Consider the following 144,179-nt stretch of genomic DNA (forward strand, 5'->3'; position numbering starts at 1 on the left):
AGGGATCTCCATTCTAGCCTCAGGGAACAATTCTGACCTAAGACGTGTTCACATAAAGGCTACTAGATATAGGGTGCAATGGTCAGTCCAGCCAGCCTTGCTACTAGCTAATTCAAATTCAATTCAGTGACATCTTCACCCCTACCTGGAGTCATGCTGCTCTTCACTCCATCCCACATTCCTTCCAAATTCTCACCTTCAAATAGTGTGGCCAACTTGTTCGACCTTGCCTGCAACTATCCAAGTTTTAGTACTAAAAGTACTATGTGCCCGGAAACCCCTCACTCCTGGACAAATCAGAATGGTCTTTCACCCTGCCCCCAATACATCCCCAAGTCTAATCTTATCTTTGAGCTTCACCTTGTTCAGGGGCCCATGCAAGCGAAATATTGCAGTTTTGATGGTTCACAGGGGCACTCAGTCTCTAAGTCATCAATGGAAAACCTAGGGAAGGACTGGATATCTATAAAGTTCAAGCCACTGGGCACAGGGTCACCTAGCACTATCTTCTTATCTAAACTATGGCATAGTTTCATCCTAGGCTCAAAACCAGTTTTTTTGGGGCCTAGATTATTACCTGCAGCATGTACTGATAAGCTAAGATAAATGAGAATAACTCAGCTTAGACCAACACTGTGCATCTAGTCACTCCAATGGTCCATGCTTCAATGGCCAGGCCTAAATCCACGCAAAATTGGCTGAAGGAAAACACCTCTTGGCTTTTGTGGTTAAGGAGGGGTGCTACACTCTTTCTTCCAGTGCAGCATTCTTCTGCAAAGGAAGCATGAGTTGGGAGTTATACAAGGAGTCTATCCTTGTCAAAAGGAATGGAAGGCCATTGATGTTTTTTTGTGTCTCATAAATCACTTGCTTCCATACTTGAAAACCTGAAATCAAAATACTCAGCCAGAATTGAGAGATGGTCACTTTGCCTTTGGCGGCATGATACCAGAGTCATTTACAGAGCAGGTACCAACAGCCCTGCCGACTGTGTGTCATGTCATCCATCATGCGAAACTAAACCAACAAGGCGTGAAGAGATGGTTGTGGGAACTCTTGTCGAAGGGGTCAGACCACTTCATCAAGGAGGCAGGGCGCTGTTTAGGACAGCAGGCCAATGGGAAGGCTTGCTCAGGGCAGATTTTTAAGGGGTGCTTCCCCATACTCTAAAAGGAAGATCTCAGAAGGCAGAAGCTCCCCTTTACTTTGGGGCAGCAAACTATGTTTGAGAAAGTATTCTCACCACTGAAAAGACACTACTACCTCATTCTTCTTCCTTCCTGCTGGTCTTTTTCCATTTTTTTCCCTTGTCAACAACTGAAGTGACTACCTTGTCGAGTTGAAAAGTAGTGCTACTTTCGAATATTATTCAGATTTTATGAAAGATGTACGTTGTGCAGTAGACTTACCCACTGAGCCAGTCCACGATACTATGGGCTCACTGACTGCAACATTTCACGTCATGTTCTCCAGGCAGGCACAAAGAGACAGATATGGACATTGATTAGGTAATATTGGAATTTTAGAGTCAGAGAGAACTTCAAAATTATCCAGCCCAAGTCCCACCTCCTCACACTTTATAGAGGAGAAATATGAGAGTCAGAGAGGAGAAGCGATAGGCTAAAATGACGTGGTCAATTCATGGTGGGGACAAAACTAGAACTACAGGTGTATGTTCTTTGAGCAACAACACCTTTTGGTTCCAGTGAGGATGACATGAATATATTAAACTTCAAAATACAGACTCTTACAGAAAAATCAAATTTTTTTTTAGTCAACATGCAGTAGGCTTTATGTAGAATCCATTCTTGGCACATCCGTGGGAGCTCAAATATTATTTGTTGAATAAGACGATGAAATGGATGCAGTAAGAATATAAAACTGCTGCAATCAATTACCCTATCTATTCAGAAAAACTGGTCCATAAATACGGATAGCTAACATTGATTGGGAACTCACCGTGTGATGGCACTGTTTTAAATGCTCTACGTTCATTAACTTATTTAGTTATCTCTTTAAGTTGGTAAGTTTTAATCTCCATTTTATAGGTGAGAAAACAGAATGATAAAGAAGGGAAGTCACATTCCAAAGCTGCTCAATTAGTAAGTATTTTGTCACAGGTGGCCTGGTTCAAGAGCTCAAGAAGTCAAACACGAAGCTAAACCACATCCACTATACTGTACTCTTACTTGTGATGTTAATATGTCACCCAAACCTCCTTTAAAATATACCTAAGATTTCCACAAATCCAATCAAGAAAACAAAAAAGAGAAACGTAAGTATGTAAAGCAAGCTGCGACCTAATTCAGTTGTGTTTGTAACCTGTCTTAGGTAATTTTATCCTACTTCCGGATTGGTTAGCAGGAAGTGTAGAAAAACAGGAGATTATTAATAGACATTTCATCAGAGTGTCTCCAGTGCTGTGGGAGATAGAGTGAGTTCTCATTCAGATGATTTAGTATCAGTAAAGAGAAATAGTTAAAATGAGGAAGAATACACCTAGTTACTCTCATTTGATAAAAATATCCCTTAAGAATAGCATATTGCAAATATTCTCAAACTTTGAGCACTAAAAGCTGATTGACCTCTACTGTGTATAGATTTACTTTGGTGGATTCTGGTTTCCTGGATGGATTCTTTCCACGAGTTGAGGATTCCCAAAGAAAACAACCAATCCAACTATCCCAATAGATCTAGCCCACTGTAAATCAATGGTCATAGAGGGACACTGATTAAATACACAAGTGTAAATATAATTGGAGCTGAGTTTCTAACTGTGTGAGAAGAAAGTTACAAATATGCAACGGGAAAGAATTAGAATTAATCTCTATAGTGTTGGATTGCAATTCGAGTTTTCCACGTAATTCATGGTATCTATCTCTATAGTATATTACATATACAATACCATGTATATATACATATATAATACCATATATATTAAATACTACATATACATTAAATGCCACAGATATATACACAAAAAAATAAATATAGATGTAAATAGGTATATAAATGTACACAAACACACGCATACATATTGTAATGGATTCCTAGGGCACCAATACAAATTGCCATAAACTTGGTAGCTTAAAACAACAGACATGTATTCTCTCAGAGTTCCGGAAGCAGAAGTCCAAAATTGAGGTGTCAGCAGTGTTAGTTCCTTCTGAAGGCTCTGAGAGAGAATCTGTTCCACACCTCTCCCCTAGCTTCTGGTGGTTGCCATCAATCCTTGACATTTCTTGGCTTGCAGCTGCATCACTACAATCTCTACTTCCATCATCAGATGGCCTCCTTCTCTATGTGTGTCTATGATTCTGTGGCTCTGTGGTTCCCTCTCCCTTCTCTTATAAAGACACCAGTCATTGGATTTAGGGCCCATCTAATACAGTATGACATCATCTTAACTAGTTACATCTAGAAAGACTTTATTTACAAATGAAGTCACATTCTGAGGTTCTGTATCAACTTAAGTTTTAGGGGGGACACTATTCAACCCATTACCACATATTCCCCAGCACTGTCCCCTGAGAGGGCTTGGTAGTAGTGACACACCAAAGCAATGAGCACACTTAGCTTCAAGATCTTGGTTTCTAAATGCCATTCTTTGTTAAAAAGAATGAGGGATTTTTTTGGGGGGAATGGCTGATTCCAGGATTGGGTCAGGGAAAGAATTAGGTGAAGATTGATTATCTTGTAAGAGAAAGCAAGATAGTGCTCAAAGAATAATTGAGGATATGTGAAAAATACACAGAAGCCAGTTTGACAGAGACTCTACTAGCCAAATTTGGAACAATTTGAGCATGAAAATAAATAATAGTAACAGATTATAACCTCTCAAGTAATAAGAAAACCATAAGCCCATATTTATGTATATATATACACATTTATATATATACATACATATATACGTAAATTGAAAGCAAATAGACATATTTGTCATTTCTTTTCCAGCTGAATATTATTCTATCATATGAATATACAGTGGTTCTTACAACTACTCCCTTACTGATTTGAATTGTTTCCATTCCTTAGCTATTATAACGGTATTGCAATGGATAGCCTAGTAGGCTCCTGTTTTTAAAAGAGCACTAACAAACTGGAACACATAAATTGGAAGTTGATGAGAATGGCAACCGTATAGAAACCACCTCTTAGATTAAAGGATCTAGGATATTTAAGTCGAAGAAAAGATGATTGGGAGGTAACTAAATGGAAATTTACCAATGTTTAAAGGGAGTCTACAGTAATAACAGAGCTTACCAAATCTCAGACACTGTTCTCATATTTTATATGTTAGTGCACTTAATCCTCGCCATAACTTCATGAGGCAGTTACTTTTATTATCCTAATTAGATGAAGAAACTGAGGCACGAAAGGGGTAGATAATTACCCAATGTTACATAGAATAAAAATATTTCAAAGTGACTACTCTTAGCCACTAATGTTTTTCGCAAAAAGCAATATTGTTTAATGGATATAGTCACAATTAGTCAAAAGCGAGAATTCAGGGGCTGGCCCCATGGCTGAGTGGTTAAGTCTGTGTGCTCCGCTGCAGGCGGCCCAGTGTTTCGTTGGTTCGAATCCTGGGCACGGACATGGCACTTCTCATCAAACCACGCTGAGGCAGCATCCCACATGCTACAACTAGAAGGACCCACAACGAAGAATATACAACTATGTACTGGGGGGCTTTGGGGAGAAAAAGGAAAAGATAAAATCTTAAAAAAAAAAAAAAAGTGAGAATTCAAATATAGACTCACCAACTTACTAACTGTTTGACTTTGCTTGAGTTATGTAATTTTCTATGCCTCAGACATTTCAAAAGTGATTAAAAGTGATAAGTTTATTTATTTACGTGAGAAACAGGTATTTATTGAGTACGCATTATTGAGAACAGTATATAGATACTTTTCCAAATGCTGGTGCTTCAACAGAGAACAAGGCTCTTGTTATCCTGCAAGTTACACTGTAGAAGGAGAAGATATAGAGTAGACAAGTTAATAGACAAATACATACAGTAGTTTCCTCTTATTGGCAATTTCACTTCCACAGTTTCAGTTACCCTCAGTCAACCAGAGTCTGAAAATGCTAGATGAAAAATTCCAGAAATAAGCAATTCTTAAGTTTTAAATTGCATGGCTTTCTGAGTAGCATGATGAAATCTCATATCATTCCTCTCCATCCACCCAGGACGTGAATCACCCCTTGTCCAGCGTATCCAAGCTGTGTGCAACACCCACCTGTCAATCACTTAGTAGCCACCTGGGTTGTCAGATCGACTGTTGCAGTATCACAGTGCTTGTGTTCAGGCAACCCTTGTTTTATTTAATAATGACCCCAAAGTGCAAGAGTAGTCATGCTGGCAATTCAGATATGCCAAAGAGAAGCTGTAAAGTTCTTCCTTTCAGTGAAAAGGTGAAAATTTTTTACTTAAAAAGGAAAAAAATACCTATGCTGAGATTGCTAAGATCTACAGTAACTTTTGTTACAGTATATTGTTATAATTGTCATATCATATTATTAATTATTGTTGTTAATCTCTTACTCTTTTAATTTATAAATTAAACTATATCATAAGCATGAATGTATAGGAAAAAGCATGGTACATATAGATTTCATATTGTGGTGAATGCTATGAAGAAAATAAAATATTAGCATGAGGACTGGCATTTCTAAATAGGACAGGCAGAGAAAGATTTTGGAGACTATTTCATTTGTACTGAGACCTGAATAGAAAGAAGCCAGCCAGAAGATCTAGTTATAGAGAATTCCAAACGGAACAAACTTCAATGCATAACACCAAGGCAGGACCAACTGGGAGAGGTTCATGAGGAGCCAGAAACCCAGTTTCGTTGGCGTTTAGGGGATGAACATGGAGTAGAGAATGAAGTTGGAGAAATAGGAGGAGTTCTCTCCGATTTTACATAGAACAGTGTGAAAAGCTACACAAACGAAAGATATTTCCAACCATCATAAACCATGTTATACTTCTCATCTTGGTGTTGGTGCCTTGTTGCTGCCAAGGCAGGGCACTGCACCTGGCTACTGGGCTATTTTCAGGTGGCACTGCCAAGTGCAGTATGGGTAGCAGTTGTCTCCTCTCATTTCCCCTGTCCTCAGCACCAGGAAAAATGCCTTGGATAGGCCAGAAGGGATACCTCTGAATGTTCTTCTTTAACAAATGTGTCTTCAACCAACACAGTTTGTAGCTATGCTTGCTGTTAGTATGGTCACAAAAACAATCACCTTCACTCAAGAAATTAAGTGACCACCGTGTCACTTCCTGACGTGCACAAATCAGAGCCATTGTATTGAAGGCAATAGGCCAGCTTAGAGACAGGCAGTTAAAATTATCATACGAGCTTATTAACGGGGCAGGCAGGGGGCAATCAGCTTGGGACAATGGAGATGTGTTTACAAAATAGAAATGGAACTCCGATATGGGTCAAGTATGACCCAACAAAAAAGATATGTATTATTTTCATATCATTCTTAACGATGACTTTTCCAAAGAGCTGATACTGTCTTGCCTAATTTAACAACAGAGGGCTCTTGAGAAATCAAATACATCTCTGACACATGTGTGGGATCCAAACCAAAATTTTGCATCTGAATCTACCTGTGTGCAAAGTGCAATGAAGAAGAGACCTTTCTCCGGCCCTCTTCGATGGGACATGTCTTGCTTTCGGCAAAAGCTTTACATGCTTGATTTACAGAGCTCTGTCTCTAAATCGGAAGTCAGAGAAACTGGAAGCTAAAATCAGAATCCGCTGACCAATGGAGAGTCAGACAAGAAGGGGCCAGGAGTGGAAGTAGAGAGCGGAGTTTTCTACCGGAAGTGCTAGACTTGAGGCTTTGTCACACTCTCTGTGGCTAATTATTTGTATGAATGTGCACAAAATATAAGCTCCATGGCTTTAATCTCTGCAGTGAGGTTAGAATAAATTGCTTGCCTGGCAGAAGAGCATAATCCTTTGAGCTCTGTTTCAGCTTTAGGAGCCATGTATTTATGAAGCACTCTGAAATGGCGGTGACACCCCTCGAGAAGGCTACCATGGAAAGAACTCTCCGTGAAACAGAATACTTCCGCTGATGACTGTTTGGGTGGTCTTTGACAAAGTCACTTCACATTTCTGTGCTTCTGTTTCTTATTTTTCACAGAAGGATGTTCTAAATCAATAGTTTTCTAGCCAAAAACTTACTCTATTCTATCAAAATATTATACAAGTCCCAATACTTAAAATTTTAAAAGTAAAGCTGCTCTGGTGAAAGTGGGGGTTAAAAACGGGAAGTTTCATGACTCAACCCTTCCAGATGGAGCTGTTAATCCCAAGTGATGGCTCAGATTAAACAGTCTCTAATTCCACCATCATCACGCTGATTTGCAGGCCATTTTGGAGAGCCGTATTTTATTATGTAAAATGAGACACACCTGAATTCAGCTCTGGTGTCCCGAAATTTTTTTTTTTCACAAGTCAAAACCCAGTGCCCTTTCCCAGCCCAACTCTGAGAGATTATCAAAAAATCACATGCTAAATTCCAGGACACTTTTATCCTTTGCCTAGGGAGGGCTGTCAGCACACTGTGAGACCTCTCCATGACCCAACTCTGTTCTATCTCAGGGAAGAGAGGCTTCTCCTCAACCAGATAAACTTTTCCTCACAGGATTTATGACCACCCACTTTTGGGCCGCAGGTCAAGGCGCAAATGAAAAAGAATTCCCCTAGGGGAATTGCTAACAATTTAATGAGACAATCAGGATTTCGGCCCAGAGATTAAATGCCTTTGAAGATTTCAGGTTATTTCTTAGGGAGAATGTTTCTAGCTGTGGCTATGACTATCACTCTTCCAGTCACCTAAATTCTAATGTCATTCTTCCTAATGAATGACATAACAAATCTTGGCAAGTCTTTTTCCCCTTTCTGGAGCTTCAGCTTTCCCACATTTGAAGGAGACTGGCTCTCTACAGGCTGCCCTGAGCGGCTCCAGAGATTAAGAAGATAAACGTAAGTACAAGTTCCTTAATAAAGGGATATTACAGAAATATCAAGTCCCTATCATGATTCACAGAGGAATTTGCCCCAAACAAAGGTTCTTGGGTAATTGTTAAGGCTCAGCCATGGGTACTGAATGAGCGGTAAGGACTGAGCCTTCTTGTTGATACATATGGTTTCACTGTTAGCAAGTCAACATTGCACAGAATGAAGGGGCAGGGCACCCTTCACTGAATTGATGACTGAGATGTTCATCCAATACTTACATGTTGAGAGTGGAATGTTAAGTGCTTTTTAACAGTTGCTAAGCACATTAGAGCATTTACATCATGGTCCTTTTGTCTATTACCACGTCCCTAGTAACTGAGCATGGCGTTGAAGTTAGATGGGGAAAATATTGAACTCAAACTTCTCTTCACCACCTAGGAGTTCTAGGACTAAAGTGCAAGAGACTTGACCCTTTGGAGGAGAAAGCTAAGTTGAAAATGAATAGAGCCCTCATGCTCATCTGCCTGGCTTTTTCAGAGCTGCTTTGCTGGGACCAGATTCCCTAAAGTGCTCAGATTTCTGCAGCCCCTCTGACTCAATGCTATCTGTACCAATTGATCATGGAGATGGCCCCCAGTGAGGCCGACTAATCACTTAGTGTTGAAGTGGCTTTAGCTAGTGGGGGAAATTTGGCAAGAGAGAGCGAGAGATCCATGCATATACTCACTAGGAACTATGTATTTATGATAGATGAGTCAATATCATGTAAATAAGCATGCAGATGGGTCCACCATGAGCCAGACTTGTGGAGCCTTTACTGGCCTTTCACATTTCCCCCGATCTTCTCACGTCTTGTAGTGTGACAGAATCCATATATCTGATGGAAACACACTTCAGTTCCCTAAACAATATAATTGAGTAAACATTTTATTAGCCTGCACTTTGTTGGCTTAAACGCCCTTAAACCACACTTTCATGCATTGACAGCACAGTAATAACAGATGTTTATAGTCCTGTATCTGAGGTAGAGCAATATCTCAAAGGGTCTTTTGAATTTCTAAAAACAAATTATCTTGTGTTGAATTCACTTTTGGTTTTCCATGAGTTTTGCGGTGTATACAGAGTAAGCAAATTATGGCTCATTGGCCAAAGCCAGCCTACCATCTGTTTTTGTGCATGCTATTCTCTTGGAGCACATCTATACCCATTCACTGATGCATTGTCTATGGATGCTTTTGCACTACAGTGGCAGTTGAGTGGTTGTGACAGAGCCCATGTGCGGTACAAAGCCCAAAATATTGACTATTTGGACCTTTTCTGAAAAACTTTGCAATCCCTGGTCTATATTAATTTGAAAATTAGCATTCTTGGCATAATCTGTGTAGTAAACTATGGCTCACCAAAGCCTGCTTAGCCCATGAGAGCTGATGGTGCCCATCTCGCCTATGCATTTAGTGATGTCATGTTGGCAGCTGGAAATTAGCCATGGCGAGTTTGTATACTATCAAAATCATCAAACACTACAAATCAGACTTTTTTTTTCCTGCAAAGAGCTGGTTATTAAATATTTACCAGCACACCACTGGTAGTAACCCTTTATTAGTCAGAACCCTTACTCATGAAAGTTAATGGATGAGCCGGCATTGGACAGAAACCTCATTAGCAACTTGGACCCAATTTATGTTAAAGAATCTCACTAAATTTTGAAGAATTTAATTTTGCTAATTATAAAACTAATTCAGCTTCATAGAGAAATCTTAGAAAACACGAAGAAAAATATACTTATAAGCTCCCCACCATACATACTATGATAGAAATTTTGACGGCATTCATATTATATAATTTTATTTAAAAATATGAGGACACGCTATTTATAATATTTGCAATTTTGTTTTGACAGAGAATTTTTTCATGTGGATAACTATTCTTCTGCAGCATCATTTTGCTTGACTATCTGGTCTTCCATATCATAATTCAACTAACTCACTCTCTTATTTAGTATGTTTAAAAGGCTGTGACAGAAACCACAGTAAATACATATATATTCACAATTCTGCAGACATCCTTAGGCTAAATTCTGGAGGCTCATTTCATTAAAGCCCAAGAGTTCCAGTTAAAATCTTTCTTTTTCATTTTTCTAAGCTTATTGTAAGTATTCATTCATTAACAAATTCAGGATAAAATTATTGAGTATGATACTTTTATAGGAGCTAGGGAAAGAGCAATGAAAACAATTAAATGAAAAAAAAGTCTTGCCATCTTACAGCTTTCCTTCTAAGAAAAGGGATTATAAAAAGGAATTCAATTAATTCACAGTTTAATTTTATTCAATACAACACAAATTCATTGAAAACCTACTATATGCCAGACTCTCTTAAGAAAATAGCATGTTTAATTGCACTAGCACTGACGTTTAGTGAGACAAAAAACAGCAAAAATCATCATGTATTAGTTCAGAATCCTGGTTGCCATCAAATCCAGAGTAAACCAGCTTAAGCCAAAAGGGGAATACATTATGAAGATAAAAGTGCATCTCAAGGAAAACTCAGTTATAAAAATGTAACTAGACATTAAAGAAGATAATACAACTAGGGACTCCAACTCTGTCAGAATCCTCTCTCTTTCTCTTGTTTCTTTTCCCTTTTTTGTGTCTACTTCAATCTCCCTGCTCTTCATAAGCAAACTTCTGCTTTCTCCTCCCACCAGTGGTAAATGCAACTTCTGACAGATATATCTACATCTTATATCACAATCACTGTGAATGTCAAACCCATAAACCCCAATTCAAATAATGGTGGGCAGAGTGGAGTGTCCATATGTAGCCTTGTGGAAGGAAGGAAGCAGATGGGAAATTCCTAGATGTGCCCAGTGGAACATGTGTAACTTGCCTATTCCTCTCCATACCATCTGGATAACTTAGTTTAACATCATTAGTACCTAGGCTATTCCTTTACCCCTACTCGACTAAGGAGAAAGCTCTCTCTGTGTAATCCTAGCATCCACTCTTGCATTGCCACTCACCTATAGCAGGAGGCAGAGCAATGTACAGATTGATACAATGGAAAACTCATAAGTTTTGAGGTCAGAAGCTTTGAGCTCAAATCCTCATTCTACACTGAGTAATCCAGCAACTCTAGCAAGTTACTTAACCTCTATGGGTATACATTTCTTAATCTATCAAAAAGGAAGAGGTGGGTTTTCAACACGACTGTGTACACTTCTACTAGACCCTAATTTCACATAAACAACAACTATAAGCTGTGGGGAAAATAAATAAAACAATAATATGGAGAGAGTGGAGAGTGAACAAAAGCAATCAGATTCTGAAGAAAAGACACATTTTTGATGAAGAGACCTGTGTGGGGTGATTTTCTTATTTTTGCAGGCTGTCACCTGATGGCTGGCCAGAGTCAGTGCTGTGCTGGGCAGCTAGAACTCCAACAGAAATCCAGCAGTCTTTCTGAGCTAAAGAACCAGAGACCAGTGTTTGGGGTAAGTACTACGAAGTGAGAGGGCAAGTCAGAAAAGAGAGAACCAGAGAGGGAAACCCCCAAATTCTGTGTACAAATTCTTCCTAAATCTCTGGCTATTCTCTGAGTTGTGCCTGCAGGAAACTGACTCAAAGCAGCTTGCCCAAAGGCAAAGTATCTAAAGTCAAATTAGAATGGTTTTCCAAGACAAAAAATTTGACTTTGAGCCCAACCAATTTAACTGCCTCCTAAAACAAAAACATCAATACTTTTTGGAGGAATATAACAGAAACCAGAGTCTACACAACATAACATTTGCAATGGCTGGGGTACAATTCAAATTACTTGTCATACACAGAATGAGGAAAATGTGACCTAGTCTCAAGTGAAAACAGAAATAACTGAGACTAACTATGAGATCATGAATGTATTTGAATTAGGAAACAAGAATTTTTAAAGAAGCTGTTGCAACTATGCTCAATAATGTAAATTAAAAAAATATGTTAACAGTAAATTATGTGGTAGAAAACCTCAGGAAAAAAATAGAAACTGTAAAAAGAGCAGAATGAAAATTTCCGAATTAAAAAGTAGAATATCTAAAATAAAAAAACTACTGGATGTACTTATAAGCATAATAAAGATGAAAGAAGAACAGGTTGGTTAAAACAAAGAGAGAACAATAGAAACGATTTAATCTGAAGAAGAAAGGGAAGAATTATTGGGGGTGAGGGGGAGAGGAAAATAGAGCTTTAGAGACATGTGGGAACATATCAAAACGTCTAATATGTTTTTACGTATCATTCACAGAAGGAAAAGAGGCAGAGAATGGAGCAGAAAATATTTTAGGCACTATATGTAGAAAACTTCTCTTTTTGATAAAAGACATATATTCCCAGGTTTAAAATGCAACAAATTCCAAGCAAAATACATATGAAAAAAACCTTCCCTAGTAACACCATAGTCAGACTTATCAAGGCCATAGATATAGAGAAAAGTTTGAAAGCAACCAGAAGAAAAAAATACATTTCACTTGGGAAGAACCCTGATTCATATAACTTCTGATTTTTCATTAGAAACTATGGAGGCCAGAAGATAATGGAAGAGAGTAGAAGAACATCTTTAACATGGTAAAATTAAAAACAAACAAACAAAACCCACAAAAACAGTTCACTCAAAGTTCTATATCTAGCAAAAATACTATTAAAAAATAAAGGGGAAATAGACATTTTCAGATGATAGAAGGAGAAATCGTTGTAGACCTGCTTTGTAAGGAAAGCGAAAGGACATTCATCAGGGGGTCGGCCAGGTGGCGTAACAGTTAAGTTCGCATGCTCTGCTTCAGCGGCCCAGGCTTGGCTGGTTCAGATCCTGGGTGTGGCCCTATGCACCGCTTATCAAGCCATGCTGTGGCAGATGTCCCACATATAAAATAGAAAAAGACTTGCACAGATGTTACCTGAGGGTCAATCTTCCTCAGCAAAAAGAGGAGGATTGGTGGCAGATGTTAGCTCAGGGCTACTCTTCCTGAAAAAAAGGACATTCATCAGACTGAAGGGAAATAATAGGGTAAAATGAAAAATCAAAAATCTTTATAAATATAAAAGAATACTTTTTTCTTGTAATTTTATTAAATAATTAGATATATTTTTCATTGAAAAACGTTATCTCCTGGGGATTATGTAGATTTAATATCTGTGACAAATACAGAATTAGGGATCAAGGGAATGATAAATAGATCTCTCTAATTACAGATTTCTATATTTTATAGGAAATTGTACAGTACGAACTCTAATTAGACTATGAAAAGTAAAATATGTATGTTGTAATGCCAATAGAAACCACTAAAAGCAAATAATAATGTAAAGAGGATTAGTAAGAATTGGTAAGATCACATGGACAAATTTGTTCCCATATAACAACCATAAGTTTTGAATATAGTAAAAAAAAAAAAAAGGAAGCTATCTGAAAGTACTAGAAAGAGAAGAGAAACAGGAAGTTTGTTCTGGGGTGCCTGTGCTCAGAGGAGGGTAGTTGTTTAGCATTACCCATTTTCACCACTTTTAGCATGAGGGCAGACACAGTTAAAATGGTGCAGGTACTGGAGGTGCCAACGGAAAATAATTGCAGGCATTCTTGCTTGGGTTACCAGAGTACCAAGTCTGGGCAACTGTAGCAACTGAAGTGGGGCTGTGAGTTTCGTCAAAAGAAAAAGCAAAGAAAGCTTTCTGGATTCTGTCTGCACAATCTTTGTCCCCTGAACAATATATGCCTGAAGCATATGCAAACAAACTCAGCTATAGACAGAAGATTTCAATCAAGATTGAAAATATTATCTGAGAAACAGAATTAATAGTTTATGTCTGACCAAGTTGTATGTCTATTAAAACAAAAGAATCAAAACACATTGGAGAAAAATAATAGAATTCAGAGTTTCAATAACTTAATATTCATCATGCCCAGGATATGATTCAAAAGCACCTTACATATGAAACTGGAACCTAGTCTCAAGAGAAAAGGCAAATAACTGAGACCAACTCTGAGTGATCCAGATGCTGGAATTAGTGAACAAGGATTTTCAAGTAATTAATAAAATTATCTTCAATGAAGTAAAGGAAAATAGGTTTGCAATAAATAAAAAAAATAGGAAATGTCAGCAGATAAATAGAAACAATAAAGTAGAATCAAATGGAAATTCTAGAACTGAGAAATATGATATTGTGATTTTTTTAAAAAAATCACTGAATGAAGATGACGGGGGTAAGTTTCTGTTAATATTAAGCTAGATCAATAGAAATCATTCATGAAGAGCATTGAGAGTAAATACACATTAAAAAAATAGAACTTCAAAGAACTGTTAGATAATATCAAATGGTGTAACATATGTATAATTACAGTTCCAGAAGAAGAGGAGAGATAGGTTATGGTAAAAAAAAAATTCAGAAATAATGGTTAAATAGTTCCCAAATTGATTCAGGACTGAAATTTACTAATTCAAGATATACAATGAACACCAAGAAAAATACACATGAAAAAGGTCATAACTAGTCACATCATAGTCAATCATTGGAAAAAAAGAGATGAAGAGTAAATCTCAAAAGTATGAGAAGAAGAATTAAACATTACATGAAGGGAAACAACAAATCAATTAATAGCTCACTTCTGATCTGAATCTACAGAGGCCAGAAGATAATGGAATGTTTCCAAAATACTGAAAGAAAAACCAAAATTATATATGCAGCCAAAATACTCCTTCCAAAGAAAGGAAAAATAAAGACATTTTAGGTAAAGGGAAGCTAAAATTCTCAATATAAGAAATACTAAATAACTTTTTTAGACTGAAGAGAAATGATGATCCAAATAAACAATATCAATCACCTTGTTGGTGTTAACAGAAACTTACACTCCTACAACTACAGAATGCACATTCTTTTCAAGTGTACATGGTGCAATCAACGAGATAGACTGCATACTGGACCATAAGACGAATCCCTTTAATTGAAACAGTTTGAAATAATATAGAGAATATTTTCTGATCATAATAGAATTAAGCTGGAAATCAATAAAGAAAGATATCTGTAAAGTCCTGGAGCATTTGGATATTAAACAACACACTTCTAAATAACTTATGGACAAAAGAAGTAAAATGAAATATTATAAAAATTTTCAAGTTAATGATAATACAAACGCAATACATCGAAATACAAAAGCAAATAGACTGCTAACAAGAACACTTTTGAAAAAGATGAAAAAATTGGAGGATGAACATTGCCTGATTTCAAGATTTTTACAAAGCCAAAATAATCACGATAGTGTGATACTGGTATGACATTTGAAAGATAAATTAATGGAATAAAATAGCTATCCCAGAAACAGACTTACAATCATACGGCATTTGATTTTTGATAGTGCACCAGACAATAGGAAAAGAAAAGACTTTTCAACAAATGGTGTTGGAATAACTGGATACCTATATGGGAAAAAATGAATCTCATAACATACAAGAAGATTAATTTGAAATACCTTATAGACTTGAATATAAATGTTAAAACCTTTGAGCTTTCACAGGTAAAACTTGGGTTTAGACAAAGGTTTGTTAGACAGGTCACAGAAATCTAATTGATTAATTGGACTTCAAAATTAAAATTTCCTGTCATCCAAAGATGCTCTTAAGGACAAAGAACAGGCAACAACAGACTGGGGGAAAATATTGACGATACATATATCCAACAAAGAATTGTATCCAGAATATATAAAAGCTCATACCCACCTGAACGTCCGGAACCAAAAGGAATAATAGGATCAGATGTTGGCTAAGATGGAGAGCAAGTGGAACTTCATACGTTGGTGGTGGAGGTATAAAATGGTTCAACTACTTTGAAAAAATTTCGGACAGTTTCTCATAAATCTAAAAATACGCCTACCTTATAACTCAGCAATTCAACTCCTACGTATTTTCTCAACAAAAATGAAAGCCTATGATGACAAAATCCTTGTAAGTGAATGTTCACCACAGCTTTATTCATAATAACTAAACAACTAGAAACAGCTTACATGCTCCAAAATGGAACTGATAAATTAACTGAAATATTAATACAATAGAATACTACCAAGCAATAAAAATATATTCTAATACACAGAATTGTATTAGTTTTCTATTGATACCATAGAAAATTACCACAAATTCAGCAGCTTAAAACAATATAAATTTATTGTCATATAGTTCTTCAGATTTGACGTCTAGAAAGGGTTTTACTAAGATAAAATCCAGATGGCAGAAGGACTGAGTTCTTTTCTGGATGCTCTAAGAAAGAATAATTTTCTTAATCACTCAATTTGTTGGCAGAATTCATTTCCTTGTGGGTGTAGGACTGAAGTCCCCGTTTGTTTGCTGGCTATCAGCTGAGAGCCTCTGACAACTTCTGGGGACCACCCACATAACTTGGCTCGTGGCCCCTGTATTAGTTTGCTAGGGTGCTGTAAACAACAGACAAACTTACGGCTTAGAAAAACAGAAATTTATTGTCTCACTGTTCTGGAGACCAGAGGTCTAAAGTCTAGGTGTTGGCAGGGCCATGCTCCCTCTGAAGGCACAGGGAAGGATCTGTTTCATGCCTCTGTCCTATCTTTTGGAAGTTTCTTGGCTTGTGGTAGCATAACTCCAGTCTTTATATGGCATTCTTCCTGTGGGTGTGTCTGCCTTCTCACACAGCATTAGTCATGACACCAGTCATAATGAACCTACTCCAGTATGACCTCATCTTAACCAATTACATCTGCAATGGTTCTATTTCTTTTTTTTTTTTTTTTGGGGCGGGGGAAGATTAGCCCTGAGCTAACTGCTGCCAATCCTCCTCTTTTCACTGAGGAAGACTGGCCCTGAGCTAACATCCGTGCCCATCTTCCTCTACTTTATATGTGGGATACCTACCACAGCATGGCATGCCAAGCAGTGCCATGTCTGCACCCAGGATCTGAACCGGTGAACCCCGGACCACCAAAGTTGAACGTGCTAACTTAACCGTTGTGCCACTGGGCTGGCCCTGGTTCTGTTTCCAAATAAGATCACATTCTGAGGTGATGGGGGTTAGGATTTCAACATATGAAAATTTGAGGGACATAATTCAACCTGTAACAACCCTCTTCCTCTACCTTCAAAGATGGCAGTGGTGGGTCAAGTCCATCTTGTTTCAAGCCTCTTTCTCCGTCTTCTTCCATCTTATGTCTGTAACTAATTCTTCTACCTTCCCTCCTCATCTACCTTGAAGGGCCCATGTGATTACATAGGTCTCACTTGTATAATCCAGAATACTCTCCCTATAAGAATGATCTCCCCATGTTAAAGTCCTTGATTCTGATTGTAAAGTCTTTTGTGCCATACAACATAGCAGATTCACAGGTTCCAGGGGTTAGAGAATGGACATCTTTGGGGGCCACTACTCTGCCTACCACATCAGTGCTCACTGTAATATTCTTTTCAACCCTGTTTGTAGTATGTTGGGAAAAACAGGAAGTACAATAATACTACCTTGTTTAACAATAGGCTTGTGGTGACGTTCAAGTGAAATAAGCAAACAATTATATAAAGAGGGTTTTAAATAAAATCTATCATCTTATTCTTCTGCATAATAGCCTTTTTTTCACATGAGGCATTTGTTGAATAAAAAAATTGTTGAATGGATTAAAAGTAAATCTATGATTTGAATTTTGACTTCTCTAATCTTATCCTTTCCAGTTGTCTGATACAATCTATCTCAACCATGGTAATCTTCTTTTAATCTTGAAAACTCCAACTCTTTCAACTATTGGGCTTTACTGTTCACTGCATCTGGAACACGTTTTCTTCACTTCCTTGGGTTTCCAGATCCTGCTGTTTTCTCTCTACCATCCTTTCTTGGAATTCAAAAATTTGTATTTATCCTTCAGATTATGAACTTTACTTTTGGGTACACTTTCTCCAAACCCTTATATTAAATTAGTCTTATTGCTGTGAACTTCATATTTATTGAATATATAAATGAATTATTGATTTTCTTTATTTCCACACTTTATTCTAAATATACTGTTTAATCATCTCTTTTCCATGCCTGATTCTAGAGTCTATAAAGGGAAAAATGTTGTTTGGCTTGTTCTCCACTGTATCCACAGTACTTATCACAGGACTTAGCATATAGTGGCTGCACAATAAATATTTATAAAATGAATCACTGAATGAATGAACAAATGAATGAATGCATAAGGAAAGTCAGCATTACCTTAGGATCAGAATTCAACTTTGTGGCCTCCTACTGCTCGTGTGGTTCTTGAACATTTTCTGGTATCCTGGATCGATCTTTCCTATGAGGTACTTAGTTCACATTTCTTGCCTTAGCCAACTCTCCAAAATATTCCCTCTGGACAAGAAATCCTGCATTTCCTGTCTGATCCATTCAGTCCTGTCTCATCTTTACTTCTTGCTTGACAAATAGAAGATATCTGCCAGAACAATCTTGCAAGCCAGATTTCTGATTCTGGACGTTTCTAATCAGCCATGCTGAATTGCCTCACACCTCATTCTCAATCCTTCCAGGATAACCTTAAAAATAACAACAACCAAAGGCAAGGCTTACACATTGCCATCCAGTGATAAGATATCTTTATTAGAATCCTCATTTATTTTTAACCTTTTCCCTTAGGCATTTCAACTCCTTCACATTACTTCCTATTATATCCTATTATTGCAATTGTCCACTGAATAAATAAAGAAAATCACAAGATTGTTCCTAATATAAACACAACGAATATGTGTTGGAGACAGATGTACATTCTAGCCATGCAGCTGCAACTCACTCAGAACAACATGGGGTGGGAAGGTGCCAGGAAGATCTAGTTTTAGGATATGACTGACAAAACCACAAATAATCATTGCAGGGTAATCATGGCTCAGGGGCTGCTCCACACAATTGTTGGCGTGGCTGCCTATGAAGATGTGATTATAGGACAGCAAAGTCCATGCAGCTGGACTCACAATAGAGTGGAATTCTTTGCAGAAAATTAGTGAACCACTGCCAGCTCCTAGGTCCAAGGTAAATGAGAACAGAAAGAATAGATTTATTTTCTGTTTAGACTCTCATGTAAGCAGACTAACATTTCTATTGCTGAGGCTGACAGAGGGAGTCAGTTTGGATGAAAGTGCAGATCTCTGGTTCCCATGTGCCCTCCAACTCAAATATATCTGGTGGGGAAATGGGGTGGCCTCCATCTGGAAGTCATGAGTAAAGAATCTCCTGGTATCAGTGCACCTGATCCTCTCATCAAACCTTACTAGCCCCAGCTTGAGCTAGAATTACCTTGGAATCTGCCTGTAGTCTGCAAACATACTGGGGTTATATACAAAAGGAAGTGGGGACTTGACTTGGGAAGAGTAGCTTCTTTATACGTATTCTCCTACAGCACTTTAGCATTTAGACAATGGTTCCTTATTCGGGGGTCCACAAATTTTGAGAATATTTTTCCTCAAACTGTGGCACATGGCTCAGTTGCATCAGAATTATTAAATATTTCTGAAATGTTTAGATTCAGATTGATTAGCACTGAGAAATCCATCGGCCCAGCCTGCATGGTAATACTGAGTTCAGTACTTGTGCTTCTCCCATGTCTTGTTTGGGGACTGAATACTTTTTTGAAGCTGGAAACCCTGGTATCTTAAATCCATCTTCTCCATGTGAATCATGTGAAGCCTAGAGGTACTCTCACCTCCTTATGGTACCTCACAGAGTGCAGGCAAATGTTCTCATGATTTTTATAACTCTAGATTTCTATTTGTCCCCTCTCTAGGTCTGAGAAATTTCTTTTTTCCCTATCTCTTTCCATTACTTCTTGCCTTGGTCTGAATGTTTTGTGTCTCCTCTAAATTGATATTATGAAATCTTAACCCTCAAGGTGATGGTATTAGGAGGTGGGCACTTTGAGAAGTGATTAGGTATAATGAAGGCAGAGTCCTCATGAATGGGATTAGTGCTCCTATAAAAATGGTTAAGAGAACTCCCTTGTGCCTTGTGCCATATGAGGTTACAGCAGAAAAATGGCCATCTATGAAGCAGGAGTGGACACTTACCAGGTACTCAGTCTGTTGGCACCTTGATCTTGGATGTCCCAATCTCCAGAACTGTGAGAAATAAATTATTGTTGCTTATATGCAACCTAGTCTATGGTATTGTGTTACAGCAGCCCAAATGGACCAAGACACTCCTCATACTCACCTCCATGCTCCCCATTCCCTCTGCACATTCTTGTCTGTCTCCTCTCCTGACTAGCACAATCCCTCCAAGGTATCAAATTAAAAAGACAAAACAAGAAGTGTAACTGTTACATGCAACTCTTGCTCTTGGCTTGCCATATAAATGCTCCTAAATCAAAGGAAACAATCTAAAAACTTTCTAGAGCTAAGAGGAAGAAAAAAAAGAAGAAATAAAATATAAACCAAAAAATTATTCCCCTCATCCTATCTCATTCTCTCTGACCCTATTTTACTAGAGTCCCACTCTCTTCTCCAATGTATTAGTGAGGGCCTATTCTTCTGTCCTTTTTTTCAACTTGGTTTACTCTGGAGCCTAAAAACAACTTGAATTCTGTAATCATAGATCGCCATGCATGAAATAATCACCAGGAGCATGACCTGGCCCACCAAAGTTTTAGTATTACGAGAAACCTAGATTTTATACACTCTTTGTTGAGGAATAATTCTCTATGCATCTCTTATGTTTCTGCACATCTTTCAAGCAGAGACACTGATTACATTTGCTCCGGAGTATCATTTCAAGGATGTTTGTATAGAGAACAGTCTTGGAAGCTCAAGATTGTGCCTCTCTTCAGGCTAAATAGCAGATTTACTTACAATGAAGTATTATAAAAATAATGTCTCCTTCTTGAACAAAGGGCAACCTTTCTTTGCAAACCTTTCTTTACAACCTTGGAAGATAGAGATAGTGTCTTCCTCTCGAGTAACAGGTAGGCATGCTTAGGTTCCTAAGCTTGAAATTTCTCTCTTGTTACACAGCCCTCTGCATGTGCAGGTGGCACCTGGCCCTCTTGGCAGTACCCTGTGGGAACTGGACATCAGAGAACTCAGCACAAATGCTGACACTCTGGCTACTATTATTGCTGTGAATAACAAAGTTTTTTATCTCTGACCCAGGAGTCTTGTGTCTTCTACAAGCATCCCTGAAACTGTAGTAGGCTAATTGTTAGCAAGTAGATTATAATCTCAGGGCCTGCACAATTCTTAGCCCTTCTGTGCTCTGTTAGCACAGGATGGGAAAATGGGGCCCAACCCCTCAACACAATAGCAATATTTACCCCCAAACAAGTCTGACTTTGTCAAATTCCTGACACACTCAGTATGGGATCTGTCAACCAGTATTTTTAAGAGTCAGAGTCAGGCTCCTACAGCTCCCTATCCCAAACCTCAGTGCTGACTGTTCCCAATTTCTTCTTGTCCTCTCAAGATCTTGACACCACACTTCCAGAATACAATACCTCAGCCAGCCTGCATTTTGGAAAAAAGTCTCAATCAACACTAAATGTATAAATAGTAATTAATTATATTTTTTCAGTGTACCTACATTTCAGTGTACATATCATAGAGGTACAGGTTTTACTATAAATTAAAAATATACTTTATTTGTCTTTAGGGGGCAGGTAATTGTGCATTATGATGGAGGAGTTAGAAGGGCAACTTTTTTTGCAAATTGTTTTCTAAACTCAAGTTCTACTTTCCCTTTTCTATTTTGTCCTGTTTACCTCAGCTTCTCCTCCTCCTTTCTTCACGTTTTATGATCTGAATGGGTCATTGATCATAACAGCTCCCTTTCTGCTCATGCACAAAATCCTAACTACCCCATGAAAGGAGCCATAACTATATTCTATGGCTCAGGGCATTTCCCAGCCTGCAGCTTCTTTCTCCTTCCCAGTTGAAACACTTTAAGTGTGGCTCACAGGCTTTCACCCCCTCAGTCTCTTGGATGCACACACACTCATACGTGTGTGTATATACAAACATGCACACATACATATTTCAAAAGAGTACATTAATATGCATATATAAGATAAATAATATTAATAAAATCCATGTACCCAAAACCCAGCTTAAAAAATAGAAACCATCCAGGTATTAAAAGTTACTTATATGACTCTCTCCAATCCCACTTCCACCTTACAGTTAACTGCTATTTGGAATCATTGCCTGGTAGTTGCTGTTGTTTTTATTTATAATTTTAGTCCATCTTTGCATATATTACTAAACAATATATGATTTCAGCTTTCATGGTTTGGGACTTATATGAATGGAAGCATATGCATTATTTTGTAACTTTTTTCCTGAAATGTTTATGGTAATAATTATTGTTGTTGTTGCATATGTGGATATGTTTCATTCATTTTTTACTTGATAGTTATATTCTTGTTCTATCTCCAACACCTTTGGGCCATTGCCTCTGTTGCTTCTTCTGCCTAGCTTTGGTCCCAGACAGTGACTCACACATCACCCTCAGCATTATGCTCTGTAGATCTGGAGCTAGTCCCTCTTCCTCCTCCTACTGAGCCCATATCCCCAGGATATCCTACTCAAGTTTGGGTCCTGCACCCAAAACTCGTATCTTCCAGTGAGGGCCATAAAGGATCTTAGACGTCTACTGCTCAGCAAATCATCGCTGCCTTCTATAGCGTCTATACACGGTGATAGAGGGCACAGAAGTTCCTTGTGATTCCTCCAACTCTTTTCTTATCTCCCCCATAGTAGAAGGTATAAGTCATAGATAGACTAGTCCCAAAATACAGCAAAGCTGCTCATCAAGGTTTAGCTCCGCTCAGCCCATCACCCCAGTCCAAGTGAAGCAGAATACCAGGCAATGGGGTCATCATGCAAAATGGGAAACAGACTCAATAAGAGTAAAAGAAAAACAACTAGCCTATAAAACTTATTTCAAGGATCTAAAATACATCCTAACGTTGAATTTGGATTAAGGGGGGCGGATTGAATGAGATACGGAGAGAAACTCAGACTCCAATATGAAGAAATCCTTTTCCTCTCCAATCCCTAATCCTCCTCTCACTCCCTTCTCCTGTTCTTCACACCACATACCATGAGCACAGAGCACACAGGTTACTGCATGTAGATTCCGTAGACCTAAACCAAATTAATAAAATCTTTCTTTGCTTTTTCTGTTGAGTTTTGTAGGATTTGGTCTAAGACAGATTGCATTGGTTTTTCTTGCAGGCAAATGTGAGTCCATTTAGGCTAGGCAACTGGTGGGATAGAGAGGGTCAGGAATGTTGAGAGGGAGGGATTGGCATTGGTGAATTGGGTAAGGACAATGAGAACAGAATTTGGCAGTTTTTCTCATTTTGGAAAACATATGCAAGATTAGATTAAAATACTCTTCAAACTAGCAAAAGCTGGGGCCAGCTTGTCTCTGCTACAATGTTCAGGCTGGCTGGCACTTCTGACTCTGAGTTCCTATTTAAGTGTCAAGTTTGACCTTTACTCAGCTTAACTCAATTCAATTTAATTCTATAAAATTCACTGAAGCCAAGTTTTGCCAGGCTACAGCACTAAAGGACTTTAAAGAACATATCATTTAGTATTAAGATTATTTTTGAACATTAAGAAAAATTTGCAAAGGAAAGAATTGTTCTCAGGATTTCTTCCTGGGATATGGTTTCTCCATCTGACTTTTGTAAGCATGAGCACCAATAATGACAGAGGCAGAGAGAAGGAATGAAGGAAGAAAGCCAGAAAGAGGAAGAATAAGAAAAGAGAAAAAAATGGAAGGAGAGAGAGAAGTGTAGGAGTTCCAATGCTGTTCAGGAATCACATTGATGAATCTTAGGAGCGCCATCTTTCTCATTTTCTTATGAGAGGCAGCATGATGCAATGAGTAGGAGTTGAAAGATCTTTCTTGACCCGGGTGAGCATTCACCTTTCTCAACTTTAGTTTTCTTAATAATAAAATGACCTAATATAATCTTAGATTTCAAAATTGTTCTGAGGGTCAAATTAAGGAGAGTTTTTAAAAGTCCTTCATCTACCAAAAACTTAGAAACTATTTTATAGTCATGTCTATTTGCGCTTTTATTTTAGTGATCCTCTTCCCAGGGAGGTCTTCCTCAAGAAGCATCCTGAGACCCAAGAGATAAAAGAGCAACTTCTTGGGCTGGCCCAGTGGCACAGCGGTTAAATTCACACGTTCCGCTTCGGCAGCCCGGGGTTCGCCGGTTCGGATCCCGGGTGCGGACATGGCATCACTTGGCACGCCATGCTGTGGTAGGCATCTCACATATAAAGTAGAGAAAGATGGGCACGGATGTTAGCTCAGGGCCAGTCTTCCTCAGCAAAAAGAGGAGGATTAGCAGCAGTTAGCTCAGGGCTAATCTTCCTCAAAAAAAAAAAAAAAAAAAAGGAGCACCTTCTTACAACAGACCAAGAGGAGTTAGAATTACATGTCATAACTTCAGAGTCCGTGTGGGTTGAACTTACAATGGTATTGACTTGATTTGACGAACTGTGGCAAGACGAAAAAGGACAAGATCAGGAAAAAGACAAGGGAATGATCATGATTATGTAAAATATCTTTGCAAGATTGCTTTCCTGTGAACCTGATGTACCTCCATATCTATTAACACCTATTAACATATTAAACCAGTATCAGTTTAGCACCTGTAGGTAGGGGAGTTATCTCTATCCTAACCAAATTATTCACCTATCATCTGCCCAGTAGAACTGCCATATATGTGTCCCCCCTTTCCTGTACTGTACAAAGGTGCCAGACACGCTAGGATTGGCCTGTCCCTAATCAACGAGAAATCCTGACTCTTCAAGCTGTTTTGGAGATGGAAGATTACACATCTTTGCATCATTAAACCCTGTACTTCAGATAGAGGGAGTCCTAGGCAGAAGTAAAGGAGTTTGGCTGGTAGCCACTCACCATCTCAGAGGGTCCCTATAGCCTGTATATCCTGTATCTTTCCATTCCTAGCAGGCCTTCCTCTTAGCCAGCTGTCATAATCTGGCCCCAAATGGTGCTTGATAAAGGTTTAAGGAATTCGATCTCAAAGGGATGCTGCTCTTCTAACAGCGTATTGCGAAAAAAACGACCAGCTTTCAAACTCCCCGAAGAAGACTCAGCATGCAATTTTAACCATTCTGACAAGTTTATTTCTCTTCATCTTTTTGCTTCTTCAGGAGTGAGAGGAGAGCCAGCTAGCGAAGGTATTTTTCTGGAGTCCTTACATTAAAAAGTGGCTTATATCATCTTTTCTTTAAACTTACCCAAATTAGAGCTATGTTCTTGTTCCAATTAGTTCTGGGGTGATAAGTGTCTTACTTGAGATAGAACAATACTAAATTTCAACTTCCAGAGCCTTCTTATAACATAAACATATGCGTATGCCTTTGGAGTCAGATCTGTGTTCAAGCCCCACCTCTGACATTTACTACCTGTATCACTTCGGATGAGCTCTCTAAATATTCACATCTTTGAGAGGCAGTATTGCACAGGGATCAAGAGCATGGGCTCTAAAATTATAAATTTTGAACTTAATCACACTTGTATTCAAGTCCCAGCTCCAGCTCTTTGTAGCCCCCTGAAAGAAATTTAACCTCTCAATGACTCAGTTTCCTCATATGGAACATGAGGAAAGTAATGTCATAAGAAAGTATGATACGGGGACATTGTCTGGATTGAACATGAAGTGTTTTGTCCACATAATATGCTCTCAATAAATGTTAGCTGTTATTACATTCTTCCTCATCTGAAAAAAATGGGAGACTAAAACTCTTACTTTTAGGGTATTGTGAGAACATATAAATAACTTTATAAATACTAAGGTTTTTTGTTTTGTTTTGTTTTGTTTTTGGTATATCCAGCACATAATAATTTCTCAGTAGATAGTTGTTTAGTTAGTAAATGCTTGAGAATGTCATATTTTAAACTTTATGAGACACTGCTTCTCTCTTTGCTTCTGTCTTCTCTTTAATATTCTTTTTATCCTCTTCTCTTTCACCCCTGTGTTGGTCCAACAAGAATCTTATTTTCTTGTGAGTCCACGGTCTTACCTGTTCTCACTATTTTACTTTTCACATACATTTGTAGCTGTTTTTAATCTGCAGTCAAATCATATCCTCTCTTCCTCTAGATTCTCTTTTTAGGTGGGTTTTATCAGTCCCAGGGTTTCTCCAGGGGGCCTGCTAATTACATTTACTGCTAGATTCAGTCACATTTGCTTATTTGCTAAACTGATTTGGGACTGAGACAGATTCAGAGGCTGCAGTGGTGGTCAGTTGCTCCAAGACTTTAGACAATCATGGTTTTGATGGGGTGTGTAATTTCTACACACAGGGAGATGAATCAATAGTTGGGATAGGAATTGTTTCCATTACAATCAATTCAATAGAGAAGCATCAGCTATCCATTAAAAGTAAACTATTGGGGCTGGCTCTGTGGCCAAGAGGTTGAGTTTGCACACTCCCCTTTGGCAGCCCAAGGTTTTGCCGGTTCAAGTCCTGGGCATGGACATGGCACCGCTCATTAAGCCATGCTGAGGTGGCGTCCTACATGCCACAACTAGAAGGACCCACAACTAAAAATACACAACTATGTACCAGGGGGCTTTGGGAGAAAAAGGAAAAATAAAATCTTAAAAAAAAAGTCGAGTGTTAAAAGAAAAAGTAAACTATTGTTTGAGGAAATTTAGGTTGGGTCATTTCATGATAATAAAATCTTGAACCACTGATTTGCGTACACAAAAGGATGTTTTAAGTTGAAATAATTTTTGTTAAAGAACTATTTTTTATGGAAAGAGATGTAAAGATTACTTCAAAGTCTTGTGTCTACCATTCCCCAATATCAAAGCTATTAGCCTTTGTACAAAATTCTTACTCAGACAATGTCTCAACTTGCTAGCTAAGCACTTTATGAATTCTCTCGGAGCCTCTGTATACCACATTTTGTTAAGAGGTGAAGTTGAGATTTGACTTAATCAATTGCTTCAGTAATCTTGTTCCCCTTCACCTGCCAACTGAACATACAGATTGTTGTAAAATGTCACTGGTGAATTCTAACACATAAAAATGGAATTTCTGGGCCAATTGTTCAATAGCTAAAAATGCCCAAATCATGATGAGGTGGAAACACAGGTGAGATCCAGAATCCTCCTGAAAATATAAAGAAAATGAAAAAATATGCTTCAATTATTACCTAACCTGGAAAAGGTCAAGTTCCCATGTGAAATTTTGAAGGTCAAGTGAAAACTCTTAGATGCAAAAGTACCAGCCCTATTCTCCACCTAATGATGCATAACTTATCCCTATAAAACAAGAAACAAAAGACTGAGGAATAAGACATTATCACTCCCAGTTGCCCTCCGTAGCCCAGTAGGCATCGGAGTAATTTATTCATTGGGGGAATTTATTAGCTGTTCTAGTCAGTACTGGCTTTGGGATTTTATATATGAGATACTTAAAAGTGGAAAGTGGAGAAGAGAAAGTCTTGGCTGATAGAAAGTATAAAAGAACATTTGTAAACATGTTATATAAGACTGAGAAAATATCATTACAGTCATGTGCCACATAATGATATTTTGGTCAACAAATGGCTTTGTATATGATGGTGGCTGCATAAGATTAATACCATATAGCCTAGGTGTGTAATAGGCTATACCATCTAGGTTTGTGTAAGTATCCTCTATAATGTTTGCACAATTACAAAATCACCTAATAACACATTTCTCAGAATGTTCACCCATCTCAAGTGACACATGACTGCAGTCCAGATATTTTGAATGGAGTGGGGCTGAGGAAGCTTCTGAGAGGCCAATACCCCACAAGATTTCCCTCTTTGGTGCCACCTCTAGTCAACATTTGTCTAGCTCTAGCTCAAAACTACCATAAGCGTGATCCTCCTTTTGAAGCCCAACAAGGCATATTCTTCTGGACAGGACTTTAGATCCTACCCATAGAGGAAACATTTTCTATTTATCACCCTTGCAGTGCACTTAATACATATGAATTATAGTTTGTTTCAACAATATTTATCAAGTATCTGCTTTGTGTCAGGCACATTCTAGAAGTTGGTGCTACAAAGATAAATTAAATATAGCTTCTCTCCTTAGGTAACATGTAGTTTAGTGAGACAATGATGTAAGCAGATATTCCTGTATAACAGAATAAGGACAGCGACAGAGTTACACATCCTGTCTTTCACTGAGAAATGTGACAAATTGGGAGCTAGTTGAAAGAAAAGGTAAAGAAAAATTTAATTAAAAAAATATATAGATACATTTTAATGTAAATATTACCTTTTTCCCAAATTAAAAAGTTACTTCACAGCATCTACTAATCACATAGTATAGTACTAATTTTCTATTACAAAAGTTATAGATGTGTTAAACTTACTACAAAAAAAATTCCTTCAGATTTTGAGGCCAAAGAAGTGAGTTCTCATTTAACCCTGTAATTCATTCATCTCTTCTGTCATTTACTATCTAACATCTATTATGTGTTAGGCACCAGACTAGGCCTCTTGTTTTACAACTGATCTTGGAAAAAGTCATTTGAAGGCAGTCTGAGGCTCCACATCTGTAAATTGAGCATTAAAATTTTTTCTCATTTACGTTATTATAGAGATTAAGGGTCATGGGGTACATGTAGAAAATCTATGTGTTTGTATTCCTTTCACTTGGAAAATTATATAGACAAGAACAAAATGCCAAGAAATCCCTTAATTTTCCTTAATTCATGAGCTTTACATCTCTCTACTCATTGTTACTTTAACGTTTCCTGACACCTACTGATTCTCAATTATTTAATCCAGACTTGAAATAAAACCACATGAGTAACTTCCAGCTTCCATTTGGAATGTGGAAAAAGTGTAATGAGTGCTGCTCCCACCTTACAACAAGAAAAAGCCAGATAATCTACAAAATCTGAACTTTTATTGAACTCATCAGAGAGCTGAGGTCACAGGTCAGTCAATCTACTTCACATCGAAGGAAAGACAGATGCCTCCAAGGAAAGATAAGACCAAGCACTTGCTTAACACTGGCAGAGCACAGGAAAGAGACCTTAGCCATCACATGGCTGCTAAGAAGAAGTCAGCTTAATTTTTTTAAACAATTGCTAACAGTCAAGCGTAGGCTGGAATGAGAGTATAAAACTCCTGTCTGCCACAACACAAGGAGAGTATGTACCACTCACAGGCTCTTCTCCATGGACCTCACTGGCTACTCACAAGAAACACTGGGGCAGGTGAGAGTCCTGAGCAAACCTTCTTTATGATTCAGTCAGGAGGTGGGGCACAACAGCTGCCAGAGGAAAGGATTTCTACCCAGATCCTTTTCACCTGTATCCTCTTTTGAGCGAAAGACTTAAGCCAACGTGGGGAAGGCAAAAAAAACCCTGTCACGTTCAGGTCACAGGTTAAGACCATTTCTTTTGGGGGAGAGTAACAAAACAAAATCTTTTCACTTCTTAGGGAAAGACAAAAAACCATCTTGGGCATAGACCATTAGAGTCTCTCTATTGCTAAGGAAAAGGAAGGATCACTGGGAAAGACCATCAAGACGAAGAAAAGAAAGACAGCAAGATGAGAAATACAGTGCCTATCTAAGACTGAGGCTGAACCAGGACAAAAGAGAATGGCTCAAATCCGTTAAGTACACACTGAGTAAGATGTAACATCAGGCTACCAGAGAGAGGCAAGAGAATAGAGAGAACTTCTCCCTAAGTATAGGCTCAGAGGGAAGGCTTAAAACTGAGAATGGAACAGGAGCAGTAAGAAAAACTCTCCAGTTATAAAACCCCCACCCGACCACTGAGCACAAACCAAGCTAGACGAATTTGAAGCTAGTGGTACACTCAGGGTTACCATAAAAACAGCAAAACCCAACCCAGGTCAACTCCTGACTAGACTGACTCAATCCCCTACATTAAATGTCTAGCAGAAGATGTGTTTATTTCCAGAAATAAATACTATTTAACTCAGTCTCTACTGACCTACAAGGATGTTCAGCTTTCAACTAAAAATTACAAGAAAAATAAGCAAAATAAGAAGAAAAAACAACACGTTGTTAAGAGATATAGCAATCAATAGAACAATTCAGTTATGTGTCACTTAAAGATGGGGATATGTTCTCAGAAATGCATCATTAGAAGATTTGGTTGTTGTGTGAACATCCTAGAGTGTACTTACACAAACCTAGATGGTATAGCCTGCTACACACCTAGACTATATAGCAGTAATCTTATGGGACCACTGTCATATATGAGGTCTGTCACTGACCAAAATGTCATTATGTGGTTTGTGAGTGAATATAGCTATGACCAAGATATTGGAACTATCAGACAAGAACCTTAAAATAACCATGATTAATATATTAAAGGATCTAGTGGAAAGGTGTACAGCATTTATAAACAAAAATTTTCAGTAGAGAAGGAATATTATGAGACAAAAAATCAAATGACAACGGAACAAATGAGAAAAAACATAGTAACATATAAAAAATGACTTAAACAGGGTCACGAGTGAACTTGAATTTTAATAGATGAAATACAAAAATGAAATCACAAAAATATGATTTTAATAAATAAAATACTGAAATACAAAATTGAAAAAGGAGATGAAAACAGAATATCTAAAACCTTTGGGAGAATATCAGTCTCATATATGTGTAATGTGAATCCTAGACGGAGAAGAAATTAAAAATGAGGCAACAGAAATTTTTGAAAGTATAAAGGCCAAGAATTTTCTAAAATTAATGAAAAACATTCAAACAGATCCAAGAAGCTCAGAGAACATCAGCGAGATAAACACACACACACACACCCACACACACACACACACACGTCAACATATTCAAAATTCTAAAGAACTAAAGATTAAAAGAAAATCTTGAAGGCAGCCAGACCCCTTTCCCCCAAGAATGCATTGTATTCAAAGGAACAAAGAAAAGAATTACAGGAAACATCTCATCAGAAACTATGCAATCCAGAAAAGAACATAATGACATTTTTAAAGCACTGAAAGAAAAACACTGTCAACTAAGCATTCTACACCCAGTACAAATGTCTTCTAAAAATGAGGAAGAAATAAAAAATTTTTTGTAAAAGCAAACACTTGGAAAATCTGTTACTAGGAGGCCTGCACTACAAGAAATCTTGAAGTTTTTCAGACGGAAGGAACATGATACCAAAGAGAAACTTGAAACTCTAAAAGAAAGAAAGAATACTGGAAATGATATGAATGAAGGTAAATAAAATAGTCATTAGTAAAACCAATGAACTGGTTCTTTAAAATGATCAGTAAAATTGAATCATTATCCAGATTAACTGTGAAAAAGGAGGTAAGACATAAATTAAAATTGTTAAGACATCACTACTGACCTTACATATTTTAATAGTATAAAGACAAAAATATTATAAATACTTTATACCCATAAATTTAGCAACTTTGATGAAATGGATCAAGTCCCTCAAAAACACAAACTAACAAAACTCAATTAAGAGGAAATAAATAATCACAATAGTTCTATATCCATTAAATAATTTGAACTCATAGTTAAAACATTTGAATATGAAAAACTCCAGGGGGCCAGCCTGGTGGTGCAGCAGTTAAGTGTGCACATTCCACTTTGGCGGCCTGGGGTTCACCAGTTCGGATCCCGGGTGCAGACATGGGACTGCTTGGTAAGCCATGCTGTGGTAGGCGTCCCACATATAAAGTAAAGGAAGATGGGCACGGAGTTAGCTTAGGGCCAGCATTCCTCAGCAAAAAGAGGAGGATTGGCGCAGATGTTAGCTCAGGGCTAATCTTCCTCAAAAAAAAAAAAAAAAAAAAAAAACTTGAGGTCTGATGACTTCACTGGTGAATTCTACCAAAACTTAAGAAAATAATAATGGCAATAATTGGAGGAAATATTTCCCGAATCCTCTTATGAGGCAAGCATTACTCTGTTACCAAAACCAAGCAAAGACACATTTAACATCTTACTTAATGATAATATACTGTAATACTTTCCTCCTAAGATCAGGAACAAGGCAAGGATATCCATTTCAACACTGTTATTCAATACTGTAGAGTAGATCTTAGCCAGTGCTTTCAGGAAAGAAAAATAAATAAGAAGGAAACATCTTGGAATGGAAATAAAACTGTTTATATTTGCAAAGGAATGTTTCTCTCCAAAAAAGCTCTTAGGAATAATGAGTCTAGCAAGATTACAGGATACCAAATCAATAGTTCTGCTATTTGAATGGCAACTGGAGGAAAAGCGTCTTTAGAGATCCTTGACACAAACTAAAATGCAGAAAACATAGAAAAATTACTAGAGTCAATAATATGAAAAAAGAAGTAAAAATTTAGTTAATACAAATAACTTTAATTTCTATAGAATCCAATTTTCAGAGTATTTCCAAATCTGACTTATAGAAATATACTAAAACCAAACTATTTCTGATCCTCCCAAATAGAATCAGATTATCTGAAGGCAGGGTCCAGGCACATATAATTTTAGCAATTCTACAGGTGGATCTGACGCATACCAAAGTTGGGAACAACTTTCATCTAACAAATGATGAAATTGAGAAAGAGAGAGATGAGGAAATGATTTTCTAAGGTCACATGGAGAGTCAATAGCAATATAGGAATGTGAACCTGGGAGACCAGATACCTATTTCAGTGTTTCCAAATCAGTTTATTATTTTCTCTTTAAAAACAACACAATCAGTTCACCTCTTGGATGATATTTTTAATATTCCCCTGTTGATTAAAAAGAATTGAAAATAGTGAAACATGCTACATAGTTTAAGATCAGCCATATAATGCCAACTGATTTAAATTCAATTCAACAAACGTTCATTGAGTACCTGTTATGATGCAATTAAACATAGACTTTGCCTTCAAAGAATGAAGGGATGATATATGATTACTTCTCAGCTGTTGGAATCTTTTTCATCTTTGAACACACAGAGAATTTAATGTTTTCTCTATTTTTACTTAGTCCTTTATTATTCTTAATAATAATAGCTAAAATTTATGAAATCCTAATCAGTGCAAATCCCTACTAGGTAATTGGAATATGCTAGCTATTTGATAGGAATTATTTTGCTTAATCCTCACAACAAACCTACAAAGCACTATTATTATTGTTCCCATTTTGTAAATGAGGAAAGAGATTTTTTAAAGTTAAGCAAATTCCTGAAGATCACACAGCTATTAGGTGGTGGAATAAAGGTGTAAACCCCAAGCAGTTTCATTCCAGAGGCCTTCAGTCTTAACAACTATGCTACAATATCCTCCTTTAGTCTGCTTTATCCCACTAGTCTACAAATGCTTTAAATATTAAAATTATATCCAATTATTTTATGTCTTCTACAGCACTTAGGAGTTTGGTAGTTTTTTACCAATGGTAAGTGCTCAATGTTTACTATCGATCATTACTGAGTAATACGTGATTTAATTAAGTAGAATTTTATCGGAGTACAGTTTATCAGAAATTTGATGGGTTTTCAACAAGATGTGCTATAGAAAAAGATTCAAGAAAGCATTAAAAAGAAAATAATGGAAAATATTTCCAGCATGATGATATTGCTCAGGGAAATCTCTCCCTGAAGAGGAATCTGCTAAATTGCTCAAAATTAGCAAAGACAATCAATCAAAGCAGAATGGTCTCTGGGAACTGATCAAAGGGTTTACAACAAATGGAGAAGCATTTATTCAAAGGGATCTTTGAGAATTTGGTAAAAAACAATGGGAGGCTGTAGCATTTTAGCTTGGGTACTGCATCCATCCTCCACAACTACACATTGCAGAAAAACTGTTCCACCAGGTTTAGCAACTGAGTGGCATTTTCTATCTCCCTCAGCTCCCTGGGTTGCAAAAGTTAATCTGGTTGCTTTTGGCAGCCAGTGAACATCAGTAGATCTCATTTTCTGTAGCTCCTTGCAGTAGAAGGCAATATCAAGAAGCTGAGGAGCAATCAAATTGCATTCACTTCACCATCCCAAACTCACATTACGTAGGGAGGATCCCAGCATGGCAGGTGGTAAAGAGAGAAGTCCCCCTTTACTCTGTGCTGTGAAAGAGTTGCTCAATGTCTCAGCAGTTGAATGGCAGCTCCCATCTCCCCAGTCATCCTAGGACAGAAGACCTATTCTGGTTAGATTTGGCAGTGAATAGACATCAGCAAATTCTATCTTCTCTTGCTCTAGGCTGCAGAAGATCCATACTAGGAAGTGGCTGCAGCATGGTGGCAGCACCAGTAGACCCCCCCCAAAACACACACACACACACACACACACACAGCTTCTACTACAGGGATGATCCAAGTAGGGCAGTCAGTAAAGAATTCTCCACCACCTCCTCTCTTTGCCTTCTCCATAATGTGGAGGTTTTCTCCATGGGAGAATCAGAGCAAGCCTTAAAGTCTGCCCCTACTATAGTACCAGATTTCAATTGCCTCTGACTATGGTAGAAAATTATGCCCCAAGGTATTGTTGAAAACAATAGAACCATCAATTAGCAATTAATAGGGGCTAGCAGTTGAGGGTGACACTCAGAGAAGAAGAACCACATCTAAACAGGGATATGAAAGAAAGAGAAAGTCAAAGAGAGCACAACTAAAACCACAATCACTGCTGGTGGCCAGGAACATTTTGTACATGCCCAAAGGCTGCAAACTCTGAGGGCAAACATCAGAGGCTGCAAACTACAGGGGAAATAGACTTCACTAAACTAATCCAGCTGACTCACTAAAAAAAATAAGCAATCAACAACCAGCCCCAGAGGAAGAAGGACCAAATTTGCTACAGTATGTCTAAAATGTCCAGTTTTCAAAAACAACAAAAAAGACTATTAAAAAACAAAACAGGAAAGTATGACCAATTCATAGGAGAAAAACAGGCAATAAGAATTTCCATTGAGGGAATAAGAAATTGGATACAGCAGACAAAGACTTCAAAAGAGCCATGATAAATATGTTCAAAGATCTAAAGAAAACTACGTTTAAAGGGTTAAAGGAAGGGATTATAGCAATAAGTTGTCATATAGAAAATGTCATTAAAGAAATGGAAATTATTTAAAAGAACTAAATGGAAATTCTGAAACTGAAAAGTGCTATAACTGAAATAAAAAATGCACTAAAGAACTCAACAGTAGATTTGTGCCAGTAGAAGAAAAAGTCAGTAAACCTGAAAATAGATTGATAGAGATCTGTAGAAAAGAGAGAAAATAGAGTGAGGAAAATAAATAGAGCCTCAGAGAAATATAGGGCACCATAAAGTACATTAACATATGCATAATGGGAGTTTCAGAAAAAAAGAGGTAAAGATGTAGAAAAAAATATTTGGGTAAAAAATGATGAAAAATTCTTCCCAAATTTGTTTAAAAAGCATTAGTCTACATATCCAAGAGCCTCAACAAAATCAAATTATGACAAAAACAAAATATACCCAGAGACATCAGAGTCAATTCTTTAAAAAGCCAAAGAGCAAATCTTAAAAGCAGCAAAAGAAAAATAATTCATTACATACAAGGAACACTAATAAGATTACCCACTGATTTTCATCAAACCAATGCAGGTCAGAAGGCATTGAGAAAACATATTTGAAGTGCTGTATAAAAATAGAGTACAAACAAGGACTTATATATTCAGTAAAACTATTTTTGAAAAATGAAGAAAACAAATCTCAGATCAAAACAGAAAATTTGGTGCTAGCAGACCTACATTACAAGAAATACTAAAGGAAGTTATTCAGGTTGAAATGAAGTGGCGTCAGAAAGAAATTTGAATGTGCACATGAACCAAGAAGACTGGAAAAAGTAATTAAGTAGGTAATTATTAATTATTATTATTAATTATTATTATAAGTAAATAGTTCTCATTTCTTCTCTTCTCTTATTTGAGGAATAATTGCACAAAACACTATGAATATAATTGTATTCTTGGGCCTATAACATATAAAAATGTAATATATTTGGCAAAAAACAGCCCAAAAGAGACAGGTAGGAACAAAACTGTACTGAAGTAAGAAAATGACAGTAGATGGTAGCTCAAATCCAAAGTAAGAAAAGAAGAGATCAAGAAATGATAAATTTGAAGGTTAATATAAAACTTTATAAATATATGCTTTCTTGCCTTTCTACTTTCAGCTTCTTTAAATACATATGGTGATAAACATAATAATGTGCTTTTGAGTTTTGAGTTTGTAACATATGGACATAACATTTACAATAATAATAGCACAAAACAGGAGAGAATGGAGCTGTAAAAGAGTAAAATTCCTCTATCACACTAGAATTGTTAGTATAAATCTGAAGTGATATTTATAACTTAAGATATATGCTGTAAACTCCAGAGCAACCACTTAAAAATGCTTAAATATTTTTAAAATTATTGAAGGAATTAAAATAGAAAACAATGTAAAAGGAGGCAGTAAATAAGAAAAGGGAAAGAAAAATACATGAGACATATAGCAAAGTATCAGATGTAAACAGAACTGCAATCAATACTAAAATTTTAACAATCCAATCAAAAGCTGAATTGTCAGATTTGATTAAAAAAAGATCCAGCATTATGCTATTTACAGTAGACACACTTTAGACTTGAAGATACAGTTTGAAAGTAAAAGTATGAAAAAAGATATATCACATATACAGCAACTCAGAGACCTGAAGCAGCTATACTAATATCACACAAAAAAGGCTTTAAAACAAAAAGTATACGTTACTAGAGATAAAGAGGAATAGTTGATAATAATAAGGATTTCATCAGGAAGATGTAACAATTATAACTGTATATGTACCTAACAACAGAAATGCAAAATATATGAAACAAATGCTGACAGAATTGAAGAGAGGAAAAGAAAACTCAAAAACAATAGTTGGAGACATTAATAGCTTACTTTAAGGACTGGAAATAATACTAGGCAGATGATAAATGGGGAAATAGAAGACTTGAACAATACTATAAACCAACTAGACCTAACAGACATTTGTTGAACACTCCAACCAACAAAAACAGTATACATATTCTTCTGAAGTACATGTTGAGTATCCCCCAGACCTTATATTAGGCCATAAACAACTTCAATAAATTTAAAAGGATTGAAATCATATAAAGTATGTTCACTGATCACAACATAAAAATATTAAAAAACAAAAGAATGTAGAAATTTGGGAAATCCACAAATATGTGGAAATTAAACAGTATAGTCTTAAGTAACCAAAAGATGAGAAAAGAAATCACAAAAAAATAGAAAATACTTTGAGACAAATACATATGAAAACACAATACCCTAAAATGTGTGAGATGCAGCTAAGGCAGTGCTTAGAGGGAAATTTATAGCTATAATATCTAATTAAACAAGAAGTATCTCTAATTAATAATCTAGCCTTCTAATTTAAGAAATTAGGGGGGAAAAACAACTATACCCAAAGTTTTCAGAAGGAAGGAAGCTATAAAGAATAGAGTAGAAATAAATGAAGTAGAGAAGATAAAAACAACAGATAAAATCAACAAAAGCAACAGCTGGTCTTTGAAAAGACCAAAAAATTGACAAATATTTAGTCAGACTGTCTAAAAAAAGAGAACATTCAAATTACTAAAATCAGCAGTGAAAGAAGGGACACTATTATCAATAACCAATAGTGTGCCAACAAATGAGTTAACTTTACATGAAATGGACAATTCCTAGAAAGATATTAACTGCCAAAACAGAATCAAAAAGAAATAGAAAGTCTGAATATACCTACAATAAAGAGATTGAATTAGTAATTATAAAAAATCCTCATAAGGAATATCCCAGTGCCAGATGGCTTAATTGGTGAATTATACAAAATATTTAAAGAAGAATTAGGACAAATCCCTCACAAACTCTTCCAAAAAACATAAGAGGAGGAAGCATTTTCTAATAGATTCTATAAGATCAGTATTACCCTGATGCCAAAACTAGCAAAGACATTATAAAAAAGAAAACTATAGGTCAATATCTTTCATGAATATAGATGAAAAATATTCAATAACATAGTAGCAAATTGAATCCAGCAGCACATTATAAAAGGAAGGATTATATGCCATGACCTGGTGAGTTTTATCCCAGGAATTTAGGGATGGTTTAATATATGAAAATCAATTAATGTAATATATCATTATCAATAGAATAAAAAATAAAAAAGCACATGATCACCTCAAAAGATGCAGAAAAAGCATTTCACAAAATGTAACATGCTTCTGTAATTAAAAAAAAAAAACTCAACAAACTAGTAGAAGATAAATTCTTCAACTAGATAAGGAACATCTATAAAAATCCACAGCTAAGATCATACTTAATTGTAAATGACTGACTGCTTTCTCCCAAGAACAGGAACATGACAAGATGTGCACTCTTGTTACTTCTATTCAACACTGTACTAGATTCCAGGTTCTAAACAGGGCAAGTAGGCAAGAAAAAGAAATAAAAACCATCCAAGTTGAAAATACAAACTTAGAACTCTCTCTGTTTGCATATGACATGATCTAGTATATAGAAAATTCTAAGGAATACATTAAAAATTATTAGAACTACTAAGTGAGTTAGCACGGCTTCAAGAAGCAAGATCAATGGACAAAAATCTATTCCTATTCACTAACAATGAATAACACAAAAATAAAATTTTGAAAACAATTTCATTTGCAATAGAACCAAAACAAGTAAATTACTTAGGAATAAGTTTAAGAAAAGAAGAGCAAGACTCTTCACTGAAAACCACAAAACAATTGTCGAGAGAACGAAGATCTAAATGATTGGAAAGATAGCTCATGTTCATGGATCTGAAGTCTCAAAATTGTTAAAATGACAACACTCCCCAAATTGATCTACTGACTCAACATAATCCCTAAATTCAAGAGTATTTTTGCAGAAATTGATAAGGTAAACTGAAATTAATTTAGAAATACAAGGGATCCAGAATAGCCAAAACAATTATAAATAAAAAAACAAAGCTGGCAGACTCAATTTTTCAATTTTAAAACTCACTAAGAAGCTATAGGAACCAACACAGTGTGTGTTGACATAAAGATCAATGAAATAGAACTGAGAGTTCAGAAGTAAACCCTTACATTTATGATCAATTGATTTTCACCAAAGGGGTCAAGATAATTCCATGGGGGAAAGAAGAGTCTTTTCAACAAACGGTGCTGGGATGACTGAAGTCCCACATGGAAAAAAAACAATCTGGATCCTTATCTCATACCACACACAAAAATTAACTCAAAATGGATCACAAAACCAAATGTAATAATTAAAGCTGTAAGAGTCTTATAGGAAAGAGAAACCCTCCATGACTTTGGTTGGTCAAAGAGTTCTTAAATACATCACCCAAAGTGCAAACAAAATAAAAAAAGATAAATCAGACTTGATCGAAATAAAGTTTTGTGCTTCAAATGACACCATCAAAATGGGAAAAAAAAATCTCCAAAGTAGGAGAATATATTTACAAATCATATATCTGAGAAGGATCTTGTATCCAGAATATATGAAGGACTCCTATAACTCAATATCAAAAAGATAAACAACCCAACTTAAAAATGATGAAAGGAGTGATGAAAATGTTGTAAAATTTTATTGTGGTGATGGTTACACAACTCTGCAAATATATTAAAAACCACTGAGTTGTACATTTTAAATGGTGAATTATGTGAATTTTATCTCAGTAATTTTGTTCTAAAAGAGAGAGAGAAAGAGAAGGAGAAAGAGGGAATAATCTTAAAAGAAAAGAGAAATTCCAAATATATTAATGTGGCTGAATCATGGATGTGTATGGCTGATATTAAAGGAAGAGTTTACAAACACAGTTTTTGGGGCCGGTTGTGGAAAATTTTCTTAAATATTAAAGAAGGAGTTTGCATTTTATCCAGTAGGTAATAGAGTAAATTCAGATGCTTATTTTATGAAGACTACATTTAAAACAAGAAGAAAATAACGATATACTTATTTTAGAAAGATCGTGTTTGCACCAAATGATACTAGATTGGAGGGGAAAAAATAGCATAGGCTGAGAGACCAGTGAGAAGGCTGCTACAATAATCTAATTGAGACCATGGTAAATGTCATTCCAATGGTTCACCAAGATTCCAATACAGTGATTCCATATTGTTTTAAAGTTAAAGCACATCTACCTTATCCTCCACACATCTATTTGATATTTCAAATAAAGATAATTGAAATGTATTTTTTGAGAATATTTCCAACATATTACAACCCATCCCTGACACTAAGTGAACATACCCAAGTCTGTTTCATTATTGCTTTCTTTGTCCATGCTGTTCTACTACAGCTGTATGGTAATAGGTTAGAGCACGATGCTTTACAGATTGCAATTGACCTTGTCAAGATCATGGTATTCAGCCCGTAGCTCTTTCCACTGTCTGCTTGTAAGAAGACAATGCAAAATACCCAGCACAGTGTCAAACACAGAGTACTTATTCATTTAATAGTTGTTCCTCTCATGTGTAAGCTACACCACGTGCTCCATTTCTGATCTGATTCTGGAATCGTTCAAATGGTTTCCGTGAACTTGGGCATGACTGTATTTCATTGTTATTCTGATTGACCTATGCTGCCTAGACCCATTTTGAGTTACCATTGCTCCTTTGTGACACAGGTGTAGAGGAATGAGATGTTGCCGCTTTCTAGTAAACAGTACATGTTATCTTTTGAGCTTTCACTGTTCCAGAATTAGCTAGTATTTTCATGAGTCCCCTCTCTGTTCATTAAAGGAAATGATCTAATTGTCCTTCAGATTTGTTCTTCAAATATGAATTCCCATCTTCTATCGAAATATTTCACGAAAACAGGAAAGTATCGCAACTTCGTAACAGTTATTTCTTTCTTTTTGGGCCATGTCATTTAGCACCTAAATTTAGCAATCCTCAGAAATTCAAAGGCGTAAATGACAAATGAAAAGCTGAAGGAAAAAAGAAACTCACAGTTTCTAAATAATACTTCTCAGATGTTTGGCGGAATCAAACAGACGTATACATTGACATACTCTGGGACACGTCATGTTCAAGTAGAAACAGAGGATAAGCCATATTTCCTCACCTGAAATATGGGATTAAAAGTATCTACCACCTGCCCATTTTACAGGGCATTGAGAAGGAAAAAGCAAGTTCACTCAAGGAAGCTCTATACCCTGGTTAGAAGACAGGCAGCTCCTTAGTGCAGACATCACCTTGTTTTGTGACAAAACAACCAAGCTCCCATCTTCCCTGGAGGAGTAAGGTCTTATTTCCAAAACACATATCTTTGAGAAAGAAAAAGTTAAGAAATAACATTCCATGAATAATTATTCCATATCTGCTTGATCCAATGAGAGACAGAGGATGATAATTTAGCCAGTAGGGAAATATACAACTGGGATAATTCTGGCAAATGTCTGTGTACATACATTCTTTTGCCTTCCTCCCCACCTCCAACCTCACCTGTCCCCCTGACATCCACAAACTATAAGAGAGAAGATTGAGTCTATCTTATCACAGTTTCAAACACTAGAAGGGTACATAAACCAATTCTTCTTGGTTTTAGAAGAGAAGTAGCACTGTCCCCTCACCTGAAGCCTGAAACCTGTCCTGAGTTAGAAGGCAGATTGGTGCTATGGTTATGTAAGTCTGCTCCAGATTCAAATGCTCTGAGTTCAAATGCTGACTTCAGCCACAGCACCTTATCGTGTGCCTTGGTTTCTTTGTATGTAAAATCGCATCACTTACCTGTAAAAGCACTTAATGTACCTTGAACATATGATAATCACCCAATGAGTGTCTTAGCTTACCTTCTGCTACCTTCTGAAAAGGCTCAGGAGTGAGGGCTGCCTCACTAGAGCAGCTATGTCCATTTCTGGAATGGACTGGAGTGCTTGTAGGTCAAGAGGGAAAGGAATTTGACGTAATCATCCATTAGAATGATTAACAGTGGAATAAATCAAAGGACTGGGGGACATAAAGCTGGGGTTTCTAGGCCCTCTCTTTCACCAAATACTGAATAGAGGTCAAACCACTTTAAGACTCTGCTCCTACTCTTAAGAAGAGAAGCCTGTTACAAAGGGCCAGCAAAATCCGTGCCCTTCTCCATCAGTTATGTACATAACTGGGATAATGTGGGATAAAGTGGGATAATGTCAATAAAAGCACTTAATTAAAGGAAGAATGTACAACCAACTCACATAGGCATGACGCAGTTTTAAAAATTGAAGCTCCAGCCCTGCTCATTTCCCACATTCCCAAAGATAGGAGATATTTTCAGTTCAGCCATTTTTACTAAGAGAAAGAAAACAAAGAGGAAAACCCTTTTGGTTAATAGTGGAGTCTTCCAAGGAGTTTTTAGCACAGAAATATTTCTTTTCCCCACATGAAGACAGGGACTTCTAAAAGTCCCTTGCAATAAAGTTCTTCTGGCCCAAAGAAAATTGTGCAGAGCCATGAATAGCAATTTGAGATGGAAAACGAGAATGCATGATCAGTGGAAACGCTGCTGATGAGTTTCACGTAATCAGGGTGACAGTCTATAAGGACAAAAGTTGGAATGATTGCTGACAGAGAGACTGAATATTTATCACACACAGCATCTCTGAAGTAGAAAGTGACCTGCCTAATACTCAGGACTGTGGGTGACTCTAACAACCAGGGTGACTAAAGAAGATAACCAAGCCCAAAACCTGTGCAGAGGCATGACACTAAAACTAAAACCCAGTGCAAAGACCTTGGATATTGAACACTAGAACCTCAGGACATTTGTATGTGTATACTGTTTTTGAATGGCTATATATTTTATTTCATACCATTGTTTCCATTTTTTATAGTGTTGTGTGTTTGGGAATGCCATCAAAAAGTTTTAATTTAGTCATTATTAAAGAAAGGAACTCTAATTGATTGGAGCTGGTCATGATCACCACTGAAGAACCAATTGAGAAGACCAAATAAGGCTGTCCCTTATAGGATGGTAGCCGAATAGGGACCAATCCTTACAAAAACATTAACCAATTTCAACAATTGTTCTTTGTATTACTAAAAGGGATTAATAAATTAACAAAGGCAGGATTTTTCTAGATATAAAGAACTTTCAGTTTAATTTAATCAGAGTGGGAGAACCTGTCTTATGAAATAACATGTTCTTTGTCATGTGGAAATATTTAAATAGAGGCAAGATGGTAATTTATCAGAGATGATGCTGAAGGGGTGGTGCATAGGGGAGAACATTCTTTCAATCATTAAGAAATATTTATTGAGTGTTAACTGTGAGAATGGTAAATAGGCTTCTTGTTACATACCAACTCCAATCAATTTGCAGAAGCTTCCTGGGGCAGTATTGAGAGGCACCAACTCTGCAGGAAAGACTGCTCTGATAGATGAGTAACGCCTGTCACAGAATCAGGAGTGGGGAGAAATAGATTAAACTCTAGGTGGTTGTATTCCTGAACTACCTGTTCCCAAGCACTGTTAGATACTCATAATACAACAGTGAACAGCAGAGGCAGAGTTCCTGCTTTCATGAAACAGAGAGGAAGATAAACAGACCTCTACGAATTTCTACCAATTGAATTACTAGGATTACACTGGAAAGCTTTGTTCTAATAGCCTCTCACTAAGCTTACTGTTGTGGCTAATTTGAAAAAAAAGTTTCAGGTATGAAATAAATGAGCAAGAATGTTTATTTTAAATATAGAAAATTTCTGTAGGGTTAAGAGCTTTACAATGTCATTTACTTCCTAAATATCAATGATGCCCTTGTCTTCAAGTTAAGGGCAAGGCCTAAAAGTCAAGGAGCACCCAATGAGGGAGTCCCTAGGTCCTGATGTATCTTTTCTGTTCCATAACCAGTAGGTCAGAAATAGCCATTTCATGGAATCTTGTTTTCTGAAAGGAAAAACTATAAGTCAAAGTCATGGGATAAGACATAATGATATGAAGTATTTGAGAGAAAAGATTCTTGTTCATTTAAACACTGGTGAAAAAGAGGGCTAATGAGGAAATACCAGCTGAATACAGAAGTCTTGTTTAGGGGGCTGGAGTCAACTGGCATGAAAACAACCAGGGAGGCCTACAAAGAAGCAAATTCCTTGGGAAGAGATGCTCAGCCAGGCCTGCTCATGGAATGGATTCCCCAAAGAGAAGTTCTTAAGGCAACAGATGTCAGAATGGTAGCAGATCAAGTAAACCCTTGAGAGAGTCACGGAAGAAGATGTCTGAAGCATTGACAGATGCCCTAGATTGTCAGTGAGAGGCTGGAAAGTCTTACTGGAACTCTCCTTACCTGACTTTAGAGGAAAATGGGGAAAAGTGGCAGGTAAATCATTTCACATGAAATGAGACTCCCTCATGAGTAGTTCTTCATGTAAAAGCTAAGATAAACTCTCAAGCTAGTAAAAAATATACTTAAGTGTCTGAGAACTCATGTAGGGAATGCTCTATTGTAAGTCATTATTCTGCATGGATTGATTGGATACTAAATAAACAAAAGCATTGTAGGTGATTCCAAAAATATTTGAAAATGTAATCTCTGTCTTCTATGAGATTCTAATCTAGTTGAAAAGCTAAAAACAATCACTCAGTGATATAATAAGAGTGAAAGGCTAATTTTGACAAAGGCCAAATAAGCAAGGAAAAGGTTAAAATGGGCTGTAAAGACAGAGGACGACTTATTTAAGTAGAGGAGGGATAAGAACATCTTTCCTGAGTATTATTAACAGACAAGGCTCAAGAATCAAAATAAATCACCCACCACCTTAACACCAACCCTAGCTAGTACTACAGTTCTCTAAGTAAAGAGGTGAATTTCGCACATGACATGGTATCTCCTTTAAATTTAACATCTTCACAGTCTCATTTTCCAGTATATCTCCAAGTCACCTACATTCCAGCCACATCAATTCACTCACTGAATACAATATAACATGCGCTCAATTCCATGATCCCTTACCTCTTCTCAACCTGAAATGTCCTCCTTTCTCCCCCACATGCACACCTAGAGAAGTCTTTCTTCATGAATATCCTCTGATCCATCTAGCAGGAATTAACTGCTCTTTTATCTTCAGTCCAACAATATGCTCCTTCTGTTTTGTTTAGTATTTGCTACATTCTAATTTATTTTGTAGCATATTAAAATTAATTAATTTCATGCCTATTTCCTCCAGTAGATTGCCAACTCCTTGAGTAGAATTGTATCACTTCTTACTCATTTTTGAAATTTTCTTGTTCCTGGTATAGTCCTTTTCAGATAGAAAGTGCTTAATTTGTGCATGTTGACTAGGAAATGGATTCAACCATGCAACCTGATGCCAAGCCCCCTTCACCATTCTCCACACAAGCACTATTTGTGTTTATGGGGTACAGCTGTATTATCTGTTCATGTGTAATAGAATATAATTTAGAGTGTAGTCTGGAGCCCAACATGCCAGGGTTCAAATCCTGGCTCAGCCACTTGATAGCTATATGATGTTAGACAAGCTAATTAACATCTCTATGTTTCAGTTTCATCTGTAAAGGAGAATAATAACAGTAGTTACATCATACTGTGCTGCGAGGCTTAAATATTTTAATCTACATAAAGTCCTTGGAACACAGTGTCAGTCGCACAATAGATACAACATAAATATTAACTATTTTCTCACAACTCTATTATCTAATTTTAATTTTATCTTGACTGGTAAAATTTTGTATTTGTCTGTACCTGCTTGCAGCAGACACCATTGTTTTCCCACTAAATCCTCTATCACTCTTTCTTGTTATTTGAATGTCCATCCACCTCTGTGAAGACACATGCTTAGACAAAGTAAACTCATCAGTTCAATGGTAAATCCTGAATAATCTAAACCAAACATGGCAATTCCATTCTCCACGGTTTAAAGGTGAGCACGCAATGAGACAACAGAGAGATAAACTGAGGAACTTCTAAGCTAAGGGAGTTTGTAGCCACGAGACCCCCTGCCCACAAGAAATCCTCAAGAAGGCCCTCATACCTGAAAAAAAAAGGGAGAAACGGGTCACAAAACACAGAGTAAGGAGATAAATAGGTAGATGGAATCAGAATAGGAAGCAAATACTCAAGTATAGGGTTAAGCTAAAGGGAAGGAAAACAACAAAAACAAAGATAACCCTGTCATTTTAACCACAAACTCACAACACAAGATGGAATAAGATGTGAGAAAAACAACTTAGGAGGAGAAGAGGAAAGGGACTGAATCAGTTTAGACTAAGGAAATAAAAGGCCATCAGAAAATAGACTATCTTATACATGAGATTCTGAATACAAACCTTAGGGTAACCACTAAACAAAAACACAGAACAGAGACACAATTAATAAATAAGGAGAAAACAAAGAAACACATCATAAAAAACTACATAATTCAATGAGTAGACCAAAACACACAGGACAAGAAACAAAGGGAATGCAGGGAAACCAGAAAAAGAGTGATATAATGACAGCATTAAGCCCTCATACATCAATAAGCACCCTAAACATAAATGGATTGAATTCTCCAAGAAAAAGACACAGAGGGGTGAGATGGGTTAAAGAACAAGACCCAACAATATGCTGCCTCCAGGAACCACATCTCAGTTCCAATGACAAACACAGGCTCAGAGTGAAGGGATGGAAGAGACTACTCCAAGCTAATTGCAAAGAAAAGAAAGCAGGTGTCACAATACTTATATCAGACAAAGTAGACTTCAAGATAATACAGGTAAAGAGAGATAAAGAGGGGCAGTATATAATGATCAAAGGGACACTCCATCAAGAAGACATAACATATAAATATCTATGCACCAAACACAGGAGCACCAAAGTTCATAAAGCAACTATTAACAAACCTAAAAGAAGATATTAATAATAACACAATAATACTAGGTGACCTCAACACTCCACTCACATAGATGGATAGATCATCCACACAGAAAATCAACAAGGAAACAGTGGAATTAAATGAAAAGTTAAACTGGTTGGACTTAATAGACAAATATAGAACACTCCATCCAAAAATAGTAGAATACACATTCTTCTCAAGTGAGCATGGAACATTCTCAAGGATAGACCAAAGAGAGAAATAATAAAAATCAGAGCAGAAATAAATGCTGTGGAAACAAAAAAGACAGTAGAAATGATCAATGAAACAAAGAGCTGGTTCTTTGAGAAGATAAATAAAATTGAGAAACCACTAGCCAGACTTACAAAGAAAAAAAGAGAGAAAGCTCAGATAAACAAAATTAGAAATGAAAGAGGAGAAATAATAACAGGCACCACACCAAAATGGATAATCTAGAGGAAATAGATAAATTCATAGACTCCTACAACCTCCCAAAGCTGAATCAAGAAGAAACAGATGATCTGAATAGACCAATCACAAGGAAAGAGATTGAAACAGTAATAAAAAGCATCCCAAAGAATAAAACACCAGGACAAGATGGCTTCCCTGGTGAATTCTACCAAACTTTCAGAGAGGATTTAATACCTATCCTTATCAAGTTATTGCAAAAGATTAGGAAAGATGGAACACTTCCTAACTCATTCTATGAGGCCAACATCACTCTGATACCAAAGCCTGACAAGGGCAACACAAAAAAGGAAAACTACAGGCCAATATCACTAATGAACATAGACGCAAAAATCCTCAAAATATTTTGGCAACCTGAATTCAGCAATACATCAAAAGGATCATACATCATGATCAAGTGGGATTTATACGAGGAACACAGGGATGGTTCAAATCAACATCCGAAAATCAATCAATGTGATACACCACATCAACAAATTGAGGAATAAAAATCACAAGATCATCTCAATAGATGCAGACAAAGCATTTGACAAGATCCAACAGCCATTTATGATAAAAACTCTTAACAAAATGGGGATAGAAGGAAATTAAATCAACATAATAAAAGCTATATATATGACACACAGCCAACATCATACTCAATGGGCAAAAACTGAATGCCATCCCCTGAGAACAGGAACAAGACAAGGATGCCACTATCACCACTCTTATGCAACATAGTGCTGGAGGTTTTGGCCAAAGCAATTAGGCAAGAGAAAGGAATAAAAGGAATCCAAATAGGGAGTGAAGGAGTGAAACTCTTGCTGTTTGCAGCCAACATGATCTTATATAGAGAAAACCCCGAAGAATCCATTGGAAAACTAATAGAAATAATCAACAACTATAGTAAATTTGCAGAGTACAAAATCAACTTACAAAAATCAGTTGCTTTTCTAAATTCTAATAACAAACTTACAGAAAGAGAACTCAAGAATACAATTCCATTTATGATAGCAACTAAAAGAATAAAGTACCTCGGAATAAATTTAACCAAGGAGGTGAAGGACTTATATAATGAAAACTATAAGACATTACTGAAAAAAATTGATAATGACATAAAGAGATGGAAAGAGATTCCATGCACATGGATTGGAAGAATAAACATAATTAAAATGTCCATACTACCCAAAGCAGTCTACAGATTCAAGGCAATCCCAATTGGAATCCCAATGACATTCTTCATGGAAACAGAGCAAAGAATCTTAAAATTCATATGGGGCAACGAAAGACCTCAAATTGCTAAGGTAATTCTGAGAAAAAAGAACAAAGCTGGAGGCATCACACTCCCTGACTTCAAAATGTATGCAAAGCCATATGATCAAAACGGCATGGTATATGGTACAAAAACAGGCACACAGATCAACGAAACAGAACTGAAGGCCCAGAAATAAAACCACATATCTATGGACAGCTAATGTTTGACAAAGGTGCCAAGAACGTACAATAGAGAAAAGAGAGTCTCTTCACTAAATAGTGTTGGGAAAACTGGACAGCCACATGCATAAGAATGAAGGTAGACCATTATCTTACACCATACACAAAAATAAACTCAAAATGGATCAAAGACTTGAAGATAAGTCCCGAAACTATAAAACTCTGGAAGATAATATAGGTAGTACACTCTTTGACATCAAACTATAAAGGATCTTTTCGAGTACCATGTCTTCTCAGACAAGGGAAACAAAAGAAAAAATAAATAAGTGAGAGTTCATCTGACTAATGAGCTTCTGCAAGGCAAAAGAAACTAGGATCAAAACAAAGAGACAACCCACCAATTGGGAGAAAATATTTGCAAATCATATATCTGACAAGGGGTTCATCTCCATAATATACAAGGAACTCACTCAACTGAACAATAAAAAACCAAACAGCCCCTCAAAACATGGGCAGAGGATATGAACAGACATTTTTCCAAAGAAGATATACAGGTGGCCAATAAACACATGAAAAGATGTTCAACATCACTAATCATCAGGGAAATGCAAATCAAAACTATACTAAGATACCACCTTATGCCTGTTAAAATGGTTATAATCACTAAGACTAAAAATAACAAATGTTGGAGAGGATGTGGAGAAAAGAGAATCCTCATACACTGCTGGTGGGAATGCAAACTTGTGCAGCCACTCTGGAAAGCAGTACGGAGATTCCTCAAAAAACTAAAAACAGAACTACCATACAACCCAGCTATCCTACTACTGAATGTCTATCCAAACAATTTGAAATCACCAATCCAAAGTAACATATGTACCCCTATGTTCGTTGCAGCAGTATTCACAATAGCCAAGACATGGAAACAATCCAAGTGCCCATCGACTGATGATTGGATAAAGAAGATGTGATATACATACACAATGGAATGCTACTCAGCAATAAAAAAAGACAAATTCATCCCATTTGCAACAACGTGGAAGGACCTGGAGGGAATTATGCTAAGCGAAATAAACCAGATGAGAAAGACAAACACCGGATGATTTCACTCATATGTGGACTATAAACAAACACATGAACAAACAGAACAGTTCAGTGGTTACCAGGGGAAGAGGGGTGAGGGGTGGGCACAGGGGGTGAAGGGGAGCACTTATGTGGTGACAGTCAAGAGATAACATACAACTGAAATCTCACATTGATGTAAACTGTTATGAACTCAGTAAAAAAGAAAAAAGGTAAAATCAATCATGCACTCTTGCACTAATAGTGCTCACCTAAAAGCATGCAAGCAAATTATAAAGTGAAATGCAGCTAAACAAACCACGCCTTATAATGGCACCCAGCTAGCTATCTTGTCTAGATTCAATTTGATTTCATTTTAGGATTTAGTGTTTATGTCTGCTAGACCCACCCTTGGTAACTGTTACAGTCTGGATTATGGGAGCCCCCCGCCTAAAACTCATATGGTGAAGTTCTCTTCCCCAGTACCTCAGAATGAGACTGAATTTAGAGATAGGGTCTTTAAAGAGGGAATTAAATTAAAGTGAGGTCTTTTGGTTGGGCCCTGATCCAATATGACTGGCGCCCTTATAAAAAGAGAAGATTAGGACCCAGACACACAGAGGGAAGATCATGTGAAGACACGGAGAAGACAGCCATCTGCAAGCTAAGGAGAAAGGCTTTCAGAAGAAACCAAGCCTGCCAACACGTTGATCATGGACTTCTAGTCTCCAGAACTGTGAGAAAATAAATGTCTATTGCTTCAGGCACCCAATCTGTGGTGCTCTGTTATGACAGCCCTAGCACACTGACACAGTACCTTTTCTGCATGAATGCTTGCTTGCAACAGGTCTTGCTGCCTACTCTGAGATCTGCTGAATCACGGACAAAGCCTGCACCTTACTATCGATCTTGCTAACAACTCAGCCTGCTTTAGGACTCGGTTTCTGCCGAAACCAGTCATTCCTGGGCATAATATTTCAGTAAGAAGGAAAGACTCCACTTTATTTTGCAGTATTCTCTTTGCTATTCAGCTTTGAACTCTTTGAGGCTAGAGAGCAGCCCTTCTGCTTGTGCATTTCTCTTCAAAATCCACTTTATAATTGTCTGTTTTCCCTTCCACTGACCACGTCTTGAGGATGACCTGTTTTGCGCATCTTTATTATTCCAGCACCTATCACAGTGAATTGCACATAATAGGCACACCAAAAATGTATGTTATAGAGTGAACAGTGAACGAGTGAATGACTGAATGAATGAGTGAAGCGCCAGTAACACACAGCCCAGAGAAACAGTACGCCATTATGCACCAACTGGGCATTTGATAAATATGCTGACTAGCTGACTAGCGAACAGAGCGACTCTGTAAAGATAACAAATTGCATCACTTTTCCCTGGCTAGATTGATTACTCGTATTACTGTGGCTCTTCCTTTCCTGCAACATTCTTCATTATAGGGAATATTAATGAGTTAACAAGGGCCCTATCTCTGTTTATCTCTTTTCCCATTTTAACAAGCAATTCTGATGCTAATTGACAAATCTCTGGATTTATAATAACCTGACCACTGTGAAAATAGCAGTATAGTGCAACTTTTTAAAAATTCTCTGTACTGAAATAATTACTGGATTCCTTGGTAAAATGTGAAGACATTTCAATAACAAATACTTCCATCTGCGGTTAGGAAGTTTTTCCAGGGTTTTCAGGTCACAATTTTTAATCAAGCATTGATATCTATTTATCTGGCCTCTAAAATGTAAAATGTACTGTGCTAGGCATCAGTGGGGACAGAAAAAATACATAAAATTTTGCTCTCTTACCTCAAAGTACTTACAAATTGACTGTGTTGAAAAGATTTATACAGGTAAAAAGTTTAAATGTCATAATAATACTATAGGTATTGTGAATGTCACATAATTTATGTATAATTTAATATGTAATAAACTTGATAAAAATAATTTATATTGTGTAGAATTTCCTGCAGTAAGTTTTATTTTAGAGGCTATATTTAAAATATATTTATGTGTAAATACACGTGTTTGTGTATGAAAAATGTTGCAGGGAACAAAGAATATCAGTGTAGGACGATAAATACCAAAATGTAACGTCAGTTATCTTTCAGTAATAAGCTTCTGAATGGTTTTAAACGTCTGCTTTATACTTTAATGTATTGTGTGAGTTTGTACACTATTACATACAATAGCTTTGTTTAATTAAAAACATGGGGCTGTGAATTGCAGCTACCAAATGAGGGAGAGATATGAAGGTAAATGCAAAGATATCAAAGGAAGAAAAGATAACTAGGGCTGGAATGTTCAGGAATACCATTGTGGAGGAGGTTCGATGTGAGCTAAGCTTTGAATGATGAGTAGCATTGGGGTGGTTGAAGGAGGGCACTCATAGCTGCCCATAAGCATCACCTTAAAGTCAACACAAAGTAAACCCACACACTGGCTTACCGCAAAATTGAGACATAGGCCCCTTAAGAACTGTTGATGCTAGTTTTTGAGAACACATCTCCTTTACCCCCTGCTTTTCTCTATTGTCATCTGGCCTCAGAATCTTGGTCTTGTCCCATGTTTGTGATTCTCTGACTGGTCTTTGGACTCAGCCTTGAAATTAGCTTTTCCTCTTTGGCTTCTGCCCTTTCTCAAGGACAGTGACCCAGATGTTCCCACTTACTTTTTCCCTCAACTCACATTAAGTAGCATACCTCCCCATAACCAGCCCCAGGACCCATCCCTGTATTCTGGCTCTAGCTAGCCCCACAGTGGGGTCTGCCTGGTTCTCATCAACCCTAAAGGAGAATGTGTTTAACTCCATATGCAGGAAATGGAATGACAAAGTTCGTAATGTACAAAGTGTGTTTAGAGGTCAGCGTTCAGAGTTCAGAGTTAGGGTTCATCTAGGGTAATTGAGGACAGAACAGGATAACACTGTGAAAGACCTTAAAGGTGAGTCCATTAGATTCCTATTATTGCTGTAATAAATTACCACAAACATAATAGCTTAAAACAGCACAAATGTATTATCTTACTGTTCTGTAGTTCAGAAGTCTGATATGTCTGGGCTAAAATCAAGGTATTGACAAGATTGTTTTCTTTCTGGAAGCTACAAAGGAGAATCTGTTTCTTGCTTTTCTAGCTTCTAGAGGCTGCCCACGTTCTTTGACCCATAGGCCCTTTCCATCTTCAAAGCCCGCAACAGCGAGTGGTGTCTTTCTTACATTACATCACTCTGACTGACTTTTCTTCTCTCTGTTTCCACAAGGACACTTATGAGTACATTGGACCCATCCAGATAATCCAGAATAACCTTTCATAAAGTCAGCTGATTTTAACAACCTTAATTCCAAACTACCTTAGTTTCCCTTTGCCATGTAACATAACATATTCACAGGTTCTGGGCATTAGGATGTGGATGTCTTTGAGAGGGTATTATTCTGCCTGCCACAGATAGACTAAAGATTAGAATGTTGTCCTCTAGATACTGGGGGAGTTTTGAGAGCTCTTAATAAGTGACAATGTAAAAGGAAGATTAAGATGCGTAAAATACACTTTGGCTCATTTATCGCCAGAAAATTTAAGTATTTCCCCTTTAAGTGATTAAATTCTAGATCATATAGTCAGGAGATCCATGTCTACTTTTTACAACTCCATTTTAACAAAGGGAAATGGTATCGTAGAGATCTAAAAGTGGCAAATTGCAAGCTAAGTTGGCCAAAAAGTAAACCACCAGAATTATCTGATAAGGACAATGCTCTGTTTACTCCCAGGCTCAAATATTCTATGTCTGCACAGAATGATGCTTTCATTGCAGCAGATGGTAGTAGATTTGACTCAACCATCTCAATTCTCTATCTTAATATTTCTTCCTATCTTCCTATAACTTTCTGCCACCCCCCAAAATTAATTTCAGCCAGGCCTTTCTGCTTTGGCTGACATTCAAAACTGTCACCTCCATGCACACATTAACTCCAAGGCCTCTGTCATCCCTCACATTAAAATTCTATCACCAGGAGTCAGCACAGCTTGACTCAGCAAGCTAAGGGGCTGGTTCTGAGCAAGATGCAGTGACAGCAGGCTTCACGTGTGACAACTCCGGTCAATTTGACAGCAATAAGACACCCTCCTTAGAACCAGTTGCAGCTCTTGTTGACCCAAGTGGGAAGGTCATCCTTTTGAGCAATTCTCTCCCCTTCCCATGAGAAAGAAAGGCTAGGGGTTACAAGACTTAGTTTGTGAATATTTTGTGGTTAAATGACCACAACAGTGAAGAACAATTAGTAAATTCCACGACCTAGGTTTACATTCTAATGGTGAAGAATAACCATTTGTTGGCTTAAGAGCAACTCTTTAAAATGATAGCCCAAGAAAACAACACCCACAGTGTGGGCAATAGGAAGAAATTCTGTGCAGCATCCTAGTTTGGAAAATGATTTTGAAGTCACCCCGTCAGTCTTCTTCAGTTTACAAACTAGGACGCTATGCAGAATTGCTTCCTATGGCCCACACTGTGGATGTTATTTTCTTGGGCTATCATTTTACACAGTCACTCTAAAGCTCTTAATGATGCTCAGAGGAGTGAAATTTCCAGTGACCACCAGCAAAGCAGCTCACCCCCTCCTCATCTTCCCCATGCCTGCCCTTTCTCATGCAGTCCCTTATTTGGATGGATTGTGCCATTATGACCACTATCTGTGATTGAGGACAAAAATTTCATGATGATCATAGTTTAAACATTCGTTTACTTCACCTTTTTGGACTAAGCTAAATTACACACAAGCAAATAAAAAATAACAAACAACAACACATTCACCTCAAAGTTCACTTCCTCTATGAAGTCTTTCATCACCTCTTTCCTAGGAGAAACAAGTGTCTCACTCCTATGTGCCCTCACTGTAGTCTTCTTTCTTAATTCAATTTAATTTTATAATATGTAAAACATTTACATTGTTTAAAAGTCAAAATGTACTCAGACAACACTCCCATCTATCCTTGTGCCCTTAACTCCATTCCCCTTGCCTTCTATAGGTAATCATTTCCATCTATCTCTGGTTTATCCTTGTCCACTATTGTCTTTGGATACCTCAGTCATAAAAGCTGTACTCTTTAGTAACCTGTGAGAGACATGTTTGTCTCTCCCATGAGACTGAAAGTCTCTTGATAGCAGGGAGCATGTTTTGTCATTAAAATGACAGTGCCTACCACAATTTTGGTACACACTAAGTCTCATTAAATGTTTGTAGAATGTTGAATGAACATAACCAAGGACTCCTGACTCCCTAGGCACAAACACATCTTATTCAATTGGTGGGGTTTTTATTCATAAGTAACTGTCACAACCATAACATCACAGTGTCAATCACGAGGGAGGGAAGAAGCAGAGAATGACTCTAGCAGACATGACATGGGGCTTAGAGTCAGCAGAAATGGAATGGAGTGTTGCCTCTTTCAGGAATGAGTCTGAGCTTGGGGCAAGTCACTTTAAAATCCCTGAACCTGTTTCCTTATCTGTAAAATTTGGTTAGTAATAAAGCACACTTCATCAAAGGTTTGTGGAGATTAAGTGGGATAATCATGAGGAGAAGCTCTGCAACTTCATTTCCCCCTTTGGAACGGCTATACACTGCCTAGTTTTTCACATAATGGGCTTGCTACATTTTTTGAGATAAAGTATGGGCTACTTCGAACTCTTTTGCCTGATGTAATGCTCCTCAATCACAAGAGCAGATTACATGTAAAAACTGTCCCGAAAGCTGTCTCTAGTGGCTTTTTACCTTGATTCTCTCTTTAATAGAGATTTTGAGTAGAAGATGTCACAAAATCATGACTGCAGGGGGGATTGGGGGAGGGAGAAGAGCATCTTGGAGCAGGAACTGGGAAGCAAGCAGAAGAAAATCATCAGGGTCACAGACTGTCATCCCAGACCTGATCTCCTCTAGACCCTGTTCAAAGCCATCCCAGATTTCCGGGCCTTAATACCACTGAAGTTACTCTTGGAATGTCTGATTCCATCTGGAACTTGGTGTGTCAGCAAGAGGCTGGCCAAATAGACAGTAAAGACAGTGTTTAGGAGAAACTTCAGTGTAAGACAGATGACACAAGTGTAGACAGGCAACTCTATTCCGAGACAGATCTGCTCTGTCCAGAGGCAGCTGGTTGCCAAGAGAGGGTCACCATAAGAGTGCTAAAAGCAGTGGGAAGGTTTCTTTTCTGTGATAATAACAACTAATGTTTCTATGGTACTTCAGAATTCACAAAGAAACTTCATGTACATTATCTCATTTGAGCCTTTCTGCAACACCGTAGGTATTTTTTCCCCATGTTGCAGCTGACAAAACAGAAGTTCAGAAAACTTAAAGGATTTAATGAAGCTCAAATAGCCCTTAAGTGACAGAACTGGGATTCACATGCAACTTTTTTGATGTCAAGTTTGAGTCTTTAGACCCAGAGCTGCAGGGACAAGGAATAGCAGACCTGACTGTCTGGTGATGGTTTTGCTCTCTGACCCATCGTGGACATATCTCTTTCTCTTTAGGTCTGTGCTCTGTGGTATTCATTGCCTGAACCTCCCTAGTCAGCCCCTCTGGCCCGTATGAATCCAACTAGCCATTTAAAAAAGGTTATAATTTTTAAAGAATTAATAGATGTTATTTATTTAGAAAACTTTAGCTTTACAGAAAAATTGACCAGAAAGTACAGAGAGTTCCCAAATACTCCTTCTCCCACTTTCTGCACAGTTTCCCCTATTAGTGTGGTACATTGTTACAATTGATGGACCAATATGGATGCATAATTATTAACTAAATTTCATAGTTTACAATAGCATTCACTGCATGCTGTACATTCTATAGGTCTTGACAAATGTGTAATGCTATGTGTCTGTCATTACTGTAACACAGAGAATAGTTACACTGTCTAAAAGTCCCCTGGGATCCACCTGTTTGTCCCTTCCTCCCTCCTCCAGAATCCCTCATAGCCCCTGATCTTTTTACTGCCTCCATAATTTTGCTTTTTCCACAACATTATAGATTTGGAATCATACAGTCTGTAGCCTTTTCAGATTGGCTTCTTTCACTTAGAAACATAAGTTTAATATTCCCTCGTGTCTTTCTTTATGGCTTGATAGCCCACTTCCTTTTAGCATAGAACAATATCCATTGTATCACAGTTTGCTTAACTACTCATCTATTGAAGGATATCTTTATTGCTTCCAAATTTGTGCAATTTTAAATAAAGTTGCTATAAACATGCATGTGTATGTATATTTAAGTTTTCAACTCCTTTGGGTAAATATCAAGGAGCATGCATACTGGATCGTATGGTAAGAGTATATTTAATTTTGTAAGAAAATGCCAAACTGTCTTCCATTTTGCATTCCCACAGAAATGAATGAGAATTCCTGTTGTTCCATATCTCTGTCAGCATTTGGTGATATCATTGTTTTCAAATTGGCCATCTGATAGGTGTGTTGTGGTATCTCATTGTTGTTTTAATTTGCATTTCCCAAATGGCATATGATGTTGAGCATCTTTTAATTTGCTTATTTTCCATCTGTATACATAACTTTGGTGAGGTGTCTATTTAGCTCTTTGGCCAATTTTCAAAATCGAGTTGTTTGTTTTCTTTTTACGGCCAAGGCACTTTTTCTTTGAAACCTGCTAAGACCACTCAAACACTCATGAGTCTTACCTCTCTGAACATCTGTGACTCATATTGTCTGTATACTAGTTAGCTCTCATCTATCATGACTTCCACAGTTACTTTACTTTCTATGCCTGGTGCAGCCTCCCTAATTTGCTGATAAGCTCTTTCAAGGAAGCAATCAGTGTTGTACCTCCCTGAACCATCAATAATACCTACCAACATGTTTTGTACATAGTAGGCACTCAGAAGTTTTTTTTAACTAATCAAAAGTTAATAACCTGGAAAGTAATTCAGTTAGAACCAAGCCTGTTTTTTTAATCAGCATATGATGGAGCTAAGTAGAGTAGATGAGGTATCAGGATATCTGTGTTCTAGTTATTACTCTCAGAGGAACTTGTTTCCTGGGCTCAGTTTCTTTTCTTGTAAAATATCTGATATAAATGGCAAACATTCTATGGCTATGAAATTACTTTGGATATATGTGAAAGAACACACTTCCGCCATCTAAGAATTTATGTCCTTATCACCCTTTCCCCAACTTGGAAGAAAGCAAAAGCAAGATCAAATCTTGTTTTTTAACTATATTCAAGGACCATTAGTTTGCAAAAGTTGCAACTCTAAACAATCCAACCACCACTGAATTAACAATATGTCTTATTTGGGCAGAATATCTTGTCTTCGATAGAGGCTGATAGAAAATAGAAAGTTGGAAGTAACATTGTAGACATGAAACAGAAGATTCAGATATAGTCTACTTTGGGATGGCACCAGGCCCAAGTAGCCAATAATTCTATTTATTAATTCAGCCCATTCATTCATTCATTCTTCTCTAACTAAAAATAGTAAAACTCAAGGCTCTTTGTATTTAAGTAGGATATGTACATGTGAAAAATGAAAACTGCCAGAGTCTGCAAATAGGGCTTTGTGAGGTTGTGAGGTGAGCCTCAGTCAATGGGTTCCAGATGTTTAAGTATGTCCGCAATTTTTGGGGACAAGGAAGGATTTTGCTAGTCAGAACAAGGCCTAAGAGAACAGTGACAGCTAAGACAGAGGCTGTGTCAAGGACCTTTTCTGTTATTGCTTAATGAAATTGTCCAGAGGACTCTTTTTATAAGACTGTTTAATATACCCAAGCCTTTAGACAGTTGTGAATTATATAATACAGGAGTGGGTGAGAGGGAAGGAATAGAGAAAAACAAAAACAAATCAACAAATTCCAAGTGGTCAAAATTTCTTTAATCTTACTAGTTTGTTTCAACACATGAAGTAAACTGGTAGGTAGCTTTGGCAAGTCTATTGTGTATGGAAATGCTGCCAGAATGAACTTATAAATTATTGTTCTGCCTAAGTTCCGCCATTAGCTGTGTGGTCGTGGTTATGCTGTTGTGCAATATTGAGTCTCTGAGCTTTCCTCTGGATAAGAATGCTAATAAATAGTCTCCTATCTCTATGAAGGATTGCTGAGAGAAATCAAATATTATTTATGCTTAACTACATTAATTCAGCAAAAGTATGTAAAAAGATGAGCCATTATCCCTATCAGCATTGGAAATTGATCTTGGAAATTAGAATCCTATTAAGCATCAATTTGTTTAGAAAGTTAACCTTAGAAGTTCCAACCTAATATAAAAGAAGATGCTGCTCATTTAATTTTTATTAAAGGAATTACAAACGATTTAGTCAACTTTTTAAAAAACATGCCCTTTTACGTTAGTATTTTGATTGTGCTTCTATATCAAGTGAACAAAAATTTTTAACTTTGTTTCCAGGGTAATCCTGACATATTTAATTGAGAAGAAATGTATTAAATGTAAAATCATAATAATTTTGGTGGGGAAAAAAAAGCACTAAAATGACTGATACAATTAATAACCTGAAAAATCAACACTATTTCAGATATCTAAGGTGCATTGCAAGCATGCAAACTTCTGCACTCTGAATTTTAAATGAGTCTCCTTGATTGCCAGGGTTAGGCAGATGCGTTAGGCCTGCATTAGGTTCCGCGGACCCTCAGAATAAGGTTATTTGCTTTGTTTCCTCTTAATTTATCTACATGATAAATGTTGATAGTGCAGAGAATGTTTTAGATTTAACATCATTTCTCCTCAATTAAATATGGTTAGGATTATACTGATGCTTGAAGACACAGATGCCCATATGCAATACGCAGCTTTCCCTAGGTAAAGAACCCCGAAATTTCAGTGGCTTTTAACAGCAAAGGTTTATTTCTCACTCACGTTACATATTGATAGCAGTTTTGCTTCTCTTCCACGTGTCTTCTTTATTCCAGAATCTGGAGTAAGGGAAAAGCCCCACTCTGCATAAGGCAGAGGGAAAGAGCAAGAAGGCTGGCCAAATCTCTGTAATGACTGCTTACTTGAAATACATTTGTTTTTTGCCAAAACCTGATGGTGAATCAAATCATTTGGGCAAATCTGATGTCCATGGCGGGTAAACTCTTCCTCAAGGAAAGTACCAAGTCCTTTATAAATCTCCTAGAGGGAAGAGAAGGGAATAATTGAGACAATAATACAATCTACCTATCATCTCTCACATTTCTTTTAGAAAGATACGTATCTCTTGATATGGGAGAGATCATAATTGGCCTATATTTAACAAAATCTGTGAAATAGTGGACAATTGTGACCCATTTCTTTCTTTATTTCCCCTCCCTCCCTTTCTCTCTCTCTCTCTATCTTTTTTTTTCCCTAAATGTCTGAGTACCAGGAATTTCTCTAAGTGATTCATCCTTTGTTCTGAAATACAGGTAAGGCTGTGCCTGCCTAACAGTGGCTGAGGTTAAATAAAGCTATGTGGTATTGAAAGGGAGACAGGAACAAGTCATCGGTTCTATGGTTTGAAAATGTATTTATCACACAATTACAGTCCTCTGCGCTTGTAAACGTAGACAAATCCAAGATATCAGTGAATTGATCCGGATTTTTCCCATTTAATGTTTACAGGAATTGCCCAGGGGATCTTATTACACAGATTCTAGTTGAGTGGATATAGGGTGAAGCCAAGGATTCTGCATTGTCTAACAAGCTTCCAGGTGATGCTCATGCTGCCAGCCCAGGGATCACACATTGAGTAGCAGTGGACAAGGAAACTCCTGAAATTTCAAACCCTGATACTCTCTGAAGTCACTTCAATTCGTTTCCCACACCCCTATGGCTTGAATGCAGGTACATGCAAATTGTACATAACACGGGGTGGTCAAACTTTTATTAAATAGCTTCTTAATGGAAGGGGCAGAATTTGACCCATCTTTGTGTGCTGTTTAGATAACCAACAGCCCTGTGCCATTTGGATAACCAATACTACGTAGCAGTTGAATAAATGAATGCTAAACTTAGATGGAGAGGGAGGAATGGATTGCAGGATGGTATGAAGGAGCCTTTATGAATATCAAAGCAAGCATCCTTCCAGAGGAGAAGTCCTTGCTCCCTTTTTGGACCCTATGCCCCCTACGATAGTATGGTTTTGCTAAACCTGTACTTATACTTCATCGCACATCCTTGCCTCAGGGACTTCCCATGATGAAGATTTAGCATCTCAATCTTAGGAATGAGCTTCATTTACGAGGAAGGCAAGGCCATTCAATTCCAATTAACTGCACAGTTCTTGTGTAAAAAACAACCTTAAACTTTTAGACTATTTAAAGAAAAGCATAAGTTCCCACCCTTACTTTTTCATAAAACAGGATTGTCCTGACAGGGTTTTCCTGTTCTTTTGAGTCAATAAGGCTCAAAGAGCTTAAAAATAGATGATGCTTTTACATTTATCATTTGAACAAACATGGGAAATTTGGAAATAGTTGCCATGGAATTCCGGGAATAGTTTTTCCAACCCCACAGTTGGCAAAGTGGTTCTTAGGGAACAGTAGACTACATAAATGCTCACGCTGAGAATATCTTGGCATCTAGCCTCCGAAGACATAATGTCCTTTGAGGCCAATCTCACTTGCAGGGCACACTAGTGATTTAAAAAAATGCTGCTAAGGAGCATGGTGAAGCTTACCAGCTCAATGAAACTCTCTCTCCTGGGGCATTGATGATTCTAAGACACCACCAGGACTTCATTTCCCACTCATATCATTTCCTCCTATTCCCAGTTGCGTGTTGGCAAAAGATAGGAAGCTGAGGGCTAAGGGATAAACCAATGTAGAGAAGGGAAAGGTACTAAAAAGGCCACTGAACTAGAAAATGTGTAGATCTGAGTTGTCATTTCAAGTATAGCAATAACTGCATTGTATGGCAGGCCTCAGTTTCCTCATCTGTAAAACAAGAGGATTAGATGGGATTTCTAAGGAGCTTTCCAGTGTTAGCTTTCTAAAAGGGAAAACAGCAACAATACAGGATAATTTCGTTCATAGCTCCACGGAAGGCTTTAATGTGTAAGTGTATAGGCAATATAATGTAGGCAGCATGACCCCTATGCATACAGATACGAACTAAACAGAAAGAAGAAAAATTAGAAACCTCTTATGGAAAGAGACTGGAACTGGAAGTCAGAAGAATTATTTCACTCATTTAGTTATCATTCATTCATACACCATTCATTTATTCAAAAATATTCATTGAGAGCCAATCATTTGCCAGCCAGTATACTAGGGACTCGAACGTGACAGTGAAAGAGACAGACTTTCTTGCCCTTTTGGAACGTATATTCTCCGGGGAGAGACAGGTAACATATAAATAAACAAAGAGAGAAATGAGATAATTGAAGATTGTTATAAATGTCACAGAAGAAATAAATGAGGCACAGAATCCCCAAGTAGCAAAGGGGCTTGGTGTGTTCGAGGAAGAGAAGAGAAGCAAATATACTTAGAATGCACTGAGCAAGAGAGGATGTAGGAAATGAAGCTGTAATCATGCAAGGCTCAACTCATGCAAGGCTTTAGGGATCATAGTAACGATTTCAGATTTTAAGAGCAAAGGGAAATCATTGAGGAGGGAGAAAAGCGACACATCTATTTTAAATCTATCTTTCTGTCTTTTGTGTAGAGAAGGAAAGGGGGATGTTGGACAGAGTGGAGAGAATCACTCTTGGATTTTTATTTATTATTTTACAACCATTTATGGCCAATGAGAGCCATTATTCTTTTTGTGTTTAGATTTTCCCAAATTCAGCCTAGGGTGGGGAGTGGGTGGGAGGAAACACGTAAAGGTGACTTCCATGATTTTCGACTTGGACCCTTTTGAGTGCCTCTTTTGTTTTTCTTCTTTATCCCCCAAAACAAAATGTCCACCTTTTACTTTCCCTGACTAGGCAAGGAATCAGCCCAGCTTCCCTCCAGTGGGAATGGTAACCAGAAAGTAGAGTTTGGCCCTGAGTGTGTTCATGTCTATGGAGTGTCATTGCTTGTGGTCCTTTCACTGAATTTTTAGTCACGTTAAGAAAAGCTTCCTCTGTTCCCATGCTTCCTAATCCTTAGATTTTGTCTCCATTTTAGATCTCCGATTCCTTTGGTATTTAGGCTAGACACTTGAGTTGCTTCTACCTCTTGGCTACTGTAAACAGTCCTGCTATGAACATGTGTGTGCAAATGTCTCTTCAAGACCTTGGTTTCAATTCTTTTGGGTACATACCCAGAAGTGAGATTGCTAGAACATATAAATACTTTTAATTTTTTGAGGAACTGCCATATTGTTTTCCATGGCAGTTGCACCTTTTTAAAATTCCACCAACAGTGCCCAAGGAATAGTGCCCAATTTTTGTGGGGCTTTTTGAGAACAGCCATCCTAGAGGGGTGAATTGATATCTCATGAAGGTTTTGATTTGTGTTTTGCTAATGATTACTCATCTTGAGCACTTTTTCATATACTTGTTGGCCATTTGTCTATCATCTTTGGAGAAATACCTATTCAAGTCCTCTGCCCATCTTTTAATAAGATTATTTGACTTTCTGTTGCTGAGTTATAGGAGTTCTTTGTATATTCTAAATATTAACCCCTTATGAGATATATGATTTGCAAGTATTTTCTCCCATTCTGTAGGTTGCCTTTCCGCTTTGTTGATTGTGTTCTTTGAGCAGAAAAATTTTTAAGTTTGATGTAATTCCTTTTGTCTATTTTGGCTTCTGTTGCCTGTCATTTTGGTGTCATAGTAAAGAAATCATTGCTAAATCCAATGTCGGGAAGATTTCCCCTTGTTTTATTCTAGGAGTTTTATAGTTTTGAGTTTTATCTTGAGGTCTGTAAGCTATTTTGAATTAATTTTAGTATATGGCATAAAATAAAGATCTGCTGACTATTTTTATCATGGAGTGTTGAATCTTGTCAAATGCCTTTTATGAATCAATTAAGATGATTATGTCATTTTTGTCTTTCATTCTGTTAATGTAGTGTATGAAAACTATTGCTTTTTACATATTTATTTAGTGTTCTATGACTTTACTAATTTTTAAATTATTTATATTGTATTTCTGTGAATTGCCGTGGGTTTTCAAGATATACAGCTATATCAGATCATTTGCAATTAGAGGTATTTTTAACTCACCCTTTCTAATTCTAGTGCTTCTGATTTTGCACTTTTGTCAGAATTTGTGACCTAAAAGCTCCAGTTCTATACTGAATAATAATGAATTGGCCGTCCTTGCCTGGTGCCAGACTTCAGAGATTTCAGTGTTTTTCCATTAAATAGATGTTATCTTTTGGGTGAGATATACATCTTTTTTCACGTTAAGAAAATATTCTTTAATTACTTTTATTGTATGTTTTCACTGGGAAGGTGAGTTAAATTTTGCAAATACTTTTCAGCAAGTATGAAATGAACATGTGACTTTTCTCCATAGATCTAATAATAAAATGAAATATATTAATGTAGTTCCTAATATTAATCTATCTTGCATTTCTGGTATAAACTCTATTTTGTCCTGATACATTACTTTCTTAATATGTTGTTGGACACTATGTTAATATTTATTTTGGTCTATTGTATCAATATTTATAAGTGAGATTTGTCTGTAAATTTGAGGAAAATAATTTTTAAATCAAGTTTTGTTATTAATGTTACATTCTTTTTGTCAGAAGAATTTGGACGATTTCCTTCTTTTTCTACGCTTTTGTACAAATAAAATGACTTGAACTTTGAAATTTCCGTAGAATTCCCCTGTGAAATCATCTCAACCTGATGTTTTTTTGAGACATGTGGAGTGAGAAGTAACTCTTTGATAGCTTTCTCCATTTCTTTTATAAAAATTGGTCTGTTTTCTTTACTGGAGTCAGTTTTGGGAAAGTGTGGTCTCCTAGAAAATTATCCAATTTTGCATTATTTAAATCTCTTCTCCTTCAATGATTATTTTCCTTTGTCACTTTCTTGTGTATATTTTTGTCCCACTCTCTCCCACTAAACAATCTTGCCTTTTTTTCTTGATTAGATAGATTAGCTAGCAATTGTTTATTTTGCTTATTTTTGTAATCAAATATTTACTTATTGATATGGTTACTTTTCTCTTTTCTACTTCATTAATTTCTGTTTTATTCTTATTTTCTCTCTTTTGCTCTCTTTATTAGTGGAATTATTCTGTTTTCCAAATTTTGAAGTTAGTTGTTTAATTCATTGTTTATTTTTATTGATGTATGTATATTTGACTGTAAAATTTTCTCTGATCACTGCTTTAATCGTGTAGATTAAAGATACATAGATTCTGATACAGAATGTTTTTAATCATTATTTTTTTACAATGTCTATGATATTGGTTTGTATTCCCTCATTTGAATCAGTTTCTTTGCATAATCAGAGAATTTTTTGTATTATTACTACTTTCTGTAATCTACTGAAGTTATTTATTGAGACTCAATATGTAGTGAATTGGTGAATTTTCATAAATATTCGATGTGCATTAGGAAATAAGATGTATTCTCTATTATCAGGGTGCAAATAGGTTCATCATATTTATTATGTTGTTTGTGTCCTCTTTATCCATACTTATTTTTTGTTCACTTTACCTTTCTCAGTCTGAGCACGCTGTGCCAAAGTCTCCTAATGTTCGTTTGCTTCTTTCTCTTTGCATTTCTTACAGTTTCTGCTTTAGGAAGGTGGCTGATATACAAAAATTTTCTATCTCATTTTGCTGTGGATTGTGGCCTTTGCCTTTATAAAGTTTTCCTCTTTGTCTTATCTCTTTTCGTCCTGAAATGCACTTTGTCAGATAGCCAGATCACAGCTCTGCTTTTATTCTCCTTGCATTTGCCAAGAACACTTTGCTGAATTCTTTATTTTTAGGCTTTCTGCACTACCTTGTTTTAGTTGTATCTTGTGTATACTGCACAAGATTAGTTTTGCTTCATGAGCCAATATGAAAATACGTTTTATTTTAATACATGAGTTAAGTTAATTTACATTTATTAATATGATTGATATGTTTCATTTCAGCTCTATCAATTATTTCACTGTGTTCATTATATAATTTCCCTATAAAGTGACTTGCACTAGGTGATCTCTTCTTTTTGTCTCTTTGTGTGTGTGTGTGTGTGTGTATGTGTGATTTGTTTTGTGTTTCTTTTGTTATTTAACAAGGCTTGTACTCATGACCAAATAGTTACCTCATACTAATGCCTTTATATAATGGCCAGAGTCTCTTTTTTCCTTACTTAGTTTTGACGACCCTGCTTGTCAGCTTTAAATGATACTCTCTGATTCCACCCTGCCTCATTCTCCTCTTTTCTCTGCTTTCCCCACTTATTTTCCCAATTAGCTGTAAATTAAAGTTTGTAAAGTTCTTTGTCTTTATGTTATGTTTCAAGGTAAGATATGGCTATTTTATTTGCTCTCCTTGTTCATCTGCTTCTTTTTTTTTGTTTGTTTTTGAGACTGTGTGAAGACATTCTAATTTAGGCTGCTGCCATTATCCCATGGACCTGGAAGCTTCTCATAGATTTTTATGAGAATTAAATGAGCTAATCTATGTGAAAGTAAAGATCGCTGATTACCCTTTGGTGAAAAGACTTTAGTAATTTGTTTTCTTGCATTTAGAGATAACACATTTTTTTCTAACTACTGTCCATTAACTCTTTTATGTAAAGTATTTTACCACTTTCAGCTTCTTAACATGCCTTTTGTTTTGGTGTGTAGAAACCTTCTGATTTGATAGGTCGAAAGGTGTAGGAGGTTAAGGGCAGGGTGACATCTATGTGAGCTTCCTTGGAGGGAGCAGGAAGAAATGAAGGAGCTGGAAGAGAACGCACCAAAGAGGAGGAGAAATTGATGAAAAAGAAAATAGGGAGGAAATAAATTGTTAGTTCTCTGTGTTCCACTTAGGTTTATTCAAGGCTATAGACAAGGCTGAACAGTTCAATGATTTTCAATGCACCAAGTAGCCTAGGTCAAAAGTGAGAACACCAGGGATCTTTTTGAGCAATAACTATATTTAGTTAACATTTTCCTTGAAAAAGGCATTGCACTTGGACTCTAAGGAACAAGAATACATATTATATGGTCAATGACCTCGGTGAAGGTATAAAACATATGAAATAATAAGCACTAATTTAACATTATGTTCACAACCTCCCAAGAACTTTGAATTTTTGTCATCTTCATTTTAAACATGAGAAAAAACTAAGATTCAGATTCAGAGAGGTTGAGTGAATGGTTGGAAGTCACATAATTTAAAAAGGACAGAGCAGTGACTGGATTCAAAGGTTTCTTTGCTCAAATCCCACCCACTATAATATAATTAAGAAGATGAAGAAAGGCAAGAGAAGTGGCCATAACAGATATGTTCTAGATGCTTAGAGGACAAGGAAGATACTTCTGGTCAGAATGGTCCAAGAAGACATTTCAGAAAATGTTGGATTTGTAGATTCCCCTCCAGTGCAGGACAGCATCTGTTCCATAATTCCTGTGTACTCCACTTGTTGCCTGGCTGGACCAGCTGTAAAAAAGATGCTTAGCCACTCCTTTGCTCTGTGATTTAATCAGGAATGGCTCTTCCTTCTTAAAAAAGAAATTCTTTCTTTGCAAAGAGAACTTCAGGCAGTAGCCCCTTTAAATTAGAGATTGTAATTAATATTATCACTGAGTCCTGAGAGGGGAGCTTGATTGAGAGTGCAGGAATAGAGAGTGACAAGATACAGATTGCCTGTTATCTGATCTGAAAGGCTAGTGTTTGAATTCACTTGGAGGAACAAAAAAAGTCTATGCACTGATCCTTTGAGCCAGATAAACACCAGCAGGGTGTGAAGTGGTCTTGGAATGACCTAAGGCTGAATCTGTTATGACAACAGGGGATTTATAAATATCAGAGCAGCAGGGATGGAAGAGGTTCTAATGGAATTAGACGAGATTATCTACAGGGCCTGGCACTGAAAGTGTCTCTTCAACTCCCCGGAGGTGATATTCCTGTTAAATCCCTTATTTAAGATTGAGAATAAGAGAAGAGAACAAAGGAGTGACAAAGAAAATGTGGTCAGTCCAAAGTCCAAGCAAATCTCAAGCAATCTCCATTTTTGTATCCAGCTGTATGGCAATATCACAGAATATTAGAGGACCTCAGAGGAAAACGGTTCTAGCATTTGCCTTTTATAGATGAAGAAATAGAATCTCCCTACTCAATTCCTGCCCCACTCTCTCAAGATAAGGTTAGAACATTTGGCCCAGTGGCAGAATTGAAACCAGACTCCAAAGCTATTAAAAGCCATTCTTCTTTCCAGAATAGCTCTTTGTGAATTACCCCAAAGTGGAAGGTAGGTGATGGAGAGGAAAAACACCAAGTACCAGAAATACCTGCATTTGAATCTCACCTTCACTACCTATTTTGAGCTATGTGGTTCTGTGGAAAATCACTTATCTACTTTAAGCCTCAGTTTTTTCATCCATAAAGTCTAGATGATAATTCTTACCTTGTAGAAAAAGCTAGGCAGAAGGAGATATTAGCTCTTCCTGGAGAAGGTCATGGAAAAAGGGTATTTAATACGTTCATCAAAGGCTGGTTGAGGCATTGGGAAAGGAGGCAGTAGAGAACGGACATTTCAGGCAAAGGAGATTCAGAAGAAAAACTATGACTGACAGAAAATGCAAGCCTAGGGAGATGGTAGACCCTGTGGTCGAGATTTTAGTGCCATAATGAGAAGTTTAGACGTTACCTGGTAGCAGTAGTAGTAGTCATAGAAGTAGTGGTAGTAACGGGTAGCATTTGTTGAGTACATTATTACTCTTCAAAGAATTTTACGTTTATCGTCACAATTAATCCTTATAATAACATTGTCAGGTAGGTACTCTGGTCCTCAATGGACAGATGAGAAAAATGAGACACACAAAGGTTAGGTTATTTGCCCAAGATCACAGAAAGAGCAAGTTCAAAATCCGAGCGTCAGCAGGCAATGAGAAGCAAAGAAAACATCCTAAAGCGAGGTAGTAGAAGAGCCAGCTCCATGTGTGTGCGTACATGGTGTATATATACACACACACAAACAAATATATGGAGAAGGTACGGACTTGAAAAAGAAAGGCCTAGATCTAAAAAGAAGAGAAACCAATTGGAAATCTATTACAATAATCCAGGCAAGAGATGAGGGAAGTAAGAAAAAGTGCAGGAGAGGTGAAAATGATGAAATAAGTGACAAGGAAGTCAACTTGACAAACTTGATAATGCAAAGTGAGGAAGAGCAAGGCATCAAAAATCACTGTGAAATAGGGACACTGGGTGGATGGTGATGATGACGTAAACCCAGTAGGATAGGGATATTTTCAAACAGTTGTTTCCAAGCCTATAACGTGAAAGTGAACCAGCCATCTCTACAACTGAGTGACCTCAAGTCCCAAGAGTAAACAGGTATACAAAAATAAACAAGCGATTTTTTTCCACAGACTAAAAGACTACGCAAACCTCAAAGGGAAGGATCTCCAAGCTGTCTTCCCCCTTAAACTGTAATAATCTACCTTTGCAACTCTGGCATGCTATAATCTTGATATTAGAAGGCAAGGCAGGAGGCCGGTGGTGATGGACAGATATTTAGGATCTGGATTAAGGATAATATGCCCCAGGATTCTGTCTTTGTGTGTACGTGTATGCCCATAGTTACACACTACACTGGGACAGAAGTCAAACAGGAGTGTCAAAATTATCACTACCAGGATATATTGATTAAGTGCATGCTTTTCCCCACTGAATGTCATCCTTTCCATGTTACTCTCCAGTCAGTGTTGAGGAAACACAGTGAGAAAGCCATTTTATTTTCTTCAGAAAAAAATCTTAATGTCACAGCTACCGGTGGAATATTATGCAGTCATTAAAAATAATGCTTCTGTGCAGCCACTTTGGAAAACAGAATGGAGATTTTGCAAAAACTAAAAATAAAAATGCCATATGCTCCAGCTATTTCACTACTGGGTATTTATCCAAAGAATACAAAATCAACAATTCAAAAAGATTTATGCACCCCTATGTTCATCGCAGCATTATTCACAATAGCCAAGACATGGAAGCAACCTAAGTGTCCATCAATGGATGAATGGATAAAGAAGATGTGGTATATATACACAATGGAATACTATTTAGCCATAAAAAGACAAAATCGTGCCGTTCGCGACAAATGGATGGTCCTTGAGGATATTATGCCGAGTGAAATAAGTCTGACAGAGAAAGACAAACACCATATGATTTCACTCATATGTGGAAGATAAACAAATACATAGATATGGAGAACAGATTAGTGGTTACCAGAGGAAAAGGGGGTGGGGGAAGAGCAAAAGCGGTTATGGGGCATATGTTTATGATGACAGATAAAAACCAAATTATTGGCGGTGAACATGATGCAATCTATGTAGAAATTGAAATATAATAACATACACCTGAAATATATACAATGTTAAAACCCAATATGACCTCACTAAACTAAAATAATAATAACAATGCTTCCGAATAAGACAGGTGATGGTTTAGAGAAATGTTTCTTACATTAAATAGGTAAAAAATGTACAAAATAGTATGCAGATTCTAAAAAATACTTGACCAATACTCCTCAAAACTGTCAAGGTCATCAAAAACAAGAAAAGTAGGAGAATAATGTCAGAGTCAAGAGGAGCCTAAAGAGACATGACAGCTAAATGTAATGTGCTCTCCTGGATGAGATCCTCAAACAGAAAAAGACGCCAAGTAAAAGAACATATAAACATTTACTTCTGTGCAAACTCCTCATCTTCTGAAAGTTTAACAGAGTCCTGAATTTTCACACGACTCCTTCAAATGATGTATTTTTGAAATATTGCATGTCAAAGTCAGAAAAAATTGGAAATCTGTTAAAAATGTGCTTCTATTTTCTGTTGTATTTTAATGTAGAAGTGGGCCCATCTAGGCTGAGCTACCCCATGGGCAGACAAAGCACTTGCTCAGACACTAGCAAAGCAGGGCACAAAACCATTTCTTTGAAGGAAGATAATATTTGACATTTCTCAAACTTATTACGGTTAGGTGCTATTTAGATTTGAATTAAGTTTGAACCATATGGAACTGCCCATATTGGACTGGTTTTGACCTGAAACAGACAAATGTAACTTCACGTGGTTCAGTCTAGTGCATTTGAGGAATAGGCAGCCTGATCTTTTTGCTGTTTGGGGCCTCCCAAGTCTCCACTTGGCTCTACTGCCAACCCAGGCTCTGAATAAGCAAGCTCTTCATTTGAGTGGTAAACATTGTAAAAATATCTGCATAGTGTCTGGTTGCACCTCCTTCTCTCATCTCACCCAATCCCATCTCCCACCCTCAAAAGAGCAGCCTAACTCTAGCAATGCCTGGGGGCCAAAGGGAGTTCGGTGACACTTTCTAACTCATCAAGAACCCAAGCAAAGGCAAAACAAGTTTGGTGGAAAGATTTTTGAAAATTAGGAAAATCTCCATCCTCGGTGGATTCTCTAGGACCTAGTTTTTGTCGGGAAACCTGGTCCTATGACTTGGCGTGACATTTCCTGAGAGAGCTAAGAGTTTCAGGGGAGAGTGAGGAAACATTGGGAATGAGGGTCTGGAAAAAGTATTTGGTTTGTTAAAAGCCTCCCGCGCCCCGCAGTTGACCTGCATTGCACAGTCCTTAGTAATAAGGCAGTATTTTATCCCAGCTTCCTCTCCCTCTCCTTCCCCCTCCTTCCAACTCTCGATTTTTTTTTTTTTCCTGTAGTAGCAGCCACAGAGCATGGGGTGAAAAGTCGCTGGAAGGACAAGTTGACAGATAGCATTTGGGTCGCTGGGTCACTGAAAGGCGTCGTGATCTGGGCTCAGACAGAGCGATTTCCTCGGTGATTTTAATCTTTCGTCTGTTCACACGTCATGCCACCTGGACATAATGCAGAGAAATCTGGAGGTTTAACAAACCCTTCCTCTTGCCCCAAAAGCTCTCTTAAATTAAAAAAAAGAGAGAGAGAGTGAAAAAAGGAAAGGGAGAGTTAACCCTCTCCCTCCCTTCCCCATCAACAGCAGAAAATGTAGGAGTGGGACAGACCTCGCTGGCAATTAATAAGCTGAGGGCTTTGTCTGAGCAACAAGGGCCTGGTCTTTATGGAGACTGTAAATAACATAACAAGCTGCCCCTTTTACTGCCTTAGACACATATAAGTGGCAGCTTTATCCTTTTTCGTTGACCCTCTGTCTGGGTTTTGATTTACTTTCAAATCTCTTGTCATAGATTCTTGGAAAACATTTATTTTGGTGGTGAGGGTTGGGGTGCAGACAGTGGGAGAAAGGATGTAGAGAAAGAGAGCTATCCACGAAGGGGAATATTAATATCTTTCCTGTGACTGTGGCCAGACAGTCTGCTTTTCTTATTTCCCCATAAGGTTCTGAGCTATTTCTGACCAAGGGTGTTAAAGCTTAGAATTAATGGATTTCAGCAAAGTAAATGTCGATGTTCCAGAGAAATACTTCTGCTTAACTTGTTAGAGATATGTCTCAGGTCATGCTTGATAAAGCTGGGGAGTGGAGAGAGAGAAGGCAGCCAAGGGACTGTCATGTCAGGAGGATGCTCATCTGGGTTTCTTCCCTCTGGACAAATGGTGGAAAAGAGAGAAAGGCTCCAGCTCTCACCCCATGTTCCCACAAAATGCTCATCATACTTCTGTTAAAGCACTTATCAAACTTTATCATTGGTCGTCTGCTTACGTGTCAGCACTAGACTATAAACTCCACAGCGGCACTGAGTTTTTTATCCTTTATCCTTCGCATCTCTCAAAGTGCCTGAAATATAGTGGGGCATTTTAAATACTTGCTTGTTTATTTATCAAACATGGTCTGGGCACCTACTGTCACCAGAGAGAGAGCTAGCCGATGAGGATACAATGAGGAATAAGTTAGGTCCCCTTTCGCAAGTTTCTCATTATCTTGTGGGGGAGATAAACATATCAAGACAACATCCACACTAAAATATTACAGATGTTGCCTGGATGTACAGGATTCCACGAGGGAAAGAATTAGGGAGGGGTCCATTCTACTGGGGAGAGAAAGGGAAGATCAAGAAAGACTTCACAAATGAAAGGATTGCAGAGGAACGCCAGGAGCCACCCAGGCCAGTTGAGAGACTCTCTCAGTAGACTTTGGGGGAAGTACCAGGGTCTAATATAAGGGCCCTATTAGTGGTGGAGAGGAGGAGACAGCATGGTGATTCCACAGAACTCAGCGACCACCAAAATGTAATGGCAGAAGGAAAAGAAGATGACCTCCAGGTTTCTGGCACTGGTGGATTGGGTCATTAATAGTATGGTTCACCAACATAGGACAAAAGAAAGAAAAGAAGGAGGTCATGATACTCAAGTCACCTAGAGGCCATAATAGCATAGCAGTGTTTACTAATCCCAGTAACCAATTTAATTGTGTTTGTTGACTCAGATTACCCCAGTTGCCTTGGCTTCCAGTAGATACAGCTGCCTTGTTGCCATGAACCTTGGAACAACACTACTACCTGTGCCAAAGGACAATGGAAACATCAAAGGCAGGGAATTTGGAAACCTGGATTGAGTTTTGGCTCAGAAACTTTCTGAGTCCCAATTTACTTACTTTTACATGGGAGATGAAAGCTTCTCCCCTGCTCACTTGATTAGTTTGGGGAGGATTGAATGAGATTATGCATCTAAAGCCTACACAGGTATAAGAAGTGAGCTATGACAGATCCATAAGCCCTTCTAACCTAGAATTTGGGGCCTTTTAACCAGACTTGGGGGTCACTGACAGAAAGCCAATGAAAATTAAAATCACCCACTGCCTTGAAGTTATCAGGCCTGACTCATGAGGATGAAACTTCTCAGAAGAGGATATTTGCCAAGCAGTGCTGCTTAAAGGAAAGTATTCTGTCAAATCTGCCCAGAATGGGCTCAAGATCACTGAACTTTGAGGAGATCCATTTATCAGAGGAAAACTACAGCCAGTTCTTTGGTCTAGTGACCCTAATTTGTGCAGGTGGTAGCCCTAAGTCTTTGGCCAAATTCCAGTTTGGATAATTCCATTCAGCTTCTCATCATCCTAACTCAGCTTCACTGGGAACATTGTCCTTCCCTTCTTGTCTTGGAAATTGCCACTGGTAGGAGAGTATCTGACTATATTTTTATGTGTGCTTGGTGGATTTTCTCTACTTTGTAATAAGGAGATTTTTCTTGTGAGACCAACTTCCAGGGAGCTTATTCTTAGAATCTAGCCCCAAGACCTCTTCTCACTAACCAGGGACATTAGAGAGTGATAGACCATAATAGCTGTTTGGAAAGCCTTGGCCACTGGCAGAGGATTTCTAGTCGCCAGATGGAGAACGTAGATGTGTGAAGTGGTCAGTGGGGTGTAAGACAAGTGGGAATGATGAGGATTGGAGAGTGCATTCCACATCTGAACTCATCCACAATTTTAAAAAGTAAACATTGTATGCAAGCGTTTCCTTTTCTCCATATCCTCGCCAAACTTATCTCTTGTCTTTATGATAATAGCCATTCTAACAAATATGAGATTGATATCTCATTGTGGTTTGATTTGCATTTCATTGGTGATTAGTGATGTTGAACATCTTTTCATGTGCCTGTTGATTATTTGTATATCTTTGGAAAAATATCTAACTCAGATCCTCTGCCCCTTTTTAAATTACATTGTTTTGCTATTGAATTGAATGAGTTCCTTATATATTTTGGATGTTAACTTCTTATCAGATAGATGGTTTGCAAATATTTTCTCTCATTCCATAGGCTGCCTTTTTATTTTGTTGATTGTTTCTTTTGCTATCCTGGAGGTTCCTCAAAATTTAAAAATAGAACTACCTTATGATCCAGCAATCCTACTTCTGAGTATACATCCAAAGAAAATGAAATCAGGATCTCAAAGAACTATCTGCCCTCCCATGTTCATTGAAGCATTATTCACAATAGCAAAGATATGGAAACAACCTAAGATTTTGTCTATGGATGAACGGATAAAAAAGCTGTGGTGTATATATATATACCTACAATGAAATATTATTCAGCCATGAGAAAGAAGGAAATTCTGCTATTTGTGACAATGATGCCAGCCCTGATATCAGTTCCCCTACATTAAACCCAGCATATGAGGGGTTAAAACCAAAGCTCTCTTTCTCTGCTTACTCCCTGGCTCCAGAATCCACTATGTACCATGGAGACAAATGGCCAAGGTCATCCACCTGGGTTCCTTATCATCTCCTCCTCCTCCCTACAAGCAGTGTCCCAAGGCCAAACGCAGGCTGGTGGGAAAGCTCCCACCAGCAAGGCCACTGACTCCTCCCACCATCTATAAGCAGCCACATTCCTCACAAACCTTTAAAACCCCTTGTCTCCCCTCTTTTGGGGAGATGAGATGAAACGAGACAAATTTGAGGGCTTACTCTTGTCCCCAGCTGATATCATCTGAGATAAAAACCCTTTCCTTGCCATAAGCCTGGTGTTTCAGTTTTTATTTGGCCCATCTTCTGTGGTGGATAAAGAACCTATGTTTGTAGGCAGTAACAACAAGGATGCACCTTGAGGGTATTATGTTAAGTGAAATAAGTCAGACAGAGAAAGACAAATACTATATGATCTCATTTATACATGGAATCTAAAAAAGTCAAACTCATAGAAACAGAGAGTAGAATGGTGGTTACCGGAGGCTGGGAGGTGGGGGAAGTAAGAGACGCTGGTCAAAGGGTACAAAATTTCAGTTATAAGATAAATAAATTCTAAGGATCTAATGTACAACATGGTGACTATAGTTAATAATGCTGTATTATACTTGAAAGTTACTAAGGGAGTAGATCTCAAATGTTCCCACCACCAAAAGAATGGTAATTATGTGAGGTGATGAGTGTTAATTAATTCTATCATGGGGATCATTTCTCAATATGTATGTGTATCAAATCATCACGCTGTACACCTTAAACTTAGAACATGTTTTATGTCAATTATACCTCAAAAAAAGCTGGAAAAAATATAAAACATTGTGTAGTCTAAACAAAACTCATTTGTGAGCCTAATTTGGTTTGTGCGTCACGAGTTTGCAATCCCTAATCTAACTCTTAAACCTCACTAAGGATTTAACTAGATTAAAAATAAGTAAATAACTGAAGCATAGAGAGGTACAATTCACAAAGCCAGTTGAAGGCAAATCTGAATTATTTTCTGGCCCTCTATCTCTCAGTCCAAGGCTATTTTTCCATTCCGGGTTGCCTTCTCTTCCAACCTTTGAAAACTGCATTACTCTGTCATGATTTCTTTTCTTTCTTTACATTCTTCTCTCCCATCTTTTATGCCAGAGATATGTATTTATGGTTCAGCAGAAAGAACAATGAGAATTGGAATCAAAAGGTGTGGGTCCAGTCCTGGTTTTAACCCATAGTAACAGATCAATCTGAACCAGCTTTGTAACTTTTGTGAGTTTATTCATCAATAGGTATTGGAGATTGCTCATCTAACTCATGCAGTTTAAAATTTTAATGGCATTCAAATTTTTAAAAATTGCTGACCAGATACTTATGTAGTGGGCTGTTCTAGGATACTGTTTATTTGAAGATCAGAGTCACCACCTAAATTATCAAACTGATGAAATTTTCTGTCATTGAGATCCCCCCCACCAAAAATCCCAACCATTATGCAATAGGTATCCATTGGAAAATAAGATTCTTATAAATCTGATTAGCCTCCATTAGAATCATTTTAGAAACCTTCCACAGTATAAACAATTGTTTAAGGGACATTGGGTTTAGATAGATTTTGGATGAAAAACTTGCTTTGTCAGTTAAAATCTCTGTGACATTGGATAATAACTAAGGCTTAGTTTCCCAATCTGTAAAATGGAAAAATGCTAACTGCTTCAATGGCATAAGATTATACGAGGGTGCGTGCAATGCACCTGGCATGTAGTAAACGCTGAAGTAATAGCAATTCGTATTATATATTCAGCTATCTCCATAACACTCTTCCTTCCTTCTCTACTAAAGTCCCACCTAACAAAAACAAAGGTTCACCCTCAAGGTTCTAACTTCTTCATTCATGGAAAGGTTTCATAAACGTTTTTTTTCTAGCTGAAAGAGTCTGGGAAACTGACAAATGTGACATAATTTGAGTTGCAGTAGCATTTGGCTGCTTAACATGATCTGACTGTAATAAGTAAATTTCCTCAAAATTTTCCAGTAAGACTGTTCCACAGGTGGCCCCTTAACTAGAACAACATATTAGAGAAGGATAAAAGATATATAGTTTTTAGAGCTTTGAACTCATTATGTGCTTTTGATTTTCAATTATATTTATGTTCCAAATGAATGAGAGGTAAGAAAAACTTGGGCCATGCTCTCCCACCTTCTCCACAAAAGGAAAACGTTGAGTGATACTTTTGTGCTTATAATCTAACTTTTAGAGAAGTCTCCAAAGGATTTCTTCTTTGAGTGTGTGGAGTGTTGGTTCAAGTTGATTGATTTGACTGGAGAATGATGGGGTTTGACCAAGTGATGGTTTGGGGGTTGGGGCAGGATCAAGTAAGACAGGGATGTGGAGTGAGACCAAGGGTGCAGGGGCTCTTCTAGTTCCTGAAACTCTTCATCCTAGGGTGGAGGTAGCATGTTGGCCTCTTGAACCTTATGCCACACTGTCATCTGGGGACTGAATCCCTTGTGAGTCCACTGAGTTCACTGTGTCTTTGGATTTCAAAGGAAGCTGTCTGCTGAAGATTTGCTCCCTGACTGGGATTTGAACAAAAATCATAAATGCCAGTCCTGATGATGTTAATAGGATTTACAGCATATCATAATTTCAAGCACTAGAGCAACTCTTGGTAGATGAGTCCTTGGGATGTAGGATCAAATAACTTTATAACTTGAACATGTTTTAGTTCAACCCTCATAATTAATAAATAAAGAAAATTTAGGCCCAGAGAAGTTGAATCAATTACCTAAAATTGGAGTTGGCAAACTATGGCTCACAGACCAAATCGGGCCTACCATCTCTTTTTGTGGAAAGGTTTTATTGGAAAACAGCCATACTCGTTCATTTGCATCTCGTCTCTGGCTGTTTTCATCCCACAGTAGCCAAGCGGAGTAGGTGCAACAGGGACCATATGGTCCTCAAAGCCTAAAATATTTACTCTCCAGTCCTTTACAGAAAAAGTTTGCTGACTCCTGATCTAAAACCACCCAACTGATTGGCAGCAAAGCCAGAACTAGAATTAAGATCTGAATCTCGATCTAGTGGCCTATCTCTTGCACCAACCAAAAGACACAGAAATATTGTAAACACATGAATACTCAGGGCTCTCCAAATAAGAGAAATGACTGACGCTGAGACATTTCTATTATTTTTATTGCTGCTATAATAAATATCAGGAGACCCTTCTAAGTCTACCAGTCCTTAACTGGACTTTTTTAACCCAGGTCAAAAATTAGAAATGAACGTCATTAGTCCACTGGTGTCTTCCATGGCCAATGTGCCCACTGATTCCAGATACCTGTCAATCTGCTCATCAGACATGCTGCTGTTACAAGTTCTCCTTCTGTGTCTTTTTTAAAAAAAAATCCTGTTTAAGGATCATTCAGCATCCTAATAAGGATTTCATGAAGATGAAGCAGCAAGGGCATTTAAAGAACAAATCACACCTGACAAACTTCATAGCCTTTTACAATGTAATTTCAAATTAGCAGATGAAAGGAAGGCAAGGGATCTTATATCTCTGCCTTTTAGTAAAACACTTGCGACAGGATCTCTCACAAAATGTTAGTGGCAAAGCGATTTTATATCAGCCTTTGCCAATTCAAATGGGCTTGAATGCTTCCATGTAGACTGAAGGAAGAGTGATGAAAAATGGCAGCCTGAGGAGTTTTGTCATGGATGTGGCACCTCTGAGGTTAAGTAATATCATAATTGACCTCGAATAGGGCACACTAAGGTCATGATCATCAAATATGTGGATGGTACTCAGATGTATAATACAATCTCAAGGAAGGTCAGGCAAATAAGGAAAAGGAATTAAATAAAAGTAGATATATGTTCATGGGCACAGCCAAATAACAATCCATGGAAATAAATAAATAAGCCAAAGGCTTAGCACTGAAGTCACTCTTCAAAATTTCAGAGACCCAGACATAACTAAACAACAAAAATATTGAATTGGAAATTAGAGTTACTACTATCAAATATGAAAATTTGAGTACAGCTCATTCCTATCCCAGTTGTGAAGCTGAAGAATTGTGAACAGCATAGCAGATTGGCAGTTAAACAATAAAAGAGAATCGTTGATTCATTTATTCATGTATTCATTCATTCCAAACCTATTTACTGGGTGACTGCCGTGTGCTTGTCACCATTTTAAGTTTTGAGGTTATAGAAGTAAACAAAGGAGGCACAAATCCTGCCCTCACAGCCATATAGAGTTCTCTCTCTCTCTCCCTCTCACATACACTCATACACAGGTACACACATACAATTTTTCAGAAGATGATGTGCTAAGAAGTAAAGTAAAGCAGCGTGATGTGGTATAGAATGATGGAAGAGTGGGGAATAGAATGTACTACTTTAGATGGAAAGATGGGAGAAGGTCTCCCCATGTCGTGGTATTTGAGTAGTGGAAGGATGTTCCCAGAGGAAGAAACAGAAAGTGCAGAGGTCCTGAAATGAGAACACACTTGACATTTAGGGAACAGAAAGGAGAGGTAGGGAGAACAAAAGGAAAAGTTCTGCGACCTGAGATCAGAGAGGCAGACATGCGCAAAACTGAATATTGTTATGTAGGTTTTGGTAAGGGTTTGTATTTTATTTTTATTTACATGAGGAGACATTTTGAGATATGAACTAACACTTTAAAAAGATCACTCTGGTTGCATTATGAAAATAGACTGCAAGGGGGCCAGGTAGAAGAGGGAAGACCAGTTGAGAGGTTATTGCAATATTTCAAGTTAGAGGTGATGGTGGCTTGGACTTAGGTGGACGCAAGGATTATGAGAAGTGGTGGGTTTGTGATTGGTTTATGGATATATTTTGAAGTTAGATCCAGTAGGATTTATCACAGGTTTGGATGTGGGAAGTAAGAGAAGAAAACGAGTCACAAATGCCTCCAAATATTTTGGCCTGAGCATATATATGGGTCAAAAAGCCATTTTGCTGAAATGGTGAAACTTGGGAAAAGAGACATTTGAAGGGGTAGAAATCAAGAGTTCAATTTACAGTGAGTGAGTCACAGGAGTGCACACACTATACTTCCTTATACCTGATCTTTCTGAGATTCTGCAGGAGTTCTCCATCTTATGACCATAAGAGGTCATCATGAATTGAAATTTATGCCACGGTAACCAACCTTAGTGAGCAACGATTATGCTCAAGAATAAAAAGCTTTTTAGAACACAAAGCAAAGACAAGAAAGCCACAGAGTAGAAATAAAATCATCTCCACCAATAAAAAGCCAATAAATTTGTTGAGAAAATTAGTGAAAAATGACAAAGAGCAATTTGATTTTGGTGGCGTTATGGTTGAAAACAGATCTTGGTGTGGGCAAATGTAGGAGTGGAAAAAGGAAAACAAAAAGAGGGTTAGGGAAGAAGCTGGTGATTTGTGTGCTGCATTTAGAAAGTAGGGTGGTGTGTGAGTTAGAATCTATTCTTCTTAGATTCAGAGCAAAGATAGCAAAATAGTATTCAGTTGTGTAGTGTCATGATTAGTTCGTTACCTTCAAAAGTTATTTTCTTTTTTTGGAGCTTCACTTTCTCTGTTAAGTATAAGGTTTGGACTAGATATCCTTTTACAACATGTCCACCTGCCACATTTTTATAGATTGTAGATTACAGCCACTCCTACTCTATCACCCTCACCTCACAACATGAGCCCCTCCTCCATGGAGATGCATGTGTATAGACGAAGGGGAACTGTTTCAAAATATTCAGCTAGGAAGACAGTAATGGCATCAGCAAAAGTTAGGACCAAGAGAATGAGATCGGATCCACCCTCACTACCACAGGAGGTTACAAAAACTTTTGTCTTTCAACCCCCGAGTCCCTGTACCCTAAGAATTCAAATCTTATCTACCGCCCTGCCCTGAGATTTTTTCTTGAGACATCAGTCTCTTTTTCTAAGAGACCTCAGTCATACACTGAAGGACCTGATCCCTCCCAACACCCAGCCTCTCACGCTACATCCAACCATCAAAGACAAGGTTTCTCAACTTCACCATTATTGACATTTTGAGCCAAATAATTCTCTGTTGGAGGATGGGGGTGTCCTGTGGATTGTAGAATGTTTGGCAGCATCCCTAGCTTCTACCTGCTAGATTATAGTAGCAACACTCTTTCTATCCTCTCCGGTTGTGACAACTAAAAAACATCTCTAGATATTGCCAAATGTCCCCTGGGGGACAAAATTGTCTCTAGGGGAGAACCACTGATCTAAGACAATCAGGTCCAATAGGTTCCATTCCCTTGCTTGAATTTGAAATGCCACCCTGGGCACCATGCCCTCTGACCACTGCTCATTGAAGTGGTTTACAGATAACAGTATTTGCCCATGTTATAAATCCCCATCCATACAATTAAGGGAGACATGGTTTATTTGTGTATTAGCATATCCAGCTGCTGGTTTGCCTTTGTTTGATATTTCAGACCAAGTATAGTGGTTTGGCATAAATAATACCCAGTCAGCTGAAGGCTGAACGATATTGTAAATATCCAAGTCCTCAACTACTGTGGTTTTTTCAAGTATACTCCATACAAACCACTCTTAGCTTGACAGGGAAGGGAAAAAACCCAACCCCAATGCCATTACTTAAATAGGCCATTAAAAATGAGCTGTGAGTGAAATACGGCTTTATTAAACAGATGACATTACATCAGGAATGATGAATCATAAAGTTTCTTTTCGGTATTACAATGGTATACGACCTTTTAAACTTTAATCATTCACCTCATATTCTGAACTACCGTCAGGTGTGCAGGCTTCTTGCTGATTACATTAACATGAGGCAGCTGGGGAGCTGTTGGCATCAATTCTCAACAGGCTTTTACTAGCATGGCTCAGCAACACACGGCCAGCGCTGGGGCAGCCCCAGGCCTGTCTGGAAAGAGAGGTGGAGCCTCTCCCTGACTGCCAGGGTACAGGAGTGACAGGGAAAGAACACTCATGTCTTACATATTATTGTACTCCCAGAACTTGGCAGAGGGTCTGGCGCACGGAAGGGTCTCTATCAATGTTCAATGAACAAATCTCAAAGTGCAAGATATTGGAATAATCTGTTGCATTTGAACAGGGCTTCCGGTTTACAAAGAGCATGATTCAGTCTTCACAGGGACCTAGCAAAGAAGGCCCAAGGCTACACCGGTAGTAAATGGTAGAGCTAGACTGCAAGTTTGTGTTCTTTCCACAACTTTCCACAGTGGGTACAAGACAATATTGTGCTATTGCCAAGAGCAGAGGATTTGATTCCCTCCCAACACTTGTACTCAGTAACTGTGTGCCCTTTCACAAGGCACTTACACTCCCCAAGACTCATGGTCCTCAAAGGTCAATGGTGACAACTGTTTGAGATGATGCATGTAAAAAGTGTGGCATGATGGACGGCACATTATGAGCACTCAACAAACGTTATTTATAATTATTAACATCTTCATAAAAATATTCTATGGGGAAACAGAAAATTGACATCATAGAATCCTCAAGGGAAAAGCAGACTTTGAAATTGTAGGAACTTCACAGACTATCAGCCCTAAAAATTGATTAGGGCCCCAGCGAATCTCCGTTTACTTTTCTCTTGCTTTTTGATTTTTCTTTCTAGTTGTTAGGAAGAAAAGTAAAGGACAATTTGTCACTTCTCCCTCAATGACTCTATCCTGCAACCTCATACCAAAAATGTCCTGGGGTCCCTTCTAAGAAGTTCCATATCCTGACGTCATTGTGTCAGTGATTATCTAACTAACGTGTAAATGCTTTGCAGCGGAGTTCTTCTGCCTCAGGTCTTCTCATTAATATTTTAAATGGCACAGAAAAAATTATAAAGAGGGTCAAGAAGAATTTTAGTAAATTTTATGTGATATATCTGAAGCAGCTTAATAAAAAAATAGGAAATTTTGAAATAAATCCCCAATCTTTAAATTGTGGCCATAAAAGAAAACTGTCATAATTTTTCCAAAAATGTCCAAAGATTTCTCTTCAGGGACAACATACAAGTTTGAGATGAGTTATTATTTTGTCCCAGAATAGCGTATACTGTGTTCCTCTTAAGACCTAATCCAAAATTTAGAGTTCATGTAATGTTTAGGATGCTTTTGGCTAGAAATGTCAGAAACACCAACTAAAGTAACAGAAATGATGAATAACAAAAAGTCAGGAGATGTTAGTATTAGGGTTCATTAACGTGGTAGTGCAATGATTAACAGCAAAATTCAGTTTCATCTGTGAAAATTAACAAAGGGAAACGTCATTCAAAGCCGAGTCAGGAGGCCAGAAGAGGGAGCTCCCATGCAGTACCACTCAAGGTCAATTACAGGAAAGATAGTCAATTACAGGATTCCCGCAGAAAGAAGACCTCAACAGGAAAGAATTGTCAATTACCGGAAGAAATGTACATTGCATCCCAAACAGAAATCGACTCGGCCAGCAACTCGGTCAATGGGAAACCATCACCACCCTGAACTCTTGCTTTTTCCAATGGACTTTCGTTCAAAACAACCCTTCCCATTTTCCTCCTTTTTCTCTATAAAATAATGTTCCCCTCTGTTTGTTGAATTTACCTATGGTCTGCCATAACATGTACAACCCGAATTGCAATTCTTTAGCTATACCTCAATAAACTCATTTTGCTGGTAAAATAACTGGCTATTTTCCTTTAACGTTGACACATATTTGCCATAGTTATTGTGTTGCTTTGGTCCTTTGTCTAGCTCCTCCTCCTAGACCTAGCCATAGATGGCTATGGCATCTCCTCAACATAGTTCTGTCCAGAGGTAGAAGAGAAAAGGACTATTTCTTCTCAGAGGTCTCTTTTGTTAACAGCAAAGCAACCTTTCCAACAATCCACCCACCGTAGATATTTTTTGTGCACATGGTCATTTAATAGCTGAGCAAAATCGAGGTTCTGTTTATAAGGAAGAAAGGGATTAGGAATCGTTCTCGGGTAGGCAAACAGCTGTCTGCTATCATCCCATCAGCCATACCTTAGTTCAGTGATTGCTAAACTTGTCACCAGATTAGAATCACCTTTTAACATTCTGATCACATGCTAGATCATTTGTATCACAATCACTAGGGTAGGACACAGGAATCAGTATTTTGTGGAGCTCCTTAGGTGATTCCAAGGTGCAGAGAAGTTTGAGGGTGACTGTCCTAGCTATTGGTTCAGTGGGAGCCATGCTAACAGGAGTCTATTGAGATATTTCATTACTGATCCAAAAGGATCCTGTATGTCCCATTCAGTTACATTGGGCACAGGTAGAAATGTCCTACAAAATGGTGTTGACTTGAACAGAACATGAAATATACAATCATACCAGTACAGAATCTACATAATAGTCTGAGAGAGGACTAAATTTCTATGTTAGATAAATATTTTAAAGTATCAAATGTTTTCTTGTTTTACAAATTTTTAACCATTCTATTATTTCCAAATGATGATTAAAATGGGATGAGATAGGGGCCAGGCCAGTGGCATAGTGGTTGAGTCTGCCACTCATCTTCAGTGGCCTGGGTTCGCCAGTTCAGATCCCAGGCACGGACCTACACACTGCTTATCAAGCCATGCTGTGGCAGGTGTCCCACATATAAAACAGAGGAAGATGGGCACAGATGTTAGCTCAGGGCCAGTCTTCCTCAGCAAAAAGAGGAGGATTGGCAGCAGATGTTAGCTCAGGGCTAACCTTCCTCAAAAAAGAAAAAATGGGATGAGATAGTTCTGTACCTCAACTTACTCTGTGGAGTTGTAGAATCATAAAAATCACCCAAACAACAACTAGGATGTTAGCTTCACAAAGGCAAGGATTTTTATCTGTTTTTTCACTGCTGTGTCCTTGATGCCCACAAGAATGCCTCATGCCATGCAGCACGGTTATACCACGCCTCAGTTTTTTCAGTTTATCACTCCATGTCTCAAGTTCCTCATCTGTTATTTGGGGACATTAATACCCATATGCCTTATAAGGAGAAGGGATAATTGCATTTTGAAGATGCAAAATTGAGATCCAGTTCTACTACCAGCCAGCTGATCAACATGGCATAATCTCCCTGGGCTTCTGTAAGAGGATAAATGCTGCTTTGTACCTCAGAGAGTCTCTCTGAGACTCCAGTGTACTGATGTATGTGAAAGTGCCTTGCAAAATGTACATTCCTATACAGCTACGAATTATTATTTCAAATGGGATGAAGTTAAATGTTCAATTAACGTAAGGCAATATTCAGAGCACCTTTCCTCTAACATGCACTCTTCTCTTTCTCTCTCTTCCCCTGTCGCTCTCAAAATGTTAATACGGGTCTCCTCTATAAATAACGATAGTGGCATACTGACATCCAGATTTAAACTCTGCAGCACAGCATCCTGTACAAGAAGGCTGACACAGAGCTTCTATTTTTATATGTTTAGTGATATATCCAAGTGTCACTCAACAACAACAGGCAAGGAGCGACTGTGCCGCTATCGTTCACTCATCTCTGCACCCCTCCTCCGCCTACCACTCAGACACATCAGTGACAAGCGCCTCGTGGCTCCACCTGCTCACCACCTGTCAATATTTGGGTGAAAAAAAAGGCTCCAGCACATGACTCTCAATTTTCATTAGTATAACTGTGGATATTCTGAATAATAATCTACGCTCAACACTGCACATTGCAAGACCACAGGGATTCCACTGCTCTCCTCTTCTGAAATGCTCTATCTCAGCATCGAATGATCTCTGCAAAGGCCATTCCAGACCTTCTGAGATGAGGCTCAAAATATATTCTGTTGCTTGGTTGAGAGTATTGGGAAAATGCAAGGAAATAACTTGGACTCTATGATTAAAACTTCAGTCAGGGGGCCGAGTGGCTAAGTTCGCGCACTCTGCTTTGGCAGCCCAGGGTTTCGCGGTTCGGATCCTGGGTGCGGACGTGGGACCGCTCATCAAGCCATGCTGAGGCAGCGTCTCACATGCCACAGCTAGAAGGACCCACAACTAAAAATACACAACTATGTACTGGGGGGCTTTGGGAAGAAAAAGGAAAAATAAAATCTTTAAAAAAGGCTCATTCTCCCAACTTCAGGGAAAGGTGACGCTAGAGTCTTCTCCCCTAACTGACCAAACTCAGGACATAGCTTCTCCTCTTTTCTCACAATCCTTCCAGAGGCTGAACTGAGGCACATCGTTAAGGACAGTTGGGGGAAGGGCCTCAGATATCTACTGAAAATCAGTGCGGCTCGCCACAGTCTCAACGCTCCTGGGAATGGATCACACAGGAAGACCAAACTCCACCCACCAGACGAGGGGCATCCTCACTAGCGGTGCTTAAAGGCAGGAGAAGAAGTGAGCACGTGCATCAATAATTCATTGTTTTATGTGGTTAATATGCTATATGTGACTTACAGGTTTGTGTGTCTTATAGATTTGATTGAGGGAGCTGGTCACAGTGAATTAGAGCCAGCTGTGAAACCAAAAAATCACGGGTTCAAGTTCTGGCTCTGGACCTTCCCAGCTCTGTGATTTTGAGCATGTTATTTTATTTCTCCAAACCTGTTTCCTCAGCTGTAAAATAGATTTGACAATGCCTAACTTGGAAGATTGTTATGAGGAGAAGTTGAAACTATGTTTACACAATACTTACACAGTGGCTGGTTTATGGTAAATTATAGCTAATAATTATTAAGCTTTAATGCATACTAAACACTGTTTTAAGCACTTTCTAAGGTACCTCTAATTATATTAGTTGTTTAAATGGCTTCTTTCTTTCTGAAACTTTACTTCTATAATTGGATTTACACAGCTAAAATTCTCAAGCCTAAGACTGTTTCCTATTTGTGTTCCAGGATATAAGCTTAAAGAAATGACACTGACTCATAGCATGATGGGTCTAACCAGAAAGAAGCCATTGTTGAAAATCTAGTGCAAGAATTTGGCTAGTGGACTGAACAGATTACAAATGGAAAGATCTGTCTGAGGGTGGAACAGGGTTGTACCCAGAGACATGGGCAGATTCCTGGGTGAGGCAATTCATTTTTCTCTCTCCTGGGAGTCACTATGTCTTGAGTTACCCAGAACCTGGGCATGGTGCTTGGGACTTGTGGAAAAGTGGCCTGGGGCAGCATTCCAGCTCTGTATTCAAAATCATCCTTCTGTCTTGGGGTCAGAGCACTAGTCTTGCTCTGGCTTCAGCATTGTGGTGGTGGTGGTGGTCGTGGTTGAGACAGGACCAGAGGGGCTGTGGTGCCGACAGCAGTACCACAATAGCATTAGCAGTGCAATAATGTGGACCTGAAGTGGAGGCAGCCAGCATGTCACCCCTTTTCATCCCGAGAAGACTTATATGTTTGAGGGTCTTCTCATTCTGTGTTCGCTCAACCAGAAACCACTAAGGCAGATAACAAAGAATATAAATGCTTCTACCAAGATGGAAAAATCCTTCCTGTTTTCAAGTTCCAAGCTGGCTAAGAGAAAGACAATTAATGTATATTTCTGGGACCTTATATGATCCAGACACTATCTGTCTCAATCTTATGGATGGGGATATTGAGTTTTAAGAATATGAAGTAACTTGACTAAAACCACAGTACTTGGTACAAACTCAGATTCAAAATGATGTCTGTCCGGCTCTAGAACTCTTTATATGAAACAACTCTCACCATAATTCATGTGAAGCATTGCATTCTGTTGTTTAAGAATTTCTAATTTGTCTCTACTGTCAGTTGGGCCATGTTTAACCTTCTTAGCTTTATATGCAAGGCTTGCTACCCGAACTATAAAATCTTATTACCATTAACGTAACCACAAAAAAATAGTACTTATGAAAATAATTTCCAGATGCCAGGACAGCACACAGTACCAAATGGGTGCTCAAAAATATTCATTGAATTGAATTTAAGAGAATTAGAACTAGCAAAATTAATAACAATAATGTTTGTGAAAACTGAAAAGACCTAAGATGTTTCCAACAACAGTTAGTACAGTATCGTACAAAAAACTCAACATCTCAGAGTTATAAATGGGTTTAGAGGTCCAATACAAAAGAACATATATACAAGAAAGCCCTGAGAAGTGATGATGCAACTTCTTAGTGAGTATCTCCAGTGACGGAGGACTCACAAACTCCTAAACTCCTGAGATACTCATTCCATTTTCCAAAAGCTCAAACTGTAGGAAGAAAAAGTAGGTCCCCTCTTCCATTGCCAGTGCATAATAATGGTCCCCTTCCTGTCTATCTGTACAAATGGCTATGAGACCCCCCTGAGTGGAACATCAGGAATCTGCATCTTCCTTGCAAGAATAAGCACCAATGTGCCCACTGACGCAAGAGTGTGAGTAGTGGTTGCTTCTCCCTGCTGGCCGTGAATTTCAGCCTCCTAGGGATTCATGGCTAAATGTCTTTCTACCAAAAAGGCAGAGGTCCTTGGAACAAAAAGGATTACAAAGCATGAAAGCTTTCAGCAGAAAAAGGGAACTGAAAAAGTGCCAACTTGTAAGGGGATGTGGAAGTGAGAAAACCTTTGATCAGTCTCCATTAGAGGATTGAAGAGGAAAGGACTTGGAAGCTCGTGGAAAATCAAGCAGTTCGGCAGAATTATAAGCTTTAAATGCTGTTTTCAAAGGTTTTGCTTCTTTATTGAATTTTAATTTCTTTTTAGTTCTGTTGTTTGTGGCTTTCTTTTAACTTACTAATTTTCTACGAAGCCCGCTGGTCAATCAGTTCTGAAAGGGAGTAGGACCAGGTGATCTTAGAGCAATCTATCTGATGAATATGTGGATACCATATAACAAACTTAGGCTTAACGGTGATGGGGAGGAGGTGACAGAATTTGTAGGCAATGGGGAAGGACTTGGGGGTTGAACACTGTCTTTGATACCAAATCACTACTTATAAATCCTCCTGTAGGAAGATAGGGGGCCTCATTGTCCAAAACTCTTTGAATTAGGTATTATACCAGCTTCTACTCTGTAGTCATCAAGGGATGAGCTAATTTTTACTCCAATGCTTGAGCTATTGCTCAGTTTCTGGCAAAATGAAAGATCATGGAGTCAAACCAACTCTAAGGAAAGGATAAACTATGGAAAATTATAAATAATAGTATATTTTATGGAAAGCCAAATCTTATTGCACTATATGTATGTACCATTAGGATAATTTGCTAATGGAATGTTGAGGTGTCCCTAGAAATACATTCTTTCTTAGATCTTTGTTAATAGGCAAGGTTCAATCATTATTAAGTAGCACTATGTGCTACATACTATTTCTGCCTTAAAAATAAGAATTGATCTCCTAAGTAGGCTGTTAAGGCCCCCAGATAATCCTCTTTATACTCTCAGCTTTGTAAAGCTTTTTTTTTTTTTTTTTCATAAATATAGAGAAAATGAACCTCTGCCAAGCCAGTTTTCAGGATACCCCTATTCCTCAATTGGTCTATTTAGTGTGGAAAAAGTTTTCCTATTCCAGGAGGGTTTTCTTAAACAATGAATACTAGTGAGTTTGTCCCACTTTCCATAAAATAGAATTTTTTCCTCATATTTCTCTTATTCCTCCCATTTTTCTAGCTACTTTTCCCTCCCTTCTTCTTTTCATAGAACTTATTTTCTCAAGCTGTTCTCAGTTAGGCAGTGTCTGCAAAGAGTGCTGATGTTTCCACTCTGAGAAGTCTCCAGTGATTACACCCAGTCTCTTTCATGCTAGAACTACATATTTATCAAGCCCAGAGAGCAAAGATGAGGCAGCACCAGGGTAGTGAGTGATATGAATTGCTGTCACAGCAGAAATTATGCTAGGGGAGGCCTCTAGATAGAAAAAAAAATCATTGGATGGTGAGAGGGGCAGAGCACAAAGAAAAAGAAAAGAAGGGATGAGCTAAAAAACAAAAAAAGCAGGAAGAAAGCAGTGAGCAATTAGAGAGGACTCAGTGGTGTGCACAGTTGCCAGTCCCTGCTGGAAATGCCCTCCAGTGGTCAGAAGTGGGTCATAAGTGTAATGAGCCAGGCAGCCTGACATCTGGGCTCTTTAGTCCAGTCTCGGGTTTCCACCTGGGTATAACAACTTGAGAGCTTCAGTGCTGAGAGGTAAGTGAATGATTTTCTTTGATTCTTGTCTCCTTCATCAGACATAGAGACATATTTCCCTATATGGGACAGATCCCACCCTTCTTGACTAACTAGAAATGACCAGAGGAAGCTACAACCTAGACTTATCCCTCTCTAAGCCTGCAGTGATTTAAGAGAAAACTTGCTCTAACCCCTGTCCAAGCTCATAACTTACAAGTTTCTAATTAACAACCACCCCAGGCCTTTGAATTTGTAGAGATGCAGATAATGCTCATTTCTACTAACTTCATTCTTCTAACAACAGCCAGTATTTTTGCAAAGACTATTTGGCTTCAAGAAAACTGGGCAACAGCAATGCACAGTTTATCCAAACCATGGTCACTGCTTGTGAAACTTCCCAGAGCACTTTTGATCCTGGCAATGGATTGGTATGGTCATTATCAAACACACACATATGGCAACCACATTTTCTGAACCTCTAACAGGGACATATTGGTCTAACAATAGAAAAGAATATTTGGTAATGGAGAAGTGATACCCATTTGACTCATGCTTCTTAGAGTGTTATCTGGTTCATCTTTACTACCCTCTCCATGACTTGCTTAACAAGTCCTAGATTGAAAATAACTTTTCTTCTGTATTCAATCTTTCTTGTCCTCCAGCTTCACTCTTTATTCTTTCAGCTTTGCTCTCTGCCTTGTCCCTTTAGAGATAGGGTTAAACTGTGAAAGTTGAGTACAAGAAGGTCTAAATGTCACTTAATCAATGCTAATCGTTGTTCCGAGCTCACTAGCTGGTGTTAAAGCAAAACAAGAAAATGGGGCAAGACGCATACTAATTCCATCAAATCTGCTTTAGCCTTCTGAAAGGAGTAGAGAACAAGAATCCAAGTTAAGAGACTGGGCCCCAAGCGATCCAAGCTTCCTCAGTTTCCTGTCATTGGGGAATTAGAAGAGAATATTTGCTCTTTCAGGAAATTCATGCAAGGAATTGCAGATCACTCCAGAAAAAAATTGTGAACTGGTTAAAGTTTGAATCTGGCACTTCTGAAACTCTCTTTCTTTCCAGTCTTCCCTTTGTCCCATTGTCCCCTTTGTTTTCTCGGTAGGTATAGGTTGAATCCTGACATTCTGTATTTCTAACAAGGCCTCAGATGATTTCAGTGCTACTTGCTATGAACCGTGTTTTGAGTAGCAAGAAACTAGCTACCCAAAATATGAAAGAGGATAAGGTCAACACAAGGATATGTGCATTTTCAGAGTGTCCTGAAGAGCATCCTCTTAACGAGGACTGAAGGAATGGCTCTCTAATGGTTGAAGAGTAGAGGGCAGACAAAACATGAGATCTGGAGTCAAAGAATGTGGGTTTACACACTGGCTTTGACATTTGCTGTCTGAGTGACCAGGAGCTAATCATTAAGATTTCTGATGCTTAATTTCCCCACCTGTAAAATTAGAATTATAATAAAACCTACTTCTTCTGGTGGCTGTGAAAATCAAAAGGTATAATGTGTGGTAAAGCCTTAAATGAAAATCACTTACTAACATAGGAGAATTTGGCAGGCCATTGCAAGAGGTAATTTTAGGTAAAGCGCCTTTTCCAGGGCCCATCAAATCATATCAGCAGGTCACGTGCTTGTTCTTCTACTTTAACAGGCAGTCCTAAGTGAGTACACAGAAATGTGTAAAAACAAACATCACCATTAGAACCCATTTATTTAAGCACATGACTTTGTGTTAATCAATCATCTGGTAGTTATGGAGTCATGTGATATGTGTTTTTATTTTGTGCATGTGCTTCCTGAGGCCCCATAGTTTCAACAAAACTAAGATAAACGACTGAGCAAAAATTCTCAAGTCTGTCCATTGTTTCACTGTATCTGAGTTCTTTTCCTATTACGATTTTTCTAAAGGCAGGTAAGATGCTTACTGGTCCCAAGAGGAAGCGTTGTGTGCTTGGTGTATAAAATGCCCAGCTGGTTGGGACTGTAAGGACTCGGGATATTCTTTGCATGACTTCCCAATAAACGGAAAGGGGAAGCAATCTGGTCCCAGAATAACTAGAACAAAGTGGATGCCATCCCCTGTTTCCACCCTGGAAAGACACAAGGGCTATCTTAAAATGTCCTGAATGACTTTGAGGAGAGCTTAGCCACCTCGCATTGAGATTTGGCCCTACCTGTTACAATTAATGAACCTAACTTTTTAAGGAACAAACTATTTCCAGAATGTGGTTTCCAGCTCCATACAAGATCAAATCCAGAAATCCACTGTGAGAGGAAAGAGCATTCATAGACAATATCAGATTCAATCAATGAGGCAAGTGAGCAGCAAGTAGTGTGAGTAAAAATGAGCATCCAGTATCAGAAGTTAAGTGGAAGATTACAAGAGAAGAAGGTGGGAGTTCTCAAATACCTAACGGACAAAATCAAATCAAGGATGAGTGCTTAGGAAAGTAGATGAGGTGACATGAGATGGGAAGAGGGAAGCAGGCACTAAGCCAATAGACAATTCTGCTTGACTTCTTCCCTCCAGTTCAAGGCTATTTGCATGAGGCTTAGACTAGGCTACTGTTTTTGCTACTGGGCATCTTACAGGCATCACCCAAGACCTGAGTGATACATCACCTTGCCAGACACCCAAGTGTATCATGCCCCCGTGTATTTTCTGTTGATTGAAATTTTAAGTGTTGGAGAGCAGACCTGTATTTCTTTTCTACCCCTCAGTTCTATGCCCAGAACAGAGATACAAGAAATTACAAAATGAATAGAAAATTATAATAAAGCCTCATGTCCAATGAATTTGGGGTGAGAAGGAGTTATACTAATTTGGAGACTTAATTACATCCATCATGTTCTGCTTTCTTGAACCTCTATAGAAATGCAGGTCCTATCAGTTATATAAATAGGATATTGCTGCTATTTGGTCCTTTGCCCCAAAAGCAAATAATTTGACTGTGATTTCTGCACAGGTACCAACTATTGGGCAGCTGAAGCACTGGATTTATACAGAAGATTGCTCCATGTCAGAAAAGAATGCATTCTTCTCTGCACTAGAAATTCCCAGTTTTTTGCTTCAGGTTGATCACAGAATTTCTTGACTGCAGCTCCCAGCTAGAAATGAGTTTTTCGCTTGCCAATCTGGATTATGATAAATATCTACCCTACTACTGTGTCTTATTAGACTGCCTGCTGACAAGAAAGGACTCAGCAAGTTGGTAATGTGGGAGATCCCTTTCTGATATTTGGCACAACCTGATTTTATCTCTAGTTGTCTTTATTTATCCTTCCCCCCTAGACTTTGGCTCTCTTGGACTCAAATGACATCTTTAAGGAGAGAAACAAAGAATTTGCAATTGTTTCCCAGCAATGTGCAAATTGGCACTTAATTGAGAATTAATGGTGTGCTAACTGTTCGCTGCAGCCATTCCCACTGCAAATTGCACTGGGACTGCTTGCACTTTTGACTTTGACATGCTTTTTATAGGGTTATATGAGTAATTTGATGTGTAAAAGGGAGAGAGAAGATTCCACCTCCTGAAGGAAAAGTACTAATTAGCAGCAAAATCTAACTGCTTTTCTCCAGCGGGGTCTCCTTTTGCTATGTTTGGCTTAATGCAAACCCCTGCCATGCTGAGTTTCTACATTGGATTGTCCAATAAAGCCTGTTTAATTTTAATTTCCTTTAGCAGAGTTGATATTCAATTAGCCACACCAATGCAGGGATGCATTAGCACGTGTAATGATCCCTTAACTTCGTATAGAGCTTTAGAATTTACGAAGCACTTTCACTTTTGCTCTGGGTAGACAAAATTTTTGTATTTAGCAACAATTATAAGCCCCATTTTACAGATGGAGAAATTTAAGTTCAAAGATATTAAAGATATGTCCAAGGTCACATAATAAGCAAGTGGTGGAGGGGATAGAGATTTAAGATTCCATAGCTTTTAATCCCTTTCTTTCTTTCTGCTGCATCAAAAAACGGTATGGTCTGTGCTAATGCCTTAAACTCATGGCAACATCCTTTCTAATCCCATAGCCATAGCATTCATGTATTCATTCATTTTTTTCAACATAGAGTTTTAATGAACAACAGTATGTACATAATACTTGCTAAATGTACTTGGAGAAAAAGAAAATGCAAGATGAGATTCTCAAAAAATTCTTGAAGACACAGCAAATATACATTGTAAATGTTAATGTTAGGCAAAAACTCAATTCTTGAGAGTAGGAACTATGTCTGGTTCACCATTTTATTTTTCCATAGTTCCTAACATAGCACAGGACCTATCAGAGCAGGTAGTGCATAAACACTTGTTGGAAAAAAAATGAATAGTTAAGTCCTATCACCTCCCATTTTCTGTCTTTTCCTTTATTTTTCTTTCTTTATATTTCTTAGTACTATTGTTAATATTTCTTTTCATATTTATTTATTCTCTGTCTCCTCCACTGGAATGTAAACACCATGAGGATGGGAATCTTTGTCAGTTTCATCCAGTGATATATTTCAAGCATGGAAAACAGTGCCTGGCTTTTATTGAATAGATGGCTAAAAACTGAATGATATCATTTGAAAGCTGGCTTGGTTAGCCAGAAAAGTCTAAAATTGAATTTTGCATTTTTTTGCTTCCCTGGTTTTGAAAGCCATAATCTGAACTTGGAAGCTTCATTCATTTGCCTGTCTGAAAAGAGACATGACCTCATTCATTGAAACAAAAACTTCTTATTTGGGAGTTTCTTCCCAAGTATGCTGGGACTGTTTGAAGAAGAAATAATGTTTATATAAATCGATAACCCTGTCCCTCTCTCTATGGCGTGACTTGCGATGACCTCCTGTCTTAGATGGACCACTGACTGTAGTGGAAATCAGGATAATAGTCTTCCCATCCCAGAAATGCCTCCCTATGGATTTAGACACAGCCTCAGGGAGCAAATGCGCAAATGATCAAGTGGATCCAGAACTTTGGTGCCCTCACCAAGGAGCCTGGGACCCTGGGCCATTTTCTGATCTGAGGCAAAAATATCCTTCCTAGGATTCTTCCTAGAATAGGGTTGAGGGATTGAGAAGAATGGGGAAAAGAGGCCTCAGCCTCCTGCTGTGAGGATGAGAGATCTCCAGCTGTTTCAATCCTCATTAGCACCCAGTGGGGGATGGGGGTGGGGGTGAGGGGCAGGCAGTTAGCACATGGAAGACTTTGGCTCAGAGCCCAGCCTAAGATGTCCCCTGAGATGGTCTTTAATAAACCTCCTGGGAGGGGCTGGAGAAGTTAATTAGGATGTAAAAAGATAGTTTGACTGCTTCAAATCAGATACAGTTGGAGAGAATTAAATATTTTCCTTTAATCCATTTGTTTGGAGGGGAGGGCGCAATTTCCTGTTCCTAGGGCTTTACCATAAAAAGCACAGTTAATATTACAGGATGTGGCAGTGGAAGGCAGTTGAGACATTCAGAGCATTATTGTTTCACATGACAGTAGCATGTAGCTTCTAGATCTGTGGTGTCCCATTCCATAGCTACAAACCACATAAGACTATTGAGCACTTGAAATGTGTCCAGTGGGACTGAGGGACTAAATTCTTCATATTATGTAGAGCAAAGTAAAAATGAATACTTGATTCAGTTATTGGAAAAGTTTTAGAGGATATTTGGAACAACATGGCTATGTAAATCTACTTCTTCAACTGTAAATTTTATTAACTCTGAATATTAACCAAGTATTTCTGATGAGAACTTAGTGTCTGAATTCAAATGTGCTGTAAATGTAAAACACACAATGAATTTCAAAGACTTAGTACAAAAAAATGTAAAATATCTCACTAATAATTGTTTGTATTGATTAAACATTGAAATACTATTTTGAATACATTACATTAAACCAATTATATTATTCAAAGTAATTTCATCTGATTTTTTTTTACTCATAAATGTAACTACCAGAAGTTTTTAAATTATATAGGTGGCTCACATATTTTCATCGGATAATATTTTTCTAGGCATAGCAAAGCACTGCTACGGGCTGAATTGTATCCCACCCTTACCCCTCCCCCAACCCCTGCAAATCATGTGTTGAAATCCTAAACCCCAATACAATACCCGAGAATGTGACTATGTTTGGAGATAAGGTCTTCAAAGTGGTAATTAAGGCTAAAAGAGGTCATCAAGGTGGCGCTAATCCAATAAGACTGATGTCCTTATAAAAGAGGAGATTATGGCACAGATACACACAGAGGAAAGACAACATGAAAACACATGGAGACAATGGCCATCTACAAGCCCAGAAGAGAGGCTTTCAGAAGAAATACCTGCTAATACCTTGAACTTCTGGCCTCTAGAACTGTAAAGAAATAAATTTCTATTGGTGAAGACACCCAGTCTGTAGTACTCTGTTATGGCAGCCCTAGTAAGTTAATACAAGAACTAAAAATTAAGCCTCCAATAAGAAAAAAATGCCAGCAACAGCTGCCACTTTCATGTTACTTGTTCCTTTTCAGTCTCTCCAGCTGTTACTATAAGCTCTATGAAGGAAGAGATGGCACCTTTCTTAGGGACTCTGTGTTGACAATATCTGGCACAGCTCCTGTCACAGAGTAAATGCTCAATAAACATATGTTGATTGAGAAAGTGATTATTGAACTCATTTATTCAATGTAAACAGCTAATTTGGATAACTGAGGGCCAAAAATGTCAACTATTTCTCACCAGCATGGGTTTATGATCTCAGTTTTTTCAGATAAATTGCTGTCATTCATTTGAGCTGGGTTAACTCAAAATATTGTGTCTCAACAATTGGTATTGACCTTAAATATGAACTCCTCAGTCATCGATACCTGGAAAAACACTCTCTGAGACTATAGACCCACAGCCAGGCAATAATTTCAATTTTTAAAAGGAAAGTAAAAACAGTCTTTAACTGGTTTTCTCACTAATATTTCACATGAATAATCATAATTATATATTGATTAACTGAATTAGGGGAAAAGCCTTAGAGCTGGAAGGGCCATTCACTATCTAGTCACCCCCCACCCCCCAAAGCCAGATAACCTACTTCAAAATCTTTATTAGACACTCAGGTCTGATGGACACTTTCCCCTCCGATTTCCTCACATTTATGACTAAGACTTCTTCTTCCCCAAGTCAAACTACACTTGGTTCAGTGACTACCATTGGTATAGATATTCCCTTGTTTTTGAAGCCTATCTCCACCTCTCAAGGTTGACTCCTTGTCCAGGGGGAAACGTTGAACAGCTGCCTATTTTTACTTATCTCCAGCAGTAATGGGAAGTCAGCCTGGATTCTGAAAAGACCAGATCCTGAAACTCTATCGCCGTCACTCTCTCATTTAAAGAGAATCATTGGTACCTACCTGGCATGGAGCTGTAGACTTTCTTCCTAAGCCTACCATGTTCATGTTTATTTCATTCCATCAGTAAGTATGTATTGGGCACATACAATGTTTTTGGCTCTGGTGACATAACGGAGACTCAAATAATTATCTACTGTCATAGAGTTTACATTATATGGAAGGGAGCTAGGGGTGGGTGTTGAGGCAAGAAGTGGTGAGATGGATATGGGCCAAATAATTCACAAATAAATGTATTATCCAAAACTGAGAAAGGTTATATGAAACATGATTATTACACATTATATACACGGTATGAGGTTGAGGGAGAAATGATTATGAAGAAAAAATATGTAATAATATGTACCACAGGAGCCTGACCTAACCTGGACTGTCAGGAAATTCTGAACTGAGATCTGAACAATAAGTTTGAGCTAATGTGGTGAAAGAGAACCAGAGAAAGCATCATGTGCAAAAGTCCTATGATGGAAAGAAACATGGGATATTTGAGAGAGATGAAATGAAGATGGAGTGGTCACCAGGGTACAGACTTTGGAAGCCCTGGGGATTTGGGTCTTTACTTTAAAATAAAGCATTTTAAATAGGGAGTGATATGATCTTATACGTGTTTTGGAAATGAACATTTGGCTTCTGCATAGAGAACTAATACAAAGAGGTCAAGAGTATATGAAGGTAGTCAAGTTAGGAAGCTATTGCAGTAGTCTGGGTGAGAAAGAATAGTAACTAAGGGACTGGAAGTAAGGATGAAAACAGGTAAATGGATTTCAGTCTTTTATTACAGTGCTTCTCATACTTTAATGTTATATCAATCACCTGGGAATCTTGCCAAAATGTAGATTCTGACTTAATAGGTCTGCGGGGGGAGCCTGCACACAGACGTAGAACTCATTATTCTAACAAGCATCACACAAAGGCAACTTCTGGTTCTCAGACCGCACTTTGGGTAGCAGGGTTCTAGTCAGTAGAATCCACTGGACTTGTGATATAGTACAAGTAGGGAGTGAGGAAGAGTAAAGTTTTTAGGCAACGTTGAGTTTAAAAGGCCTTTGACACTTCCAAGAGGAGATACTAAGTAAGAAGATGTATAAACAGGATCTATACCAAGGGGAGTTTTGGGCTGAAGATATAAATTTGTGAATCATCTGTACACAAGTGATAACTGAAGATACGGAGGTGAATGTCTTCACCTAATGAAGAATAAAGAGTAAACAGTGAAAAGAGCCTAGAATCCAGCCTTAAGAAGGAACTACACATGAAGGCAAGAAGGAAGTCCAAGCAAAGGAAAACCAGAAGAGTTTTGTATCATGGAGACTAAGAGTGTATTTCAAGAAAGGTAGAGAGATCAAGAGGTGAATGTTGCTGGCAGATCAAATGAGATTAAAACCAAGTTTTCTGATTGTTTGTTTTCACCTCAGATGCTTATTGGGATAAACCTTTATACTCACTTTCCCTTTGTCCTCTTTCTTCAGGCTGGACCCCATTAATGCACTTTTCTCTCCCTCCAGCTTCAGGCAGATTGACTCAGTGAACTTGGAAGCCAGGTGTTGAAAATTGAAGAGTTATAAGAAGGAAGGAACTTGGAACTCTAAATCACTGCTTGGAGAAGGACCAATCAATCAGAAATATAAGTTTTAGATTAGATGAAGAAGAAACAAATTTGTTATGTCTGAGCAATTATATATTTTAGTGTTTGTCTTTCACAATAGCTATCATTATTATAACTGATACATGGAAGAATGCATGCATTCCTCAATTACCAGATTACAACTTTACATATTTTATATATATATATATATATATATATATTTTTTTTTTCCAGTACTAGAAACACAAGACATAGGTTAATCAAGGCTTTTGGGTAACAGCCTGGTTAGGAACTTAATTCATGTTTTTAAGCCCTGTTTAAATTAGTATTTTATTGGTTATGCATTCCAAGTTTTAAACAACTATGTTAGAATAAACTTTAGTAACCACACCCATTGCTAAGTTGAGAACTGCTTACATAGCAAAGGATTTATTGCTAAATGATCAATTTGATATGCTTGTCAAAACTACTAAACTATCCAGATATGGTCCATTTATTCCAGTAAACATAATATCTGAATTGGATTGAAGAAATTGGATCAATATACCTTAACCATCGACCTGCAAATGGTCATTCTGGACAGTCATGGAAAATCCACTAGTCCAGTTGTCTGAAAAAAAAAAAAATTGGCAAATAAATTATTTTATCAGTCATCTTTATTTTTAGTGGAAAATGGAATAATTTCAATTTAGAAAGGGATGTGGTCCACTGACCATATGGTGACCAATATCAAAAAATTGAGAAGTCTATTATATCACAAAACTCATAGGATGTAGGAGTTCAACTAAATGCACTTTTTTTAATAAAAAGAAATTGATATAGATAACTTTGTTTAAAACAGACATGGTGATGATGTACTGGGTGATTATAGCAACGTCACAAGGGATGAGAGAGAGGAACTGGGAATATTCTGTTATAAGATACCATACTACATATGAAGTGGTATAGTGTTTTTTTAAGATGGACTTAAATTAGTCATAAATGTATATAATAAACTATGGGAAAACCACTAAAACTTTTTTCAAGATGTATAATTTATATGCTAGAGAGGAGATACAATGGAATTACATCAAATAATTAAAACCAGATAATGGGGTTCATTATCCAAGAAGACATACAATCCTAAACAAGTATGCACCTAACTACAGAACATCAAAATACATAAGGTAAAATCTGTTAGAACTGAAAGGAGACATAAGAAATTCGATCATTATAGCTGGAAATTTCAACACCCTGTCAATACTTAATAAATCAAGGAGGAAGAAAAATAAGTAAGAGTATAGATGTCTTGAAAAATACTATCAATCAATTTGATTTAATTGGCATTTGTGAAAAGTTCTATACAATGACAGCAGAGTACATATTTTTCTCAAGCATACATGGAACAGTCACCAAGAGAGACTACATTCTCAGCCATAAAATTTAACAAATTTGAAACAATAAAAATCATATGAAGTATATGAGAACAAACAGGAATTTAAACTAGAAATCAGTAACAGAAACATAGCTGGAAAATATTTGGAAATTAAACAACACAATGCTACATAACTCATAGGTCAAAGAAGTCTCAAGAGAAATTTAAAATATTTTGAACTAAATTAAAAAGAAAATACAATTTATCAAAATTTGTGAGAAGCAGTGAAAGCAGTGCTTAGAGGTAAATTCATAGTATTAAATATATTAGAAAAGAAGAAAGATCTAAAATCAATAACCTAAATTTCCAACTTAGGAAACTAGAGAAAGAATAGCAATTTGAGCTTAAAGGAAGCAGAAAAAATAGATGATAAAAATTAGAGCAGAAATTAATGAATTCAAATACAGAAAAATAATAGAGAAAAGCCAATGAAACCAAAAGCTTATTCTTTGAAAAGATTGAAAAAATTGATAAACTCCTAGCCAAGCTAACCAAGAAAAAAGAGAAAGGACACAAATTATTGATATTAAAAATGATAGAAGGGTCATCACTACCAATCTCATGCACATTTAAAGGATAATAAACTACAAACAAGTCTATGCCAAAAAAATTGATGACTTGGATGAAGTGGACTAATTCTGTGAAAGACACAAACTACTGAAACTCACAAAAGGAAAATAGATAACTTGAATAGCTCTTTATCTATTAAACAAATTTAATTGATGATAACTTTCCAAAACAGAAAGTACTAGTACCAGAACCAGATGGTTAGATGGTGAAACCTATTAAACATAAAAGAAAAAATAATACCAATTCTTCATAATCTCCTCTTGAAAACAGAAACAGAAGTAACATTCCCTAACTCGTTTTATGAGGTCAGTACTGTCGTAAAACCAAAACTAGTTAAAGACATTAGAAAAAAATAAAACTCCAAGTGAATATCTCTTATGAATCTAGATGCAAAAATCCTCAACAAAATATTAGCAAATTGAACAACAATGTATAAAAATAATCATCTGCCACAATTGAATGAAATTTTTTCTAGCTATGCAAGACTGCTTCAACATTTAACAATCAAGCAATGTAATCTAACATATCAACAGGCTCCAAAATATTGTATGATCTTATCAATAGACACCAAAAAAGCACATGACAAAATCCAAAACCCATCTATGATAAAAACTTTCAGCAAACTAGGAATAGAAAGACCCTTCCTCAATCTGATACACATTGCTTTGAGTTTATAGATTGTTTTGAGTAGTAGTGACATCTTAATATTTTCTTCCAATCCATTAAGATGCTATGTCTTCCCATTTATTTGTGTCTTGATCTAGAGATTCAATGCAGTCTCAATCAAAATCTTAGCAGGCTCTTTTGTAGATAGCGACAAATTGATTCTGAAGTTTGTAGGGATTGGAAAAGACCTCGAATAACTAACACAATACTGAGAAAGAAGAACAAAATTGGAAGACTAGCACAACTCAATTTCAAGACTTATTGTAAAGCTATAGTAACAAGACATTGTAGTATTAGGAAAAGAATAGGCACATAGATCAGGGGAACAAAATAAAGAACTCAGAAAGACACTCTCATAAATATAGTCAACCAATTTATTTTTTATATTTTAAATTGTGGTGAAATATACATAACATAAAATTTACCATTTTAACTATTTTTAAAATTTACAACTCAGTGGTATTAATTACATTCACATCATTGTTAACCATCACCACTATCTATATTCAGAACGTTTTTATTATCCCAAATTGAGACTCTGTATCCATTAAACAGTACCTCCCTGTTAACTCCTCCTCCAATGCCCTGATAACAACTATTCTGCTTTCTGTCCCTATGAATTTGACTCTTCTAGTACCTCATATATTTGGAATTATACAATATTTGTCCATTTGTATCTGGTTTATTTTATTTAGCATAATTACTTCCCAGTTCATCCATGTTGTAGCATGTGTTAAAATTCCCTTCCTTTTTAAGGCTGAATAATATTCCACTATATGTGTATGCCACATTTTCTTTATCCATTCATATGTTGATGGACATTTGGGTTGTTTCTATCTTATGGCTATTGTGAACAATGATTTTATGAACATTGGTGTACAAATATCTGTTAGAGTCCCTGCTTTTATTTCTCTAGGGTATATAGCTAGAAGTGGAATTGCTACATAATATAGTAATTCTATGTTTAATTTTTTGAGGAACTGCCATACAATTTTCCTCAGTGGCTGCACCATTTTACATTCCCACCAGCAATGCATCAGTGTTCCAATTTCTTTACATCCTAAGCTACACATTATTTACTCTTTTTTTAACAGTAGCCATCCTAATAGGTGTGACATGGTATGTCATTATGATTTTGATTTGCATTTCCTTAATAATTAGTGATATTGAGTATCTTTTGATGTTCTTATTGGCTATTTGTATATATTCTTTGGAGAAATGTCTCGTCAAGTCCTTGCCTATTTTTTAATCTGATGGTTTATGTTTTGTTTTGGTTGAGCTGTAGTTCTTTATATATTATGAATATTAATCCCTTATAAAATATATGATTTGCAAATATTTTCCCCCATTCTGTGGATTTCCTTTGCACAGCACAAAGGACAAAAGTTTTAAATTTTGATGAAATCTAATTTATTTGTTTCTCTTTTGTTGACTCTGCCTTTGGTGACATATCCAAGGAATTATTGTCAAATCCAATGTCATGAAGCTTTTCACCTATGTTATCTTCTAGGAGTTTTATAGTTTTAGCTCTTATGTTTAGGTCTTTGATCCGTTTTGAGTTAATTTTTCTATCTGGTGTAAGGTAAGATTCCAACTTTATTCTTTAGCATATAGATATCTAATTTTCCTTGCACTATTTGTTGAAAAGATTGTCCTTTTCCCATTAAATGGTCTTGGCATCCTTGTAAATAATTATTTGTTCATGTGTCTGAGGTCATGTGTCTGAGAAATCATAAGTGAAAAATCTGTATGACCTTAGATTTGGTGATAAGATTTTAGGTGTAACAGCAAGTGCACGATCCATGAAAGAAAAAATTATGTTGGTCTTCATTAAAATTAAATTATTCTGCCCTGTGAAAGAGAGTCAAGAAAATGAAAATCAACCCACAGAGTAGAAGACATGGTAATCAGATCAGTGATTTCTAGGAATTTGAGGAATGAGAAGTTGAATATGTGAAGCATTGGGGATATTTTAGGGCAATGAAGCTGTTCTGTATGATACTTAATGGTAGATACATAACACTAAGCATTTGTCAAAACCTATAGAATTTTACAGCAAGAAGTGTGACCTCTAATGTATGCAATAATTTTTTAGGAGGTTGGAGGATCCCAAGGTGGAAAGCTGAGTGTAACAATTTAACTGTCTTATAAATGTATGAAACAGCCTCACTGAATGGAGTGGGGAAAAAATGTGCTGACCTAAGTAATATTGAAAATGAGTGAGGTCTGTAATACTAAAGGCAAAAGAAACTGTATAGAAACACTGTCCTCTAGTTGATAAAGTTTCCCATGGGAGTATGGATTAAAATTCTGAGACTATGCATGTGTACTAGAATTGAACAATTAAGTGAATGGATGGCAGATGATGGGGATTAGGAATTCTCATGGGAAATGGTCACAACCAAGAAGAATCTAAGGAAACATGGCCACTAAACATAATGTGGTATCCTGGGTGAGATAGTAGACCAGAAAAAAGACATTAGATAAAAACTAAGGAAATTTAAATACATTCTGAGTTTTATATAATGACAATGTATCAAGATTAGTTTATTAGTTGTGATAAATGTATCATTATAAAATAAGACAATAAAAAATAGGGGAAACTGGATGTTGGGTGTATGGGAACTCTCTGTAGTACCTTCACAATTTTTCTGTAAATCTAAAACTATTCTAAAATAAAAAGTAAATTGAAAGAGAGGGAGATTGGTGTGGTATCTGAGTGACAGGGCAAGTGTGATCCCTTTCCCCCATGTGTCTTTCATTCATCCCTCCAGATCACTTTTCAGTCATCTCTATCCTATTCTGTGCCCTTGGCTTCTGGCTTCCGGTTAGTTCAAGCAATGGTAGGCAACAGCAAGAGATCAAGGAGGAAAGCAGAAGAATGGAGAATGAAGCTGGAGAATTTACTTCTCTGGCAATTTCCCTGCAGGATTGTGTTCAGTAGACAGTCTTTCCATACAACTCTCTCTGTTTCCTGTAACAGATTTCTCTTTTGTCACTAGTCTGGAGTACTGCACCATCCTTTGTTGGTTTCTCTAAGCTTTGCCCAGCTCTTTGTAAATAATCCCTTTATTAAATTTTTTTCAATAACCCAGCTTGTTACCAGCTTGTGACATTTGATACCTGCTGAAACCTGGTGGATAAACACTAGATTTCCTGATTCAAGTAATAGTGTAGTGAAAAGAGAGTATATGAGCAACATGTTTAACTTCCATGCATCTCAATTTTTTCATCTAAAAACCTAGAATAATATTTTCTATCTCAAAGTCTATGCTGGATCTCTAATGAAATAATATGAATAATCATGAAATACATCGCCAAACATTTTTATATCACATTTTATCATGTCTTTCCTGTAGAACAGGAGTTGCTAGTATTGTGCAATCTTTTCAGAAGGATACACACAGTAGTGCCCTCCACAGAGCATTTCAGGGAACCATGAGGGGACTGATGAAGGAAGCTAAGGCAGCAGAGGAATGGAAGCTGTGTCCAAGTTGGCTCCAGGCAGCAGGGTAAGAAAACAAACATCTGCCAGGGGAATTCATTTCCATCAGGGAAGAAGCTGGTTACTAAGTTCAACTAGAGAGTAGATCAAGGTCAGAATCTGGTTGCCAGTTTGGTTTTCAAAGTTAGAATGTGATATTCAAGGATAAGATTGTTTTATATTTGTATAATATATTACAGTTTACAAAATACCTTATCTTTTTCTTTACTCAACAGCAATGCGAAGTAGATATTTTCAAACTCATTGATCAATGAAAAACAGTTTTAGAAAGACCCTGTGACCTGACTAAGGTTACTCAACTAGTGAGTGGGCAAGCAGACAGTCTGTGGTGAAGCTGGCATTTCTGTGCTGAAGAAGCTACCTGAGGGCTGAGGAGACAGGAGGCCAGGAACAAGGGGTGGGTCACACAAAGCAGCAGTGCAGGAGAAGGGGCAGATCAGGTATCTGTGAAGATAATCAGGTTGACTACTGAATGGAGTAAGGAAGGTACAGTAAAAACTCTGATCCCCTTGTGTTGGTCCCTTTAGCGTGTAAAGAGCTCAGGGCTAAAGCAGATCTAGGACTCTCAGGGATTCTGACAGGTGAACAAATTAGGATTTTGATCTTCATCCTTCAGTGTGGAAATACTGTTTCTAGTGGAAGGCGCGATACAACCTGGGACCATAAATACCCAATGGGAACATTCTAGCAGCCTTGTTGCCCAGAGTGTCAAGTGCTTTTTAACATCCAGGTGCTCTCATTTGCCTTCTCAGCAAATAAAGTTTCTCACTATTGGACTTCTCAAATACCAAGCTCCTCGGTATATCATTTTTCCATTTGCAGTAACTTGAGACAGACAACTTTTTGTCACACCCAGAGGGTTTCTTTTTACTTCAATTATATAATAGGTTTCCTGGCATTTTTGTCCCCAAATGTAGGTTAAAAAAGTGCTTGCTAAAATTAACTTCTGTTATTCTGCACTCACGGGGCTTTCTGGGGAAGGGCTGTCCACTTAAAATAGCTTCTAAGGGAACTATTCAGGACACTTGTAACTTTAGGTTTTATTAAATGACACAAGCTGCTGATGCTGGTTTTCCTTGACATGTAACTGAATCTCATTTGATCAGGAAAAAAAATGTTCCCTGTGTTGCTGGTGAAGTAATGGGGCTCCATGGCCACACTATACTGCCGTTTTAGCAATCTGGATTGGGGGTGAGTGCAGTACAGTGTGGGGAAGTCTGAAGATGAATGAATATGACAGCTTGTTGGAGACAGTTCAACTCAGGCTAAAGGGCACTCAGGGACTTTGACCTCCCTCCTGGTGGCCAGCTATGCATCTTGGAAAAGGCAGAAAGAAAGCACAAATCACACAACTGTCTTGCCCTATGAGAAGAGCTAGATATTTGCAACGTGCAAGCTCACAGTGAAACACACATTCATACACACAGAGGCGAAATACATGTTATTTTTGCCTAGTCACAGAATTGGTCTCTATGTACAGTCCATAGAGATTGTTCTCTCATGAGGTATTCACACACACACACACACACATAAATACTATAAATATAATACACTATTTTTCTCCAGGTCACGCCAATGTTGGAGACTACTAGGGTTGAGTGTCAGCCTCATTGCAATGGTATTTGATGTCAAGGCACCATGCTGTTTCATTACCATGATTTCTTGGTCCTAGGGGACCCACACTCCTCCTTGGTGGCACCTGTGGCTGTTACTCCCTGCTAGAGATCTGCTAACTGTTTCTGCGGCTCAACAAAAGTGCCCAGTGCTACCAATAGGGCTCCTTTAAGGGTTTCTGTGGTGATTAACTCTATTTTCCCCTCATTAGCTGCTGCTGCAGCTCCTTTATTTCCCAGACACCACGATATTGGCTCCTATTTTTTTTTTGTTTTTTTGAGGAAGATTAGCCCTGAGCTAACTACTGCCAGTCCTCCTCTTTTTGCTGAGGAAGCCTGGCCCTGAGCTAACATTCGTGCCCATCTTCCTCTGCTTTATATGTGGGATGCCTACCACAGCATGGCGTGCCAAGCAGTGCCATGTCCACACCCGGGATCCGAACCGGTGAACCCCGGGCCACTGAGAAGTGGAGTGTGTGAACTTAACCACTGCGCCACCTGGCCGGCCCCTTGGCTCCTATTTTTTCAGCATTCATGAGCAGGGCCAGAACATCCTGAGCCGGAGGACTGGTGGTGCTGACAACAGTGGTTCCCAACACAACATGTGGTCCTTCAAGTCTTAGGTTATGGAACACATGAATGGAGTGAAGATGAGGACTCAAAGTTTCATCTGATCTTGGCACTTTTCTACCTCCCCTGCTCCAAAACTGATGCCCACAGCCTCACCACCACCATTTCTCTTGGGGACCCTCAGGACTAATCCTCTATTACTGTTTCTGGAAGTCACTAGAAGACTCTCATATCATTCGTCATCCTCCATACTCTTATCCCAATATCCATACTGCTCTGGATGGTCCTTACAGGACTCCATTTCCAAATCCTGTCTATTTCTTAATACCTTTCTTTCATGCCCTCTGGAACTTTTGATCCCTCACCACTAGATTTTCTTCTATTCCCAAACTGTTCTCAAAATATCCTCCTCTTCTTGCTCTAACCCAAATCTAGCTCTCCCCTGAGGACATTGCTTCCCCTGTAACCCCCTCCCATTGCAGCCGTTTCTCTCCCTCTTCAACCCCTCCTCCAGTACCAACAGGTGGGATAGATGTTCTTTTCATTCCTCTTACTGCCTCCAGTTCCAGACCTCTGTAACAGCCCTCCGCTCTTTACACTGCCCAGTGAGGAAATTTATGCCCTCACAGTCCACCATCAACTATTCTTCCTTGCTACAGTTATCTTTAAATGCCTTAGTTATTATCTAATTATCACCTCTTATTTTTCCATCTCACTTCCCCTTGCACCTTATTCTAACAATCAATCATTCCACCAGGACATGTAATCCAAAGATCACAGCACCTTTTAATTGTCCTTTCCTTCATTCACGCTTCTTGCATCACCCCCCATATTCAGCTTAAATTCTACCACACATTATTTTTTAATCATATCATCGCATACATCCTCATCTCCACTGTCCCTCTCTGTTATACTCACCTTACCAAGATCCCAAACCAGCCATCCTCTTTGACCTCACTTTAAAATTCATGACCAATGGCTTCAAGTGGACTAAACGTCACTCAGCAAGCCTACTGTATTTCCCTAGTCCATTTCCTTTCCCTCTTTCCTCATGGCTATTTCCTGCCTTCTCCTCTGTCCTCAAACCTCCAACTCCTCCCTCTTCATTCTCCTTCTTAGCAGATGGCCTTACTTCCTATTTAACTATATATAAAAAGAGCAAAAACAATTAGAAGAGAATGTCCACACTCTTCCACCATCACATTTACAAAACTACCTTTATCTAGACCCATATACTCTGCTTTCCTTTCTGTGACTCTGAATGAACTGACCATGATCACATCTACACCCAAGGGACTTGGCTTCTGCAGCAAGACCCGTCTTCCTTTGCCTACTGGAGGACAACATTCTAGCAATGCCCTTCTCTCTTCTGAATCATAAAAGTTTCCTCTATTCTGGATCATCCCTTATAGCATATAAACATGTTATAATATCTCTGAGCTTAAAAATGTGTAACTTTCTTGATCCCACATCCCTTTCCAGGTGTTACTCTATTTATTTGCTCTTTTTAAAGCAAGATTTCTCGAAAGAGATTTATATTCTCCCTCTCTCCAGTTCTCTTCTAGTCTCACTTTAATGCATGCCAATCAGTCTTTTAACCCAGGACTTCACTGAAATAGCTCCTGACAAGGTCGTCAATGATGTTGCTAAACCACTATGCATTTCCAGGTGTCTTCATACTCATCCCATCAGCAACATTTGACGCAACTGAGCATTTCCTACTTGAAACACTTTCCACTCTCTACTTCATCTCTTCTCCTCTCTGCCTGGCTCCTTCTTGTCTTCTTTGCTTCTTTCTTCCTCATTTCTCTAACTGCTAGGGCTCAGTTCTCAGACCTCCCTTATTCTCCATCTACCTTCACTCCCACATGATTTAATTCAGACTCATGCCTTCTAACACCATCCATAAGCCAATAATTTCCAAATTCATGTCTTCATCCTGGAAAGTTCCCTGAAATTCAGACTCAATATCTAATTGCATCCTTGATAGCTCCATTTAATCTGTCCACAAACAAATACTTGATTTTCCCACTAAACTTTCATCCTTATAAATGGTGATTTCAGTCTTCTAATAATCATTTAGTCTCAAATGTTTAGAGTGATTCAATCTATCAGCGACTGCTATTGACTTTATCTCTAGAGTATACCTAGAATCTGACCACTTGTCATCCTCCTGTACTACAACCATACGGATCCAAATTGCTATCAATTCTCTCCTCTATTACTTATTACTGCTTCCTCTCCAGGACCACTACAGTGGCCCACACCATAGCAGCTGGTGTAGTGATTTTAAAACGTACCTTGTTCATATCTCTCCTATGGTCAAAATTCTCTAGTGGCTTTCCATATCATCCCAAGTAAAAGCCAAATTCCTTAAATGACCAGTAAATCCCTGTGTAATTTGACCCTCCACCTCTCCGATTTTGTCTCCTACCTCTCCCACTCTGTTCCAGCCAAACAGGCCTCCTTACTATTTGTCACCTTGTATCCTTCAGCAATCTGCTTAAATGTCTCTATAAGCGAGATCACTCTAAAATAGCAGCCCCCATCCTTGGCATTCCCTTTCTCATGTCTCTGCTTAATTTTTTTCCATTGAACCTGTCACTATCTGCCATCCTCTTGTTTTTGTGTTTACTTTCTGTTCTTTCAACTAGAATGTAAACTTCATGAATATAGAGACTTTGCCTGTTTTATCAACTGCTACATCCCCAATGTCCAGAGTAGTGCTTGGCATATAGTAGTCACTCAATAAATATTTATTGAGGAATGAGTGGTAAAATTATGACACCGAAAATACTCTAATAAACAGGGAAATTAAAACAAGAAGACACCTTCAACATTACACATTTGTGTGATCCTTGAGCTTCAAGGCTAATTTTTAATTTAAACAACTTTTTTGATGTAGAGTGTGAGAGCTTAGTAAGATGTTGGATATAAGAGACAGAACAGTGACACTAAGTTGAAATCGTTTTATTTTTAAACCATTTTTATTCCAAGTGAGAGAGAGAGAATGAGAAGAGATGAAAAAGAAGAAAGATAGACCATAGATAGGCAGAAAAGGAAGAATAGAGAAACCGGAAAGTAAAAAGTCGCTTGAATATTGGGGAATAGTAAAGAGGACTCAGAAACCTGGAAACAAATTAAGGGAAAAGAAGTAGAAAAGGAGGGAAGCTTGTAAGGCAGAAACTGGTCTCTGATAACCCGCCTTACATTAATTTAAGATAATACTCCATTAATCTTCATAGCAGAATCTTTAATTGCAAAATCTTTCATCAGCCTTGTTATTTGCTGCACCTGTCATTGGAGACGCTCAGTGCTTTTTGTTGTGTTGTCGTCATTTCTCACGCTAATTAGAGAGCTGTTTTGTTGGGTTCTCCTTCAGTGTGGTTGGGTTTAGACAGTAATTCTGTCAATTCTTCTCCTGCTCCCTAAGCAGCTTTCACATAGCATTTTGGGCAGTTTTCAAAGGATAGATTGTTTTAAATATTAATTAAATACCCCCACAATATTAACAACTTTCTTAATGCCCTTTAACAATCCCATAATCCATCCTGCATCTGCTGCACAGTCGTTAAACCTCAAATATATGTGTTTAACATTCAATTGGGTGCTTAATGATCTTACCTTAACTGGGCCTATTAAATTTAAAGAGATATGCATAATTGAGTTATTGCACATTAATTATAAATACCTATAGGCTATTAAAATCACATTCCAAGGGTTAACACCTATCACTAGATTTGGCGAAACCTTGCCCAATCTGTGTTCTTTTTGGTAAAAAGACATTTTCTGTGATAAAGGAAACCACGAAGGCTGTCTCTTATTGGGATGGCCAGGTTGAATTTAAATTGCAAATCCCCATTCTAACCAGATAGCCTGGATACCTCTTATAGAGATATACAGAGAAATTTAGTAATAATTCTTTATAATTTTATAGCACTTAGTACATTTCAAAGGACTTTCAGTAAATATCATTGCTTCTAAACTTCCAGAATGCCAGCACATATACAAAAAATATATGATAATTCCTTTTATAACAGATGCGAACATGTCAGGCACAGAGAGTTCAGTAGACTTTCCTCTTCCATTCGGAGCTGACTTAGGTACTAGAAGGACAAATGGAGACTATGCAAATATTTTGTTTTGGGAAGATGAAACATAGGGGCAACAAGGAAGCAGCAGTGCCCATAAACCAAATTGTATTGTCTTTCCTTCTTCTATAATCCTCTACTCTCCTTCTCTCTGGCTGCTACCTCCCCTAGCACTGCAGTCCTCCACCCCTTCAAAGCTGATACTGACTCTGTTTCTTCCTGTCTAGCTTAATGCAGGGCTTAAGTATCTTCACTTCTGTTATATATTTGGTTTTCAGTTGATATAAGCGGGTTTCAGGGACTACAACTTAATTATACCCTGATTGAGGGCCACCATGAGGTCTGATTCCTCTGATTTCTCTCTGGCTCATGCAGTGACAGTCAATGGTGAATGCTTAAAAAAATATGAGTAGAATAATTGCCTTTATTGATATTCTCATTTCACCTTTAAGATGATACCTATTTAAAGTAGTTTGGACTCTTCTTCTTTTGTACTGAATATTTAATTTATCCTTGAGGACAATGTTTATGAGTTTGGATGCCATGGGAATAAAGCAGTGTTGTGCATAAATCCCTCCCTATTTTTTTCTTTTTGCCTCTGCCTGAGCTCTGAAGTTCCTCTGGGCCTTCCCCCTCTCAATAATAAAACATGACTGATAACAAGAAACGGCAGCCTTCCAAGTGGCTCTCTTTGTAGAAAATCCCCAAACACATTCAATTCAAATTTAAACAGCCACATTTGAAACAAAGAGAGAGATGTAGCAAATGGCCCCCCATTCTATTTTCTAATTGTCTCCAGAGACAGACCATGTCTATTTGAATCTTTTTCAGCCCAGTCACATCAATGCACTGACGGAGCCTGTCCTTTTCCATCAGCCTTGGAGTTTTTCTTCTTGGGCGTAGTATAAGGTAGAGCAGCATGATCTGGGAATTCCATATGACTTCTGTGGCTTGTGGACATCTCCGTGGTGTAGCTTTGAAACTTGGGCAAAATTTTTATATACAACAACAAAGCTTGACAAAATGAGAACTTTTTGAGGCAACTGGCGTCTCTCAGCCCACATTCAACTATGGCCCCTTCTCATTGGTTCTCCTCTATTAGTTTAACGAGTCATGGGTTTTTATTTCCAATTTTATCACTGAATCAATGTGTGACTAAGAGAAAGTCACTAAATCTCTCTGTGCCTCATTTCCTTCAATGGTCAAATGAAGAGAATAAAGCTGGCTAGCTTACCTTGTAGAACTCTTGTGAAATCCAATGGAGAAATATATAGAGAGATGTTCTGAAAGAGGCAAAACACTATGCAAGTAAAAGGATTATATTATTTGTCCCAAGTAAATAACCTAATGGGGGCCATGTGGGCTCTACACAGGCCTAAAACTCTGATAATTAAAAGAGCATTACAGGAAAGTTACCTAAATTTAGAAGAAGACACAGACATTCAAGAGTGGCTTCAATAAGGGAAAGGAGAGATCACATCTTGAATATTTACAGAGCTTTCCATTAAAAAAGAAAATATGACTGTGCTGTAACAAATAGAGCACTGAACTGAGAGACAGGAGAACTGGACTTTAGTCGCAGTTCTGCCACTAGCTGTGTGACTTCAAGCAAATACTGAACTTCTCTGGGGCCTTCATTTCTTCAGTTGTAAAATAAGAGGGTTGGGCTTAATTTCCCCTGAGGTCCCTGCTGGCTCTGAAGTTCTACATAGTTCTGTACTTTCTCTCTGCCACTCCATCATGCAGGACACTGACACTGACATGGTTCAGTTGAGCACGTGGTGGGAATGAGGCTCCATCCATTATGAGCTTTATTACCCATAGTGCAGGTCAGAGACCCGGCTCATGTAGCCCGTGCTTGGAATCCCTCCCACTGTGTGAGCTTCACTGTGCGCACATACACGACTCAGAGGCAGGGCCCAGAGCCCCACTAGGATGAGACTAGGGAGACAGAGCTGGGGAGATGGTGTTGAAAGGTTGAAAAACATACTCTACAGTATTAACGTGTTATACAATAACAACCACCTGCTGTCATGTCTGCTCTGTGAAGTGGCATACCAATGGCTGTGCTGGATTCTTTGTCGTGAATCCCTACTTCACTTGGGCCAGTGTCCTCATTGTCATTCAGATTCTCAGAAAATAAATTTCTGCTGGGTTTTGGCTCATGTTGCTCACTACACTTGGAATCTTCCCATCCTCTCCATCTAACCTCCATTGACTCCCCACAGCCTGCGCTCCATCCGCCCTGCTGTAACTCTCCTCTGTACTCCTAGAGCACTTATCATAGATCATTTCTATTGTTCTCTGGATTTCTTTTATCTTGAAGCTTTTAGCTCATGTACTGTTTCATACTATTTTTTCTTATCTGAGTATATAGTAAGTGTCTCATAAATTCCATTTTAATTGAACTGATGAATTTTCAGTCTGCACTTGAATAGTGCTCACTTTGTGTGTTTGATCTTGTTGACCATCTCTTCAGAGAGTTCCGTTTGATTTTATATCACATCATGTCCCTGAGGGGAAGGACAGTTTGTGAATTTAATAAAAAATAAAATAGGGCATACCATTTCAGAACTGGGGATAAATCCATTTGCTAAAAGACCTTGACAAAGATTTATAGTGAAATAGTCTTAACCATCAGTAGCATACTTTTTAAGGGAATGCCATGTTATTAAACATAGCCAAACACACTATTCTGGGAGAAATCATTTAAAAGCTCAGAAGATGGAAGAAATTCACATAGAGAAAGCTGAGTTGGTAGGATTCTTCCTTTCCCATAGATAATTTCCACACTGTAATCTCTCACTGGCATGTCACGATGTTTTGAATGTTAACTGCATATTCCATTTTCCACCCAAGCTCCTACAGATAGAGAGATGTCAAAGAGAGCTCCGATGACAGCTCCTAGCAGGGCCTCACAAGTGAAAACTTAGTGGGGGATTTTCACAGGTCTGGAGTCCAGCCCTCAAGTTTGATGTCTGAAAACTCAATTTCACTAGTCCGCCTAAAGGTCATCAAGCTCTTGGACTCAATCAAAGTAAGAAATCTGCATTTGCCAAATCCACACATCAGAAAAGCAATTCATTTGGAGTGGGAGACATGTATAGAAATATCATCTAAATTGCAAATTCAACCATATTACTCCCCTGCTTAACATTTTCAAGACCTCCTTTCTGCCTACAAATTGCTAATAAGACAGTTCCTGATACAACCTCTTTCTACCTCATCTCCTTCCATACCTCTCCTCACATCCAACCTATTAAATAATGCTCCAATTTTTTCCCAGACATACAATGCTCTCCAATGTCTTCTTTATACTAGCCCTGCTTTTAATGTCTGCTTTGAATAAAAGGGGGCCCTGCCTCTTTTAAACATAACACCAGCCCTGATTTACCATCCCAATCCTCTATTACCATTTCTAATTGTCGTTATTTGAAGGGCAAAGTCAGATTTCCCCTCATCTAATACCGCCTCATTGATGCCTCCACCCACAGGCTGGGTAAAGTGCCTTCCCTCTGTACCCCCAATCCATGCCGTGCATAGCTCTGTAACAGATTCTGTCTCTTCACATTATGATTATATGTTGACCTCTCTGTTTGTCCAACTGGACTGTAAACCCCTTGAAAATGTTAACCAGCCATTTTAACCCTGTAACCTTAGTGTTGGGGTACCTGGGACATAGATGTACTTAAAAATATTTGTTATGTCAGTGAATGAACAAATATTCTCAGGACTCCCTCCCGTGGTGTGTCAGGCCACTCAGAGTCCAAGTGACAGATCAGAGCCTTACTTGGTGAGACAGATTTGGAACAAGAGTTGCTAGAAGTTTGTAACTTCTATTTTTATCTAGTTAGGGCCACCAGCTGAAGTACCCTTCTCTCCTCTATGTATATTTTTGTTAGCAACCCAATGCCCTTTCCTCCAGATAATACTACTTAAACTACCATCCATTCTTGCCCTGCGGCTTACTTTATTCTAGTGTCTACACATAATCATCTCAGACTGTCAGATCACTATCATTGCTTATTATATTATGAGCTTTTGTTTTTGAACACCAGTTGCATTTCAGTACTGAGGCACCATGCTGGTCATCTTGATTAGAATGAGAAACGCTGTGGTCTTCTGTCTAGACAGTTTTCTCGGTTTCCCCAGATAGAAATTGGGGAATATCTCTTGTCTCATCATTCCCACATCATTATCACCTCTTGAGTTACTTCTGCCAATAGGTAATTTTATCTATTACAGGCTGATGCTTTTTAGCTTCCAATTCAGAGGCTGACTTCTGCCTGATTTGTTCCCTATTTCTGAGGGAGAACTAAAGTTCCTGTGCCTGTCGTGATTAGACATGCCTTTAAAAAATAGCTGCCAAATCAATCTAAATTTGCATAGCCTCCAGGCCCCGGCAGTAGAAAGAGTATAGTTCTACAAAGCTTCCTTCCTGGGTTTCTATGCCCCAGAGAAGATTAGTCTTGGAGAAGGGGTCCTATGGGAGATCCTTGGGAAGGATGCAGCCTCAGCTGCTGGCTAATGGCTTGGCACTATGGGGAATTTCCCAGCTTCCTTTGCAAAGTCTGCCCAATCTTGGCTCACCACACTGCTCAGATAGCCTTCCTAGGGAAGCTGGCTGTGTTTCTTGTGTTCGTTTATTTTAAACACAGTGTCTTCTCCTCATCCCTTGATGCCTATTGTGTGGTATAATTGCTACCCTCTGCCTAGTGGTTGCCAGCATGATGTGCTGCGAGACCAACACATACAATGCAGTGTGTGCTTGGAGGGACTGACAAGCCCAGCTTCCAAACCGGATTCTCAAAGGGAGAGACCAATGAAACCTGTCGTCGAGAAAGTGATAATTTCTGTGCCATGCAATTATACCCTTTAAAAAGTATACCTCTGGTGCACTATCCTGCCAACAGTTTACTGACGACGAGGAAACAAAACCAGCAGTTGATGCTAGAAAGGCTATAGAAACCCTGTAATCATCTTAAAAATAGATTTATATAGGGAACCTGGTTGTTACAAGTGTGGTTTTACACTCTGTTTCAAAAGAAAACATTCCTCTCCACAACTTTAGCCATTTTAATCTCTACTGCAGCACCATGGATATTTGGGGTTGGAGGAGAGATGGAGGAGGTTAAGAAGAGAGGAGGAATAAACCACCTTGCTGGGATTTTTTTTTTTTTCTGCCACATGTTCACCCTCAACTTACCCACCCACAGACACCCACACACACACCACACCCCTATCATTATGGGAACATCTCCCCACTGATCACTCCCACTGAGAAGCCATAAAAGCAAATCTTGTCACCAGAACTACCTACTCACAAATAACTACTGCCCTAAGTTCCACTTTACCCCATTTCCCCCTCTCCATGTGCCATACTTTCAACATTTGCTTTCCCATCACACACATATAAAACACATATGTAGGAATAGTCCTCCACTGACCAATTCACCCACAGTGGAAATCGCTGGGATGTGCGATGCAGGTTCCCACGTCCTTTCCCAGCAAGTGGCAAGTTAAAGTGGTAAGAGCCTAATAAAGTTAGGGAAGATGTAATACCTGATCAGGAGAGGGCACAAAGTACCAGTTGGCCCCAGCCCTGGGTGATTAGGAAGGTTGAGGATTTAAATTCGATTTGCTAATGTTGACAACTGAGGAGTGGTGTCTAACTGATTTTTTGAGATCCATACAGTACATGGTTAAGAGAGTAAACTCTGTGAATAGACGATGTGGATTTGAATCCAGGCTCTTTCATGTACTTGTTTATAATCTTGGGTAAGTTACCTTTCTCTCTGTCTTGGTTCCTTCATCTGTAAAGCAGGAATTTAAATAGTACATATCTCAAAAATTTGTCATGAGGATTCAGCTAGTTAATATATATAAAACATTCAGAAGAAAGAGTTATTTAATAATATTTGCTATTGTTTATATATCAAGATTCAGAGGATTATGTTTACTGATTGAGGAGTTCTTACCCTATTGAGATAACTTCGTAAATATATAGAGTGATGTGATTTGGAGAACTTTATGGAATTCTTTAGGAGATACAAATAAATGGTTTGGCAGCTATCCTGTTTGGCCAGGAACATGGCATCCTATGATTGATTCAAAAAGACAGCAACAATTGCTTCTTTATATAAATGACCTGAAATAGAGGATAGATGCTGGATTAGGAAACAAACAGGAAGTAAAATTCAAAATTAAAAGGAGCAGAAGAAATGGCCCGAAAGAGATGGTAGAGAAGGATAAAAGTTAAAACAATCAGGAGAACACAAATCCTTCTCAATAGTACTTAAGTCCAGACAACCCGTAAGACTGTTTTATCCCACTTGGGCTCTTTTTGTAAAAACTTAATTTACTACATTTTCTGTTAAAATCGACCTGCCATTTGCATGTGTAGATGTTAGAGCAATTGGACTATTTTATATTCTGAGGAATTTAAAATTCACCATAGTACTTCGACTTCGTATTCAAATCAGCTGTACCCCTAGAAGATCAGCTCCTTGCTAGCAGAAATCTTGCCTGTCTGGTTCACAGTTGTTGTCTCATTTCGCATAGGGCCTAGGCCATAGTAGGTGCTCAGTAAATATTTATTACATGAAAGAATGAATGATTGAGTGAGTGAACACTCTCACTCAAAATACTTGCAATGGAATGAAGTATTAATTATGTGGGGATCACCTGGGACTCAGTGGAAACTCCTCAGACACAGAATCAGGTGCGAGATCTCGTCACAGCTTTGGCAAATACTGGCTCTCGGGATCTGCAAATCATCTGAGATGGTCTTATAGCAGTAAACCATAATAATTGGCCCCTCACAGGTATCATGTGAGGATTACATGAGAAAAGGTAGATAGATGAGATGCTTTGATAACACTAAATCCGTGCACAGATGCAATGTCTTCTTTTTAAATGGGTAAACTAAGGTCACAGAGAGAAACTGACTCACCATTGCTCAGAGCTTTAAGTGAGGTGGTACCATAGTTACAAAAAATCAGACTTACGGGAAGAAAGAGAAAGGTGAGAAACGGAGAGAAAGTGGAGCAAGCACGGAGGAAATGAGGAAGAGTTAGAAGAAAAGGGAGAGCAAGTATTTTCACCTTTGACTGCAGCTGTTCAGTGATGGTGAGAATAAACAACGCTCTGGAAATCATTCTTGACAAATGGACAGCCTGCCCTTGATTCTTTTTCCAGATCTCCTGAAAGGGTCGGGGCTGGTATTTGGAATGACTTTTCAATTAACTAGCCCTCCAGAAGTCGGGATCCAGGCTGGGAGAAGCTTGCCAGGGCAGTGGCTTTTATCTTATTCAGTCATAAGGAACATGGAAATCAATTTTTCCCAATCTCAGTTATAGCCGGAAATCCATCCTTTTTAAGTCAGCAGGAGGATTAATCTATTGAATGGTTTTCGGGATTTTGCTGACATACAAACATTTTAAGAATACATTACATTTTTTTCCTCCCTCCCTAGCACTATTTTTAAAATGAAGCCAACTTGCAGTGCCAGCCAGGAGAAGAAAGATGGCCACACATTTCCTCCCCATGAGAGTGCAAACTCATTTTTTTCCAAAGCCTGAAGCACAAACTTAAATTCACATTGGTCAGTGCCTTCCTCTCAACTGACTGTCCCAAATCACAGGAAAGTCCCCTTTTTAATGCAGATATTTACGATTCCAAATAATTCAATTTAGAGGGTCCCAGACACTAGAAAGTATTCCTTTCTACGGTAGCCACTACAATGATTTGGTTGTTTCACTGCACTGAAAACTGGGGGTGTTTGGAGAAGCCCAACCAGCGGTATTTTTGAGCGGTGTAAGGCTGAGAGTAGTAATTTCCATAACGTAGGTTGTAGAATTCGTGAGGTCTAGAGGAGTCATTTCAAGAGTCCAGAGATATACCCAATGATTGTATGTAGAAGGAATAAAAAGCAGGTTCCCCACACAGGTATTCCTACATTTCAAATGTATTTAGATACTATTACAGAATAATATAACAAGAAATATAATATACAAATAATACAGTTAATAACAAGTAATAAATATGTATAAATAATATACAGTAATATTATAAATAAAACTGAAATATGAATATAAAAATGAATAATTCATACTGTTAATTATCCTAAACATACAAAAATTTTAAAAGTACTGAACACAAAGTAACTTTTATGTATTTACACAAGCATAGCCATAATGTCTCATCTACTAATAAAGAAGATGAGCACAATCTGTTAGGACTATAAACGGGTCATCATACTCAAAAAGTTTTAGAACTATTGATGAAGGGTGGATAAATAGAGACGAAGGTGGGCTTGAGTGGTATAGAGCTATTAAAAGGAAATTAGCCCCAAACAAAGATTACGTCATGTGACTTTACAGAGTCGGTAATGGGGAGTGGAATCGGAGGAGTGGACACGTGGCTCCTACCTGTGGTCATAAATCCAGTCAACTCTGTGAATGGCAGGGAACCAGATAGACAGATCCTTGCCATTTATGACACTGTGCAGAATATGGATACACAGGCAGATATACCAAGAAGTTAATGAAAATGAAGCTGCACGTCCCCTCCCTGGCATTGCCCCTGCCAAGGCTCTGGGAAGGGCTCTACAACCATGTTCACCAGATGATACTAGTTTGTAAAATTTGCAAAAACAAAATATTTTAACATCAATCAGTTAAGTCCACTCTGCCTTCCTCTCAGATATACTTCCCTTCCTATCCAGTGCCATTGGTGTGGCTGTGGTCATTTGGGGGATTCAGGAAACTGAATTGGGGGTGTATTTGAATTAGATTTAGTGGGATAGATTTATGTAGTTTGCAGTCACTTCCGCCTATAGTTAGGGTATTGTGGACCAGCAGTGTAGGAATGGCTTCCAGAAACACCCCAACAGCTCTCTGAGCAGGCCTACTTGTCAAGGAAATGAAGATTCAGGCTAGGGGGTCTTAGGATGAAATAAATTAGAGGCTCTGCACCAGGGATAGTGGGCATTGGAAGAGAGACAAGGTTTGAAATACACAGCATCAGAAGTTAGTCTATGTAAACATTTCCCAATAATCAGAAGATCTAAAATTATAAGCAAAAGATCCAACCCTCATCATCACTTGGTCAAAATGGAAATCCACTGCTGTCAGGAATATATTTGATTTTTATGCAGAGTATAAAATGTTAGAGGAAATAATAAATTATCTTTTTACTCTTGTAGGGGACGAGGACATTTCCTCTCCCCGAATGGGGGTTCGTCTGGCCGGAGAACGAATTAAATTCACATGAGACAGAATAGCAAGAGAAAATTAAACAAAGCTTTATGAGGAAGAAAGGGCACCGAAGAAGTGGGGTGCACACAGTGGTTATATACCCCCAAACAGGGTGTTTCACATGTGATTGAAATGTCCCTCCCACAATAGTCACAAGATTGCCCTGTCAGCACAGCGCTTGATGGACACAGCAGGTGGTGGTCTGCTGTCTCGGTGGGCGTAGCAGGAGGCAAGTCGATTGTCTGGAGCTGGGTGGTCACAGGTGAGCACAGCAATCAGTTCCTCGCCTAAGGAAAGATGCTTACTCCTTAAAGAAATGCCAATGTTGGGAGGGGGAGGGAAGTCAGTTACAGGAGGTTACCAGACTAGCACAATAAAATGCAGATTTTAAGTCCTTGCCTTTGGTATTGATTAAGAGTTTTTACAGAGAAGGTCATCTCCTTTCTTCTTCCTGGTACAGAGAGGGAGGCACATTTACAGATAGAGATTTACCTTACAAATGTAAATGTGTCCTAACAAAGGGCAAGTTCCATTCCTCAGAGCCTCCTTCCCTGTCCCAGTTTATCAAAAGCGATCAATCTCAAATAATCCTGATGCCAAAGAGACTTATCTTGGGGTGGCCAATTTCAGGTCCCCACACTCTCTAGCTAGAAAATATTACAAAAATTGCTGTCACGTTAAGAGACGATCAAAGACTTTACAGCTAAAATATTTAAGGAAAAATTATTATAGAGATCCATAGAGATTAACTCAGTTAATAACAAATATGATATTATTTTTCTGCATTTTATGTGTGTCGTATTTTAGTTTGTTGTGATTTCTTTTCTCATTCTAAATAAATATTCACCTTTATACCTAAGGTAGTATTCATAATTTTGCATCATTTTTCTTTAAGAAGGTCCTACGGGTCCCCTTTATATGCCTCAGGTTCCACAAAAATGTATCTACCCCCGGGGAAAGGAAAATATACTCACTCATGAATTTTGGTATAAACCCTGTGTGGCTTTCGTTAAGTTATCACATATGGTTAGTAGTAATATAGTTGTTAAGTGGCTAAGAACTCATGCTCTGAAGTCAGAGAGACTTGAGTTGAAATCCAGGTAATACAGCTTACCCCCTCTGTGTCCCAGAGTTTGCCCAAAAGCACTCAACCTTGTTCCATCATCTGAAACACTACACCATTTTGTTGAGAATTAAATTAGAGTATACACAAACACTTACTGCCCTACCTAGTTTATGGGATGCACACGATAAATATGATTGAGGGAGAAACAGACATATGCATACAATGTGTATATGTATGTATGTATGTATATATGTATGTATAGACACATATTTCTTAGTGAGATCAAGTTTAACAAATACGCAGAAAATACCTATCATGTGAAGCCATTAAGCAGAACTAGAAATAAAAGAGTCTAAAATATAGCCTTGCCCACAGGAAGCATTCTACCTGGTTGACAGAATTAAATGTAGTAACTTAACTCCCTGGACCTGAACTATTCTTTTTTTTTTTTTTAATGCTAAGCAAATAGTAATTCATTGCAGGGTCTAGTTTATTTTCCTCCATGTATACTTACTAGGGTCAGCGTAGGTTGTGCAAGTTGATAAATTGTGCTTATTTATTGGCAAAGCTGCACCAAATAACATGCAAATGATATGCAAAATGACATACACATTCACATCAATGACTCAGCCACTTATGGTAATAGCACTCCAAGCCCTCTCTGCCTCTGATTGTGGCAGTGTTGTTGTTTCATAAGTATCGATTGCGCTCCACTTTTGCTGATGCAGCCAGACAGTTTGTCAGGAGACAGGCCAAAGAGACCCATCCCTTCAGTTTAATCTGTCCTTCATTCACCTCCTACATTTATGCTAAGTCTTGCACCTTTGAGTTTTGGTCCATCTAAATTATATCACTGATTGCAATATGTGTAAATATGGGTAATTGTTGCTCTCCAAAGTAGAGTGGATGCTACTTAGACTGCCTTTGTTAAAGTTAAATGATCCTCATATTTAGGCCCCCAAAACCTAACAGTATAAACTGTAGGATATAGCCAGATCATTCCTTATCACCCCGGGGGGACCTATAGTGAAATTATATTCTTGCTGCCTCTGGCTGTCAACACCAAGTTTTCCCTCTGAGCGCTCATCAAGCGAGGTGGCAGTGTTCTCTCTGCAAGTAGATGGGCCCGGATCAGCCTCTCTCTCCATGATAAACATGTCTGGATGTGACAATCATTTCTTTCCCTGGGAATGCAATGATGATGTGATTTCCAGGGCCCTGCTCTGGATGTATGAGTAACAAACCCCTGATCCATCATCCACAATAAACTGTCTTCGTGTAGGTATTAATTTAGTCTTATGTAATATATAGGAGCGATTTGTTGGCTGGCAAGCAGAAAGCATGTGTTTGAGCAGGCCAAACATATTTGGGCCTCTCCTACACATCTCTCTAACTTGATCATATATACCATGCATATTGATTGCTACTGCATATTGGAGGCGATTTTCTGAAATGCTTTTTCATAGTCTTCATTACAACACAATGCTGTTGTAGAGAAGAAATGGAGGATGGCTACGGCTAAACACACTGGCATTTTCAGGCATCTTAATTCACTAAGCAATCATGAAAATAAAGAACAATGCAAATGGAAAGGTTTATTTTTTCTCTTTAATGGTTTTTGAATAGATGCTAATTTTCATGGGCTATTTATTAATCTGAATTTGGGCTCTTAAAGACATGCGCAAACCTTAGGAAGGCCAAAGAATTTAATTTGTGCTTTAAGAAGCAGATTGGAAATAAAACATCAGGCTCCTTTTTTAATTCATAGTATCCTCTATATCAGCTCAGGCCAATAAAAACATAATAGAGCCATGTACACAATTTTAAATTTTCTAGTAATGACATTAAAATTATTTTAAAAGACAAAATTAATTTTAATAATATATTTTATTTAACTAAGTATATTAAAAATATTTTTACTTCAACAAGTAGTCAATACAAAAATGTTTTCTCATGCACATCGATGTAATGAGATAGTTTACAAATTCTCATACTACCTAACAAATCCAGATGTTTTCTACTTACATGAAAGCTCAATTTAGACTAGCCATACTTCAAGTGCTCAATAGTCACATGTGGCTAGTGGCTGCCATATTGGACAGCACTGTTCTAGATAGCCACAGGGAGGTCCCCTAACCTACATCAACCCAAGGCTTCTTCAATTTTCTCTTTTATCAGAGAAGGATTAAAGACATACTTTTCTGATACTTTATATATTTACTAATAAATGTCAGTAAAATTTCTGAAAATAAGAGAGACAATACATCTATGGACTATTTGAGCATTGGACTGACAACTATAGCCATAGGTTCTGCTCCTGACCACATTATTACTTAGACGTGTGACAGAATTCAATTTTCTCATCTATAAAATAAGGTCCCTAGTAGATAACTTACTAGCTCCATTCCAAGTATAAAATTATATATTTCATTATTTGAATTATTAGTCCACCTTATCTTTCAGAGCAAGAACAGAATGGTTCCTCACCCCCATTGTTATGACTGGCTGAGTTGTAATGTTTTAAGTATTGGCTTTCTCACCTCTTCCTCAGAGATTTTGTTTCTCAGATTGATGGCTTCTCTACTCAGGAACTTTTCCCCATACTGTACTTAATTGATGTTTTCTTTTCCTGCATTTAATCCCTTGACTCCTCCTCATGATCTCTTGGACCTCTCTGAACATGTTTTTCCCTTCCTTGATGATCTCTGTAGGCAATTAATATGTCGCTCCCTCCAGCTTTCCGCAGCCATGTTCTCAATATACACTCATTTCCTGTCAGCTCCCCTCATCGGGCAATCCTGACTCATTTTTCATGGCTGTCCTTTGTGTCCCTACTCAAGGGAAGAGGCACTGAAGTTTGGACTAGAGTGTAACCCCCTCCCCACCCCACCTCTCTTATTTCATTTTTTACAGGGAGAAGACAGCTTGTTGGCTAGTGGAGGAGAGTGGATGTGAGCTGTTGTTTATCTCTGCCTTCTGTTACCAGGGCCTCCGTGGAGAAAGGCAATGTTTCAGAGTCCTCTTCTATAAACTCTGCCTTTCTCAGTTGTGCCGTCCTCTAGAGGACACCTTCTTTGTTTTCATGCCCCATCAAGACTTGGAGGAGGTCTCCCAGATGCTACTTACATGGGGTGAGAGAAAGATGGCCCTCTCGACCTGTGTTGTCCAGTACGGTGGCCATGAGCCACAGGCGGCTTCTGAGCACTTGAAACGTAACTAGTGGGACTGAGGAAATGAATTCTCAGTTTTAATTAATTTGAATATACTTAAAAACCGATGGTAGATTCAGTTATTGGAAAATATTCAAGAACATTTGTAACAACTTGGGTATATGAATCTACTTTTTAGTCTGCAAATTTTATGAAATCTAAGTAGAGATCACATATTTCTGGTAAAACTTCAGCACTGAAATTGAGATGTTGTGTAGTCACAAAATGTGCACAGGATTCCAAAGACTTTGTATAAATAAAAGGAAAATATCTCATTAATAATTGTTTCTATGGATTACATGTTGAAATGATAATATTGCAGACATGCTGGATTAATAAAATATTACTGGAATTAATTATACTTGTTTCTTTTAATTTTTTTAGTATGGCTACTAGAAAACTCAAAATGATACATATGGCTCTTATTCTGTTTCTACGGGACAGTGCTGCTTTAAGCAAAGCTTCTCTGGATTTCTGAATAATATTTTTAATTTACATTATTGAATACGCTAAGTACACAGAATGCATTATTTCATGTAATCCTTACAACTATATATAAAATATATTTTACCCTCCTTCTACAAATCAGAAAGAAGCTCAGAAAATTTACGCAAATTTCTCAAAGTCACATATAATCTCTTATTCTTATAGTTTATAAAGTTTTTGCGTTCATAATCTCATTTGATCTACCTTCATTTTGTGAATGAAGCTAGGAGGTGAGAGAGTCAGGACCAGAATCTAAGATTCCTTTCTTTTTCCTTTTATCAAGAACTGGTGAATGAACATGGTGTCTGCGAAGAGAAAGAAGTTTGGAAATATGAGGAAGGTCAGATTTAAGGCAGAAGAAGGAAAAGGGAGCTTACTAACAGAGTGAGGGGGACACTTTTACTGGTGTTGCAAAACATGGAAGTAAGGCGGTTAGAGCATCAACCCTTCCTTATTTCTTTTCTGATACTTCACACTGGCAAGTTTTTAAATGGACTTTGTATAAGCCAGCATTTTTCAACTTGCAGGTCAAGATCCATTAGTGGGTCATAAAATCATATCAGTGGCTCACAAAGAGTATTTTAAAAGTAAAATAGAATACAATAGCAAATATCAGAGTGTATCTCATGTAATAAGGGTAAATATTGTTTTATGACTTTATATCTTCAGTTACATGTGTATAAGTGTGTATGTTGCAACAGAAATTGTATTTCTTACTGTGAGTGACAGTAAAAGAAAAAAAAGGTGGAAAATGCTGCTGTATGCCACCAGAAGATCATAGCCACACATTTTGCTGCACCAGCACTGTACCGGCATCACAGTGGGCTGTTGCTTCCAGTAAACCTTCTGACGTTACTGGATCAATCAAGCTGACCGCCTCAGCCAATTTCACAAGGCATAGAACTGTCTCAATTGGTCCAAGAAGATGTCAGTCAGGATGATATAGAGTCAATTATGTAAGTCCACACCTTGAGTTAACATTTCAATATATAGCCTCCTTTACTACCCCAGATCACTTCATCATCATTATTTTTTACCTTCTGAAACTCAAAAAAATTAAACTCTTTAGGCAACAGCTTTGCATATTGGCAATAGCAGTGGATGAATAGTGGGAGAGATTTTAGATGGCAAAAGATATGCATGCATCTATTCACCTGGTGCTTATTGAGTACTTCCTATGGGGGGAAAAGTTAACTTTGTGCTATGATATTATAAAGAGTAATCGATTGTAATAGAGTATGCAAGCTTCTCACATACACACAGAACTCAACTAAGTAGGGAGATGACATGGTTTCTCAGAGAAAGAGATCTTCAAGCAAAGATCAGCGGTACCCTTCCCAAGAGCCATGGTAGTAAAGAGATGGGAAGAAGCTCAATTGGATTGGGTAAAGTGGGTAAGAGGAGAGAACAGAACACAGAGGGTGTAGGCAACTCTTCAGAGAAGTTTAGTTTCGAAGAGGAGGAAAAAGAATAGGCAAAGTTTGATGAAAGGAGATATTGTTTTGTTGTATTTTTGGATGGGAAGGACTTGATCATTTTTTAAAGGCTATTGGGAAATATCTAGGAGAGAGGATATGCTTCCTCACTTTCACTTCTCTAAATTGTGCTATTCTTTTATGGCTGATAGGTATCACCTCCTGTGTAAAATCTCCTTGCCTCCTCGGCTTTCTCCCACCATCCCCTTCCCCAACTGATTTTATGAATTTGTTCCTCGGATAGTACCCAGATCTTAAATATCCAGCATTTGAATATCGATTCATTATAGCAGTAATGACTGTCTTCTGTGTGTTTTCCTCAGCTTATTTTCAGTCTCCTTAATCAGATTGTGAGCTTCTTGAAGGAAGGACTGTCTTGGTCTCTGTGGCACTCACCACAAGATGACTGAAACGCGGCATGCACTCAGGAATGTTTGTTGCTTGGCTGAGCAGGAGGGCTTCTGAAAGCTAAGGGATGTCACGGAACTGGAAGCAGAGAAGCAAAGAAGGGGCTTTATGCACCACACCCCTCGTCTCTCTTGCACACAGAAACATCACTGTCTCCATTCCTTTAAGAACTTTAATGATTAAAATCAACAAACCCAGAAGCTGTCAAGCGGCCTGGGGGCAATATTAATCCCTCGAAAGTATTTCATTTTGCCTGCATAATGGTTTTTAAACTTTTAGTTAGTTGTCAACAGTTGAGTACAGGGGATTTCACATACAATTTAGGTGTCCTGATTCTTTTGGGAAATCAGAACGCTCAGCCTTCCTGGAACTAATTTCCTACCTGGCGACAACTTGGTTATGCTGAGTCAGTGAGGCTCATTTTAGGCATGGCCTGATATCTAAACTGGTCATAATCCCCATCACACTCTCTTTACTCAGGTGAGATAGTTGCCTGGTCTCTGAAGATTTTTTGGCTTGTGACACTTGAACCCCAACCAACCAAATCACCACATCTAGTGTTCATCATAGGGGGAATAAGTACACTATTGATACTTTTGGAAAACAATTTCTCATTGTGTGTGACTGTCTCATTCACTGTGGGACCTTCAGCATCCCTTGACCCCACCTATGAAAGGTCAGCAGAGCCACCCATCAAAGTCACTGTGACAACCAAAAACACCCCCTATGCATTTTCAATTCCAAATGTTCTGGGAGGGGGTAAGACCATCCTTGGTTGAGAATCACTCCTTAGAGTGATGATACTGTGATGTATGCCATACTCCCCTCAACTAAAATGTCAGTTTCCCAAGTTTCCCCCAGGGGGATCTACTGGGAGCACTGGCTACAGTCCCAGAGGCCATCCTAAGGAGCAGCCATGGCCTCACTCCTCCATTCAGCGTTACTTGGACTTAGATAATACTGTTAAGAATCCTGTTATCCACTGTGGCAGGGACCACTCTGGATGGCTGTGGAGACTGCCCTTCAGACAATCCCCGGTCTTTGCTGTGTCAGGCCAAGATGCAAGATTAAGTTTTTATTAGTTTGACTTCTCATGCCCTGACAGAATTTAAGCCTAGTTGTAAGCTCTAGCTTTCTAACCTTGGCCCTTGGAGCTTCCCAGCACTGGAGAGACCCTGCCCTAGAGACTTGGGAAGGGGCTGAGTAAGGAGACAGTGGGTAACTGGATGGCAGATTGTTTCTCATGGTTCTCACTCATTTGAAAGCCCAAACTCCATTCATCTAGTTGATTTGAATTCCACCTACTGTCTGGATGTTCCTGAGGTTTTGCCCCAGTGTAAGCTTGAATCCTAGGTGGGGAATCACAAGGGCAGCTCATTTGATATCTGTTACATCAGATCCTGGCCACTTTTCTCTCCCCAACCAAGACAACACCTGTTGCTGAGGTACCAGCATGCCCAAGAGCTAAATCCATTCCCAAACCAATAGTCAACATGCCTGTCATTTTAGCTTTCAACCCATCATATGAAGGCAGCATATCAGTGTTGGGCAGGGGCAAGGGCTACCTCTGAGTAAAGTAGAGGGAAAATGCGTGAGAAAGTAGAAAGGGCTGTTGGACCTCACAACTCTTGTGTACACTGAGCAGGATAATCTGTGGAGACACCAAAGGATGGAATCTCAGGAGTAGAAGGAGCATCTGCTCAGATGTGAGCATTCCCTCTACAGTGTCCCACCATGTGATGGTTCAGCCTACGAGGACACAATCTCAGTGACAGAGACATCTTATGTGGTAGTTAATCCTATCTGTGGATAGTTCTGATGACTAATCTTTCATTACATATAACTGAAAAACTCATTACTCATTGGAATCACACTCTCATTCTCATGAAGAGTTGGGGGGGGGATAACATAATAATATGAGAACATCAACACTCCAACTATTCCTTATTGAGTGCTCACTATATGTCCAAAAGCAGGTAAACACTTTGCAGACATTATCTCAAAAGAAAAAGGATAATTTTTCTTCTACGTCTGTGAGAGGCAGAGTAATGGCCTTTAAAGACGTCCACATCCTGATACCTAGAACCTGTAAATATATTATGTTATATGGCAAGGGGGATTAATGTTGCTACACTGTTGACTTTAAAATAGGGAGAGTATCCTTGATTTTCTGGTAGGCCCAATGTAATCACAGTGGTCCTTAAAATTGGGAAAAAGGAGAAAACAATGTCAGAATGATGCAGTAGGAGAAAGACTCAACTGGCCATTGCTGGCTTTGGCCTTGAAGTTGAAAAGGACCACAAAGCAAGGAGTGTGAGTAGTCTTCAGAGGCTAGAAAAGACAAGGAAATAGATTCTTCCCTAGAGTTTCCAGAAGGAATACAGCCCTGCCAACACCTTGATTTTAGCATAACCACGTCAGCCTTCTAACCTACAGTGCAATAAGATAATAAATTTGTCTTATTTTAACCCACTAAGTTCCTAGTAATTCATTACAGCAACAATGAGAAACTAATTCAGCATCAAAACTCCTTGCAAAAGTGAATCATATCCAACTTTGTATTTTGTCCCCAGGCTCGGCATCCCCAGTTCTTACCAGTTGCATGGCTTACACACAAAGTAGATATAAAGTAATAGGCTTGTTTGGCTTGATTTGGCTTGGTTGGCATCACATGCCATATTCGAAATAGCCAGGATAACTGTCTCGCAAAATGATCACTTTAGGAATCATGATCTATTCCTCCTCAATGTTGTCATCATTTCCAATATTTTGGAACTCGTATTCAGAGTATTGCAAAAAATGGTAAAGACAAGCATCTTTGCTGCTTTTTAAAACCTCATTTTGAAACAGAAAAGTAGCACTCAACCTTAACAACCTTCTTATTCATTTAGTATGTAAAGAATTTTGACTATTTGCAAAAATAAAATACAACTCTCAACAGACTGACCACTGAGACTCCTCCAAACAACGTGCTCTGAATGTTCTGAATGTTCTGGAGGCAATTCCCCCAAAGGAGATTTCCAAACATTTTTGAACAAGGGCAGGATCTTTGAATAAGAGAGGCCCAGACTCTGCTATCAAAGGGAGAACCTAATGTATATAGTTGTATGTTTCTTAAAATAAAATTCATCAATTTAAAACCAAACATATATTTCTGTATTATCAATGGGAACATTTGTTTTTCTTCAATACTTAAAAGTGGAGGACAACAGTAGGAGCCACTTGTCTTCTCATATCTCTTCCTCATTCTGTCATGAAGCTAAAGATAAAATCTCTTCCTCATTCCCCAGCCTCCACCCATGCAAGAAAAAAGAAATGGGTCAATATATTACTTAAACAATCCTGCTGTAATTATATACGATCGAGGTGTGAATTACTGGGGGCACGGAGAGTCTGGGCAGACAGCTCGAGGACTCTCACTGCCTAGATCACAGTTTTGTTTGTGTGGTTTTTAAAATGTTGATCCCCAAACAGCAACCAGCCTAATAACTCTCGACACTCCATCACTAATAAACTTGGTAATGGATTTCTTCTCTCTCTCAACATTTCATAGGTTTTGCCCAGGCTGCCAATGAAAGTGAAATGTGCTCTGCGTTTCTCTCTCTCTCTTTTTTATTTTTTACCTTGTTCCTTTTTAAGTTATAGTCACTGGAGAGGCTTGATAAGTTTCTCTCTTATCTCACTAAGACATCTGAGACTGATCCATAGTAACTGAATAATCAATTAATTCTCCTGCAGAGTTCCATTTACATAATGAAAATGCAACGCGCTGATATTTTATACAAGTCGTTTTTGGTCGTCTAGACTGATAATATATTGTGTATTGATTGAGGGGGAAAGCCTAATGGATCTTCTGTTGTTGAAGTTGCAAAATTACAATTAAAGTAAAATGACAGAAGCAAGCATCTATGAGATTCATATCTATATATCTTTCTTTAATATAGGATTCTAAATGCCTGGGCCTGATTAAGGCTTTGCTCTCATTTGAGCAGAAAGGTCACATAATGTGTAGCTGTTTGTGTTCTCATTACTAGGGTCAAAATCAATATTGCAAACATGAGCAATGTACAAAGCTGAATCCGGTGTCCTCTACATGACCAGGGCACCTGCGACTTGCATCACACCTTCACTGTTGATGCAGCGGTCTCAACCTAGGGAAGGGAAGGAATTTGAGCAAAACTTAGAACCAAGAAATGAAAATTAAGACTCCTGCAGTCTTCATAAGGGGAAAATAAGACTTGGCTCTTAGTCCCAGTTTTTCTGCCTTCATCTGTTTTAGAATCAGATCATCATTGATGATTTTTATTGCGACTCTAAAACAGAAGGCAGTAAAGCATAACGGTTAGGCTTGTAAGCTCTGAAGCCAGGCATCTTGGATTCATAATCCTGCCTCCATCACATAACAATTGAAATGTACAACAGTTGAAATTACTTCTTTGAGTCTCAGTTTTCTCATCTATAAAAGGATATAATATGGATGCTCACCTCATAGAGGTGTTGTCAGAATTAAATGAGCTTGTATTTGTTAGGTTCCAAGAATACAGTCTGTCATATAGCAAGTGTTGAATGAAGTTGGCTATGACTACTAACAAGCCTACAAAGAAAAGCTTCATGGCCCTGGCCCTCCAAGTCAGAGCCTTTCCATTTAATTGGAGCAGAGCTAAGGCATAGCTACAAAGGTAATGCAAAAGAATGAAGTTGGAGTACAAGGAATTGGTAGTTATTTACTCAAACATGGGTGGTTGGACTATATTTCTTGTTTTTCTTCTTTTTATTTTCTCTATACTTTCTAATATTTTTACAATGGTCATGAATTACTTTTATAATCTTTAAAAAATACAATTATTTCCACTTTGAAGTGGGGAGGGAAACCATCAGCCCTCGAAGAGGCAGCAGTATTGAGCTTCTTACACTGTGGTTCTGTGTTTTGTTCCCATCACACCTGACGGTAGTTCTTCTCCCTGAAATGCGTTATCCGCGTTTACTCTCTGACCTCTCCTAACAGCAACATCCACCAGATTTTAGGCTGCCTTCAGAGCACGACCCCTTTGACAAATCAAAGTCCACCTATTGCACTTTTATTTATATTCATCTACTTTCCATTCGCCCATGCCCCCCGTTTCCCCCCAGTACAAACTCACACAGGCAGGAAACAAGTGACACTTGTTTTAACTTACTTTTTCATGGGCAAGCCCCAGAGCAGCCACTAAAGAGGGAGGAGGCCCGCAACCCTGAGGTGCTAAGAAAGATGCTCAAACATTAATCAGTCCCTCTTTGCCCTATAACGGGACAAGGCGCCCTTAGAGCCAATTCTAAGGGAATACATTTGAAGAGCAGACATCGAGCAGCATGGACTAAGAAATGAAAATTGAATCAACACACAAAATTCAGGAAGTTCAATACAGTAACCAACATTAAAGACGAAAACATCCTCCTCCTAGAAACTCAGTGTAGCCTGCGCCTGTACTCAGCTCTGGACTTTGCCTTCAGGAAAAATTGGTTGACATGTGAAAAAGGAAGAGGAAGCTATACAACCTTTGTTTCTTGATGGTTCATTAATTACCCTTTCTGACAATGGAGTATGAACTCAAGTTATTCAGAGAGCTGAGTTAAAATTAGCGTTGGTGGCAGGCATAATTGCATTCTCATCTCAAGGAAAGGAATTTGCCCATGAAGATAAGAACATAGCCCAGGCTGAACCACGCACCACTACGACTCAGTAAGAATATATGCAGATCCTTAGAATACTCAGAGTAAAAATAAATTAGAGTCTATTATTTGATATTTACTATTTATTATTGGCTTCATGCCCTGATTAAACATCAGTAACAACAGTTTATATACATGTCTGGTCTTCTTTCTATATATGGTCTGAAGTCACTAATGTTTCAAATGTTATAATGCATCTAGTCTTAGTATTAATATCATGATATGAGAAAACAAATAAACAAATAAATAAACTAATAACTTTTCTTGATCTTGTGCCTAACAATGAATTCCAACAAAATTCCTGTGAAAGAAGGATATAATTGTACACAATGGGAAACTGAGGTACAAAGAAAGCCAGTGTGGATTTAGAATTCTGGACTGCCTGGGTAGACTTTAGAGGTTGGGGTCCAACTCAGAGGCCATGAGGCTGAAGGGCCACGCCAGAGGGTCCAGACTATCCAAAAGACACCTTACATCTGCCCCAGAGTGATACTCCAGGAAGACGGTCCCAAGAGTGGCAGAGATGTTTACATGAACTTCCTTACAATTCTTCCCAGCACTCAAAGAAGACATGTATTTCCAAAGAGCTAAAAAAAATTTTCTGAGCTATGCAGGTCAAATGTAAAAGAACATTAAGTGAGACATTTCCTTTTGCTCTGGAATTAGGGAGAAGGCTCCAAACTAGGGGCAAGGAACCGCTAAATAACCCATATTCTAAAGAAACTTTCCGATAACCGGGAAAAACACCCCTCTCAGGGATTCTTAAGAGTCAAGCATCAACTCAGACTTAGAGGTTATCAACTTGGTGAGAAGATACATGGCTTTTTCCTGCCATTTCTTTGAGGAGGGGAAGGCAGGGGGTATTTTCCCCCACCAAAAGCCAAGTGAAGCAAGATCCCAAATCAGCCATGTCTGCAAGAAAGAGGATCAGACATCTTAATGCCTGGATGGCTGTCTGCTCAGGCAGTGGGTTTGCTGTGTGTGACCAGCACCTACGTGAATAGAGCAACAGGGAACTGAGGAAAGAAGGCATCGAAGAGCAGCCCTGTTTAGCTTTCCCCTGACCAAGGGGATCCCACAGAAAGAACCTGCTCAAATTCCGTTGCCAGCACACTACTCGAGCAGGCTGATCACCAGTGGAGGGCAGCCCAGAACTGTGAAGTGTATCACTGTGTGTGAGAACAGGGGTTGGAAGAAGTCAGCCAAAGTCAGTTCTCTCATCTCAGGGAACTCTGTCAGGGGAGCCCTCTCCTTCACGGGTCCGTCCCAAGAGCTCACACATGTGCTTGTACACACACCCTTAGGATACCAGCTACACAGAGACTCCTTATCTGGCAATATATCAGCCAGAGGATTGGTGACAACCAATAGAGAGGTTTAATTAAAAACATGTTTGCCCTTTCTGCACTATTTCTCCTCTAGGTCTCCATACCAGAGAAGGGAAGCCATGTCAAGGTAGAGCAAGGAGGGTTTCTAAGCTAGACCACACGCCAAAGTGAGGCAGAAGGTGAAACAGTTACAGACCAGACTGCACTCCCTTTCCTCTTTGGACCCCTCGAGCCCAAACCTGGCTGGTTCTGGGGACCTCGGGAGGGAAGGAGACGGGATTTAAATTACCGTGAAACACAAGTTTTTAAATCGACTAAAGAGAACTTTAAAAAATCCTGAAAGATCAGAAATCAATAAGATCTCCCTAAGATAATGAGATTAACACTATAAAAAGAGTTTGATGGTTGTATCAGCAATGGGTTAAAATAGCTCAATAAATTGGTTACATAGATGATTTGTACATTATGCCTTATATTGAAACCGGGATTCAAACACAAACCATTTGACTTCAACCCTTAAATTTGTTCTAGTCTACTGAACTGCTTCCTTCCCCCAGGACCAAATAACTCACCCTGTCTTTTAGAAGGAAGGAAATGACGAGTGGAAAAAAAATATTAGTAAACTTTACAATGCTTTTATTTTCAGAAAGTCTTTAAAATTACCACTTCCTCCAACTTGTTTCTTAATTAATCAGATTTGAGACCATGTACTTGTAGTGACTAGATAAGATTAAAAACAAATGGGGGTTGGGGTGGAGACGCTGTCCCATTGTGCCTATCAACTTAATAAATGCAGTTATCATCATCAGACAGGTCCAGAGGCCAGCAAGACTCTGCAGTTTGCTGAGTCAGACCCAGCACATTTAATAAAAGGGATTGAAAAATAATGCTTGATGCTGCTCTAGTTCACAAGAGTAAATTGTGAGGACATCCCATACATTAAGTGGAACCATTCATTTCCATAATATGATAGGATCATCTCCATTGATCCCACCCCGCTCTGAGGACAGAAACTTGCCTTGGGTCCTCATGAAAGGCTTAGCAGGGGCTCAGAGGAGTTGACAGGAGGCAATACACTAAACCCTGTACCCAAACCATGACAAGATTTTCTGCTAACTTATCTCTCTGAATTTTCTGGTTTCTTTGTTTACATCTATCAGATCAATAGAGAATGTCAAGATTCCACTCTCTTTTGTGCAGGATACGCTTACGGCATGTGGCTTCCATTTCTGAACTTCCCCACAGTTCATTGCTCTCCAGCAGTGAGTTCATGCCTACTAGTGAGATCTAGACCCATCCCAGCATAATTGTTCCATAGGTCTAACTGAGTGAATTGAACATGTGTCGTCTTTCTCAACACCCCTCAAAGTCATTTCCATTCTCCTAAGCATATTCTCTGTCACAACACTGGAACCCACATCCTGTCACCAATTCTGTATTGTTGGTTGCATATGTCACCTATTTTCTTCTTCTTAGACACTGAGCTATTTCATATTTTATACTTTTGTTTCTCTGACTTAGATTGTTGCTCCAGCCTCCTATGTCATTCTAATTTCATCCAACAATATTCAAGAAATTTATTTGCCAAACATGATAAGCTCTGGAGATGTGATGTGAATGTGGCACAACCCCTGTCCTCAAGGAACTTACAATCTAATAGACTAGAGCCAAGGTGGAAAGATCTTTGGAGGGTCAATTCAAAGGAGGAGGTCATTCCTTAAGTGGCCCCCGATAGTGATTCTGGAAAGAAAAATCAGCCTTGTTGTCAAGATGAACTAAAATCATTGCCCTATAAAGATAACAGCATATACTAAATTCAAAGAACAAGGCAAGAACAGAACTGAAATAAAGAGCAATGAATGAGATCAACGGCTTCTAGAGTTGAAAGCAGAACTGGTGAGGTGTTTAGATCAGCTGGAAGTGGGCCACGCAGGACTGATTCTGTAATCAGCCAGAATCGACAGCCAGACTATGTGATGCCTGCCTGGACCAGGAGCAGGGACAGGAATAGTGACTTTAAAAAGCATTTCCAGGCTGGTCAGTTTTAGCAGGTTATAATCATTAACTTTTTGTATGGGACAAAGTTTTCATAAAACTTTAAGATTATTATTAGCCAGTATTATCTTTAAGTAATAACGATTAAAAGAGAATGTTAAATAAGCATAATAGCATCCTTTTTAATTATGATATCATTTTACCATAGATTTGGTTATACCTGGTAAATTAAGCATGGAATAATAGAATTCAAATAAAGTAATTTTCCTCATGATTAAGTAAAAAGCCTATAACATAGGTGGTGGTGTTCTCCCAACATATGTCCTGCTATAAAACCTTGTTAGGCAAAGTGAGTTAACCTGATTCCCTACCTCAGAGATTTAGTGAATATGTTATACTATGGTTTCTAAAGATTGCTTCACAATCTATAAAAACCAGGGTTTGCACAAGACACGGTGACAGGCAGAGCTTCCACATATGGTGCCACATCTCAGGAGGAATAGTTTCCATACTAGACACGACAGATTTGCATATTTCTCCTGGATGCTGGTAATGCTTCCTGTTCCAATGCAATCAGTACACCATGACAGGGGAAGGGGTGCCTCTTTCTAATGCACATAAAGGTCATGTGGACTAGCGGGCCCTGCTCATAGTCTACGTTGAATCACAACAAGACCAAGATCCCTGCATCCTTTCAGCTAAGAACAGTCAACCTCAGCTCTGCCTTGCCAGGGACGGTCCACATTCCTTAAGATGCTATCATGGGTGGTGGTATTTGTTATTCTTATTGTCAAGTGACGGAATAGACTTTGTCCATGAGAAAACTCATCAGCCACACTTATGGGTTGCATCTAAGTTATGCATTTAATAATAATAGTTAATATTTATTAAATACTAAATATGTGCCAGATATCATTTAAAACCCTTTACAATTATTATCTCATTTTATTCGCACAATAACTCCATGAGGTTAAGTCATATTATTATCCTCATTTTACAAATGAGGAAACTGAGACTTGGGTAAATAACTTGCCGAAGGTTAATTAAAACTAGCAAGTCACCTATCAGCGGATGTCTGACTCAAGAACTTATACAAATGCCACAAGGATTGGAATCATCAAACAAGTCAACTGGACTACCATATAGTTGATTCAATCTCATGTTTGTTAAGGGTTGAAGAGATAGACATTAGTAGTTAATCAGGGCTACCATATAGTAGAATTAGTAAGAAGCCTGGGTTTTGGAGTGTAACTAACCAGGGTTTTGATCCTGATTGTGCTGTGTACTCTCATTATCAGAACCGTAATAATTAAACTGGCCCATCTTTTAATCTTCTGGTTAGTTATTTCATATGTTAATAAAAACAATAAGCAGTGGTAAAAACAACAGATTTGAATAGAACTGATAATACTGTTTTGAGAACTTCTTTGAATATCTTCTTATTCTGGAAAATTGTTTCCTACAGTGAGAAAGATTGGCAGTGTTATAAAGTATTCACAGTATAAAAACATTTTGTAACTTTTGTACTATATTCCTATGAAACAGTGTAGTATGTTAAAAAAAAATTTTAATAAAATTTAGAATTTAGAGCTTCTATGGAAAAATAAGGCCATACTAACACTCAAAATTTCTGTGTCTCAGTACTTCAGTGGTTTTCCATGTTAATACACTCCACCATAATCTCAGGTCTCACAGTTTGTTAAATCCCATAGAAATGTTTGAATAATCGTTGAACAGGTGGAATGAAGTCCATTGTTCCACTTTTAATCCAGTGACAATGGTTTATGGGTAGACACCCACATAAATACACACAAAATGTCTACAAATTCATTTTACCCTTTGTTCAAGTGTACTTTTGGAAATAATATTTATGGGCTATTTTTTTCTGTCCATCTTAGATTCATTCATTTTCTACCATTTACAAGTGTCTATCTACCCTGTGTAAGGCACTAGAGACTGGAAGATGATAAGACATGGTGTCTGCCCCCAAGATTTTAATCCAGGTGATGATCAGAGCATTATTTTTTTCTTTTTCTTTGAGGAAGATGAGCCCTGAGTTAACTGCTGCCAATCCTCCTCTTTTCGCTGAGGAAGACTGGCCCTGAGCTAACATCCATGCCCATCTTCCTCTGCTTTATATGTGGGACACCTACTACAGCATTGGCTTGCCAAGCAGTACCTTGTCCACACCTGGGATCCGAACCCTGAACCCCAGGCCGCCTAAGCGGAACGTGTGCACTTAACCGCTGCACCACCGGGCGGCCCCTGTTTCAGAATATTATTGCATCAGCGAACAATGTCGATCAATAGCACTTGTGGAGAGCACAGTTTTGACCCATGCTTTGTCCAGAGGTAAATTTGACCGGAAGTAAATCACCTCACCCACATTTCTCAGCTCTTCAGATTTCTTACTTACAAAATGAAAGTGATGTGCAAAATCAGTGTTTCACTTTTATTCTTCAGGATTGTTTTGGAAAAAAAATCAAACAATATGTAAAAGCGTAGTGAAGGAAATAAATCTTACCTGAAATCCCATCACTATTAATAATTTTGGTGACTCTTTCTCTATAATTCTTTACATGTACACATAACAGACACACAGTTTTACACAAAGGGGATCATAGTGTGTGTTTATGTTATGGGCTCTATTTTTTAAATAGCATTTTTCCCTTTATCTTCTTTTTCTCCCTTCCCCGCCGACCAACAATAATCGACATTAACAACATTAAAGACTCTCTGACTTTCCCAGTGCTTATATAACAAAATATACACACACACACACAATAAAACATATCAATATGGAGTACTTGTATGACATTATAAAATTTGGTGTCAAATTCTACCTATTAAAATCTACCTGTTTTCACATAAGAATGCATCCTGATAATTTCTCCAAGCTAACTGGGATAGGCCTACCTTAATCATTTCAATGACTGCGTAAACTGTCATCTTATGAGCAGGCTACAATTCCATTTCCCTGTCGATGAGCATTTATTTGTTTTCAGTTTTTAGCAACAGAAAATACTGGGCAATAAACATACTTGTATGTTCTAGAGGATTTATTTCTGTGGGATAAATCGCCAAGAGTAGAATTGCTTACTTGAAGAATAAGCATATTTTTACTTTTAGCATATATCGTCAGAACTTTCCAAAAATACGGTAATAACTTAATTTCATCAGCAATATTCAAGCGGACTTGGCGTCTGGTGATCTAGCCAACTTATTTACATTTTTGCCAATGTGAAGGGTATAACATTGTTTTCATTTGCAGTCTATGATTGCCAATGAACTTGAGCATCTATTCCACTGCTTATTAGTTACTTAATTTGTTCTTCAGAATTATTTTTCCAGGGGGAACACAAGGTCCCTCAGTTCCTGGAGGCCACCATGCGAAGAAAGAGAGTGACCAAGATGACTGGGCTTCAGGAGCTCCTGCCCTTTTCAACTAAAACAGTTTATTGATTGGGATTTGATACATAAAATTTATTTGAGAAGTACTAGCTAGATGATTTTGAATGTTCCTTCCCTTTCACTTTAAAATAATCTTGTTGGTTTATTTTCTTGCTTTATCATCATCGTCATCATCATCATCATCCCATCTAGGTTTTAATTATAGCCAGAATCTCCTTCTTACACTCCCTGTATGTCGTCGAATCATACTAAGACTGTAGGTCCTACACTTTCATATGAATAAGAATCACCTGGACAACTTGTTAAAAATGTGAATACTCATATGCCAATGTCAGAGACTGACTCAGAAGGTGCTGGGGTAGGGTTTTAGAGTCTGTGTTTTAACAAGCATTTTAGGAGATTGTTACACAGATGGCCCAACCACCATATTTTAAGATACTCTGGTACTTGGCACTTAGTGAGTGTTCAGCACAGTTTGGTGATTAATAGATTCCCCTAAGCTAGCACTGGTTTCTCCTTTGTTGGAGCTACATACGTATCAGCACTAAAAAGTTTATTTAAAAGTTTCACACTCCAATACAATTTGGCCTTTGGAGTCCCGCTAATCTCTTCAGAAATGGGAGAAAATCTTCACTTTCTCTGCACAGGAAAGAGGTGAGAGAGAATAAACTCTCTGTTTATTTCAGGATCTCCTGGTCTATCTATCGGGAGTTGCCCCAGAATACCTGTGATATGGTTCTAGTTTCCTGTCAAAGAATTCCTCGCTCTGACCCTATTCCATACCACCATCACTAGTCAGAAGATGGGGTTATGCAAAAAGAATGCAAGTTCTGGGTCCAGAAAGCTAAAATCCATTACAGTAAAACCATTCCAGAGAAAACACCAAGAAAGGGAGTCATATAAAGCTTTATTTCTAAGGAGAAGTATATCAAAGAAATAAACTTTCCCGCTGGTAAGATGGGGCCTGCTCAATCGTACACGCTTGCCTCTAATCCTATCTGCATCCCAATCACCCTGATTTACTCTGTCACTGGGTGATGGTAGAAAGGGAAAGATTGCAGATCTAATTAGCATAATATGGATAAGCAAATGAGGTCTAATCAATTATGGTTCACACTTGCTTTCATCACTCGTGCCAACAGTCGGCAAATTCACTGACAGTTCAAATGCGACATTTTTAGAAGCCATCAGTAAATCAATAACAAGTGACAGTAATTTAGATGCACACTTCGTTCTGCCTCCATTTCTGTCCAGGAGATGCAGCCTTACAACCCAGAGACACCTGAGCTCAGCAGTCAAAGCCTTTCACCACTTAAATCATACACTTGGGCCAAGTCTGTGCATCTTAACTCTTGGCACCACGACTGTCTATGATGGCTTGCGTGAAGGTTATGGTAAATGTGGTGACTGGGGGTTTTTCTTCAGTTTGTGTTAGAGTTTTGGAAGAAGCCTTATATATATGCTTGTGAGAGGCAATATGGTCTTGTAGTACATGCCATGAGGCAGCTGACCTGAATTCTTATCCTGGCTATACCACTCACTACTTGTAAAACCTTGGAGAAAATCACTTTCTCTGTCTGTGTTGCAACTACGCTATCTGTTGAATGGGGGCAAAATGCTAACGTGTACTCTTATTTTCCTCACAAGGCTTGGTTGGGGATGAAATGAGATGTAAATGGTGAACATACTTTTCATAAATAAAAGGCCATTGGTAGGGCTTTGAGAGAACAGAGTTTTAGCTTTCAGAGTAAAGTGAAATGGTCTGTTCTCTTGTCTGACATTTACAGTCATTTTATTTTATTCCTATGGTATTCATGTCAAAGTTCCCACCTTAATATGACTCTCATAAAAAGGCAGAAAGGGAATTTTAAAGTTCAAATTCGATGTAGTGAAATAAAACCTGAGAAAGCCAGAGTTGGAGAGAACCTTAGTTGTCACCATCATCGTCACTGTCATCATCACCAACAGCCTCCTTATATTTCTGCAGTGTTTGCAGTTAACAAAGTTCCCTCCCATACAGGGTTTATCTCTGGGCTTCCTGCTTCAGGAGAAACACTGGACAACTGCAAATCCATCAGATATGGGTAATGATGGAGACTCTGGCACTCCACTTAAAAGTCTCCTTCCAAATTGACATTTGCCATTCCAGTACTTTGGGATATGTCTATGTACCAGTTCTAAATCCAATAAGCAAGTGTTATTCCACTCCTCTCTCTCCACATTGTCCACAGGTCATCTTCTCTGAAATTCACATTTACTAGAACCACAATATCCCTTTAGCTCATGTGATTAGTCTTATTATAATATGCACTTAATGAATCCATAATGTCTCCTATAGATTTCTGTTCCACATCTCAAGTGTGTATAAATTAGTCCTTAAATATTTAATTCTAGAATCTAGAAAATAGTCTTTTTCAACTTATTTGGAGACATTTATTGAGTTCTATAACCATTGGCTATCTTACAAAACTGCTGTGTAATAAATAACAAAAACTCAGTAGCCTGGAACAATAAATATTTGTTTATTTCATGTCTGTCTTTGCAGCTCAGCTGATCTTGGCTGAACTTCCTTATATCTCTGTGATGCTCTAGGGGCTCTGCAAGTCTTGACTGGAGCATCGTACCCGGAGCAACTCCGATCTATATGTCTCTCATTCTCATCCTCATCCTTATCCTGAGAATGCCCTTCTCATGGAAATGTCGGAAGAGGAAGAACAAGGAGGCCAGTCACAGAAGCACACCCCAATTCTCTGCTCCCATCACATCTACTAACACACTACTGGCCACAGCAGACTACACACCCAAGCTAAGGTATGGAGAATTATGCCCTGCTCACAGCGAGAGGGCACTGTCAAGTTACACACAAAAGGCATGGATATATTTTGGGAAGAATAATTGGGGTCATTAACGTGGGTGCCTTATATGGAAAGGTCTTGAGTCAGTTTCTACAGGAAATGCAAATGTAAGTGGGAAAAGATTTTGCCATTTAGGACCTTACAATCTAGGCCTGAACATGAGAGCATTTCATATAAGGGAGAAATTATATCTGGTTGTAGAATGAAGGAAGGCTATAAAGACCATTCAAGATGGATTTCAATGAACATGTAGGATGTTAACAACCAAATAAGAGAATAGGAGAATGTTCTATGTGGTAGGAACCTCCCCAGAGATGGCACACAAGAGGGAAAATATGGTGATGTTCAGAAAACAATCAAAGGTCCTTGATGGCTGTAGATCGGATTTGTCAATGGTAGGAAATGACTAATACAGCCAGAAAAGGTCAGGCTTGTGATTTTCAGAGTCTCAACTATATCAGTAGAGATCTCATTTTCGCCATTACACTGTCTGTGACCAAATTCCAAGCAAATGAACAATTAAAACAGCCACACACATATATTCATAGACAAGAGACTGAGTGATTAACTGAGCGATTGAGTCATTGATTGATTACCAAGAGGCAAGCCTGAGAGATGCTCTGGGTGTTCCATCAGGTGAACACCTTCCTCAACTTTTCAAAGGAACATTTCATCTGAGAACATCTGCATCGCCTGAAACATACTTTGCTAGTGTAGCACTTGACTTGAAGCTGACTAGAGATATCAAACTTTCTTTCACAGATTCTTTAACATACTTGAACAGTATTGAACAAATGTCAGTTATGCCTATCTCTTGAATTGTGTCAATCTGAATTGAAAATGTGCTGACTTTTTTTTTAGCATCATCACTCTCTATGTTTCTATGCCAGCAGCGCAATTGGACATGACTGGAAATGTCGGTCACTTCTATTCCCTGGAATGTTTAAGTTAGTTCTTGCATCTGCATTTCCAGGGCCTGACCCCTTACACGATGCAGAATCATACCTGAAAAAGATGGAGATAATTACAATTCTTTTGTGCGTATACGGATATAGCTGCTGATAGTATTGCAGTTAATAATGTCACTAATATAATACAGTTTTGTAAGCGAATTGAAAACTCTGTGGGTTTAATGAAATCAATGTGTCTTATTTCTTACAATATTATTCAAACTCACTAATTCCTCTGGGTTAAGGAAAGGGCCCTCTTAATTGCTAGTAATTGGAATTAGAAGATATTTCTGAAATATGTAAGATTTTAATTTTTGAGGTACTATAGTGATATCTATCAAGTTAGCAAAATGTTTTAAAGTAGAAGATAGGTTAATAAGCAGATAGTAATAAATAAGTATAGTATATGCCATCTATGAGCTGTTCACTACAGCTTGTGTGCTGGACCAAGTGTTTATATATATTACCCAATTGAATCCTCATATTTACTTATGACAATGGTACTGTTGTCATCCCCATTTTGCAGATGGTAAGACTGAGCCTAGATAACTAACCTGCCCAAGACCACACAACTGATAAATAGTAAAAGATAAATCTGTTTGACTCAAAATTCCATTTAGATGCTCTCAATAAGGAATTGA

The sequence above is a fragment of the Equus caballus genome, chromosome 5 (assembly GCF_041296265.1).
Source record: "Equus caballus isolate H_3958 breed thoroughbred chromosome 5, TB-T2T, whole genome shotgun sequence".
Classification (NCBI taxonomy): Eukaryota; Metazoa; Chordata; class Mammalia; order Perissodactyla; family Equidae; genus Equus; species Equus caballus.